At 41.0% G+C, this 144,179-nt stretch overlaps 3 protein-coding genes across 5 annotated transcripts in view; 2 read left to right on the forward strand and 1 right to left on the reverse strand.

The window, feature by feature from the left end:
* pde4ba (phosphodiesterase 4B, cAMP-specific a) overlaps positions 1-12,790 on the reverse strand; it is a 530,844-nt gene extending 518,054 nt beyond the window's left edge. The window contains exon 1 of the mRNA XM_061883737.1: positions 12,536-12,790. The gene's annotated coding sequence lies outside the window, so the exon portion shown is untranslated. The remainder of the gene's footprint in view (positions 1-12,535) is intronic.
* A 22,346-nt stretch (positions 12,791-35,136) lies between these two features.
* LOC133540799 (GDP-L-fucose synthase-like) lies at positions 35,137-88,407 on the forward strand. Of its 2 annotated transcripts, none has more exons than XM_061883743.1 (10): positions 35,137-35,294; positions 41,502-41,650; positions 48,621-48,735; positions 50,197-50,325; positions 60,610-60,683; positions 72,218-72,351; positions 84,446-84,577; positions 84,654-84,733; positions 87,962-88,061; positions 88,139-88,407. In XM_061883743.1, the coding sequence occupies exons 2-10, from the start codon at positions 41,526-41,528 to the stop codon at positions 88,192-88,194; spliced, it is 945 nt and encodes a 314-aa protein (XP_061739727.1). In that variant the 5' UTR covers positions 35,137-35,294; positions 41,502-41,525; the 3' UTR covers positions 88,195-88,407. The 2 variants fall into 2 exon arrangements, with proteins under 2 accessions (XP_061739727.1, XP_061739728.1); XM_061883744.1 differs by having other exon boundaries at positions 84,449-84,577.
* Positions 88,408-136,149: 47,742 nt separating this feature from the next.
* mylk4b (myosin light chain kinase family, member 4b) overlaps positions 136,150-144,179 on the forward strand; it is a 103,813-nt gene continuing 95,783 nt past the window's right edge. Inside the window, exon 1 of one of the 2 annotated variants that reach the window (XM_061883745.1) lies at positions 136,150-136,412. In XM_061883745.1, coding sequence (XP_061739729.1) covers positions 136,348-136,412 — 65 coding nt within the window. In that variant the 5' untranslated portion in view covers positions 136,150-136,347. The remainder of the gene's footprint in view (positions 136,413-144,179) is intronic. The other variant, XM_061883746.1, reaches the window with a different exon arrangement.

Below are 144,179 nucleotides of genomic sequence, written 5' to 3' on the forward strand. Positions count from 1 at the left end.
CTGCTCAATCCCACCTCCACGTCCTCCAATGTGGAAGCAGTGCCTTGGGAATCTGTGGTGAGCTCTCCTTTTTCTGGGACTGAGGTTGCTGAGGTAGTTAAGAAGCTCCTCAGTGAAAGGGGCCCCAGGGATGGATGAGATCCGCCTAGAGTTCCTTAAAGCTCTTGATGGTGGTTGACAAGAGCATTGCAGCGACATGCTCAGTGGCCATGTGGTTAGAGTGTCTGCATTGAAATTGGCAGGTGGTGAGTTCAAACCCCGGCTAAGTCATACACAAGACTATAAAAATGGGACCAATAACCTCCCTTCTTGGCACTCAGCATCAAGGGTTGGAAATGGGGGTTAAATCACAAAAATGATACCCGAGCGCGGCCACCGGTGCGGCTCACTGCTCTCCTCACCTCCCAGGAGGTGGAACAAGGGGATGGGTCAAACGCAGAGTGATTTCACCACACCTAGTATGTGTGTGTGTGACGATCAGTGGTGCCTCTGGATTGGCAGACCAGGGTGGTGGTTCTTCTCTTTAAAAAAGGGGGAACCGGAGTGTGTGAGTTTCAATTATCGTGGGATCACACTCCTCAACCTTCCCGGTAAGGTCTGTTTAGTTGTACTTGAGAGAAGGCTACGTCGGATAGTCGAACCTCCGATTCAAGAGGAGCAAAGTGATTTTTGTAATGGTTGTGGAGCTGAGGACCAACTCTATACTCTCGGCAGGATTCTTAAGGGTGCATGGGAGTTTGCCCAAACCAATCTGCATGTGTTTTGTGGACTTGGAGAAGACATTCGACCGCGTCCCTCGGGAAGTCCTGTGTAGAGTGCTCAGAGAGTATGGGGTATCGGCCCGCCTGACTGTGGCAGTCCTCTCCATGTATGACCAGTATCAGAGCTTGGTCCGCATTCCCGGCAGTAAGTCGGACTCATTTCCAGTGAGGGTTGGACTCTGCCAGGGCTGCCTTTTGTCACTGATTCTGTTCCAACTGTTATGAACAGAATTTCTAGGTGCAGTCAGGGCGTTGAGGGGATCCGGTTTGGTAGCTGCAGGATTAGGACTCTGCTTTTTGCAGATGGTGTGGTCCTGCTGGCTCCATCTGACCAGGATCTTCAGCTCTTACTTGATCGGTTGGCAGCTGAGTGTGAAGCGACTGGGATGAAAATCAGCACTTTCAAGTGTGAGTCCATGGTTCTAGACTGGAAGTGGGTGAAATGCTATCTCTGAGTTGGGGAGGAGAGCCTGCCCCAAGTGGAGGAATTCAAGTACCTCGGGGTCCTGTTCACGATTGAGGGAAGAGTGGATTGTGAGATCTACAGGTGGATCAGGGCAGCATCTGCAGTGATGCGGAACCTGCATCGGTCCGTTTTGGTTAAGAAGGAGCTAAGCCAAAAGTCTAAGCTTCACAGGTCAATCTACTTCCCTATCTTCGCCCATGGTCATGAGCTTTGGGTAACGACTGAAAGGACAAGATCACAGGTACAAGCGGCCAAAATTAATTTCCTCCGTCGGATGGCGGGGCTCTCCTTTAAAGATAGGGTGAGAAGATTTGTCATTCGAGAAGAGCTCTTCACACTGAAAGGAGCCAGAAGGCCTCCCTGGGGAGGTGTGTAAGGCGTGTCCGACCAGTACGAAAGTGGAGGGACTATGTCTCTTAGCTGGCCTGGGAAAGCATCAGGATCCCCCATGAAGAGCTGGAAAAAATAGCTGGGGAAAGGGAAGTCTGAGCTACTCTGCTAAGGCTGCTGCCCCCGCGACCCGACTTCAGATAAGCAGAAGATGGATGAATGGATGGCATTTAACAAAAATTAACTCAACATTTTTTATAACTATGATGTCCAGTGGAAACACGGCTATAAAGTGTTTTGAGATAAAAGGTAATTTTTTGCTTTAAATTGCGAGCAAAAATTTGAGTTACAAGCCTCCCTGCCGCTACTTGGCATAGCAACTGTCAGTATGAACCCCACCCAAAAATGCCAGTCTAACTCACTAGCTACAGCTTATTGCTAGAGATCAACATAACTGTTTTCCCAACCATTGGAACAGAGAAAGTGAGTAGGATGGTCAGTGCTGACAAGAAGAAACGGACGATGTTAATTGATACTTTTAAATTTATACTTTGATAATTAATAGTTTTTGTTTCTGTACCAATATTTTGGTATCAGTACCAAAATTAATAAATAACTTAATACTTTTCAAAATAAAGGCAACCACAAGAAATGTCATTCTTGGCTTTATTTGAACATACAATTTTCTGATTCATTAAACATACGTTTCTTAATGCAATCAAATCCTCTAATAAAATCAACATTAGGCTAACATTAGGCTAAAATACTAAATAATAATAATAATAAAATTTAAAGTTTGCGAATGTGAAAACATTAACGTTAGATACCTTTCAAAAAATTCACAAAAGCTGTAGATGGAGAGTTCTTCTCCAAGTAGTTCTTCGTTTATTCATCAACCGAAGCAGGATGAATGTAAAAATAAAAACATTCTCAGCCGTTAACGCCATTGCATAGTTTGTTGTGTATTGGTGGGACTTTAGGGTTGTACAGTACACCGCTACTAATAAAGTACCGCTGTACTAATGAGTTAAAAAAGGAAAAAAGGAGAACACCTTTATTTATTTTTCATCCACATGTGCAGCCGTGACGTTGCTGAGCCGAGGAGCGGCACATTCGTGGGTCAAAACGCACACACTGAGCGCATACAATCATAAGAATCATCCAAAGGAATAGACAAAATAACAGGAATTCTACTGGTTAATAAAGAGAGAAACGCAATATGAAGGTATTTGGGATTCAAACTATCGATAAAGGTGATGCTTTAAACACGGAAGTGCCGCGCTGCAAGCTCTGTTTTAAAATATGCCTCACCAAATGTGTCAATACAGCATTACAACAGCTGCTTCAAATGTATGTAAACATTAAAATAACAAACATTCAGACCTGCACAAGAAGTTTAAAGTGTGGCAGGTAATAATGTTAACAGCTTCCCCGGTGCACATATACAGTAGACACAAGACATGCATACAGCTGGTTGGTTTGTTGAAAATTATTACAGCAGTACAAACCACCCACGTAATGTCAAATAATGTGAGTGAATTGCCTGAATTTTTAACAAATTCCCACTTTTTCCATTTGTGTTTAATCTTTAACAATGTGTGTTTTACATGCTACTCGTCTCATCTGTCTACTTTAAGCCTTGTTTTCATCCATCCATCCATCCATTTCCTACCGCTTATTCCCTTTTGGGGTCACGGGGGGCGCTGGCGCCTATCTCAGCTACAATCGGGCGGAAGGCGGGGTACACCCTGGACAAGTCGCCACCTCATCGCAGGGCCAACACAGATAGACAGACAACATTCACACTCACATTCACACACTAGGGCCAATTTAGTGTTGCCAATCAACCTATCCCCAGGTGCATGTCTTTGGAAGTGGGAGGAAGCCGGAGTACCCGGAGGGAACCCACGCATTCACGGGGAGAACATGCAAACTCCACACAGAAAGATCCCGAGCCTGGATTTGAACCCAGGACTGCAGGAACTTCGTATTGTGAGGCAGACGCACTAACCCCTCTGCCACCATGAAGCCCCGCCTTGTTTTCAGTGTTTACTAATTTATTGCATGTGTCTTAAAGCACAGATCAAAATTGGCAACCATATATCATGAAGCATTTAATACAATGTCAATAAAGCTTTCTATTCTAGTTTAACTTCACTCTATATTGTGGCAGGCTTGACCTAATATGTAAAACAATTCTAAACTGTTATTAGAGTGCAAGAAGAAAAGCCCATGTGTTTATTGCGCCTTTTCATTTAAATTCCAATCTTTTAAAATTGCTCTTTTTGTTCAATCATATGTTTTATTACCATAAACGTTCTGTTAAAATGAACCCAATAATGACACGTTTGTGTTCTCCTTTATTTTGAAAAGTATCAAAAAGTATATGTTGGTAGTTGGTACCAAAATATTGGTGTGGTTACAACTCCAGGTGAGACATATGTGCATCGCTTACGTGCCCGAACGTAAACTATGCAGTGACATAGCAAGGGTTATCCCATTTCCTAGGGAATATTACGCTGTACCCCTTTTTACTTCTTTTTAAGGGTGAAGTGGTAGTGGGTGAGGGGTGCATTGGGACTAAAAGCCAACACTACACTGCTTGTCACCTTATATTCATGTCTTCTGGCTCATAATATTTACCAGCAGTATCGGGCATCAATATGTTACAGTAAAGTGCTTACTAGAGGGAGACACTGTGGCTACAGATGCTGCCTGCTGTCAATATTTGGTGTTCTGAAGATGAGGAGGCAGGCAGACCTAAACTATAAACAAGGAAAAACTTTTTGGAAAAAAGGCAAGTAATCTACTGTATCACATTTTATCCACCCATAAATAGCAGTACATTTTTTGTGACGAGAAATAACAATCTACACTAACATGAAAGTGTTTCCCATGCATCCCCATATAAATGTTGGGGCGACCTGTTTGGCCTCGCTAATAAACACATTATAATAGGACGGTCTGTGAATGGAGCTTGTCGTTACAAGTCCATAAATTAAAAGTGCAGCATGTACGAAGGTTAATTTGTGTCTTTATTACTAGAGCTTTTTTTGACATTGAATTTATGTCACTGAATTCTTTGCGTTTGAATTTTGTGAACTGAATTTTTTTTACATCAAATTATGCTGACAATTTCATTGAAAATAAAAAATATCCATACATGTATATGCGTTAGGGCAGGAAAAAACACAGAGTCTATTTCATCCCTACAAGCCTGTTTCACGGGTTTTCCTGCTCTTCAGGGGATTTTATTGAAGTGTCTGTGGTTGTTACATAAATATAGGGTACATTAATGTGTTTTTTCCTGCCGTGTATTGAGCACTGTATAACGGATAAACCACAGAAACTTGGACCATACATACATACATTTTCAGTGTAAAAACATCGAATGTATAAAAATTCAGTGTAAAAAAAAGAATCAGTGTATAAAAATTGTAAAATACAAGACTCAGTTCCGGTAAATCAGGGGTGCCCATTACGTCGATCGCGAGCTACCAGTCGACCGCGGGGGTGTGTCAGTCGATCTCCAGCCAGGCTTTTGAAAAAAATAGACCTAAAAATTAGTGATCATCAATCTTCACCAAGACGTCACTTAGACGTCACTAAATACAGAGTCTCGGAAAACTGGCGTGCACAAGCGATCCCTGATGTGCACGCCAGCTTTCCGAGACTCTTATTTTGTTAGCGCAGGCAGCATGAAGCAGGGCTTTTATTGTGAAGATAGGAAATGTGCAGTCGGCCTTTAGAGTTTTGACGGAAGGGACGGCGCGAAAGTCTGTTGAAATAAAAAGTGTTTCTCTCCTTCCTCTCTGTCATTTTTTCATAATAATGAACTGGCAGCAGCCAGCGTCATCTCACAAGACCCTCGGGTGCCGTGAATGTCAATCAAGCAAGCTACGGAATTTGCCGCCAATGTTTTTCTTGTAAAGTGTATGGAAGCTGGATGAATTAGATGCCAAAAACCAACCACTTTCATGTGGTATTGTACAGAGAGGACAACTTTTTTTCTCCTCCATTTGAAAATGTGGGCGTTATCATCATTACTGTCTGATTCCAATCAATGCAAGTCATCAGAATCAGGTAATACAGCAACTTATATTCTTGTCTTTGTGAAAGAAAGGCATCTATATGTGTTACACATGCTTGTATTATCATTAAACACATTTAACTTGTTTACAAAAATGTCTCTTTCATAAATAAATAAATATAAATTATATATATAAATGAGGTAGATCCCCTCGAGTTGGTCAATTGAAAAGTAGCTCGCCTGCAGAAAAAGTGTGGGCACCCCTGCGGTAAATTAAGACAGAAGCAGCCAATGAGGTGTCAAGTTTGAAGTCACGTGTCACAGGTCTTGCAAAACAGCATGAAAAAGCAGTTAACAGGGCTATCTTGTCATAATTCAACATAATTACCATTTCAATGCGGCCCGCTGGATATTTTCAAACTGTACAAATGATTCCAATGGTTAGAATCTGCACTTCTGAGTGTCATATAAATCTCTGGGAACGAACAAAGTGGGGCAGAGTGGGCGGGGTTTGTTTTCAGAGCAAAAAAGCCATTGCGAGTGTCAGACGGAGGCAGAAGTCTACAGCAAAGTTCTGCAGAACAGTGATGTGATATCGAATGTGGATGTTATCCATTGCTTTTGTTTCGCCGTGTTTGTTGCACCTTTGTTGCTCTTGCTCGATTATAAAAGATGTTTATCAAGGTGGTCTGCAGAAGCACAGCGCATATTCTCAATATCCAGTATTTTGTTAATAATTCATATTTTAAGTCACACATAGTATATTTTTCTGTACAACCTGACTGTCATATAATTCAGTAAAATAATTAAAGGTTATTGAGTTTTTGATATGGTCTGTTTAGTTTTTTACTGAAGAAGACCCTTGAATGTACAAACCCCGTTTCCTATGAGTTGAGAAAATGTGTTAGATGTAAATATAAACGGAATACAATAATTTGAAAATCCTTTTCAACCCATATTCAGTTGAATGCACTACAAAGACAACATATTTGATGTTCAAACGCGTAAACTTTTTTTTTTTTTGCAAATAATAATCAACTTAGAATTTCATGACTGCAACACGTCCCAAAGTAGTTAAGAAAGGGCATGTTCACCACTGTGTTACATCACCTTTTCTTTGAACAACACTCTATAAACGTTTGGGGGCTGAGGAAACTAATTATTGAAGCTTTGAAAGTGAAATTCTTTCTCATTCTTGTTTTATGAAGAGCTTTGGTCGTTCAACAGTCCGGGGTCTCCGCTGTCGTATTTTACGCTTCATAATGCGCCACACATTTTCGATGGGAGACAGGTCTGGACTGCAGGCGGGCCAGGAAAGTACCTGTACTCTTTTACTACGAAACCACGCTGTTGTAACACGTGGCTTGGCATTGTCTTGCTGAAATAAGCAGGGGCGTCTTGATAACGTTGCTTGGATGAGAACATATGTTGCTCCAAAACCTGTATGGAGCATTCAGCATTAATGGTGCCATCACAGATGTGTAAGTTACCAAAGCCTTGGGCACTAATACACCACCATACAGATGCTGTCTTTTGAACTTTGTGCTTATAACAATCCGGATGGTTATTTTCATCTTTGTTCCGGAGGACACCACGTCCACAGTTTCCAAATATAATTTGAAATGTGGACTCGTAAGACCACAGAACACTTTTCCACTTTGCATCAGTCCATCTTAGATAAGCTGAGGCCCAGCGAAGCCATCGGCATTCCTTGGTGTTGTTGATAAACGGGTTTTGCTTTGCATAGTAGAGTTTTAACTTGCACTTACAGATGTGGCAACCAACTGTAGTTACTGACAGTGGTTTTATGAAAAGTTCCTGAGCCCATGTGGTGATATACTTTACACACTGATGTCGGTTTTTGATGCAGTATTGCCTGAGGGATTAAAGGTCCGTAATATCATTGCTTACGTGCAGTGATTTCTCCAGATTCTCTGAACCTTTTGATGATTTTACGGACCGTAGATGGTAAAATCCCTAAATTCCTTGCAATAGCTCGTTGAGAAATGTTGTTCTAAAACTGTTCGACAATTTGCTTACAAATTGGTGACCCTCACCCCATCCTTGTTTGTGAATTACTTAGCATTTCATGGAAGCTGCTTTTATACCCAATCATGGCACCCACCTGTTCCCAACTAGCCTGCACACCTGTGGGATGTTCCAAATAAGTGTTGAATGAGCATTTCTCAACTTCATCAGTATTTATTGCCACCTTTCCCAACTTCTTTGTCACGTGTTGCTGGCATCAAATTCTAAAGTTAATGATTATTTGCAAAAAAAAAATTATCAGTTTGAACATCAAATATGTTGTCTTTGTAGCATATTCAACTGAATATTGGTTGAAAATGATTTGCAAATCATTGTATTCCGTTTACATTTATATCTAACACAATTTCCCAACTCATATGGAAACAGGGTTTGTACATGAACTTGAATGTGGGATTTACAATATTAACTATGAACAATAAAACACTGAATATTAAAAATATATGAATATCACTGCTCTAATTCGAATCACATCCTTGATCGACATCTTTTATAATCAAGCAAGAGCAACAAACATGGCGAAAAATAAAGGCAAAAGGATACAAGCATCCACTTATTAGATAATATCACTGTTCCTATGGTCACCGTAGTGCAGGGATGTCAAACATGCGGCGAACAGGTTAAATCCAGCCAGCAAGGTGAGTTTGCTAAGGGTAAAATTTAGCTGCATTTTTAAAATAAAGAAACTGCTTTTCTGAATGTGTCTTGTAAAAAGAGCTCAGCAGCGCAAGCACTTTTTGCATTGGATGAAAAGAGCACAGCTCCCTCTCCCCGTTCTCACCACTTTGTACAGAGACCTTATAGAGAGCCTACTGACCAACTGCATCTCTGTCTGGACTGTAGCCTGCAGTGCCTCAGACTTGAAGTCTCTGCAGAGAGTGGTGAGGATAGCGGAAAAGATCATCAGGACTCCTCTTCCTCCTATCCAGGAGATCCCAAAAAGCCGCTGCCTGACCAGGGCTCAGAACATCTGCAGAGACTTTTCCTACCCCCACAATGGACTGTTTTTCACTGCTGGGCTCTAGAAAGAGGTTCCACAGCCTCCATAGCAGAACCTCCAGGTTCTGTAACAGCTTTTTCCCTCAAGCCGTAAGACTCCTGAACTCATCATAATAATCCCCTCAATTCCCCCAAAAATGGATTAACTCGCTGGAATATAAAGACAATACAACATACATCCATAAACGCAGATGCATACGCAAAAGTGCAATATATTTATCTGTACAGTACTATATTTATATCTGCACCTTTTTGCTCTTTTATCCTGCACTACCATGAGCTAATGCAATGAAATTTTGTTCTTATCTGTACTGCAAAGTTTAAATTTGAATGACAATAAAAGGAAGTCTAAGTCTAAATCCACTGGATGTCGCAATAGCAATTATGTAGACTTTTTGATTGATTGAGTGATAGTTTCCTCCGCCGGGTGGTGGGGCTCTCCCTTAGAGATAGGGTGAGAAGCTCTGCCATCCGGGAGGAACTCAACGTAAAGCCGCTGCTCCTCCACATCGAGAGGAGCCAGATGAAGTGGTTCGGGCATCTGGTCAGGATGCCACCCGAACGCCTCCCTAGGGATGTGTTTAGGGCACGTCCAGCTGGTAGGAGGCCACGGGGAAGACACAGGACACGTTGGGAAGACTATGTCTCCCGGCTGGCCTGGGAACGCCTCGGGATCCCCCGGGAAGAGCTAGACGAAGTGGCTGGAGATAGGGAAGTCTGGGCTTCCCTGCTTAGGCTGCTGCCCCCGCGACCCGACCTCGGATAAGCGGAAGATGATGGATGGATGGATGGATGGATGAGTGATACTTTTATTAGTAGATTGCACAGTTCAGTACATAGTCCGTACAATTGACCACTAAATGGTAACACCCGAAAACGTTTTTCAACTTGTTTAAGTCGGGGTCCACGTTAATCAATTCATGGTATGGACAAGCAAATAGTTTATACCGCGGCAAGAAAGTATACCAAGCAGGGCTGGGACTCCTCCCCCTCAACCCAATGTAAAGCAAACAGGAGTAAAATAAACAATTGGTAACCCCACTTAAAATGCTTGCCGAGACACTGCACATTGATATAGTTCTGTGAAAATTATTGTCTTCTGTGCAAATTTAAAGAAAGTAAACAGTGGAAATAACAAATGAGATAGTTGATACTTAGAAAGGAGTTTATTAATGCATTATTTAGTTTTTTTTGTTTAATACTAGATGGGCTGTGACTTAAAGTGTAACTTTTTCCACAGAATTTTCAACTAACTTGAAGTGTTTTGTCCACAGGGTTATTTGTGATATTTAAATTTTCAGGATGTGCTTGTTGTATTTTGGGCCGAAGTAAAACAAAGAAAGCAATCTGAAGTTGTCGTTGTTGTATTTTTATGTTATCATGCCATGATTTTACTCGGCCCCTGAGCTAAAATGAGTTTGACACCCCTGCCGTAGTGTGTTGTTCATCTATTAATGACCAAACTTTGTCTTGTGAACAACGAGCTTACATGCACACATTAATTCCCCCCACATAATAAATATATAAATAAGATGATGACATCACCGGACAAGCTACTGTCACACACAGATTGCAGTCCTGTAGGAAACATCATACTACCTGTGATTAGTTTCACTTTTTTAAGTGTCAACAAGGAACAGGTATGTTCACAGGTTCCAAAGATACAAAATCAGTACTTCTTGATCCCTTTATTCACCAAAACCCATAAATAATTGACTTTAGATGACTGCTTCCGGATCAATATATGTGAATATAAATGTATAACAAATTCATGGATATCTTTGTCAAAAGATGATACATTGAAGTATTTATTTTGACAACAAATATTTTGTTGTATGATAAATCAATCCAACTTTGATTTGTGTGTGTATGTATGATATGTGTGTGTATATATGATATGTGTGTGTGTGTATGTATATGTATATATGAGGTAGATCACCTCGAATTGGTCATTTATTAAGTAATTGATAAACGTTGAAAAACTTATTGGGGTGTTACCATTTAGTGGTCAATTGTACGGAATATGTACTGTACTGTGCAATCTACTAATACAAGTTTTAATCAATCAATCGATCAATCAAATCAATGAATGCCTACTGAGGCTATGGTGCTGTTAAGTTATTGTGGCTAGATGTGCCATTTTTTTATTTTATTTTAATGTACTATTATTTAATATATATTATTGTTTTAGTTGCTTAAGAGATATTCCTGGCTCTGAATTTGCTCATTGCTATTTTTATGTTTTTGTGCTTTATTTGTTGCCGTAATCAGGTTACTCATCAGTTACTCAGTACTTGAGAAGTTTTTTCACAACATACTTTTTACTTTTACTCAAGTAAATATTTGGGTGACTACTCCTTACTTTTACTCGAGTAATAAATCTCTAAAGTAACAGTACTCTTACTTGAGTACAATTTCTGGCTACTCTACCCACCTCTGCATAAGAGGAAACGTGACCCCGGAAGTAAATGCGTCATCCCACAGCTTGTGTTTGTAAATTTTTTTTATTTTTTTTTTTTTATAATTTAGCGTTAAAAAAACGTCTGTATTTTTATAATATAGCGTTATATTTTTATAATATAGCGTTATATTTGTATAATATAGCGTTAACAAAACGTCTGTATTAGTCATGACCCCGGAAGTAAATGGGGGGGGGGGGGGGGGTTTGTAGGGGGGAGGAAATTTGGCGTGACAGCTCCAGCACCCCCCCCCCCCCCGAAAAAGGGACAAGCGGTGGAAAATGGATAGATGGATAATGCAAAAATGTTTTACAATTTCCATCCATCCATCATCTTCCGCTTATCCGAGGTCGGGTCGCGGGGGCAACAGCCTAAGCAGGGAAACCCAGACTTCCCTCTCCCCAGCCACTTCGTCTAGCTCTTCCTGGGGGATCCCGAGGCGTTCCCAGGCCAGCCGGGAGACATAGTCTTCCCAACGTGTCCTGGGTCTTCCCCGTGGCCTCCTACCGGTTGGACGTGCCCTAAACACCTCCCTAGGGAGGCATTCGGGTGGCATCCTGACCAGATGCCCGAACCACCTCATCTGGCTCCTCTCGATGTGGAGGAGCAGCGGCTTTACTTTGAGTTCCTCCCGGATGGCAGAGCTTCTCACCTTATCTCTAAGGGAGAGACCCGCCACACGGCGGAGGAAACTCATTTCGGCCGCTTGTACCCGTGATCTTATCCTTTCGGTCATGACCCAAGCTCATGACCATAGGTGAGGATGGGAACGTAGATCGACCGGTTAATTGAGAGCTTTGCCTTCCGGCTCAGCTCCTTCTTCACCACAACGGATCGATACAACGTCCGCATTACTGAAGACGCCGATCCGCCTGTCGATCTCACGATCCACTCTTCCCTCACTCGTGAACAAGACTCCTAGGTACTTGAACTCCTCCACTTGGGGCAGGGTCTCCTCCCCAACCCGGAGATGGCACTCCACCCTTTTCCGGGCGAGAACCATGGACTCGGACTTGGAGTCTTTTACAATTTTATCTGTGAAAATTTTAAGAAATTTGAGGACCACATAAAATACGATGGACCAAATCTGGCGCTCGCCCCTCAGGTTTGACACCTCATCTTGTCAGTAAAGTTTAACGGCACCATTTTGACCTTCCTTTTTTTTTTTGTCACAACATTGCACTTTGTGAGGATGTTGACAAACAAAATGTAATGTTGCCATTTAAGCACGGCAACAATAAATTGCATAATATTCCTTTCACAGCCGACATGAATCAATATTAAGTGGGTTATATCGACAGGGAGCAGTGTAAATAAGGGAACCAGCACAGCACGTGTAGCTGAACTTGGCCTTCAACGACGCTCCCTAAACATGTCTTTTCGCTTTTCAAATGACTTTTTTACGAACACTTTGGCTGTAAGCGTGAAACAAAGCGAGTCTTGCCTGTGGGGGACAAAGGGAATCCCGGTGTCTTCTTCTCACAGCCCGCGGCGGTTCTTCCCTGACCACACGCCGCTCACTCCTGCCGAGTTTCCTCTTTCCGAGGGCGGATTCGGACTCTTGGTTTTCCCGCTTCTCGGATTCACTTCACCCGGGCTTCATTGCCGCGTATTATCCACGCAAAATGTTCCACAAAAAGCCTTCGAGGCAAAAACTCCTCGTTCTTCCTTCCCAAGTTGAAGGTGGGCGCCGGAGAAGACTCAGACTGTGCTCCATCCAGCGGGACTTGGTGGGGGTTTTATAGTCCTCCTCCGTCCAATGAGCAGGCGGGATGCGTGGACCAATTGCGAGACCTGAAGAGGGGACAGCAGGCATCTCTGCCTGCTTGGACCATGACAGCCAGGGGTGTCCAAACTTTTAAAAAAAATTTAAGCATGCGGGGGCAATTTTGAAATTTTTAATTTTCAATCCATCCATCCATCATCTTCCGCTTATCCGAGGTCGGGTCGCGGGGGCAGCAGCCTAAGCAGAGTAGCCCAGACTTCCCTTTCCCCAGCTATTTTGTCCAGCTCTTCATGGGGGATCCTGATGCTTTCCCAGGCCAGCTAAGAGACATAGTCTCTCCACTTTCGTACTGGTCGGACACGCCTTACACACCTCCCCAGGGAGGCCTTCTGGCTCCTTTCAGTGTGAAGGAGCAGCGGCTTTACTTAGAGCTCTTCTCGAATGACAAATCTTCTCACCCTATCTTTAAAGGAGAGCCCCGCCATCCGACGGAGGAAATTAATTTTGGCCGCGGGGGCAGCAGCCTAAGCAGGGAAGCCCAGACTTCCCTCTCCCCAGCCACTTCGTCTAGCTCCTCCCGGGGGATCCCGAGGCGTTCCCAGGCCAGCCGGGAGACATAGTCTTCCCAACGTGTCCTGGGTCTTCCCCGTGGCCTCCTATTGGTTGGACTTGCCCTAAACACCTCCCTAGGGAGGCGTTCGGGTGGCATCCTGACCAGATGCCCGAACCACCTCTTCTGGCTCCTCTCGATGTGGAGGAGCAGCGGCTTTAATTTAAACTCCTCCTGGATGGCAGAGCTTCTCACCCTATCTCTAAGGCGGTGGAAACTCATTTGGGCCGCTTGTACCCGTGATCTTGTCCTTTCGGCCATGACCCAAAGCTCATGACCATAGGTGAGGATGGGAACGTAGATCGACCGGTAAATTGAGAGCTTTGCCTTCCGGCTCAGCTCCTTCTTCACCACAACGGATCGATATAACGTCCGCATTACTGAAAACGTCGCACCGATCCGCCTGTCGATCTCACGATCCACTCTTCCCTCACTCGTGAAGAAGACTCCTAGGTACTCGAACTCCTCCACTTGGGGCAGGGTCTCCTCCCCAACAACGTAACAAAATTTGCTGATTTTTTTTTTATCCTTAGGGCTCCTGGGGACCAGAGGGTCTCAGTCAGTAAAATGTTAAAAAATAAGTTAAATTATTATTTTTGTATTTATTTAAAGGCCTACTGAAACCCACTACTACCCACCACGCAGTCTGATAGTTTATATATCAATGATGAAATATTAACATTGCAACACATGCCAATACGGCCTTTTTAGTTTACTAAATTACAATTTTAAATTTCCCGGGAGTTTCGTCTTCGAAACGTCGTGTAATGATGACGTGTACGCAAGACGTCACAGGTTTTTAGGAAGTATGAGCGCTGCACACACACACAGCTAAAAGTCGTCTGCTTTAACGGCATAATTACACAGTATTTTGGACATCTGTGTTGCTGAATCTTTTGCAATTTGTTCAATTAATATTGGAGAAGTCAAAGTAGAAAGATGGAGTTGGGAAGCTTTAGCCTTTAGCCACACAAACACACGGTGATTCCTTGTTTAAAATTCCCGGAGGTGAAGCTTTACTATGGATCACAGCGGTCAAGCGAACATGGATCCCAATCGAATGTCAACCAACAGGTTTCGATGAGAAAATTGTGGTAAAAAGTCGCTTCTTACCGGAAATCAGCTGAGCGTGTGCCGTCCGTAAAGCTGGGGTCGACTTCCCTGAGACATTGGCGTCAACACACCCGTGGACACACACCTCCGATTATCAGGTACTATTTAACTCACTAAAACACTAGCAACACAATAGAAAGATAAGCGATTTCCCAGAATTATCCTAGCAAATGTGTCTAAAAACATCTGAATGCGTCCCAATTTTAACGTTTTTTTTTTTTTCTAGTCCGTCGCTATCAATATCCTCAAACACGAATCTTTCATCCACGCTCAAATTAATGGGGAAATTGTCGTTTTCTCGGTCAGAATAGCTCTTTTTGTTGGAGGCTCCCATTAAAAACATTTTTCACGTGAGTAGTAGGAGTTATGTTTAAATAACTGTCATATTGAGTGTTACAGTATACAGTCATATTGAGTAAAACCTAATTTTTATATTAGCAAACCATAGACAAAAAACTAATTCTAGTAAAACTCACATGGATTCAATATCACAGGCCTTTTTAGACATTTTGCACGTTTGAAATTGGAATTATGTTGGAATACATTTTTATTGCTTTTTTCGCAATATCTCAGAATTGTATGTACATTCCTGTCAAATTGAGTAAAAAAATTCCTTTTTGTTTTTGCAAACCTTACCAAATGTTTTTTTCCAGTAAAACTCACAAAAATACATTTCTCCAGGCATTATTAGACATTTTGCATGTGTATTTTTGGAGTTATGTTTCAAAAAGTGTCATATTGAGTGTGACCAATATGAGGCCAGTAAAACCTGATTTTTGTATTTGTGAACCTTTCCAGAATACCAGATTCTGGTAAAACTCACATAAATTCAATATTCCAGGCTTTTTTTTAGACAGATTTCATGTTTGGTTTTGGAGTTATGTTTATAAAACTTTCATATTTAGAATGACAGTTATACTGTTATATTGAATAAAGAAAACTAACTTGTGTCTTTGCAAACCTTACAAAAGATCATTTTTATAGTACAACTAACAAAAATACATATCTCTAGGCTCTATTAGCCATTTTGCATGTGTTGTTTAGAAGTTATGTTTGAATACATTTTTATTGTTTTTTTCACATTATCTCAAGATTCTAAGAACATTATTGTCAAAATGAGTAAAAAAAAATACTTTTTGCATTTGCAATATTTAAAAAAGCATATGTTTCAAGTAAAACTCCACAAGATGCATTATTTTAGGGATTATTAGCCATTTTTCATGTGTGATGTAGGAGGTATGTTTAAATTATTGTCATATTGAGTGTTACAGTTTACAGTCATATCGAGTAAAACCTAATTTTTGTATTAGCAAACCATAGAAAAACAACTGTTTCTAGTGAAACTCACATAGATTCAATAACACAGGCATTTGTAGACATTTTGCATGTTTGGATGAGGAATTATTTTGGAATATATTTTTATTGCTTTTTTTTTCAAAATCTCAGAATTGTATGTACATTCCTGTCTAATTGAGTAAAAAAACTACTTTTTGTTTTTGCAAACCTTACCAAAAATGTTTTTCCAGTAAAACTTACAAAGATAATTTTTTGACATTATGCATGTGTATTTTTGGAGTTATGTTTCAAAAAATGTCATATTGAGTGTGACCAATATGAGGCCAGTAAAACCAAATTTTTGTATTTGAGAACATTTCCAAAATACCTGATTCTGGTAAAACTCACATAAATTCAATATAATAGGCTTTTTTTTAAATACAGATTTCATGTTTGGTTTTGGAGTTATGTTTATAAACCTTTCATATTTAGTATGACAGTTATACTGTTATATTGAATAAAGAAAACTAACTTGTGTCTTTGCAAACCTTACAAAAGATCATTTTTATAGTACAACTAACAAAGATACATATCTCTAGGCTCTATTAGCCATTTTGCATGTGTTGTTTAGAAGTTATGTTTGAATAAATGTTCATGCTTTTTTCGCATTATCTCAGGATTCTAAGAACTTTAATTGTCATATTGAGTAAAAACTACTTTTTGCATCTGCAAGACTTAAAAAAGCATATTAAAAACTCGAGTAGAACTCCCAAAGATGCATTATTTCAGGCAGTATTAGCCATTTTTCATGTGTTGTGTAGGAGTTATGTTTAAATAACATTCATATTGAGTGTTACAGTATACAGTCATATTGAGTAAAACCAAAATGTTGTATTTGCAAACCATAGAAAAACAACTGTATCTAGTAAAACTCACATAGATTCAATATCACAGGCATTTTTAGACATTTTGCACGTTTGGATTAAGAATTATGTTGGAATACATTTCTATTGCTTTTTTTAGCATTATCCCGGGATTCTAAGTACATTACTGTCCCATTGGGTAAAAAATAATTTTTGTTTTTGCAAACCTTACCAAATGTTTTTTTTTTCCAGTAAAACTCACAATGATACATTTCTTCAGGCATTATTAGACATTTTGCATGTGTATTTTTGGAGTAATGTTTCCAAAACTGTCATATTGAGTGTGACCAATATGAGGCCAGTGAAACCTAATTTTTGTACTTGTGAACCTTTCCAAAATACCTGATTCTGTTAAAACTCACATAAATTCAATATTACAGGCTTTTTTAGACACACTTCATGTTTGGTTTTGGAGTTATGTTTATAAAAAGTTTATATTTAGTATGACAGTTATACTGTTATATTGAATAAAAAAACTAACTTGTGTCTTTGCAAACCTTACAAAAGATCATTTTTATGGCACAACTAAAAAAGATACATATCTCTAGGCATTATTAGCCATTTTGCATGTGTTGTTTAGAAACTTCTAAAAAGCATAAACATGTATTCAAACATAACTATGTTTAACTACATGTTCATGCTTTTTTCGCATTATCTCAGGATTCTAAGAACATTATTATCATATTGAGTAAAAAAAACTACTTTTTGCATTTGCAATATTTAAAAAAGCATATGTTTCGAGTAAAACTCCGAAAGATGCATTATTTCAGGCATTATTAGCCATTTTTCATGTGTGATGTAGGAGTTATGTTTAAATAACTGTCATATTGAGTGTTACAGTTTACAGTCATATCGAGTAAAACCTAATTTTTGTATTAGCAAACCATAGAAAAACAACTGTATCTAGTAAAACTCACATGCGCATTTTTAGACATTTTGCACGTTTGGATTAGAAATTATGTTGGAATACATTTTTATTGCTTTTTTCGCAATATCTCAGAATTGTATGTACATTCCTGTCCAATTGAGTAAAAAAATATTTTTTGTTTTTGCAAACCTTACCAAATGTTGTTTTTCAGTAAAACTCACAAAAATACATTTCTTCAGACCATATTAGACATTTTGCATGTGTATTTTTGGAGTTATGTTTCAAAAAATGTCATATTGAGTGTGACCAATATGAGGCCAGTAAAACCAATTTTTTGTATTAGTGAACCTTTCCAAAATACCTGATTCTGGTAAAACTCACATAAATTCAATATTACAGGCTTTTTTAGACAGACTTCATGTTTGGTTTTGGAGTTATGTTTATAAAACTTTTATATTTATTATGACAGTTATACTGTTATATTGAACAAAATAACTAACTTGTGTCTTTGCAAACCTTACAAAAGATCATTTTTATAGTACAACTAACAAAGATACATATCTCTAGGCTCTATTAGCCATTTTGCATGCGTTGTTTAGAAGTTATGTTTGAATAAATGTTCATGCTTTTTTTGCATTATCTCAGGATTCTAAGAACTTTAATTGTCATATTGAGTAAAAACTACTTTTTGCATCTGCAAGACTTAAAAAAGCATATTAAAAACTCGAGTAGAACTCCCAAAGATGCATTATTTCAGGCAGTATTAGCCATTTTTCATGTGTTGTGTAGGAGTTATGTTTAAATAACATTCATATTGAGTGTTACAGTATACAATCATATTGAGTAAAACCAAAATGTTGTATTTGCAAACCATAGAAAAACAACTGTATCTAGTAAAACTCACATAGATTCAATATCACAGGCATTTTTAGACATTTTGCATGTTTGGATTAAGAATTATGTTGGAATACATTTTTATTGCTTTTTTTTAGCATTATCCCATGATTCTAAGTACATTACTGTCCCATTGGGTAAAAAATAATTTTTGTTTTTGCAAACCTTACCAAATGTTTTTTTTCCAGTAAAACTCACAATGATACATTTCTTCAGGCATTATTAGACGTTATGCATGTGTAATTTTGGAGTAATGTTTCCAAAACTGTCATATTGAGTGTGACCAATATGAGGCCAGTAAAACCTAATTTGCGTATTTGTGAACCTTTCCAAAATACCTGATTCTGTTAAAACGCATATAAATTTAATATTACAGGCTTTTCTTTTTTTAGACAAATTTCATGTTTGGTTTAGGAGTTATGTTTATAAACCTTTCATATTTAGAATGACAGATATACTGTTATAGTTAATAAAAAAAACTAACTTGTGTCTTTGCAAACCTTACAAAAGATCATTTTTTTTAGTACAACTAACAAACATACATATCTCTAGGCATTATTAGCCATTTTGCATGTGTTGTTTAGAAGTTATGTTTGAATACTTTTGTATTGCTTTTTTCGCATTATCTCTAGATTCCAAGAACATTATTGTCACATTGAGTAAAAAAAAACCTACTTTTTGCATTTGCAATATTTAAAATAGCATATGTTTCAAGTAAAACTCCGCAAGATGCATTATTTTAGGCATTATTAGCCATTTCTCATGTGTGGTGTAGGAGGTATGTTTAAATTACTGACATATTGAGTGTTACAGTATACAGTCATATCGAGTAAAACCTAATGTTTGTATTAGCAAACCATAGAAAAACAACTGTTTCTAGTAAAACTCACATAGATTCAATATCACAGGCATTTTTAGACATTTTGCACGTTTGGATGAGGAATTATTTTGGAATATATTTGTATTGCTTTTTTTTCAAAATCTCAGAATTGTATGTACATTCCTGTCTAATTGAGTAAAAAAACTACTTTTTGTTTTTGCAAACCTTACCAAAAAATTTTTTCCAGTAAAACTTACAAAGATAGTTTTTTGACATTATGCATGTGTATTTTTGGAGTTATGTTTCAAAAAGTGTCATATTGAGTGTGACCAATATGAGGCCAGTAAAACCTAATTTTTGTATTTGTGAACCTTTCCAAAATACCTGATTCTGGTAAAACTTACATAAATTCAATATTACAGGCTTTTTTTTTAGACAGATTTCATGTTTGGTTTTGGAGTTATGTTTATAAACATTTCATATTTAGTATGAGAGTTATACTGTTATATTGAATAAAAAAACTAATTTGTGTCCTTGCAAACCTTACAAAAGATCATTTTTACAGTACAACTAACAAAAATACATATCTCTATGCATTATTAGCCATTTTGTATGTGTTGTTTAGAAGTTGTTTGAATACATTTTTATTGCTTTTTTCACATCATCTCAAGATTCTAAGAACATTATAGTCATATTGAGTAATAAAATATTTTTTGCATTTGCAATATTTTAAAAAGCATATGTTTCGAGTAGAACTCCCAAAGATGAATGATTTCAGGCGTTATTAGCCATTTTTCATGTGTGGTGTAGGAGTTATGTTTAAATTATTGTCATATTGAGTGTTACAGTATACAGTCATATTGAGTAAAACCTAATTTTTGGATTAGCAAAACATAGAAAAACAACTATTTCTAGTAAAACTCACATGGATTCCATAACACAGGCATTTTTAGACATTTTGCACGTTTGGAATTGGAATTATGTTGGAACACATTCATATTGCTTTTCTCGCAACATCTCAGAATTGTATGTACATTCCTGTCCAATTGAATAAAAAATTACTTTTTGTTTTTGCAAACCTTACCAAATGTTTTTTTTTTCAGTAAATCTCACAAAAATTAATTTTTCCAGGCATTATTAGACATTTTGCATGTGTAATTTTGGTGTTATGTTTCAAAAAAAGTCATATTGAGTGTGACCAATATGGGGCCAGTAAAACTTAATTTTTGTATTTGCGAACCTTTCCAAAATACCTGATTCTGGTAAAACTCACATAAATTCAATATTACAGGCTTTTTTAGACAGACTTCATGTTTGGTTTTGGAGTTATGTTTATAAAACTTTCATATTTGGTATGACAGTTATACTGTTATATTGAATAAAATACTAACTTGTGCCTTTGCAAACCTTACAAAAGATCATTTTTCTAGTACAACTAACAAACATACATATCTCTAGGCATTATTAGCCATTTTGCATGTGTTGTTTAGAAGTTATGTTTGAATACTTTTGTATTGCTTTTTTCGCATTATCTCTAGATTCTAAGAACATTATCGTCATATTGAGTAAAAAACTACTTTTTGCATTTGCAATATTTAAAAAAGAATTTGTTTCGACTAAAATTCCCAAATATGCATTATTTCAGGCATTATTAGCCATTGTTCATGTGTGGTGTAGGAGTTATGTTTAAATAACTGTCATATTGAGTGTTACAGTATACAGTCATATTGAGTAAAACCTAATTTTTGTATTAGCAAACCATAGAAAAACAACTGTATCTAGTAAAACTCACATGGATTCAATACCACAGGCATTTTTAGACATTTTGCACGTTTGGATTTGGAATTATGTTGGAACACATTGTTATTGCTTTTTTCGCAACATCTCAGAATTGTATGTACATTCCTGTCAAATTGAGTAAAAAAAATCATTTTTGTTTTTGCAAACCTTACCAAATGTTTTTTTTTTCAGTAAAACTCACAAAAATATTTTTTTCCAGGCATTATTAGACATTTTGCATGTGTATTTTTGGAGTTATGTTTCAAAAACTGTCATATTGAGTGTGACCAATATGAGGCCGGTAAAACCTAATTTTTGTATTTGTGAACCTTTCCAAAATACCTGATTCTGGTAAAACTCACATAAATTCAATATAACAGCCTTTTTTTTTTTTATACAAATTTTATGTTTGGTTTTGGAGTTATGTTTATAAACATTTCATATTTAGTATGAGAGTTATACTGTTATATTGAATAAAAAAACTAATTTGTGTCCTTACAAACCTTACAAAATATCATTTTTATAGTACAACTAACAAACATACATATCTCTAGGCATTATTAGCCATTTTGCATGTGTTGTTTAGAAGTTATGTTTGAATAAATGTTCATGCTTTTTTCGCATTATCTCAGGATTCTAAGAACATTATTGTCATATTGAGTAAAAAAAACCTACTTTTTGCATTTGCAATATTTAATAATGCATATTTTTCAAGTAAAACTCCCAAAGATGAATGATTTCAGGCGTTATTAGCCATTTTTCATGTGTGGTGTAGGAGTTATGTTTAAATTACTGTCGTATTGAGTGTTACAGTATACAGTCATATTGAGTAAAACCTAATTTTTGTATTAGCAAAACATAGAAAAACAACTATTTCTAGTAAAACTCACATGTATTCCATAACACAGGCATTTTTAGACATTTTGCACGTTTGGATTTGGAATTATGTTGGAATACGTTTATATTGCTTTTTTCGCAATATATCAGAATTGTATGTACATTCCTGTCTAATTGAGTAAAAAAAATACTTTTTGTTTTTGCAAACCTTACCAAATGTTTTTTTCCAGTAAAACCCAAAAAATAAATTTCTCTAGGCATTATTAAACATTTTGCATGTCTATTTTTGGAGTTATGTTTCAAAAAACATCATATTGAGTGTGACCAATATGAGGCCAGTAAAACCAAATTTTTGTATTTGAGAAAATTTCCAAAAATACTGTCTTGGAGCTATTCTGCACATTTACCGGAAATGTTGATGACATGGCGGATGCACCACCTGACGCAGCGCCACTGGAATCATTAGCATTCATTTATTTTTGCTCTTCATTTATTAATGCTTGCTGAACAAACTTCAGTGCCAGGTTGTCAATCTTTGTTTCTAGTGCAGTGACAATTGTAGCATAAGTTGGTGGCAAGCTACCCAACAGTGTTACAATTTGGTCTCCCTCTTCAATGACAGATCCAATTTCTGATAGCTCCTTCATTTGTTTTAAATGCTCCGTTAAAACCTCTCCTTCCTTCATTCCACATCTGAAATATCTTTTCTTCAGGAACAGTTTATTAGCCAAAGTATCCCTCTCAAAATGGGCTTTCAGCGTGGTCCACGCCTCTTTGGGACTTTGACAGTCTGTCAATAAACATCTTATCCTCCATTGTGAGTTCCCACAATACCGTTTATCTTCACACAAAGTCTGTGCACAACAGCTTTTTAGCGACAATCTGGGCCCATAACCTTTTCTTTGGCAGATTTTTTTTTATTAACTAACAGTTGAGCAGCTAGTGCACATACAAAGTGGAATGAAAAAATATAAACAGTACATCAGTGCCATCTATTGGAAAAAACACTGCATTACTACATATTAGCCATTTTTCATGTGTGGTGTAGGAGTTATGTTTAAATAACTGTCATATTGAGTGTTACAGTATACAGTCATATTGAGTAAAACCTAGTTTTTGTATTTGCAAACCATAGAAAAACAACTGTATCTAGTAAAACTCACATGGATTCAATATCACAGGCATTTTTAGCTATTTTGCACGTTTGGATTAGGGATTATGTTGGAATACATTTTCATTGCTTTTTTCGAATTATCTCAGGATTCTAAGTACATTACTGTCAAATTGGGTAAAAAAAAATCCCTTTTTGTTTTTGCAAACCTTACCAAATGTTTTTTTTTTCCAGTAAAACTCACAATGATATATTTCTTCAGGCATTATTAGACATTATGCATGTGTATTTTTGGAGTTATGTTTCAAAAAGTGTCATATTGAGTGTGACCAATATGAGGCCAGTAAAACCTAATTTTTGTATTTGTGAACCTTTCCAAAATACCTGATTCTGGTCAAACTCACATAAATTCAATATTACAGGCTTTTTTTTAGACAGATTTCATGTTTGGTTTTGGAGTTATGTTTATAAAACTTTCATATGTAGTATGACAGTTATACTGTTATATTGAATAAAAAACTAATTTGTGTCTTTGCAAACCTTACAAAAGATCATTTTTCTAGTACAACTAACAAAGAACGTATCTCTAGGCATTATTAGCTATTTTGCATGTGTTGTTTAGAAGTTATGTTTGAATACATTTGTATTGCTTTGTTCACATTATCTCAAGATTCTAAGAACATTATTGTCATATTGAGTAAAAAAATATTTTTTGCATTTGCAATATTTAAAAAAGCATATGTTTTGACTAAAACTCCCAAAGATGCATGATTTCGGGCATTATTAGCCATTTTTCATGTGTGGTGTAGGAGTTATATTTAAATTATTGTCATATTGAGTGTTACAGTATACAGTCATATTGAGTAAAACCTAATTTTTGGATTAGCAAAACATAGAAAAACAACTATTTCTAGTAAAACTCACATGTATTCCATAACACAGGCATTTTTAGACATTTTGCACGCTTGGAATTGGAATTATGTTGGAATACATTCATATTGCTTTTTTCGCAACATCTCAGAATTGTATGTACATTCCTGTCAAATTGAATAAAAAATTACTTTTTGTTTTTGCAAACCTTACCAAATGTTTTTTTTCCAGTAAATCTCCCGAAAATTAAATTTTCCAGGCATTATTAGACATTTTGCATGTGTAATTTTGGAGTTATGTTTCAAAAAGTGTCATATTGAGTGTGACCAATATGAGGCCAGTAAAACCAAATTTTTGTATTCGTGAACCTTTCCAAAATACCTGATTCTGGTAAAACTCACATGAATTCAATATAACAGGCTTTTTTTTAAATACAAATTTCATGTTTGGTTTTGGAGTTATGTTTATAAACTTTTCATATTTAGTATGACAGTTATACTGTTATATTGAATAAAAAAACGAACTTGTGTCTTTGCAAACCTTACAAAAGATCAGTTTTATGGCACACCTAAAAAAGATACATATCTCTAGGCATTATTAGCCATTTTGCATGTGTTGTTTAGAAACTTCTAAAAAGCATAAACATGTATTCAAACATAACTATGTTTAACTACATGTTTATGCTTTTTTCGCATTATCTCAGAATTCTAAGAACATTATTATCATATTGAGTAAAAAAAAACTACTTTTTGCATTTGCAATATTTAAAAAAGCATATGTTTTCGAGTAAAACTCCGAAAGATGTATTATTTCAGGCATTATTAGCCATTTTTCATGTGTGATGTAGGAGTTATGTTTATATTATTGTCATATTGAGTGTTACAGTTTACAGTCATATCGAGTAAAACCACTGTTTCTAGTAAAACTCACATGGATTCAATATCACAGGCATTTTTAGACATTTTGCATGTTTGGATGAGGAATTATTTTGGAATATATTTTTATTGCTTTTTTTTCAAAATCTCAGAATTGTATGTACATTCCTGTCTAATTGGGTAAAAAAACTACTTTTTGTTTTTGCAAACCTTACCAAAACATTTTTCCAGTAAAACTTACAAAGATAATTTTTTGACATCATGCATGTGTATTTTTGGAGTTATGTTTCAAAAAGTGTCATATTGAGTGTGACCAATATGAGGCCAGTAAAACCTAATTTTTGTATTCGTGAACCTTTCCAAAATACCTGATTCTGGTAAAACTTATATTAATTCAATATTACAGGCTTTTTTAGACAGATTTCATGTTTGGTTTTGGAGTTATGTTTATAAACCTTTCATATTTAGTATGACGGTTATACTGTTATATTGAATATAATACTAACTTGTGTCTTTGCAAACCTTACAAAAGATATTTTTTTTAGTACAACTAACAAACATACATATCTCTAGGCTCTATTAGCCATTTTGAATGTGTTGTTTAGAAGTTATATTTGAATACATTTGTATTGCTTTTTTCGTATTATCTCAACATTTTAAGAACATTATTGTCATATTGAGTAAAAAAAAAATACTTTTTGCATTTGCAATATTTAAAAAAGCATATGTTTCGAGTAAAACTCCGCAAGATGCATTATTTTAGGCATTATTAGCCATTTTTCATGTGTGGTGTAGGAGGTATGTTTAAATTATTGTCATATTGAGTGTTACAGTTTACAGTCATATCGAGTAAAACCTAATTTTTGTATTAGCAAACCATCGAAAAACCACTGTTTCTAGTAAAACGCAAATAGATTCAATATCACAGGCATTATTAGACATTTTGCATGTGTATTTTTGGAGTTATGTTTCAAAAACTATCATATTGAGTGTGACCAATATGAAGCCAGTAAAATCTAATGTTTGTATATTTGAACCTTTCCAAAATACCTGATTCTGGTAAAACTCACATAAATTTAATATTACAGGCTTTTTTTTAGACAGATTTCATGGTTGGTTTCGGAGTTATGTTTATAAACCTTTCATATTTAGTATGACAGTCATAATTCCTAATCCAAACGTGCAAAATGTCTACAAATGCCTGTGATATTGAATCCATGTGAGTTTTACTAGATACAGTTGTTTTTCTATGTTTTGCAAATACAAAAATTAGGTTTTACTCAATATGAATGTATACTGTAACACTCAATATGAATGTTATTTAAACATAACTCCTACACCACATATGAAAAATGGCTAATAATGCCTAAAATAATACATCTTTGGGGATTTTACTCAAAACATTTGCTTTTTTAAATCTTGCAAATGCAAAAAGCCGTTTTTTACTCAATATGACAATAATGTTCTTAGAATCCTGAGATAATACGAAAAAAACAATAAAAATGTATTCAAACATAACTTCTAAACAACACATGCAAAATGGCTAATAATGCCTGGAGATATGTATATTTGTTAGTTGTACTAGAAAAAATGATCTTTTGTAAGGTTTGCAAAGACAGAAGTAAATTATTTTTATTCAATATAACAGTGTAACTGTCATACTAAATATGAAAGGTTTATAAACATAACTCCAAAACCAAACATGAAATCTGTCTAAAAAAGCCTGGAATATTGAATTTATTTGAGTTTTACCAGAATCAGGTATTTTGGAAAGGTTCACAAATACAAAAATTAGGTTTTACTGGCCTCATATTGGTCACACTCAATATGACAGTTTTTGAAACATTACTCCAAAAATACACATAATAAATGTCTAATAATGCCTAAAGAAATGTATCTTTGTGTGTTTTACTGGAAAAAAAAATTTGGTAAGGTTTGCAAAAACTAAAACTAAATGTTTACCCAATTTGACAGTAATTTACTTCGAATCCTGAGATAATGCGAAAAAAGCAACAAATATGTATGACAACATAATTCCTAATCCTAACCTGCAAAATATCTACAAATGCCTGTGATATTGAATCCATGTGGCTTTTACTAGACACAGTTGTTTTTCTATGGTTTGCTAATACAAAAACTAGGTTTTACTCAATATGACTGTATACTGTAACACTCAATATGACAATAATTTAAACATAACTTCTACACCACACATGAAAAATGGGTAATAATTCCTGAAATAATGCATCTTTGGGAGTTTTCCTCGAAACATATGCTTTTTTAAATCTTGCAAATGCAAAAAGTAGGTTTTTTTTACTCAATATGAAAATAATGTTCTTAGAATCCTGAGATAATGCGAAAAAAACAATAAAAATGTATTCAAACATAACTTCTAAACAACACATGCAAAATGGCTAATAATGCCTAGAGATATGTATCTTTGTTAGTTTTACTTAAAAAATGATCTTTTGTAAGATTTGCAAAGACACAAGTTAGTTTTTTTATTCAATATAACAGTATAATTGTCATACTAAATATGAAAGGTTTATAAACATAACTCCAAAACCAAACATGAAATCTGTCTAAAAAAGCCTGGAATATTGAATTTATGTGAGTTTTACCAGAATCAGGTATTTTGGAAAGGTTCACAAATACAAAAATTAGGTTTTACTGGCCTCATATTGGTCATACTCAATATGACACTTTTTGAAACATAACTCCAAAAATACACATAATAAATGTATAATAATGCCTAAAGAAATGTATCTTTGTGTGTTTTACTGGAAAAAAAAATTGGGTTAGGTTTGCAAAAACTAAAACTAATTGTTTACCCAATTTGACAGTAATTTACTTCGAATCCTGAGATAATGCGAAAAAAAGTAACAAATATGTATGCCAACATAATTCCTAATCCTAACCTGCAAAATATCTACAAATGCATGTGATATTGAATCCATGTGGCTTTTACTAGACACAGTTGTTTTTCTATGGTTTGCTAATACAAAAACTAGGTTTTACTCAATATGACTGTATACTGTAACACTCAATATGACAGTTATTTAAACATAACTTCTACACCACACATTAAAAATGGCTAATAATGCCTGAAATAATGCATCTTTGGGAGTTTTCCTCGAAACATATGCTTTTTTAAATCTTGCAAATACAAAAAGTAGTTTTTTTTACTCAATATGACAATAATGTTCTTAGAATCTTGAGATAATGCGAAAAAAACAATAAAAATGTATTCAAACATAACTTCTAAACAACACATGCAAAATGGCTAATAATGCCTAGAGATATGTATCTTTGTTAGTTGTACTAGAAAAATGATCTTTTGTAAGGTTTGCAAAGACAGAAGTAAATTATTTTTATTCAATATAACAGTATAACTGTCATTCTAAATATGAAAGGTTTATAAACATAACTCCAAAACCAAACATGAAATCTGTCTAGAAAAGCCTGGAATATTGAATTTATGTGAGTTTTACCAGAATCAGGTATTTTGGAAAGGTTCACAAATACAAAAATTAGGTTTTACTGGCCTCATTTTGGTCACACTCAATATGACAGTTTATGAAACATTACTCCAAAAATACACATAATAAATGCCTAATAATGCCTAAAGAAATGTATATTTGTGTGTTTTACTGGAAAAAAAATTTGTTAACGGGGGGGGGGGGAGTAGAAGATTAAAATAAAAATAAAAAATCGGTCTTAGCCTGGGCCCTGGAGAGGGGGTGCAGACTGAGGCCAAGGGAAAAAAACAACAACTCATAGCCATAGTACACATCCCTCTTACATGTGTGTAAGAGGAAAACATCAAACATCAAAGAACACAGAGGACATTAAAGACATTAAAGCAGCAGATACAAGCAGACACTTCTACATACAGCTATGAATAAAAAGTAAAAGAAACATATCCACTGTGGTGGCCTCTGCGGTGTTCCACGCCATCGTCCGCTGGGGTGGAGGGAGGATGGCCAGAGACAGGAGCAGACCCAACAAAGCAACCAGGACAGCCGACTCCACTCCCGGCCAGTGTCCAGTCCGCATGGATGAGCGATGATACATGCATGCTAGTGCAGGTATAATTAGCTTTTTTTTTTTTTTTTTTTACATATTTATCAAATATTGGTTTCTGTTTTGTCTCTTTAGCTACAAGGTAAAAATTTTTTTTGCTCATTACTTCAATTAAACCTTTTTTGACTTATCTTGAGTAATTGTCTGGGCTTTTACATACAACACAATCAATTTTTGTAGCCGTTCCTACTTGCTCCGTCATAAGGAACAATTTAATTTGCCAAAACAGGAACCAATCATTATTAAAATTTGACCGGCCATCATATGGTATGCTTACAACTGTGACAGTGGAATTTGTAGTCCATCCATCCATCCATTTTCTACCGCTTATTCCCTTTCGGGGTCGCGGGGGGCACTGGCGCCTATCTCAGCTACAATCGGGCGGATGGCGGGGTACACCCTGGACAAGTCGCCACCTCATCGCAGGGCCAACACAGATAGACAGACAACATTCACACTCACATTCACACACTAGGGCCAATTTAGTGTTGCCAATCAACCTATCCCCAGGTGCATGTCTTTGGAAGTGGGAGGAAGCCGGAGTACCCGGAGGGAACCCACGCATTCACGGGGAGAACATGCAAACTCCACACAGAAAGATCCTCAGCCTGGAATTGAACCCAGGACTGCAGGACCTTCGTATTGTGAGGCAGACGCACTAACCCCTCTGCCACCGTGAAGCCAATTTTGCCATTTTTGGTGCAGTAGTTCTACACTACTGCCAGACTTTTTTTTTTACAAATTTGTCTGTAGTTTGTCCATCAGACTCATTTTGTGGGTGGACAATGAGTCTCACTTGTCTTTTAAGTCGATACAATACAATTTGACCTCTGGGAATTGTTTGATTGAACTGTACACTTGTCTCTTCCATCCCATTTGTGGATGGATGTACTTCTGGTGGTTTCCACAAACAGCATATTGCTAAAAATACCAAAAATGGTAATGGGAGTGGCTACCCAACATGCGACAGCATCATTAATCCACTTCCTTGTTTTTGGCATCTCTCAGAGGTAAGGTTCTCTACGTAGGTCGGTGTCCTTCTAAGAGCTTTACTGACGTTTGGGTTTTCCCAGCTGCTAACCGTCTAAGACCACACTATTGATCAGACTTTGGCTCACCTTCCTGTTTGGACGTTACCTCGTAAGAGATGACCTTTTTGCAATGTGTTGAACTCTCTGCTATTTTAATGGCTGTTGGTGCAGTCAGCAATACTTGGTATGGCCCCTCCCCCCTTGGGAGAATGCCAGTGCTTCCTTTTGATGCTCTTAATTAAAACCCAATCTCCTGGTTTCGCTAATTCCAGTTCCTGTTGGGGGACAGAAACATCCTCATTAAGTGTTTGTTCTCTTTGTCTTTCAAATATTTTTCTCGTGTACTGTAGTCTTCCAAATTTGAATCATCATCACTTTCCCATTCAATTTTTGAAACAAGGTAGTCTGTATCGACGTCCAAACAATTTTTCATATGGCCCATGGTACTCGTAATGTTTATGTACAGTTTGACCAGATCTAAACATTGTGTCCATGGTCTTCCTGTTTCTTCTGTACACTTTTTTTTAACCTATTTTTAATTGTTCCATTCATTCTTTCTAATAACCCTGCACTTTGGGGATGATATGCACGGTGATTTTTCAATCCTATATGGAACATAGTACTTATCTTTTTTATTACTTGGTTTACAAAGTAACTTTGCAGCATCGCGTGGACATCGGGGGCGGTGCCTCTGGATTGGCAGACCGGGGTGGTGGTCCCTCTCTTTAAGAAGGGGGACCGGAGGGTGTGTTCCAACTATCGTGGGATCACACTCCTCAGCCTTCCCGGTAAGGTTTATTCAGGTGTACTGGAGAGGAGGCTACGCCGGATAGTCGAACCTCGGATTCAGGAGGAACAGTGTGGTTTTCGTCCTGGTTGTGGAACTGTGGACCAGCTCTATACTCTCGGCAGGGTTCTTGAGGGTGCATGGGAGTTTGCCCAACCAGTCTACATGTGCTTTGTGGACTTGGAGAAGGCATTCGACCGTGTCCCTCGGGAAGTCCTGTGGGGAGTGCTCAGAGAGTATGGGGTATCGGACTGTCTTATTGTGGCGGTCCGTTCCCTGTACGATCAGTGTCAGAGCTTGGTCCGCATTGCCGGCAGTAAGTCGAACACGTTTCCAGTGAGGGTTGGACTCCGCCAAGGCTGTCCTTTGTCACCGATTCTGTTCATAACTTTTATGGACAGAATTTCTAGGCGCAGTCAAGGCGTTGAGGGGTTCCGGTTTGGTGACCGCAGGATTAGGTCTTTGCTTTTTGCAGATGATGTGGTCCTGATGGCTTCATCTGACCGGGATCTTCAGCTCTCGCTGGATCGGTTCGCAGCCGAGTGTGAAGCGACTGGAATGAGAATCAGCACCTCCAAGTCCGAGTCCATGGTTCTCGCCCGGAAAAGGGTGGAATGCCATCTCCGGGTTGGGGAGGAGACCCTGCCCCAAGTGGAGGAGTTCAAGTACCTAGGAGTCTTGTTCACGAGTGAGGGAAGAGTGGATCGTGAGATCGACAGGCGGATCGGTGCGGCGTCTTCAGTAATTCGGACGTTGTACCGATCCGTTGTGGTGAAGAAGGAGCTGAGCCGGAAGGCAAAGCCCTCAATTTACCGATCGATCTACGTTCCCATCCTCACCTATGGTCATGAGCTTTGGGTCATGACCGAAAGGATAAGATCACGGGTACAAGCGGCCGAAATGAGTTTCCTCCGCCGTGTGGCGGGGCTCTCCCTTAGAGATAGGGTGAGAAGCTCTGTCATCCGGGAGGAACTCAAAGTAAAGCCGCTGCTCCTTCACATCGAGAGGAGCCAGATGAGGTAGTTCGGGCATCTGGTCAGGATGCCACCCGAACGCCTCCCGAAGGAGGTGTTTAGGGCACGTCCAACCGGTAGGAGGCCACGGGGAAGACCCAGGACACGTTGGGAAGACTATGTCTCCCGGCTGGCCTGGGAACGCCTCGGGATCCCCCGGGAAGAGCTAGACGAAGTGGCTGGGGAGAGGGAAGTCTGGGTTTCCCTGCTTAGGCTGTTGCCCCCGCGACCCGACCTCGGATAAGCGGAAGAAGATGGATGGATGGATGGCTTTGTTGGTGCATATCTTGTAAAATTGTGTTAGTAATTTGCTCTGTGTTTAGTGTGTATAAGGGATGAGGTGTCTTTTCCGCTGCGGTTTTTGATGTTTTGTCTGCAAACTCATTTTCTTTTGACACTTCATCAGTCTTATGTGTGAGTGCTGCAAACTTGCATATAGCCACCTTTTGTGGCAGCTTAACTGCATCCAAAAGATCTTCTAGTAATTTGCCATGGGTAACTTGTTTGTCTGTAGAGGTCACCATTCCTCTGTTTTTCCAGTATTGCGCAAACACATGAACTGTAGAAACTGCATAATGACTGTCTGTACAAATTGTTGCTAATTTATCTTTCCCTACATCTTTCCATTCCATATGTTTTTTTTCCAAAATTATGATATGTAACAGATGCCACATTCTATTTATTTTTTTATTAATTTCCTCTGGTATTGTTATTGCTGCTGCCGCCACACTTTCAGTATCCGAGTACAAATATGCAACTGTGGCTCTGACTGGTGACACCATCATAAGAGTGTCGTAGTACGATTGGTCAGGCTCTGGGGACTTTTTGTTCTAGGTAGTGACATGTAATTCATTTAGACTTCATCTTTCCCTCAGGTTTTGTAAGGGAAATGTTCCCTTCATGTATGGAGACAGAACCCTGACATTAATAGTTGGCATTGAAAATAAAATTTGGCCTTGTAATTACGATTTTTGGCATCATTATTTATCAATCTGCTTCAAAAACTCTACTTGAGAAAATAGACCGGATCCAGTTGCAGGCTTTAAGATTATCTTGTGGAGCTGCTAAATCTACTCCAGTGGCAGCATTACAAGTAGAAATGAATGAAAAACTTTTGGACATGAGGAGAGATCAACTCTCAGCAGTTTATTGGGCAAACTTAAAAGGAACCAAGCAAGGACATCCAAGCCGTCAAGTGCTACTAAACTGCCAAGAAAAAGGGAAGAAAAAAAATGAATAGTTTTGGGTGGATAATAGGAGATATATGTAAAAAAAACACAAATTGACAATATTAAAGTTAGCCCTACAGTACCAATTCCTGCAATACCACCGTGGATGTATGACAACCCAAAGGTAGACATGCAGTTACTGAAGAATAGACATTTAAATAGTTACCAAATAGAACAATGGATTGAGGAAATGTTTTTTGATAACATCATGATATTCTGTGAATGCATCTGAACCTGGTGAGGGACTTTGTTGTCTGGTGCCACACGAACGTCTTGCAGCTCAATCCGTCAAAGACCAAGGAGCTGGTCATTGACTTTGGGAGGTCGAGTCCACGGTCACAACCTATTGTGATCGAGGGAGTTGAGGTACAGACCGTGGACTCATTCAAGTACCTCGGGGTTTGGGTGGACAATAAGCTGGACTGGACTGTTAACACGGACCACCAGTACAAGAAAGGACAGAGCAGGCTGTACTTCCTGAGGAGACTGCACTCCTTCAACATTTGTAGAAAACTCCTGTGGATGTACTACCAGTCTGTGGTTGCCAGTGTTCTGTTCTACATGGTAGTGTGCTGGGGGGGCAGTACATCTAAGAAGGACAGCTCCAGACTTGAGAAACTGATCAGGCGGGCCGGTTCTACAATCGGAATGAAACTGGACCCACTGGTGAGGGTGGCAGAGAAGAGGACTGTTGACAAACTAGTGAGCATCCTGGATGATGCCAGTCACCCTCTGCATAGCGTTATCAGTAGCCAGGGGAGCCTGTTCAGTTCTAGACTGCTTCATCCCAAGTGCAGGACTAATAGACTCAAAAACTCCTTTGTCCCACACGCCATTAGACTGTACAACTCCTCTCTGGGACGGGTGACGGGGGGTACAAGGATGACAGGGGATGCAAAACAATAACAGTGCAATACGTTTTCATAACATGGTCACTACTGCCTACTTTGTCTTGTTATATTCTTATTTTACTGTTATATTGTTATTCCCATTGTTTTTATTCTTTTTGTAATATTTCTCTATTTTGTTTCCTTTTAAACCCCCATTATTTACTTTTTACTTTTTTTTAAATTGATCTCAACTCTGTACACTGCTGCTGGAATTTTAATTTTCCTGAAGGAACTCTCCTGAAGGAATCAATAAAGTACTATCTATCTATCTATCTATCTATCTATCTATCTATCTATCTATCTATCTATCTATCTATCTATCTATCTATCTATCTATCTATCTATCTATCTATCTATCTATCTATCTATCTATCTATCTATCTATCTATCTATCTATCTATCTATCTATCTATCTATCAAAAACTATAAATAGTAAAGTAGGAGCTGCTGTAGTTATCCCACAAGAAAATATAGTGTTAAATAAAAGAATTAGTGATAAACTATCTGTTTTTACGGGGGAATTGGTAGCAATTTATATGGCAGTTAACTGGATAGAGGAAAACAAAGCAAGGAAAGTAGTCGTGTGCTCGGACTCCAGCAGTGCATTGACGAGCATAAAAAACATAGCATCAGAAACAAGACTATATATAGTTTATGAAATAGTTCAGGCAATCTACAGGATAAATAAAGCGGGAGGTGTGGTAACATTCCTCTGGGTTCCTGCTCATGTAGGAGTTGAGGGAAATGAGTTAGCTGATAGGTACGCAAAACAAGCAACCACTAAAACAGAAGTAAACATGGAGATTAAGCACAGTAAAGAAGAAGTGAAGAGCATAATTAAGATAGAACACAATAAAAAGTGGCAGGATAATTGGAATAAGGAAACAAAAGGTAGAGAGTTTTTCAAAGTCCAGAGGAGAGTAGGTGTCATGAGAGGAGGGGGTAGAAATAGGAAAGAAGAAGACATTATTACTAGAATGAGATTAGGCCATACATATCTAAATAGTTCACTAAAATTGATAGGCAAACATACTACAGGGCTGTGTGATTTTTGCCACCAGATAGAAAATGTTGACCATGTCTTAATACAATGTAGGAAATATAATAGAGAAAGAGAAATACTGGAAAATAAGTTAGCAAAAGAAAATATTAGGTTAGAAGTGGGAGATATATTAGGATTGCATTCAGAAAACATAGGGTATAAAGCAATATACACATATTTAAAAAACACTGGGTTAAGTAAAAGAATATAGAGTAGGATCCACCTCGGTCCACACTCCATTACAGTAGGTGGCGGTAATGCACACCAGAAGGTTGCTTGCCAACCGCCATAAAAACAAAAGAAGAAGAAGAAGAAGACACACTTGTCTCGTCAAGCCAACACAAGACCAGGAAAAATGTATTTAAGTTGTTAACTGTAAATTCAAGAGGAGACCTGGTGATACGCTTGTTCGAGTCTTCACACGAAGGTAATTTACTGTTATGTTGTCTCAGATACTCGCTTGACTGCATGTGTGCGAGCTAACGTCGATTTTACGCTAACACAACGTAGTAAACTTAATCCCGGAGGACATGTATTCTTATTCGTTTGCTTTAAAATTGTAAAAGTAGAAGAAACACGAACAAACGGATTTAACAAGTCATTCCTCGTATTAAAAACCTCGACACAGTCAAAGCCGGTAGGGAGGAGTTCATTTTGGCCTTGCTACTACTACGGTATGGGACTATCTTTGGGACTTTAAGTCTAACTTTAACTTAGGCCATGGGTATTCAACTGGGGGTCCAGGAGCCAAATCCGCCCCGGAATGACACCATACTGGCCCCCAAACTTTGGTTGAAAACTTGGCTGACAAACATTTCTGCATACATGCACTGGGTGTGGTGAAATTCCATCCATCCATCCATTTCCTACCGCTTATTCCCTTTCGGGGTCGCGGGGGGCGCTGGCGCCTATCTCAGCTACAATCGGGCGGAAGGCAGGGTACACCCTGGACAAGTCGCCACCTCATCGCAGGGCCAACACAGATAGACAGACAACATTCACACACTAGGGCCAATTTAGTGTTGTCTTTGGAGGTGGGAGGAAGCCGGAGTACCCGGAGGGAACCCACGCATTCACGGGGAGAACATGCAAACTCCACACAGAAAGATCCCGAGCCTGGATTTGAACCCAGGACTGCCGGAACTTCGTATTGTGAGGCAGACGCACTAACCCCTCTGCCACCGTGAAGCCCTGTGGTGAAATTATCCTCTGCATTTGACCCATCCCCATGTTCACCCCCTGTGAGGGGAGCAGTGAGCAGCAGTAGTGGCCGTGTTCGTGAATCCTTTTGGTGATTTTACCCCCAATTCCAACCCTTGATGCTGAGTGTCAAGCAGGGAGCTAATGGGTCCCATTTTATAGTCTTCGGTATGACTCAGCCGGGGTTTGAACTCACGACCTTCCAGTCTTAGGGCGGACACTCTAACCACAAGTCCACCGAGCAGGTTATAAGGGTTTTAAACCTCCATTCTGAAGGATAAACTGTATGATTACAGTCGGCAAACACCTGATATGATTGTGTGTCGTTGGTTTGAAATTTAACTTGTGATGAGGTGTTCTCGAGGCAGCACGGTGGAAGAAGGGTTAGTGCGTCTGCCTCACAATATGAAGGTGCTGAGTAGTCCTGATTTCAATCCCAGGTTCGGGATTTTTTTGTGTGGCTTTTGCATGTACTCAACGTGACTGCGTGGGTTCCCTCCGGGTACTCCGGCTTCCTCCCACTTCCTAAGACATGCACCTGGGGATAGGTTGATTGGCGACTCTTAATTGGCCCTAGTGTGTGAATGTGAGTGTGAATGTTGTCTGTCTATCAGTGTTGGCCCTGCGATGAGGTAGCGACTTGTCTAGGGTGTCCTCGCCTTCCACCCGAATGGTAGCTGAGATAGGCTCCAGCGCCCCCCGCGACCCCAAAGGGAATAAGTGGTAGAAAATGGATGGATGGATGAGGCCCTAGTGTGTGAATGTTGTCTGTCTATCAGTGTTGGCCCTGCGATGAGGTAGCGACTTGTCTAGGGTGTCCTCGCCTTCCACCCGAATGGTAGCTGAGATTGGCTCCAGCGACCCCAAAAGGAATAAGTGGTAGAAAATGGATGGATGGATGAGGCCCTAGTGTGTGAATGTGAGTGTGAATGTTGTCTGTCTATCAGTGTTGGCCCTGCGATGAGGTAGCGACTTGTCTAGGGTGTCCTCGCCTTCCACCCGAATGGTAGCTGAGATAGGCTACAGCGCCCCCGCGACCCCAAAGGGAATAAGTGGTAGAAAATGGATGGATGGATGGATGAGGCCCTAGTGTGTGAATGTTGTCTGTCTATCAGTGTTGGCCCTGCGATGAGGTAGCGACTTGTCTAGGGTGTCCTCGCCTTCCACCCGAATGGTAGCTGAGATAGGCTCCAGCGACCCCAAAAGGAGTAAGTGGTAGAAAATGGATGGATGGATGAGGCCCTAGTGTGTGAATGTGAGTGTGAATGTTGTCTGTCTATCAGTGTTGGCCCTGCGATGAGGTAGCGACTTGTCTAGGGTGTCCTCGCCTTCCACCCGAATGGTAGCTGAGATAGGCTCCAGCGCCCCCCGCGACCCCAAAGGGAATAAGTGGTAGAAAATGGATGGATGGATGGATGAGGCCCTAGTGTGTGAATGTTGTCTGTCTATCAGTGTTGGCCCTGCGATGAGGTAGCGACTTGTCTAGGGTGTCCTCGCCTTCCACCCGAATGGTAGCTGAGATAGGCTCCAGCGACCCCAAAAGGAGTAAGTGGTAGGAAATGGATGGATGGATGAGGCCCTAGTGTGTGAATGTGAATGTGAGTGTGAATGTTGTCTGTCTATCAGTGTTGGCCCTGCGATGAGGTAGCGACTTGTCTAGGGTGTCCTCGCCTTCCACCCGAATGGTAGCTGAGATAGGCTCCAGCGACCCCAAAAGGAGTAAGTGGTAGAAAATGGATGGATGGATGAGGCCCTAGTGTGTGAATGTGAGTGTGAATGTTGTCTGTCTATCTGTGTTGGCCCTGCGATGAGGTAGCGACTTGTCTAGGGTGTCCTCGCCTTCCACCCGAATGGTAGCTGAGATAGGCTCCAGCGACCCCAAAAGGAATAAGTGGTAGGAAATGGATGGATGTATGAGGCCCTAGTGTGTGAATGTGAGTGTGAATGTTGTCTGTCTATCTGTGTTGGCCCTGTGATGAGGTAGCGACTTGTCTAGGGTGTCCTCGCCTTCCACCCGAATGGTAGCTGAGATAGGCTCCAGCGCCCCCCGCGACCCCAAAGGGAATAAGTGGTAGAAAATGGATGGATGGATGAGGCCCTAGTGTGTGAATGTGAGTGTGAATGTTGTCTGTCTATCAGTGTTGGCCCTGCGATGAGGTAGCGACTTGTCTAGGGTGTCCTCGCCTTCTACCCGAATGGTAGCTGAGATAGGCTCCAGCGACCCCAAAAGGAATAAGTGGTAGAAAATGGATGGATGGATGAGGCCCTAGTGTGTGAATGTTAATGTGAATGTTGTCTGTCTATCAGTGTTGGCCCTGCAATGAGGTAGCGACTTGTCTAGGGTGTCCTCGCCTTCCACCCGAATGGTAGCTGAGATAGGCTCCAGCGACCCCAAAAGGAATAAGTGGTAGAAAATGGATGGATGGATGAGGCCCTAGTGTGTGAATGTGAGTGTGAATGTTGTCTGTCTATCTGTGTTGGCCCTGCGATGAGGTGGCGACTTGTCCAGGGTGTACCCCGCCTTCTGCCCGATTGTAGCTGAGATAGGCGCCAGCGCCCTCCGCGACCCCAAAGGGAATAAGTGGTAGAAAATGGATGGATGGATGGATGAGGCCCTAGTGTGTGAATGTGAGTGTGAATGTTGTCTGTCTATCTGTGTTGGCCCTGCGATGAGGTGGCGACTTGTCCAGGGTGTACCCCGCCTTCTGCCCGATTGTAGCTGAGATAGGCGCCAGCGCCCTCCGCGACCCCAAAGGGAATAAGTGGTAGAAAATGGATGGATGGATGAGGCCCTAGTGTGTGAATGTGAGTGTGAATGTTGTCTGTCTATCTGTGTTGGCCCTGCGATGAGGTGGCGACTTGTCCAGGGTGTACACCGCCTTCTGCCCGATTGTAGCTGAGATAGGCGCCAGCGCCCCCCGCGACCCCAAAGGGAATAAGCGGTAGGAAATGGATGGATGGATACTACTACGGTAAAGTTAGAAAGAGATTGGCACATTCAGAGATTACAGCTCAATAGCTCAAAAACGAATCATCTCTAAAGCACAAATAGTGCGTTTTTGCAAGTTAAATGACTGAATTTGGTAACAATAAATTGCTTTATCTTTAACATATGTGTGTTTTACCTGCTGCATGGCTTATCTGGGTACATTTATCAATAGTTTTGTTTTTAGTACATTCTAATAATTAAATTTTTCTTAAAGCACATACAGGAGTGGCAACCACTTGTCATGAATAATTTAATGTCAGTAAAACTTTTTTCTATTCTAATCGAATCCTTGATTATGGCAGACTGTATGTAATATGGAAAATTGTCAATTGTTCCTTGAGTGCAACAAAAAAAAAACTGTGTGTTCAATGCTATTTATTTTAGAATTTAACCTTCTAGAACTGTTCTTTGATTGCAATAGGCAACATATGTTTATTGTATTGTAAGATTGTTTTGCAAGAGTAAATGTTCTCACACTTAAAAAGTTATTACTGGCAGTGTTTTTGCGGGTGGTGTTGCTGGCCCACTTCCGCACTGAAAAACACGAGTGATGACATCACGAATATTGTCGACAATTATACTTGATGGTGTAGTACAGGGGTCAGTGCATGTGTCTCACATTACGAAGGTACTGAGTTATCCTGGGTTCAATCCGGGGCTCGGGATCTTTCTTTGTGGAGTTTGCATGTTCTCCCCGTGACTGCGTGGCTTCCCTTCGGGTACTCTGGCTTCCTCCCACCGCTAAAAACATGCTTCTAGGGATCGGTTGATTGGCAACACTAAATTGGCCCTAGTGTGTGAATATGAGTGTGAATGTTGTCTGTCTATCTGTGTTGGCCGTGCGATGAAGTGGCAACTTGTCCAGGGTGTACTCCGCCTTCAGCCCGAATGCAGCTTAGCATTCGGGCAGCGAACCTCGCGACCCCGAACGGGGCAAGCGGTAGAAACTGGATGGATGGATGGAGGGATGGGTGTCAAATAATATGATAAAGTATATATATATATATATATATATACATATATATATATATATATATATATATATATATATATATATATATATATACAATCTCCAATCCATCCATCTATCCATTTTCTACCGCTTATTTCCTTTCGGGGTCGCGGGGGGCGCTGGCGCCTATCTCAGCTACAATCGGGCGGAAGGCGGGGTACACCCTGGACAAGTCGCCACCTCATCGCACGGCCAACACAGATAGACAGACAACATTCACACTCACATTCACACACTAGGGCCAATTTAGTGTTGCCAATCAACCTATCCCCAGGTGCATGTCTTTGGAGGTGGAAGGAAGCCGGAGTACCCGGAGGGAACCCACGCATTCACGGGGAGAACATGCAAACTCCACACAGAAAGATCCCGAGCCTGGATTTGAACCCAGGACTGCAGGATCTTCGTATTGTGAGGCAGACGCACTAACCCCTCTGCCACTGTTTGATCAGCATCTTGATATGCCACACCTGTGAGGTGGGATGGATTATTTTAGCAAAGAAGAAATGCTCACTAACACAGATGTAGACATATTTGTGAACAATATTTGAGAGGAGTAGATGTTTTGTGTATACAATAATAATAATAATAATAACTTAGATTTATATCTCGCTTTTCTAGACACTCAAAGCGCTCACAGAGAAGTGGGAAGTATAGTAAAGGTTTTAGATCTTTGAGTACTAGTCATGGAAAATGAGAGGGGAAAACAAAACTGTTGTGTTTATATTTTTGTTCAGTGTATGAATAAACTTGTTTCCACCATAAGTGAATAGTTATAGTGTTATTGTCACAGAAATGTTTGTAGAAATTTGTGTAAGTTTCACATGTTTGTAAGCTGAACAGGAGGTGATTAGCAGAAAGTTTTGGAACTCTACACTTTGGCCAGCGTTTGCAAAAGGACAAAAGAATGTGTTTGCATGTGGACAAAAGGTCTGAACGCTGAGATAAGTATGCGTTAATGAAGTATCCGTGTCGTGTGGACATGGCCTCAAACTTTATTAGGATTTCCCCCCAAAAATATTGCTTTTATCTGCTATCAAGAGAAACACACCTCGCTTCCTGCTTCTTCTTTCGCTCCACTTTACGGCACGCGCATCCTCATATAGCAGTCAGCGCTGTGCGGAGGATTCGGGGAGATGCAGTTTATTTACAAAGCAAAAGTGCCAAAATCAAACGACACTTAAGTCTACGGTTGATACCGTCACGCGTCACATAAACCGCAAAACCGTGGAATATACAATATCATTACATCCCCAGTCTACATCTATTCATTTATTTGTTTATTTTATAATCTCCCCTGCAATATTTGAATGAAACGTTTCGTACACACTACTACTACTCTTATTACTCTTACTATTTCATGATCTGACTGGAAAAAAAAAATGATAATACATTTGATTTCTTACATCTATTGTGCTGTTTTGTTCTTTTTCCAGGAACGTATCGGTAAAAAAACTACGATGAGAGTGTTGGTGACAGGAGGCTCCGGCCTGGTGGGGAAGGCCATACAACACGTGGTGGAAAAAGAGGGGCGAGGTAAAGAAGAAGAGTGGATTTTCCTCTCCTCCAAAGATGCCAACCTCATGTGAGCACACTCTGTCTCCATCATTACAGTCAACATAATCCTGAATAAGTTTTTAATATGGATGAGACAGGCTTATTTTGGAAACAAATGCCCTCTCGCACCTTCATAATGCAGGGTAAAGCCAAAAACGCAGGATTTAAGGCCCAAAAAGATTGTGTGACTCTAGTTGTGTGTGGAAATGCTGCAGGTTTCACGATAAAACCTGGGGTTATTTATAAGTCAAAAAATAATAGAGCCCTAAAAAATAGGTTTTGATCTTTGGTTTAATTATTTAATACAGTAATGTAGTATACTTTTTTTTTTTATCCACAAAGGTTTGAACTTTAAGTTTTTAAACCAGAGAAATGTGAGAAAATGTTAATGCCTGTCTGAGAAAAGTTTATGAAGTGTGTGGTTAGGGGTTTTACATACTTTAAATATATGAAAAAAACATACTGTACAGCAGAGGTGGGACCAAATCATTGTTTTGCAAGTCACAAGTAAGTCTCAAGTCTTTGCCCTCAAGTCTCGAGTCAAGTCCCAAGTCAAGACAGGCAAGTCCCCAGTCAAGTCCAAAGTCAAGACTGGAAAGTCTCAAGTCATGTCCCAAGTCCTGCATTTTGAGTTTAGAGTCCTTTCAAGTCATTGTAACCACAGACTAATATATTTACACGGATTGTGTTTGCTTTTAAAATGTTGTATTTATGTATTGAAACGAGTGCATTTGAAATTGCAGGGAAAAAAATGGTGACACATCACTTCAAAATAGCACTATTAACAAGTCATTTTATACATTTAACTCATTCCTTTACAGCAGGGGTCACCAACGTAGTGCTTGCGGGCACCAGGTAGCCCGTAAGGACCAGATGAGTAGCCCGCTGGCCTGTTCTAAAAATAGCTCAAATAGCAGCACTTACCAGTGAGCTGCCTTTATTTTTAAAATTGTATTTATTTACTAGCAAGCTGGTCTCGCTTTGCTCGACATTTTTAATTCTAAGAGAGACAAAACTCAAATATCCATCCATCCATTTTCTACCGCTTATTCCCTTTCGGGGTCGCGGGGGGCGCTGGCGCCTATCTCAGCTACAATCGGGCGGAAGGCGGGGTACACCCTGGACAAGTCGCCACCTCATCGCAGGGCCAACACAGATAGACAGACAACATTCACACTCACATTCACACACTAGGGCCAAATAGAATTTGAAAATCTAAGAAAATATTTTAAAGACTTTGTCTTCTCTTATTTAAATAAATTCATTTATTAGAATATTTTAAAGACTTTGTCTTCTCTTATTTAAATAATTTCATTTATTTTTTTTACTTTGCTTCTTATAACTTTTAGCTGCACGTATGACAAAAAAGCGTGTGAAAATGAGTGGTATTCAGTGAGGTAGGATGAATTAAATGCGCTGACAGTTCATTGCTCCTGCCAAATTAATTTCACTGAGTGGAGTGGATCACCACTCCAAGATGGCGGCCTCGCGGCTCGTCAGCGCCAGTAGGCAGTAGCGGTCGATGCTGTGTTTCCTTATAAGATGTCTATGGTTATAGCGTTAGCAGTGAGTTTACAGCCTAACTGATTTAACTACACAGCAAATAAAAGTCACGTTACTTAGCCAATAAACAATTAGCTTGGATTTGAAACTTACCGGTCTTTGTGCATCTTCATATGTCAAACGAATTTGGAAGTTGTTGCGTCTCCGTCTGTAATATTCAAACTGCATGTTTTGCAAACTGCAATTAGTTTTTTGTTGCCCAAGTCGTAGTCTTTATACCCCAACGAAACCAACTTTGGCATAATTCTTTCTCAGCGGCGCGTTTTTTTGACAACTCTTCTTTGTTGGTTGTCCTGCACTTTGATTGGGTGAATGCTGAGGGATGAAAACAATGTAGATCTAATCTGATTAGCTATTGTTCTGAGAGCACACACGCTGACCGACATACATGTTCAAAATGAAAGCTATGGAGCGCTCCTGAATAACTTTTTAATCTTTGGGTTTTGGGGAAAGTAGCAGGTTTTGTCAGGTCAAAAGGCTCAAGTCCAAGTGAATTCACAAGTCATTAAGTCAAAGTCGAATTGAAAGTCTCTTTAAATTCTCAAAACCGCCATCGTGCCCCACCTTCCGGGCGAGAGAAATCTGGGTCTATGATTTGTCTTCTTCATAAAGGTCTTCGAGCTGCTCTTTGTCTGATCCTTCACCAGGACCTGTTTGTCTTGGGAGACCGTACCATTATTCCCCCGGACAACATATTTCCTAGGATCATTGGGACACGCAAACTCCTACCACGATAAGTTGGCAGCTCAGAGAGGAGTATGCAAGAGAATGCTACTGTCTTGCTTTATCCTGGCAGCGTTCATCAACATGCCTAAAAATAAGATGATTAAATGGGCAGCACGGTGGAGGAGGGGTTAGTGCGTCTGCCTCACAATACAAAGGTCCTGAGTAGTCGTGAGTTCAATCCCAGACTCAGGATCATTCTGTGTGGAGTTTGCATGTTCTCCCCGTGACTGCGTGCGTTCTACTTCGGCTTCCTCCCACTTCCAAAGACATGCACCTGGGAATAGGTTTATTGGTAACATCAAATGGGCCCTAGTGTGTGAATGTGAGGGTGAATGTTGTCTGTCTATCTCTGTTGGGCGACTTGTCCAGTATGTGGTCTTCCGCCCGATTGTAGCTGAGATAGGCTCCAGCGCCCCCGAAGGGAATAAGCGGTAGACAAGGGATGGGTAAATGGTGTATGTGTGTAAGTGCTACGTGTAGAGTGTGTGCACCTGCTGAAAGCGTTTCTGCCTGTGAAAAATGGTCCTTCTGCAGGTTGCCTCCCACGGTATAGCTCGGTTGGTAGAGCGGCCTTGCTAGCAACTTGAGGGTTGCAGGTTCGATCCCCGCTTGCACCATCCTAGTCACTGCCGTTGTGTCCTTGGGCAAGACACTTTTCCCACCTGCTCCCAGTGCCACCCACACTGGTTTAAAATGTAACTTAGATATTGGGTTTCACAATGTAAAGCACTTTGAGTCACTTGAGAAAAGCGCTATATAAATATAATTCACTTCACTTCACTTCACTCTTCCGTTTTCTTGCAAATGATACAAATAGCAGGGAGCACAGGGCCAGCAGAAGCGATAGGCAGGCCCGTCTTCGATCTTAGTTTTTTCTTTGGAATGTCACTTGTCGAACCCGAAGCGTTGTCCGATACCACAAACTCATCTTGACCAACATCCAGCCGTTTGGCCAGTTTTTCGGCAGAATCCAAACGCTTCTTATCAATGAACCGCCGGTAACAAGTCGGGTGAAGCCTGGCGTCATCGGGGATATCTTTAAATTCAACATCGATACAGCATTTACATGCCTCAGCTACTTTGAGACTCGCCATCAAAACAAAGCCACCGTTTTAAACAATTCCTGTAAGTATCCCACCTTCTGTTAGTGAAATCATTCACTTCTTCATTCCTACCAGACGTAACTTGTTCTTTTTACGAACTTTTTTAAAGGCTTACTGAAATTAGATTTTCTTATTTAAACGGGGATAGCAGGTCCATTCTATGTGTCATACTTGATCATTTCGCGATATTGCCATATTTTTGCTAAAAGGATTTAGTAGAGAACATCCACAATAAAGTTCGCAACTTTTGGTGCTAACAGAAAAGCCTTGCCTCTACCGGAAGTCGCAGACGATGACGTCACATGTTGATGGCTCCTCACATATTCACATTGTTTCTAATGGGAGCCTCCAACAAAAACAGCTATTCGGGCCGAGAAAACGACAATTTCCCCATTAATTTGAGTGAGGATGAAAGATTTGTGTTTGAGGATATTGATAGCGACGGACTAGGAAAAAAAACAAAACGAGTTAAAACACATTTAGACACATTTACTAGGATAATTCTGGGAAATCCCTTATATTTCTTTTGTGTTGCTAGTTTTTTAGTGAGTTTAACAGTACCTGATAGTCAGAGGGGTTTGTCCACGGGTGTCTTGACGCCAATGTCTCAGCGAAGTCGACGGCAGCTTTATGGACAGGGGAAGCTCAGCTGATCTCCGGTAAGAAGGAACTTTTTACCACAATTTTCTCACCGAAACCCTGCTGGTTGACATTCGGTAGGGATCCATGTTTGCTTGACCGCACTCTGATCCATAGTAAAGTTTCACCTCCAGGAATTTTAAACAAGGAATCACCGTGTGTTTGTGTGGCTAAAAGCTAAAGCTTCCCAACTCCATATTTCTACTTTGACTTCTCCAATATTAATTGAACAAATTGGAAAAGATTCAGCAACACAGATCTCCAAAATACTGTGTAATTATGCCGTTAAAGCAGACGACTTTTAGCTGTGTGTGTGTGCAGCGCTCATATTTCATAACAGCCCGTGACGTCATGCGTACACGTCATCATTACGCGACGTTTTCAAGAAGAAACTCCCGGGAAATTTAAAATTGCAATTCAGTAAACTAAAAAGGCCGTATTGGCATGTGTTGCAATGTTAATATTTCATCATTGATATATAAACTATCAGACTGCGTGGTCGGTAGTAGTGGGTTTCAGTAGGCCTTTAAGGTGTTTTAGTTGTTTTATAGTATTTTTCTCTTCATCGCTAGATGTTGTTGACATCGCCATCTTGAATCTGCGCGGTTACCCGATTGGTCGAATTTGAAGCACGTGACAAAAACGTCACCTTGAGAGGAAACTATTGTTACGCCAAGCAAGAAATGGTCCCGACTAAACACTATTTAAAAAAAAATTGCCCGCATGTCCAGTGGAGAACTTTTGTTTTTCTCATTGAAAACCAAAATATCTTTTTTAAGAACCAATAAATATTTAGTGCCCAGACATGGGAACGAGATGAAACGAAAAACGGGTTCACCTTACGGCCTATTAGTCTTGAATGAACAGTTGATGCATATAATCACAGCAGTATGATGATCATGTGTCTACATTAAAACATTATTGTTCATACTGCATTAATATATGCTCATTTTAAACTTTCATGCAGAAAAGGAAATCACAACTAAGTCAATTGACCAAAAGTGTATTTATTAAACAGCTATTAAGCAGTGGCACAAACATTTATGTCATTTCCAAAACAGAAAGTGCAAGATTGTCAGAGACATTTTAAGTGTCAAATAAAAATGAGCTGCATAATAGGAAATCAAATAGTATTCTTCCTTCGCTATGTGGTAGGTTACTACGGATGTTTTTAAATTCTGTTGTTGACTATTTTTTTCATACGGTGTTGATCTGGAAAGGTTTGCCTCGGCATTTTGATGGTGTGGGCGTGTGGCACCGAATGGAGATGTTGACATGCAAAGTTTCAAACACTCTTCATTCTCTAGCGGGTGACTTTTCAAATGATGCTACATATTAGCAGTGATGCTACTTTTTATAGCAACGCTTCAGCACCACACTTGACAATTTACCGTTGTCTGTTCGACATATTCCTTCTTGAAGACAAACCACCACCAGACGATGGACCCCCTGCTGTTTTTCTTGGGAATTAATTCTTCCTTCATTCTCCTTTTTCTCGTATCACCGCTCTCATGGCTCCGCTAGCATCTTAGCTAACGTTACCCATGCTGCTACCTCTCTGCTGGACCAGGGCGTATACGAATGTGACGTATGACGTGACAGTATGTGACGTTTGTAAGAAAGTGCGCTTGTCCGTGAGGAGAGACAGGAAAGAGCGAGGAGAGCCTGTAATGGAATGCCTGCAGCTAAGAGCAACTGCGTGAGAACGTATACCTGAATATCACGATATATTAATTTTCTATATCACACAGAGGCAAACCCGCGATATATTGTGTATATCAATATTTTGCCCAGCCCTAATGTGTGTGTATATATATATATATATATATATATATATATATATATATATATATATATATATATATATATATATATATATATATATATATATATATATATATATATATATATATATATATGTATATATATATATGTATATATATGTATATATATATATATATATATATATATATATATATGTATATATATATATATATATATATATATGTATGTATATATATATATGTATGTATATATATATATGTATATATATATATACTGTATGTATATGTGTATGTATGTATGTATGTTCAACATGTGACATATATGTGTCACATGTCATTGGGGCGGTGTAGCTTGGTTGGTAGAGTGGCCGTGCCAGCAACTTGAGGGTTCTAGGTTCGATCCCCGGTTCCGCCATCCAAGTCACTGCCGTTGTGTCCTTAGGCAAGACACTTTACTCACCTGCTCTCAGTGCCACCCACACTGGTTTAAATGTAACCTAGATATTGGTTTTCACTATGTAAAAGCGCCTTGATTCACTAGAGAAAAGCGCTATATAAATATAATTCACTTCACATCTTTGTCACAGAATATTTTGTTAATTTCTATAGTAAAATATAAATGTATTATATCATGGTTATTTTAAAAGCTTTGGGCCTCTTAAAACGTCATACTTGGCTTTGTATTTATTTCAAACAAAGTTGATGTTAATCAACCTGTTTATCTTTTTTTCCCAATTGTGAAAAACGTGAGCCACACGCATTTGTTTTTTGTAATCAGTATTGTAAGGAATTGAGTAGTATCTTGGGATCACATAATTTTACCCCAAAATTGGCCAATAAGGCTCCGTGCACTTCCATATTTCCTTGGCGCGTGCATTGCACATGAAATTTAAACTATTTACGTCATCAATGACAATGCCCAAACATGCACCTGGGGATAGGTTGATTGGCAACACCGAATTGGCTCTTATGTGCAAATGTGAGTATGAATGGTTATCTGTCTCTCTGTATTGGCCCTGCAATGAGGTGGTGCCTTGTCCATGGTTTCCCCTGCCTGCCACTCGACTGCAAGCCGTAGAAAACATATGAATGATGTTGACTTAGTTGATGAATTGCCCTAGTCAAAACAGGGGGTCATATCAAACATGTTATTTATTTTTAAATGTGTGTTCTTATTTTTTAGGAGCATGGATGAGACACAGAAGGTCTTTAGGAAATATCAGCCATCCCATGTTATCCACCTGGCTGCCATGGTGGGAGGACTTTACAAGAACATGAAGTTCAACCTGGATTTCTTGGTATGTATACATGCAACAGCAATTCCTGGACTAAAAGTAGTGATGGAAATTCTCTCCAAAAATTCTAAAATATTTAAAAAAATAATAATTAGGTGTAAAATGAATTATTATTAGGGGTGTAGCGATTAGTTTTAACCATGTATTCAATATTTGTGGTTGCTTATATGATTCAGGAACAATCTCATTTTCCTAGAACGATTTAATCCAAAACAATTCAGTGAGTTGAAATCGATTGAGTAACTTTTTGGCAAAAGCAATCAACCGGTGTTACTGTAAAATAAATACTGATTTCTGCAGGTGAATTTAACAATATTCCGGTTTTTTTTTGTAAGAGAAAGAAGATAAATGAATTATGGCTATAAACAAGCGAGTAAATAAGTAATGCCCAATGCATTCATACCTTATTTGAATGGAACCAACACTTTAGTTTGAGTTAACAAGAGGAAACCTTTTCTGCTCACATTTTCAACATTCAAGCAATTTTCAATAAAAGTACAGAAACCAACATTTTAAGAGTAGAATTACCTGCTAAATAAAGTTCCCCGACCAGCCATAAAGTGTCTGTTTTTCCGCAGAGAATGTCTCTGGTGTGCACATGTATGTACGCCCCATCATTCCTGTTGATGGTCTTGGCCCTTCGCTTCCTAATTTCAATAGCTTCCTTGATTCATATGTTTTATATCTTTCTTTGTAATAAATCTTTCATTATATCATTAAATGTGATAAACTTCATATAAAGTCTGCTGTTCTTAAATCAAATGTTTTCCTTTTTCTGGTATCAATGAAATTGGTCAATTCCCTTTCAAAACGATCTTGGATGGTTACCTTTCTTCTGTAAGGCAAACTTGCCGAGCACAGATTGATATACTTGAAATTTAGGAAAATAAATCGATCTATTGCTATATCAATCAATCGTTAGACCCCTAATTAGTATTGTACATGCACTCTTGATCAAAATTTTACGATTGCAAGAAATTACATTTACACTCTCTGAGTACTCCCACCTCCAAAGACATACAACTGGGAATAGGCTGATTGGCAACACTAAATTTGCCCTATATTGGAAAAAGGGGTTGGAAATGGATGGAATCTTAACAACATTCAAAACAGAGCTTCAAATGTAAAAAGAAAACAAATGGGAGTGAGACAAATTTTTGGAGTACGCAGTTCATTGCAATCAACCAATAGGCTGTTCATCAGCTGATAAAAAGTTTAAAACTACAGCCTTAAAACCACAATCTTAGCCAAAATATTTTGAAGCTTTACTTCAACCTAAAAATCCAACATGGCAAAATGTAAATTTTTCTAATGGTCTAAAATTTTTGATCAGGAGTGTACAAAAGATTAAATATAATTGGTTCACACCTGAGACATCACTACTGAATAGTTCCATCTATATTGTTTCCACATGCACTGCTCTTATTGGTCCCCGTGAGCTTATCTTATGTATCTTCTTTTTAGAGGAACAACATGTACATCAATGAGAATGTGTTGCACGCGGCACATGAAGTGGGTGTTGTCAAGGTTGTGTCCTGTCTGTCTACCTGCATATTCCCAGATAAGACCACCTATCCAATTGATGAGAAAATGGTAAGGTGTATTTGTTTTCAACAGATTAAGATAGTGGATAGTATTTAAAAATGTGTAATATTTCTAAAAGGATGACATTGTTGCGGACTAGAGCTGAGTATCATAGCCCATTTCCTAAATCAGCTCGATTTCCATTCATGGAGTTCTAAATTGATTAATCACTATTTGATTTGTTAGATTTGCACATAAATATTGAGAATATTTCAAGTCATATTTAGTGCTGTCAAATGATTAAATGTTTCAGTTAGATTAACACTTTTGAATTTGGGTTAATCATGATTAATCAGTTTTTTTTATAATATACAGTTTATTTGGACAAACTTTTTTTATACATTTTAATCAAATGTATGCCATTAATTTGCTTTAAACTTGGTAACAGTTTTATCTATAACCAGGGTGTATTTAAGGGAAATTTGCCAGCGAGCTCACCAGTCGCAGTCTCTTTACTTATATTTACACTGACAAATGTGATGACCTGATCACTGACTGTATAACAACCTGCTGCCTGACAGATGACCATTTGCTTTAAAGGTAGAGAAGTAAATATGGACATTATATATATAATATATAATATATATATATATATATATATATATATATATATATATATATATATATATATATATATATACTATAATTCAATTATGTTTTGGATAATAAAATGAGTTAACACCTTATATTTGACAGCCCTACTCAAAATACAATACTTCATTTTTCTATCTTTACTTTATTCTCGCCTCACCATAAACAGTTTTAAGTGCACACTTCTAAACTGTCTCCATTCTCAAAAGTTAAATTGTTGAAAAACTAAGGAAATAATTAGATCATGGTATTAAAGGGGAACTGCACTCTTTTTGGAATTGTGCCTATTGTTTACAATACTTACTTGCAACAAGAAGAGAAAATTTTTTTTGCATTCTAATTCGTAATAATTGTCTCGTTTTAGATAGCTAGCAATGCAGTTAATGCAATCAATCCATTCTGCCTCTAAATCCCTTTAAAAGCCTACTGAAATGAGATTTTCTTATTTAAACGTGTATACCAGGTCCATTCTATGTGTCATACTTGACCATTTCGTGATATTGCCATATTTTTGCTGAAAGGATTTAGTAGAGAACATCGACGATAAAGTTCACAACTTTTGGTCGCTAATAAAAAAGCCTTGCCTGTACCGGAAGTAGCAGACGATGTGCGCGTGACGTCACCGGTGTGAGGGCTCCTCACATCCTGACAATGTTTATAATGTGAGCCACCAGCAGTAAGAGCAATTCGGACCGAGAAAGCGACGATTCCCCCATTAATTTGAGCTAGGATGAAAGATTCGTGGATGAGGAAAGTTAGAGTGGAGCACTAAAAAAAAAAGAAGAAGAAAAAAGTGGCGGCAGTAGGAGAGTTTCACATGTAATTAGACACATATACTAGGATTATTCTGGAAAATCCCTTATCTGCTTATTGTGTTAATAGTATTTTAGTGAGATTGTAAAGTCATACCTGAAAGTCGGATGGCTGCGGTGAACGCAGTGTCTCTGAGAGAAGCCGAGAAGCCAAGATCACAGCTTTGAGCTGCAGGATGAGGTTGCGTAATCCACTCAAGTCTCCAGTAAGAGTCAACTTAATATCACAATTTTCCCATCCAAAAACTTGCTGGTTGACGTAGAGAAACATGTTCGCTTGACCGCTCTGTGTTAAAGGGGAACATTATCACAATTTCAGAAGGGTTAAAAATCAGTTCCCAGTGGCTTATCTTATTTTTCGAAGTTTTTTTCAAAATTTTATCCGTCCCGGAATATCCCGAAAAAAGGCTTTAAAGTGCCTGATTTTCGCTATATGCGATGCCACTGTCCATTTTCCTGTGACGTCATCCAGTGCTGCCAATACAAACAACATGGCAGACACCACAGCAAGATAAAGCGACATTAGCTCGGATTCAGACTCGGATTTCAGCGGCTTAAGCGATTCAACAGATTACGCATGTATTGGAACAGATGGTTGGAGTATGGAGGCAGATAGCGAAAACGAAATTGAAGAAGAAACTGAATTTATTGAGCGAATAGCTATTGACGCTATTCGGCCATGTCTGCCTTAGCATCGCCGGTAAAATGTGCAGACCAACGATCGGAAGTTTCGCATTTTGTGACACTGGATCAATTTAAATCCGTTGATTGGTAAGTGTTTGTTTGGCATTAAATGTGGGTGGAGGGAAACGCTGGATGTAAATATAGTTTCAAATATACATAGAGCTAGCCTAAATAACATGTTAGCATCAATTAGCTGGCAGTCATGCCGTGACCAAATATGTCTGATTAGCACATAAGTCAACATCATCAACAAAACTCACCTTTGTGATTTCGTTGACTTTATCGTTGCAAATGCATCTGCAGGTCATCCATACATCCCTGTGCCATGTCTGCCTTAGCACTGCCGGTAAAATGTGCAGACACTCCGGCACATTCAATGGGGGTCTGGCGGAAGATTTCTTTGACTTTATCGTTGGAAATGCATCTGCTTTGAGTGTTGCAGGATATCCACACAATCTTGCCATCTCTGTAGTAGCATAGCTTTCGTCGGTAAAATGTGCGGAACAAACGACTGTGTAACGTCTCGGTGGCATCGTGGCGTTGTTTGCGTTCTCCCGTGGGTGCAGCGAGGATGGAACACAGCGTAAGGTAGGAATTATAATTTATTTATATAATAAAACAAACTAAGAACAAAAACTCTTGCGCATAGGCACTAACCAAAAACCAACAGAACTAGCTTGGGAGCTAGAAAGAACAAAGGGCTCTAGCGTGGAAGCTAGGGACATAAACAAACTAATCGAGTACGAAAAGGAAGTTACCACAATGCTGGGAAAGGCGACGTCAACTGTTGCGTGAAGCAAAAAATAGTCAGAGAACGAATGTCAAACAAAGGCGGTCTTAAATAAGGAGATAATCACAAATCAGGTGCGCGATGACAAACAAGAAACAGGTGACACTAAATGAGTAACCATGACAACAGAAACCAAATAGGAAGTGCCACCGGGAACCAAAGACATTGAATACAACAGGATGATAACAAAACCTGATTATGACATGATCCAAGACGTGGATCATGACAGACTGACCATTTCGTCGGCTTTCCCCACACCCTCGTATTTTGAACAAATTTCGTCCAATTTCTTGCCACTTTCGCATCTATGGGCCAGTGGTGCAACTTGAATCCTTCCATGTTAGTGTTGTTACACCCTCCGACAACACACCGACGAGGCATGATGTCTCCAAGGTTCCAGAAAATAGTCGAAAAAACGGAAAATAACAGAGCTGAGACGCGGTGTTTGTAATGTGTTTGAGAAAATGGCGGCTTTATTACCTAGGTGACTTCACGTTCTGACGCCATCGCTCCGAGAGCGATAAATAGACTTCGGAAATCGGTTAAAGAAATATATGGTCTTTTTTCTGCAACATCAAGGTATATATTGACGCTTACATAGGTCTGGTGATAATGTTCCCCTTTAAATGTTCACAACAAACAAACAAACACCGGCTGTGTTTCGGTGCTAGAGGCAGCTGCAATCTACCGCTTTCCACCAACAGCATTCTTATTTGACGTCTCCATTATTAATTGGACAAATTGCAAAAGATTCAGCAACAGAGATGTCCAAAATACTGTGTAATTATGCGATGAAAAGAGATTACTTTTAGCCGTAAGTGGTGCTGGGCTAATATGTCCCCTCCAACAAATAACGTCACAAACACGTGTCATCATACGCGTCATCATTCCGCAATGTTTTCAACAGGAAACTCTGCGGGAAATTTAAAATTGTTATTTAGTAAACTAAAGCGGCCGTATTGGCATGTGTTGCAATGTTGAGATTTCGTCATTGATATATAAACTATCAGACTGCGTGGTCGGTAGTAGTGGGTTTCAGTAGGCCTTTAAAAAATAAATCCAAAAACTGCCAATAACACTTAATTTACATTCCGATAACGTGTATAATAATAATAATACCTTTTATTTATAAGGCGCCTTTCTGGGCACTCAAAGTCACCGTACAAAATCAAAACAATGAAATCAAAGTGGATAAAAACAACAATAATAACAACAAAGATAGATAAAAGTGTGGGAGTAAACCAGGGTGCTGAGTTGGTGATAGGATGATTACAAAGAATAGAAAAAAGTGTCTTGTAGTTGCCTTCATTAGAACTGATTAAAGTTGTCTAATAGAATGATTTGGTGTTGTTTAGGCAGTCTTTGTAGTGTTGAAGGTGTTGGATGTACATGTCCTTGTGTACAGTGAGACCAGTTTTTTTGTAAAGACGTTCAAGTTGGCGTCTCTTTGTTTTTAACTTGCGGAGTGAGGGAGTAAACCAGGGTGCAGAGTTGGTGATAGGATGATTACAAAGAATAAGCAGTCCGGTATAGGTGTGTTTTGAGTTTTGACTTGAAGAGGGATAATGAGTCCAAGTTGCGAAGGTGTGGTGGTAATGAGTTCCAAAGATGTGGAGCAGAGCGGCTGAAAGCTTGGGCACCCATGGTGGACATTTTAAATAAGGGGACAGTGAGATAGATGGATGAAGAGGATCTCAGGGAACGTGAGGGCGTGGAGACATGGATCAGCTCAGAGAGATATGATGAAATTCTAAGTTAATTACTATTTGCAAAAAAAAAAATAGTTTATTAGTTTGAACATCAAACATCTTGTCTTTCTAGTGCATTCAATTGAATATGGGTTGAAAAGGATTTGCAAATCATTGTATTCCATTTATATTTACATCTAACACAATTTCCCAACTCATATGGAAACGGAGTTTGTATCTGTGTGTGTGTATATATATATATATATATATATATATATATATATATATATATATATATATATATATATATATATATATATATATATATATATATATATATATATATGTGTGTGTGTGTGTGTGTGTGTGTGTATTTAGTCAGCTACCGATTTTGCAAGTTCTCCCACTTAAAATGATGACAGAAGTCTGTATTTTTCATTATAGGTCAATTGTGAGAGACAGAATGTGAAAAAAAAATCGAGGAATTTACATTCTCGGAATTTTAAATAATTGTTTTTGTAAATTATGGTGGAAAATAAGTATTTGGTCAATAACAAAAATTCAACTCAATACTTTGTAATATAACCTTTGTTGGCAATAACAGAGGGTAAACGATTACTATAAGTCTTTACCAGGTTTGCACACACAGTAGCTGGTATTTTGGCTCATTCCTCTATGTGGATCTTTTCGAGAGCAGGGATGTTTTGGGGCTTTCGCCGAGCAATATGGACTTTCAACTCCCTCAACAGATTTTCTATGGGGTTGAGGTCTGGAGACTGGTTAGGCCACTCCAGGACTTTCAAATGTTTCTTATGGAGCCACTTCTTTGTTGCCCGGGCAGTGTGTTAGGGATCATAGTCATGCTGGAAGACCCAGCCACGTTTCATCTTCAAAGCTCTCACTGATGGAAGGAGGTTTTGGCTCAAAATCTCACAATACACGGCCCCATTCATTCTTTCCTTAAGACGGACCAGTCGTCCGTCCCCTTAGCAGAAAAACAGCCCCAAAGCATGATGTTTCCACCCTCACAGTAGGTATGGAGTTCTTGGGATGCAACTCAGTATTCTTCTTCCTCCAAACACGACGAGTTGAGTTTATACCAGAAAGTTCTATTTTGATTTCATCTGACCAGATGACATTCTCCCAATCCTCTGCTGTATCATCTATGTGCTCTCTGGCAAACTTCAGACGGGCCTGAAGTGTATTTGTTTGTGCAATTGTAATGTATTAAAGCCAGTGTTTCTAGCATTAGCTAATATGCTGACACATTTATGAATGTTTGTGTTAGTTTTATTACCTTACAATGGCAATCTGTTTGTATTCTTCAAGGAAACAAATTCCTCAGTAAATTCACCAAGATGTCACTGTGGAGTTACCGAGTCTGTTTAGCTAATTGGAGAGCAGGTTACCGCAGGTAGTAGGACTATGATGATGATGACTTATGTGTTGTTTTACTGCCTGTTACACACACAATTAAGATATTAAATAAACATGTACAAAACATTTCTTTGAAAATAATTTAATTTACAACGGACATATCTGCAGTTTATAGTCTGGTGCGGCTACAATATGGTGTTAAAGCTGGCTCAAGGCTCCAACAACAAAGGAGGAGACGGGACTGAAGTAAAAAATTGTCAGTTAAAGTAGGTAAAACTAACATAAATGTCTAAAGCAAACAATTGTGGAAAACAGAAATTGATCAGAGGAGAGTAAGCCCCATTAAGAAAAATAAAAAAAATAATAATGAAAAAAATAACACACACACATATATATATTTATTTATTTATTTTATTATTATTTTTGTATTTTTTGTTTTTTATTTACTTCATTATATTTTTCTAAGATTAAGTGGGTGTGTCTTATATCCCGGTGCGCTCTATAGTCTTAAAAATACAGTATACATCCAGCGGCCTGTGAAGCAGGGCAGTTTAGTATCAGCGGAGGCCGTCTACGGAGCAGACGCTAGCGGTGTGGTCGGAAAAAAAGCTAAAGGCTAATCCCCACAGAACACCACTTCCCTCCATCCTGAAGCCGGGTTTAAATGGAAGATGCGAGACAACTGGTCTGGGTAAGGAGTCAGTTAAATTAGAACAAGTTTTTTCTGCTTTGATTGTTTCAGAGTTGGACATGCGTTCTACTGAGGTGGCAAACTATGATGCGTTCAGTTTATCAAAGCACCAAACAAACATTTGGAAAATTCCCGTCATATCAACTCCTAGATATGGTCGTAATTATTTTAAGTGCACTGGCCATAATAAACACAACATTATTAATATTGCTACTACGGACAATTTGATCATAAATTCCCTAAAACAGCCAACTACCTGTAATATAGTTTTTTTAAACATAAGATCATTGTCTCCCAAAACGTTGTTAGTTAATATCATCAGAGACAACAATCTTAACGTCATCGGTCTCAGCGAAACCTGGCTTAAACCAGACAACTTTTTTGCGCTAAATGAGGCATCTCCTCCTAACTTTACATATGAGCATATTGCCCGTCCCCTTAAAAGGGATGGGGGGGGTCGCACTAATATACAACAAAAACTTTAACCTTAGTCCTAACATAAATAATGAATATAAATTGTTTGGGGTGCTTACTATGAGGTCTGTCACACCGCTGCCTCTATACCTGGCTGTTATCTACCGCCCCCCAGGGCCCTATTCGGACTTTATCAATGAATTCTCAGAGTTCGTTGCTGATATAGTAACGACTTTAATATCCGTATGAATACCCCATCGGACCCACCATTCGTAGCGCTCCAGACTATAATTGATAGCTGTGGTCTTACACAAATGATAAATGAACCCACGCATCGCAACGGTAATACGATAGACCCAGTGCTTATCAGGGGTATCACCGTTTCCAAAGCTACGATACTCCCGTATACTTAAGTATTGTCCAATAATTACCTTATTAAATTCGAGGTTCAGACGCCTGTTCGTCAAATTAATAATAATAATAACTGCTATAGCAGCCTCAACATTAATACGGCCACAACGACGACTCTTGCTGACCTACTGCCCTCGGTAATGGCACCATTCCCAAAGTATGTGGGCTCTATTGATAACCTCACTAACAACTTTAACGACGCCCTGCGCGAAACCATTGATAACATCGCACCGCTAACGTTAAAAAAGAATCCTAAAAAGTGTACCCCGTGGTTTACAGAAGAAACAAGAGCTCAGAAATTATGTAGAAAGCTGGAACGCAAATGGCGCATGACTAAACTTGAGGTGCACCATCAAGCATGGAGTGATGGTTTAATAACTTATAAACGCATGCTTACCTTAGCTTAAGCTAAATATTAATCAAATCTCATCCACCGTAATAAAAACGATCCTGAATTTTTGTTTAGTACGGTAGCATCGCTAACCCAACAAGGGACCCCTTCCAGTAGCTCCACCCACTCAGCAGATGACTTTATGCAATTCTTTAATAAGAAATTTGAAGTCATTAGAAAGGAGATTAAAGACAATGCGTCCCAGCTACAACTGGGTTCTATTAACACAGATACGATTGTATATACGGCGGATACTGCCCTCCAAAATAGTTTCTCTCTTTTTGAGGAAATAACATTAGAGGAATTGTTACGTGTTAATGGAATAAAACAAACAACATGTTTACTTGACCCACTTCCTGGGAATCTTATCAAGGAGCTCTTTGCATTATTAGGTCCATCAGTGCTAAATATTATAAACTTATCACTTTCCTCGGGCACTGTTCCCCTAGCATTCAAAAAGCGGTTATTCATCCTCTCCTTAAAAAACCTAACCTCGACCCTGACCTCATGGTAAACTACCGACCGGTGTCTCACCTTCCCTTTATTTCAAAAATCCTTGAAAAAATTGTTGCGGAGCAGCCAAATGAACACTTAGCGTCTAACAATCTATGTGAAACCTTTCAATCCGGTTTCAGGGCAAATCACTCCACGGAGACAGCCCTCGCAAAAATGACTAATGATCTATTGCTAACGATTGATTCTGATGCGTCATCTATGTTGCTGCTCCTTGATCTTAGCACTGCTTTCGATGCCGTCGATCATAATATTTTATTAGAACGTATCAAAACACGAATTGGTATGTCAGACTTAGCCCTGTCTTGGTTTAACTCTTATCTTACTGATAGGATGCAGTGCGTCTCCCATAACAATGTGACCTCGGACGATGTTAAGGTAACGTGTGGAGTTCCCCAGGGTTCGGTCCTTGACCCTGCACTCTTCAGCATATACATGCTGCCGCTAGGTGACATCATACGCAAATACGGTGTTAGCTTTCACTGTTATGCTGATGACACCCAACTCTATATGCCCCTAAAGCTGACCAACACGCCGGATTGTAGTCAGCTGGAGGCGTGTCTTAATGAAATTAAACAATGGATGTCCACTAACTTTTTGCAACCCAACGCCAAAAAAACGGAAATGCTGATTATCGGTCCTGCTAGACACCGACCTCTATTTAATAATACAACTTTAACATTTGACAACCAAACAATTAAACAAGGCGACTCTGTAAAGTCTGTATTACCTTCGACCCAACTCTCTCCTTTGAGCCACACATTAAAAGCGTTACTAAAACGGCCTTCTTTCATCTCCGTAATATCGCTAAAATTCGCTCCATTCTGTCCACTAAAGACGCTGAGATCATTATCCATGCGTTTGTTACGTCTCGCCTCAATTACTGTAACGTATTATTTTCGGGTCTCCCCATGTTTAGCATTAAAAGATTACAGTTGGTACAAAATGCGGCCGCTAGACTTTTGACAAGAACAAGAAAGTTTGATCATATTACGCCTGTACTGGCTCACCTGCACTGGCTTCCTGTGCACTTAAGATGTGACTTTAAGGTTTTACTACTTACGTATAAAATACTACACGGTCTAGCTCCAGCCTATCTTGCCGATTGTATTGTACCATATGTCCCGGCAAGAAATCTGCGTTCAAAGGACTGCGGCTTATTAGTGATTTCCAAAACCCCAAAAAAGTCTGCGGGCTATAGAGCGTTTTCATTTCGGGCTCCAGTACTCTGGAATGCCCTCCCGGTAACAGTTTGAAATGCCACCTCAGTAGAAGCATTTAAGTCTCAAATTAAAACTGATTTGTATACTCTAGCCTTTAAATAGACTCCCTTTTTAGACCAGTTGATCTGCCGTTTCTTTTCTTTTTCTCCTATGTCCCACTCTCCCTTGTGGAGGGCGTCCGGTCCGATCCGGTGGCCATGGATGACGTACTGGCTGTCCAGAGTCGGGACCCAGGATGGACCGCTCGTCCAGAGTCGGGACCCAGGATGAACCGCTTGCCTATGTATCTGCTTGGAACATCCCTGCGCTGCTGATCCGCCTCACCTTGGGATGGTTTCCTGCTGGCTCTCGGGACTCTCGCTGCTGTGTTGGATCCGCTTCGGACTGGACTCTCGCGGCTGTGTTGGATCCAATATGGATTGAACTTTCACAGTATCATGTTAGACCCGCTCGACATCCATTGCTTTCGTCCTCTCCAAGGTTCTCATAGTCCTCATTGTCACCGACGTCCCACTGGGTGTGAGTTTTCCTTGCCCTTATGTGGGCCTACCGAGGATGTCGTTGTGGTTTGTGCAGCCCTTTGAGACACTAGTGAATTAGGGCTATATAAGTAAACATTGATTGATTGATTGATTGATATTTGCTTATACAGGCATATGTAGGTACACATACATAAACGAATCCCCTTTTAATGTTTCTTTGCAACAGATTCATAATGGCCCACCGCATGAGTCCAACTTTGGCTACGCCTATGCAAAAAGAATGATAGATGTCCAAAACAGGTAGGCAAAATCAGTCATATCTACATGAACACAGATATTTAAATGTTAAACTTACTCAATGTTTTGTATTTGGATGCTTTTTCACATTCCTAATTAACACAATGGTCTTTGCTCTCAGTTTGCTTTGAAACAGATATTTTTGAAACTCTACTATGAAAATGTTTCCCTGGTAACATTAGCTTGCTCGCATGCTAACCTTTTGAGCTAGTTTCGCATCCGTTTCCCCAAGACTCATATAACTTGGTATTTGACACTTGTTAATTGTTAGCATGCAAATATTATCATGCAGGCAAGTTAATATTAGCGTGCTAACATTTTCTGCTAATTTTAATTTTTTTCCTTACTTCCCCAGTCATACACCTTAGAGTCATATAACTTGATATGTGAAACATGCCAACTGTTTGCATGCATTTACATAGTGGAGTTTCAAAAATTGCTTTTTTGGAAATATCCAGGTTTGTGCAGACATGGCTTGAGTGCTTGATGATGTTGTATGATATTCACACTTTTTGGTTTCTTATATTACAATGCACTACTGATTATGGCCAGTCAAAAATAATAATACTAATTCTAATAATACTAGTAATTATAGGTACAACCCATTGAAAATATTATGAAATCACCTGATTGGAGGATGTTTATTACTTTGGTTAATATGGTAGAAAAACAACGGATAACAGACATGTTACAAAATAACTTAATTTCACTGGCAATTTTCCATAATGGAAAAAACAAGTGTCCTTAATATCAAAGCTATTATCATGTATATCTGATTTATAACACAAACAGACTTACGAACAAATTGATATGATCAAAATAGTATAATACTCACTAAGACTATGTTTACACTGCAGGCCAAAGTAGCCCAAATGTGTTTTTTTTTTTTTTTATCCATTTTTTTCCAGTTGACTGTTTACACTGCAAGTAAAATGTGTTTTTTATCAGACTCTAGTGTAAACACGCACAGGCCTCAAGTGGCCTCGCCATCACTTACATGTGCACTTCGATAAAGTGAAAACAAAGGAAGTTGACTGAGAAGTTGCTACTACTACAAAATAAAAAAGAAGCCGCAAAACCTAAAAATTTGTGTTTTTCACGTGGAAGTAAATAAAAGTGATATGATGTATGAATGGATATATGTAGTGTAATATATTTGGGAGGGTTGTAATCTTTTTATGGCCGTTAAGTAGATGAGACACCTACATCAGTGTTGTTTTACAGGAACTATATTATTCAACTCACATGTAAGCAAATGCGCCACAGCATTAATTCCTGTCCTTCAACAATTGCTATTTCTTTGCAATCAAAATATATATTCATATATTAAATAAAGCCTATTATTTGTGTACTATTGACAAGTGATGCATTGAAAATGTGGTCGTCTTAAATAAAAACCAAAACCGGGTGCTGTGAGGAAATATCCATTTCCGCTGGCACAAGTTATGTAGGTTGCCCAAAGTCTACGAAAAAATCTGATACAGGTCGGATTGCATTTAGACTTAAGTCACATTTGAAAAGATCAGATTCCAATCGGCTTCAGTACTACCTCATGATGTGATTTGAATATGATGCCAAAAGATCAGATTTGAAGAACTTTGGAGCATTTAGACTGGCAAAAAAATCAGATATGTCACTTGAGGCCAAAAAAATATCAGATTTTTTGTGCAGTGTAAATGGGGCCAAAGATTCCTTAGCAGTTTTGAGAGATAATGATAAAACAACCTGTCGTAACGGCCACATCTTTTATCTCACTGTCATGTTTCAGTGAAAACATTGACACACTAGTCCTCTCTCAGAAAATGTCACTTTTATGGATGTCATATGTCCCATTTTGCTTCTGTTGGCCCTCAAAGGCAAGAAAGTCAGCCAAGTCTCTCATTGACTCCGATGTTAATTGTCGGCTCTAAAAATCCCCAAAGCACAACATTTTGATGTTCCTACTCACTCACTATGCAATGTTTCAATCCAAGAACACTGGAAGGTTCCCCAAAGCCTTGAGGCGCTAACGGTGTTAACGAAAAGTCCATATCTCAAAGTGTTTGCCCACAATCAGACTTCATTTGGCATGACGTTTTGCAGAAAATGCTGTGTCACAGTTAAAACGATGGCAGGTGCATCTAATTACATGAAGTCATTTGAAGTCATGTGACATTCCCTTTCAGGTGTCTGAGTCTGGTGTCTGTACAGTGGTGTAACTACAAAACCCAAAACCAGTGAAATTGGCACATTGTTTAAATTGTAAATAAAAACAGAATACAATGATTTGTAAATCCTTTTCAACTTATATTCAATTGAATAGACTGCAAAGACAAGATACTTAACGTTCGAACTGGAAAACATTATTTTTTGCAAATGTTAAATAATTTGGAATATGATGCCTGCAACATGTTTCAAAATAGCTGGCACAAGTGGCAAAAACTCTTGAAAAAGTTGAAAAATGCTCAAAAAACAATAATAATAATGGATTAGATTTATATAGCGCTTTTTCTAGACACTCAAAGCGCTTCACGGAGAAGTGAGAACCACTCATTCATTCACACCTGGTGGTGTCCTACTAAGTAAGACCTACACTGTTTCAATGTCCACATTTCTCTGTTGATGCAATTGTTGATGACTGAAGTACTGATATCAACCAAAGCTCCTCATCCCACCCCCTGGATTGTAAATAATTCAATGTACATACTATGATGATTAACTTGTGTGATGACTGTATTATGTTGATAGTATATATTTGTACCATGAATTGATTAACGTGGACTCCGACTTAAACAAGTTGAAAAACTTATTCGGGTGTTACCATTTAGTGGTCAATTGTACGGAATATGTACTGTACTGTGCAATCTACTAATAAAAGTATCAATCAATCAATCAATCAATGGTTGTAAGCTACTTTCATAGCCACAGTTGCCCTGGTGTAGACTGCCGGAAGTGTGGCTGCCAGTTTGCTTTTATGGCCCCTCCGACCACCACCTATCATTCATCCACCAGTGTGAGCAGCACTGGGGGCAAGGGTGAAGTGTCCTGCCCAAGGACGCAACGGCAGCGATTAGGATATCAAGAGGCGGGGAGCGAACCTGCAACCCTCAGGTTTCTAGCACGGCCACTCTACCCACTGTGCCATGCCGCCTCCACTTTTTTGGAACATCCAACTGGTGAACCAGCTAATTGGGAACAGGTGGGTGCCATGGTTGGATTTAAAAGCAGCTTCATTGAAATGCTCAGTCATTCACAAACAAGGATGGGGCGAGGGTCACCACTTTGTGAACAAATTGTCGGACAGTTAAAGAACAACAATTCTCAGCAAGCTATTAAGTTAAAGTACTTGCTAGTAATTTAGGGATTTCACCATCTACGGTTCGTAATGTCATCAATATATTCAGAGAATCTGGAGAAATCACTGCACGTAAGCGATGATATTATGGACCTTAGGTCCCTCAGGCGGTACTGCATCAAAAAGCAACATCAGTGTGTAAAATATATCACCACATGGGCTCTGGAACACTTCAGAAAACCACCTTCAGTAACTACAATTCATGGCTACATATGTAAGTGCAAGTTAAAACTCTACTATTCAAAGCTAAAGCCATTCATCAAAATTACCTAAAAACGCCACCGGCTTTGCTGGGCTTGAGCTCGTCGAAGATGGACTAATGCAAATGCGTGGCGCGTTTAGAAAGCGTAAAATACCAAAACAGAGACCACGGACTGTTGAACAACTGTACATCAAGCAAGAATCAGAAATAATTCACCCTGAAAAGCTTCAAAAATTGGTCTACTCAGTTTCCACACGTTAACTGAGTGTTGTTTTAAAAGGAAAAGCAATGTAACAGTGGTAACAATGCCACTGTGCCAACTTTTTTGCAATGTGTCGCTGCCATTAAATTCTAAGTTAATGATTATTTGCAAAAATTAAGTTTCTCAGTTCGAACATTAAATATATTGTCTTTGCAGTCTTTTAAATTTAATATATGTTGAAAAAGATTTGCAAATCATTGTATTCTGTTATCATTTACAAATTACACAACATGCCAACTTCACTGGTTTTAGGTTTTTTACATTATTAGCTAAAATGCTAGAAAAAAAATGGCTTGCTAAAATTAATATGCTAATCAAACTTCTAGATGGAGGCAAGTAACGAATACATGTTTATTAGGTTAAAAAATATGAAACTAGGTAAAAATGCTAGCATAAAACATTAACATGCTAACATTTGCATGGTAACAGTGAAAAAGCTAGCATACTTTTAAGATGGCGCCAAGTAACGGAATCCATGGTTATTGGGTTAAAAAGTACAAATATAGATAAAATGTTTGCATAAAATGTTAACATGCTAAATTAGCAACAGGGGAACAACTAGCATCCTTAAAAGATGGCACCAAGTTACAGAAGATTATTAGGTTTAAAATGTACAAAAATAGCTAAAATGCCACCATAAAACATCAGCATGCTAGTATTAACATGCTAAAGTTAGCATTCAACACGTAAAAGGCTAGCATACATTCAAGTAACAAAATCCATGACTATTGGAAAATTAGCTCAAATTCTAACAGTAGCATGTTACCAGGGGAATAGCTAGCATACGTCCAAGATAGCACCAAAAAACAACATCCATGAATGTTAAATTTGAATATAATATAATATTATATATCCATCCATCCATTTTCTACGGCTTATTCCCTGTTGGGGTCGCGGGGGGTGCTGGCGCCTATCTCAGCTACAATCGAGCGGAAGGCGGCTTACACCCTGGACAAGTCGCCACCTCATCGCAGGGCCAACACAGATAGACAGACAACATTCACACTCACATTCACACACTAGGGCCAATTTATTGTTGCCAATCAACCTATCCCAAGGTGCATGTCTTTGGAGGTGGGAGGAAGCCGAAGTACCCGTAGGGAACCCACGCATTCACGGGAAGAACATGCAAACTCCACACAGAAAGATCCCGGCCTGGGATTGAACCCAGGACTGCAGGACCTTCGAATTGTGAGGCAGACGCACTAACCCCTCTGCTAATATTAGCACACCAATATATAATATATATTGTTATATATATTATATATTGGTGTGCTAATATTAGCACACCAATATTAGCATGCTAACAGGTGAAAACCTAGCATACATTTAAGATGGCGCCAAGTAACGAAATATATGACTATTGTGTTAAAAAGTACAAAATTACCTCAGATGCTAGCATAAACTGTTAGCATGCTAACAGTAGTATGATTACAGGGGAATAGCTAGCATACTTCTAAGATGGCACCAACAAACGCAATCCGTGATTATTAGATTTAACATGTACAAAAATAGCTAAAATACTAGCATATATTGTTAGCATGCTAACATTGACATTCTAACAGGCGTACAGCCAGCATACTTCCAAGATGGCTTAATGCAATAAAATTCATGAGCTGGAAATGTTGGTGTTAGAACTAATTAAATCGGTTGAGAAATGTGGGAATTATGGAACTTGGAAAAATGTCCTACTCATTTCAATGACAACTTCCTGGTAATTTGGGAATTTCAGAAAAAGCGGAAATTTCTTTAAGGTGTCCCAAATTAGCTGAATTTTTGTTGGAATGGTTTGAATGAATGAATGAAGATCCTGCAGTCCTGGGTTCAATCGCAGGCTTGGGATCTTTCTGTGTGGAGTTTGCATGTTCTCCCCGTGAATGCGTGGGTTCCCTCCGGGTACTCCGGCTTCCTCCCACTTCCAAAGACATGCACCTGGGGATAGGTTGATTGGCAACACTAAAATTGGCCCTAGTGTGTGAATGTGAGTGTGAATGTTGTCTGTCTTTATGTGTTGGCCCTGCGATGAGGTGGCGACTTGTCCAGGGTGTACCCCGCCTTCCGCCCGATTGGAGCTGAGATAGGCGCCAGCGCCGCCCGCAACCCCAAAAGGGAATAAGTGGTAGAAAAATTAATGGATGGATTGAATGGGTGAACAAATGTGAGTTGAAATAGGGTTACAACAAACAGGAATTCCTGTAAATATGTTTAATGTGGAAAATGGTATTTTGAATGTCCAGGATGAGATGACTGTGTTGAAAGTGGAATGGTTTTAATTGGGTAAAAAATGTGGGGATTGTGGGAGTTTAAAATAAAAATAGACAAATAGTTTTGAATGTCTCCGAAAATTGGGAATTCTTAGAAAATCCAGGATTTGTTTTTAATTTGTTGAAAGAGTGTACAAAGTGAACAAAGCTGAATATTTTGAAGTTCTAACGGTTTGAATCGGATAAACAATGTGTGAGCTGTGGTACTTTGAAAAATGTCCATTTCATTTCAATGGGAATTTCATGTAACTTTGGTATTTTCAGGAAAAGAGGGAATTTTGGTGAAATACAAACAATGTAAATGTTCTGAATGAGTTAATAATTGGTGTTGGAATTTTTCAAAACGGTCGAGAAATGTTCAAGTAGTAACATTTTAAAATGTGAAACGATATTACGGAATTTCTGGAAAACCGGGAGTGTTTCCAGTTCAAAAAACAACTCTGCTTTTTATCATTATTAAGGGTAATGTTTTGACGGTTTGAATGATTAAAGTGGGTTGAATAATTTGGGAGGAGTAGCCGACAGAAAAAAAGGTGAAAGTAGGGTTTGAAAAACTGGGAACTCTGGGAATTTCTCGAAAAATCATAGTTTGAATTTACAGAATGAGTGGAATATGTTGAAGGTGGAATAGTTTGAATTGGTTGAAAAATGTGGAAATAGTGAACGTTTGAAAAATGGCCATTCTGAATGAGAAAAATGTCCCAGGAAACCTGGAATTCTTGGAAATCTGGGATTTTTTTCATTTTTATTTGTCTGGAGAAAACCTGCCATTCGCGAGTAGGCTGAACAGTTTGAAGTTAAAACGGTTTATATCAGATGAAAAATTGGTTGCTTTGGAGCATTCACACAATAAATAAATGAGTTTTGATGTAGAAAACCATGTGTTAATGCTTTGGAGCATTTACCCAATAAAGAGATACATTGTGGTGAAGAAAACCATATGTGTGGAATGCTTTGAAGCAGTCACACAATAAATAAATGCATTTTGGTGTAGAAAACCATAGGTGTGACTTAGGGCTGGGCGATATGGCCTTTTTTTAATATTTCGATATTTTCAGGCCATTTCGCGATACACGATATATATCTCGATATTTTGCCCTAGCCTTGAATTAACACTTGAAACATATAATCACAGCATTATGATGATTCTATTTGTCTACATTAAAACATTCTTGTTCATACTGCATTAATACTGTATATACTCATTTTAAACTTCCATGCAGAGGAAGAAATCACAACTAAGTCAATTTATTAAACAGTTGTTAGCAGGTGACTTTTCAAATGATGCTACATATTAGCGGTAAGGTAATGCTACTTTTGGTAGCAACACCAAAAGTAGCATTAATTTGTCAAGTGCCCCACACTTGACAAATTAAAGTTGTCTATTCGACATATTCCCGCTTGAAGCCAAATCACCGTTTTTCCTGGGTATTAATTCTTCATTTGTTACCAGATTAGCACCTTCTTTCTCTTGTATTACCGCTCGCACGGCTTCGCTAGCATCACAGCTTGCGTTACCCAGTCTGCTACCTCTCTGCAGGGCGAGGGCGTATACGTATGTGACGTATGATGTGACAGTATGTGACATATGTAAGAAGGTGCGCTTACACTCTGTGAGAAGGAGACACAAGGAGTGGGAAACAACTGTGTGATAACGTATACTCCAATATCACGATATAGTCATTTTCTATATCGCACAGAGACAAACCCGCGATATATCGTGTATATCGATATATCGCCCAGCCCTAGTGTGAATCCTTTGGAGCCTTCACTCAATAAATAGAGGAATTTTGGAGCGTTCACACAATAAGTAGACTTTGAATGCCCCAATGTTGAAGCTGAACTGAAATGCTGATTGGATTGAGAACGACTGTTGGAATCGTTTGAATGTTGACAGTTCTTGAATGTTGAAGAAATGACTCGGACCTGAAACTGAGTACCACAAACCATGATTTTTCCGATGATTCATACAAAATTAGTGAAAAAAAGCTAGCATAAAATGTTAGCATGATAATGCTCTCACAAGTATGCTAACGTTAACTATTACCATAATTGCATGATAGCACCTAGTATCACAAAACATGATTTTCAGGTTTAAACATACAAAATAAGCAAAAAACATTTTTGGATAAACCGTTAGCATGCTCATGTACTCACAAGTATGCTGATTATACTCTTTAATTATAACAAACCATGATATTTAAGTTTAAACACACAATTTGCAACAAAAAAAATCTAGCATAAATCGTTAGCATGCTAACATTCGTGCACGTTAAACGTTGGCAAACTAGCAGGGTAAGTGAAGTGTGTAGATGTTGGGATGGTTCAAATTGATTTGAGATGGTGCGGTGTGGCACAGTGGTAGAGTGGCCGTGCTCAACCCGAGGGTCCCTGGTTCAATCCCCACCTAGTACCAACCTCCTCACGTCCGTTGTGTCCTGAGCAAAACACCTCACCCTTGCTCCTGATGGGTGCTGGTTAGCGCCTTGCATTGCAGCTCCCTCCATCAGTGTGTGAATGTGTGTGAGAATGGGTAAATGTGGAAGTAGTGTCAAAGCGCTTTGAGTACCTTGAAGGTAGAAAAGCGCTATACAAGTACAACCCTTTTATTTATTTAATTATTTAGATTTGTGGGATATGCAGAGGTTTGTATTTTCCCCATTCATTTGCAAATGAGGGCAATTCCTGGTAATTCTGTGTAATCGGGGAATTTTGGGAACCGGGAAACATGATGGCTTCAATGTCCATGGTGAGTGGAGTGTGTGGATGTTGGAACGGTTCAAAGCGGATAAATGGGGGATAGGATGTCTATTGTATTAGCTTTGTTGGCCATGCAATGAGGTGAGATAGTGACCCCGAGAGGGACAAGCGGTAGAAAATGGATTGATGCATATTTCCCATTGATTGTCAATAGGGAGAAAATTACAGACGGGAAAAAACTGTGGGCTGTGGAGTGTTTTTTTAGTGCCGAATCTTATATGTCTGAATGCTTAGGCATTCACACAATAAAAATAGATTAATTTTGGTGTAGAAAACCAAATGTGTGAATACTCCAAAGCATTCACACAAAAATGTTTTTTAAACTTTCTTGGGAGGTAAAAGGGTCTCAGTGACAGGTATAGTAGTTCTATATCTGTGTCAGCCGACATTCACATACAAACCATGCCCCCTCGACTGCTTGGATAAAAAAGAAATGGCTCCAAATCAATGAGAGAGTCTGCAAAATATCTTCATGGAACCATGTTTCTATTGAATAAACAGTCCGCTGTGTCTAAAATCTAGACCGAGTACAAAAAAACATGGAAAGGCTGTAAAAGGCAAGCATTGTGGTGGACAAGGGAAAATCTCAGTGTCCACTGCTTTATGTTTTCGTCTTAATTACATCAATACGCAACATTTTAAAGCAGTATGTTTGTAAAACATGATGAAAGTCCTATTCAGTGATACATTGCAAATCTGCATTGGGCAAGGTGATGATGCTGGGACTTTTGTTTGATGTCGGTCCAGTATGATTTTTGAAGACGACTGCCTAAATAAAACATGCACATTTCCACATTCATTGATGATATGGGGCCGCACGTCAAGTAATGACACAATCATTAAATCTTCAATAAATGTACACCTTTACATTTCTATTCCATCAATCGAAAGGATGTTTGGGAATGATGACATAATTTTCAAGATCCCAATGTACTTGCTATAGACAAAAAGTGTGAAAATGTTCCTTGAAGAAAGATACATAAAGTCAATGTCATGGCCTGCAAATAATCCATACCTCAATCGAATTGAAAATATATGAATTGAAGACTGATGTCCATGGCAAGACTCCAACCTGTAAAGCTTCTCTGACAACAGCAATTAGAGAAAGTTGTAGCAAGTTTGATGAAGAGTACTGTTTGTCACTTGTTAAGTCCATACCTCAGAGACGGCAAGTTATTATAAAAGCCAGAGGAACAGGTGAACAAAAGTTGGAGTGTTTTTTGTTTGTTTGTCTGTTTTTGTGATTCCATATTTTCTCAGAATTGTATGAGGCCATTTTTTTTCACTCTGCTTGATCTAAAAATAAGACTCTTACTGACCACCACTTATTTATTTTCTTGATTTTGTTTGTTTCTTAAAGCCAGAAAGTAGCTACTTAAAGGCATACTGAAATGAGCTTTTCTTATTTAAACGGGGATAGCAGATCCATTCTATGTGTCATACTTGATCATTTCGCGATATTGCCATATTTTTGCTGAAAGGATTTAGTAGAGAACATCCACGATAAAGTTCGTAACTTTTGGTCGCTAACAGAAAAGCCCTGCCTTTACCGGAAGTCGCATACGATGACGTCACATGTTGATGGCTCCTCACATCTTCACATTGTTTTTAATGGGAGCCTCCAACAAAAAGAGCTATTCGCACTGAGAAAACGACAATTTCCCCACTAATTTGAGCGAGGATGAAAGATTTGTGTTTGAAAATATTAATAGCGACGGACTAGGAAAAAAAAAAAAGTAAAAAAAAAACGCGATTGCATTGGGACGTATTCAGATGTTTTTAGACACATTTATTAGGATAATTCTGGGAAATCCTTCATCTTTCTATTGTGTTGCTAGTGTGTTAGTGAGTTTAACAGTACCTGATAGTCAGAGGTGTGTGTCCACGGGTGTCTTGACGCAGTGTCTCAGGGAAGTCGAGGGAAACTGATCTCCGGTAAGAAGCGACTTTTTACCACAATTTTCTCACCGAAACCTGCTGGTTGACATTCGTTCGGGATCCATGTTCGCTGTGATCCATAATAAAGTTTCACCTCCAGGAATTTTAAACAAGGAATCACCGTTTGTTTGTGTGGCTAAAGGCTAAAGCTTCCAACTCCATCTTTCTACTTTGACTGCTCCAATATTAATTAAACAAATTGCAAAAGATTCAGAAACACAGATCTCCAAAATACTGTATAATTATGCGGTTAAAGCAGACAACTTTTAGCTGTGTGTGTGTGCAGCGCTCATATTTCCTAACAGCCCGTGACGTCACGCGTACACGTCATCATTACGCTACGTTTTCAAAAAGAAACTCCCGGGAAATTTAAAATTGCAATTTTGTAAACTAAAAAGGCCGTATTGGCATGTGTTGCAATGTTAATATTTCATCATTGATATATAAACTATCATAGACTGCGTGGTAGGTAGTAGTGGGTTTCAGTACGCCTTTAAAATGCCTATTGTTTTTTCTGTCATTTCTGTTCTTGTTTTTTTCAATATTAAGCAACTGATTGGAGCATCTTTCAAGACTGGTAAGTCCATATTCTTTCGAAAGGTTGTAGGTGGGTTCATAAGTCCTATTTTATTTTTGGTCAGCCATCTGCAAGTGGCATATTTTTCCTAATTTGCGTTGGAGCCGATCGGTGGTGTGTTATGTTTGTCTACTTATTTGTCATCTGTAGAAGTTTTCCCTATTTTAAATTGTCTAACAAACTGCATTGGTGTTGTGCAGGGCCTATTTCCAGCAACATAAACGTTGCTACACAGCTGTGATCCCCACCAATGTGTTTGGTCCACATGACAACTTCAGTATTGAAGATGGTCATGTGCTGCCAGGTCTAATTCACAAAGCTTATATTGCCAAAAGTAAGTATATATTTTTCTAAGTACATACACAATTATGCATAAGCACTAGTTGTTTCATTCATAAAATGTATAATGTTATCCATCCATCTTCTTCTGCTTATCCGAGGTTGGGTCGCGGGTTTAGCAGCCTAAGCAGGGAAGCCCAGACTTCCCTCTCCCCAGGCCACCCGGGAGGCATAGTCTCCCCAACGTGTCCTTGGTCTTCCCCGTGACGTGCCAGAAACACCTCCCTATGGAGGCGTTTGGGGGGCATCCTGACCAGATGCCCGAACCACTTCATCAGGCTCCTCTCAATGGAGCAGTGGCTTTACTTCGAGCCTCCCCCAGATGTCAGAGCTTCTCACCCTATCTCTAAGGGAGAGCCCCGTCACCTGGCTAAGAAAGCCCATTTCAGCCTCTTTTACCCATGATCTTGTCCTTTCGGTCATGACCCAAAGCTCATGACCATAGGTGAGGATGGGAATGTAGATCGACCGGTAAATTGAGAGTTTTGCCTTTTGGCTCAGCTCCTTCTTCACCACCACGGATCGATACAGCGTCTGCATTACTGAAGATGCCGCACCGATCCGCCTATGGAGCTCACAATCCACTCTTTCCTCACTCGTTAACAAGACTGAGGTACTTGAACTCCTCCACTTGGGGCAAGATCTCTTCCCCAACCCGGAGATGGCACTCCACCCTTTTCCGGGCGAGAACCATGGACTCAGACTTGGGAGTTGCTGATTCTCATCCCATCGCTTCACACTCTGCTGCGAACCGATCCACAGTTGAAGATCTTGGCCAGATGAAGCCAAAGCAGAGACCTAATCCTGCAGCCACCAAACCAGATACCCTCAGTGCCCTGACTGCGCCTAGAAATTCTGCCATAAAAGTTATTTAACAGAATCGGTGACAAAGGGCAGCTTTGGCGGAGTCCAATCCTCACTGGAAATGGGTCCGACTTACCGCCGGCGATGCAGACCAAGCTCTGACACTGATCATACAGGGAGCGGACCGTATAATATATAATGTTACTATAATGCAAATAGCGGTAATACACATGACAAAGTTAGTACAAACTACCACACCCAGCAAACATTTTTTTCCCTAGCCGTCAAAACCTAAGTATCTCGCCAGCAGTAATATTTTAAAGCAGCACTTAGTAACTTTTCAACCTTCACAAAATATTTTCAAAACTTGGGATGATACATCGACTTGAAACTAGTTGAATGACACCTATGTCCTGGCCTGAGGAGTTTGTTTTGCTTTTACTGAAATAGTGACTTTAAGGAGGTTGGCAGGAACCCTGCCACAAAAAAAAAACTACAAATGTGCTGACTTGCTTTACGGCATACGTCACTCCCCCTTACCCCATTCGTTAAAAAGATTGATGTGGCTGCAAACACTTGCGTGCCGTCAGAAAACTAATAGAAGAAGAAGAGTGCCTATATGCAATTACTATCTGTATGTAAATTGAATGCCCCTCATTGCAATCATACACTATGTAACAAATGCACGCATCTTCCGGGCAAGGATTAATCACCATTCCTATTTGATAACGCTATTATTTATTTTTATTAATCACAATTGTTAACACATTAACGTTGACAACCATTTTTATACATATACATGCATAAATATGTATATGTACTCGTATGTGTATATATGTATGTATATATATATATATATATATATATATATATATATATATATATATATATATATATATATACATACATATATACACATACATACATATATACACATACGAGTACATATACATATATATATATATATATCTATATACATATACATATGTATATATATATATATATATATATATACACACACACACACTAGAGATGTGTGAAAAAATCAATTCGAATACGTTGTGCGATTCAGAATCGATTCTTTTTTTTAATCGATTTTTAATTGTTTTTAATTATTATTATTATTATTTTTTTTTTTGTATCAATCTAACAAACCACTACACAACAATACCATAACAATGCAATCCAATTCCAAAACCAAACCTGACCAGCAACACTCAGAAATGCAATAAACAGAGCAATTGAGAGGAGACACAAACACGACACAGAACAAACCAAAAGTAGTGAAACAAAAATGAATATTATCAACAACAGTATCAATATTAGTTATAATTTCAGCATAGCAGTGATTAAAAATCCCTCATTGATATTATCATTAGACATTTATAAAAATTAAAAAAAAGAACAATAGTGTCACAGTGGCTTACACTTGCATCGCATCTCATAAGCTTGACAACACACTGTGTCCAATATTTTCACAAAGATAAAATAAGTCATATTTTTGGTTCGTTAAATAGTTAAAACAAATTTACATAATTGCAATCAGTTGATAAAACATTGTCCTTTACAATTATAAAAACCTTTTTTTTTTTAATCTACTACTCGGCTTGCATGTCAGCAGATTGGGGTAGATCCTGCTGAAATCCTATGTATTGAATGAATACAGAATTGTTTTGAATCGGAAAAATATCGTTTTTGAATCGAGAATCGCGTTGAATCGAAAAAATCGATATATTATCGAATTGTGACCCCAAGAATTGATATTAAATCGAATCGTGGGACACCCAAAGATTCACAGCCCTAATATATACACACATACATGAGGGCAGCATGGTGGAAAAGGGTTAAGTGCGTCTGCCTCACAATACGAAGGTCCTGAGTAGTGCTGGGTTCAATCCCGGGCTCGGGATCTTTCTGTGTGGAGTTTGCATGTTCTCTCCGTGACTGCGTGGGTTACCTCCAAAGACATGCACCTGGGGAGAGGTTGATTGGCAACACTAAATTGGCCTTAGTGTGTGAATGTGAGTGTGAAGGTTGTCTGTCTATCTGTGTTGGCCCTGTGATGAGGTGACGACTTGTCCAGGGTGTACCCCGCCTTGTGCCCGATTGTAGCTGAGATAGGCACCAGTTCCCCCGCAACCCCAAAGGGAATAAGCGGTAGGAAATGGATGGATGGATAGATTTTTATATATATATATATATATATATATATATATATATATATATATATATATATATATATATACGTATGTATATGTATATATATATATGTATATATATATATTCATTCAAACCCCGTTTCCATATAAGTTGGGAAATATGTAAATATAAACGGAATGCAATGATTTGCAAATCATTTTCAACCCATATTCAGTTGAATATGCTACAAAGACAACATATTTGATGTTCAAACTGATAAACTTTTTTTTGGTTGCAAATAATCATTAACTTTAGAATTTGATGCCAGCACCTCGTGACAAAGAAGTTGGGAAAGGTGGCAATACATACTGATAAAGTTGAGGAATGCTCATCGGACACTTATATGGAACATCCCACCGGTGAGCAGGCTAATTGGGAACAGTTGGGTGCCATGATTGGGCATAAACGCAGCTTCCATGAAATGCTATGTAATTCACAAACAATTGTTAGCAAAATGTCGAACAGTTTTAGAACAACATTTCTATACGAGCTATTGCAAGGAATTTAGGGATTCCGTAAAATCATCAAAAAGTTCAGAAAATCTGGAGAAACCACTGCACGTAAGCGATTATATTACAGACTTTTGATCCCTCAGGCAGTACTGCATCAAAAACCGACATCACCACATGGGCTGAGGAACACTTCATAAAACCACTGTAAGTAACTACAGTTGGTCGATACATCTGTAAGTGCAAGTTAAAACTCTACTAAGCAAAGCCAAACCCATTCATCAACAATATCCTGAAACGCCGACGGCTTGGCTGGGCCCGAGCTCATCTAAGATGGACTGATGCAAAGTGGAAAGGTGTTCTTTGGTCTGACGAGTCCACATTTCTAATTATATTTGGAACCAGAGGACGTGGTGTCCTCCAGAACAAAGAGGAAAATAACTATTCGGATTGTTATAGGCGCAAAGTTCAAAAGCCAGCATCTGTGATGGTATGGGGGTGTGTTAGTGCCCAAGGCATGGGTAATTTACACATCTGAGAAGGCACCATTAATGCTGAATGGTCCATACAGGTTTTGGAGCAACATATGTTGTCATCCAAGCAACGTTATCGTAGACGCCCCTGCTTATTTCAGCAAGACAAGTGTTACAACAGCATGGCTTCGTAAAAAAAAGAGTGCGGGTACTTTCCTGGCCTGCCTGCAGTCCCGACCTGTCTCCCATCGAAAATGTGTGGCGCATTATAAAGCGTAAAATACGACAGCGGAGACCCCGGACTGTTGAACGACTGAAGCTCTACATAAAACAAGAACGGGAAAGAATTCCACTTTCAAAGCTTCAACAATTACTTTCCTCAGTTCCCAAACGTTTATTGAGTGTTGTTAAAAGAAAAGGTGATGTAACATAGTGGTGAACATGTCCTTTCCCCACTACTTTGGCACGTGTTGCAGCCATGAAATTCTAAGGTAATTATTATTTGCAAAAAGAATAAAGTTTATGAGTTTGAACATCATATATCTTGTCTTTGTAGTGCTTTCAAATGAATATGGGTTGAAAAGGATGTGCAAATCGTTGTATTCCGTTTATATTTACATCTAACACAATTTCCCAACTCATATGGAAGCAGGGTTTGTAGTATATACATGTGACTGTATATATATATATATATATATATGTATATATATATATATATATATATATATATACACATATATATACACTAGAGATATATATATATATATATATATATATATATACATACCATATGTGTGTCTGTGATGGGGGTGTAACGGTACACAAAAATTTCGGTTCGGTACATACCTCGGTTTAGAGGTCAAGGTTCGGTTCATTTTCGGTACACTAAGAAAACAACGAAATAGAAATTGTTTGGTTATTTATTTACCAAATTTGTTAACAATGGCATAACATACACAAATGGTCCATTGCCAGGGTTAGTGTTGTCAACATATATAAAATAAAAACTAACAAGATAAGGCTCAGAATGGTTTCCCAACAAATCCTTTCTACATATAAAGTGCTTTTTTTGATTGATTGATTGATTTATTGATTGATTGAGACTTTTGTTAGTAAATTGAACAGTACAGTACATATTCCGCACAATTGACCACTATATGGAAACACCCGAATGAGTTTTTCAACTTGTATAAGTCATGGTCCATGTTCATCAACATTAAACTGCCTTAAGTAGTTGCTCAGATTAAATAAAATGACAAAATTCTTCTTCTATATATAAAAAGGGCAACATTAACCAGTTTCAAGTCAACTCAGAGATGATGATTTCATTTTCCAGCATGATCTGGCACCTGCCCAAAGTGCCAAAACCACCAGTAACTGGTGTATTGACCATGGCATTAGTGTTCGCGATTGGCCTGCCAACTCCCCTGACCTGAACCCTATAGAGAATTGGTGGGGTATTGTGAAGAAGAAGCTGAAAGACACCAGACCCAATAATGCAAATGAGCTAAAGGCCGCTAGTGAAGCATCCTGGGCATCCATAACAACCCAGCAATGCCACAGGCCGATTGCCTCCATGCCACGCTGCATTGATGCAGTAATCCATGCGAAAGGATTCCTAACCAAGTACTTAGTGCATTAATTGACATTTTCAAATATTTGATTTTGTTTTGCTGTTATAAATCTTTTTTTTTTTTACTTGGTCTGAGGAAATATTAAAATTTTCTGAGATACGATTTTTGAGTTTTCTTAAGCTGTATGCCATAATCAGCAATATTAAAATAATAAAAGGTTTGCAATATTTCAGTTGATGTGTAGTGCATCCAGAATGTATGACAGGGCCTCACGTGCCGTCATCGAAAGAAAAAAAATGTAAAAAGAAAAAATATTAATTAAATTGTTATATGTATCCAGTGATTATACTTTATAAAGTTATCTTCAATTTAACTTCACCAGTTTTAGATTATTTGTATTCAAAATCGCTGAATTTTCACATTTGCCGTTCAAATACTGAGAAGAGACTTGCGATGAGTCAGCAACCAGTTGAGCCTCACCATGGAATGCGCAATGACTCGGCTAACTGCTGGCTGCTGTGCAGTGAGACCGTATTGCTATTTGAATTATCTTATACATTTCCATAGTTTAGTTAACTGAGGTATATAATGTACAGTGTATTTTGTCAAAAACTGTGTAACGTATTTCTTGTGCTGAGCAATCAAAACGGCTGCGAAGACGCACTGTGTGAGGCACCTGTTCTCCCGCCTCATGGTGATAGAGGGCGCTAGTGATCCCAGGGGTCATTCTTGTGGTTACTCGACTGCATAATAAGTGACAACAAGCTACAGTTAGCAAGTCAAGTGCAGCAGCAGCGATCGTTTATTTTTTCCTCTCACCCGGACTTTTAATACGGATGATTACATATCTAAAATAAAACAGTTTTCTAGACTGGACTTTCAATCGAAGCAGGAGGTAATAATTAAAGGAAGACCAACGCTGGAGCTAAAAGGTTTGCTTCAGACAATTATCTCCATCAAGACAGAGAGACTTTTAAAACTCAAGAAAAATAAGGATGACTTCTATAAACAAGTTATCGATGCCTTTGTTCGGAAGGAGCGGCGCATTGACTTCATTTATAAGTAAAGGTAAGACCCTAATAACGTTTTTTTTTTATTAAATGTGCTTTTTTGTTTGCTAGTTTTTATGTGTAAAGTATGCTGGTATGAACTTTCAAACATAACTCGTTAACGGCTGCCAATCAAATGGTGAATGAGATACTCTTAAGGGTTCATATGTTTATAAATCTGACTGTGATGAAGTCAGTGCCTCACCAGCCATGAACCTCACCGCACGTCACTGGTATATATATATATATATATATATATATGTATATATATATATATATATAATCGATAAGATATCGATTCTCGATTCAAAAACGATATTTTTTCTGTTCAAAACGATTTTGTATTAATTCAATACATAGGATTTCAGCAGGATCTACCCTAGTCTGCTGACATGCAAGCAGAGTAGTAGATTTTTAAAAAAAAAAGCTTTTATAATTGTAAAGGACAATGTTTAATCATCTGATTGCAATAATGTAAATTTGTTTTAACTATTAAACAAACCAAAAATGACTTATCTTTGTGAAAATATTGGACACAGTGTTGTCAAGCTTATGAGATGCGATGCAAGTGTAAGCCACTGTGACACTATTGTTCTTTTTTTATTTTTATAAATGTCTAATGATAATGTCAATGAGGGATTTTAATCACTGCTATGCTGAAATTATAACTAATATTGATACTGTTGATAATATTCATTTTTGTTTCACTACTTTTGGTTTGTTCTGTGTCGTGTTTGTGTCTCCTCTCAATTGCTCCGTTTATTGCAGTTCTGAGTGTTGCTTGGTCAGCTTTGGTTTTGGAATTGGATTGCATTGTTATGGTATTGCTGTGTATTGGTTTTTTGGATTGATTAAAAATAAATAAAATAAAAATACTTTTTTTTAAAAATGAGAATCTATTCTGAATCACACAACGGATTCGATTCGTATTCAAATCGATTTTTCCCACACCCCTAATATATAAATATATATATGTGTGTTTGTGTGTGTGTGTGTGTGTATATATATATATATACAGAGAAGAGTCAGCTGTGATCTGACCCACACGGCTTCTGGTCCTGGAGGAGAACGGGTACAGGATATATGGGAGCCTGCAGCCTATCACCTTGTTAGCATCACGTGGAATGCGCTGCAGTCGATGCTTGGCGCCAGGGAATTACGTGGTGATGAGGAGGTGAGGATTGACTCGATGACGGCCGTGTCGAACTGCACCAGCAATTCTGTCGGCACCTTAAGTTTCATCAGCTGCCGCAGAAGTACAGCCTCTGATGGTGCTTCTCGGTGAGTGGGCTGATGGTTGACTCCCACTTGAAGTCCTGGGTGATGGTGTTGCCCAGGTAACAGAAGGAGTCCACAATGGTGACGGGGGGGGGGGTGAGTCCATCAGGGTAGAGGGGGGATGGTGGGGCTGTGACTTTCCTGAAGTCCATGATCATCTCCATTTGCTTCTGGGCGTTCAGCTCCAGGCTGTTGAAGCTGCACCAGGATGCCATCCGATCCACCTCTTTCCTGTAGGCGGACTCATCTCCACCCGAGATGAGGGTGGTGTCGTCCGCAAACTTGATCAGCTTAATGGACTGGTGACTGGGGGTGTAGCAGTTTGTGTACAGGGGGAAGAGCCAGCGGTAAATTACACAGCCCTGAGGAGTACCAGTGTTCGTGGTTCGACTGTCCGAGACAATCTTCCCCAGCCGCACGTGCTGTCTCGGGTCCATCAGGAAGTTTGTGATCCATCTGCAGAGGGAGTAGGGCACGCTGAGCTGGTAGAGCTTGTCTTGTAGCAGTCCAGGGAGGATGGTGTTGAAGGCAGAGCTGAAGTCCACAAACAGGATCCTGGCGGAGCTTCCTGGGAGTTCAGATGCCCTTGGATGAAGTGGAGGGCCAGGTTCACTGCATTATCCACAGACCTGTTGGCTCAGTAGGCTAACTGCAGTGGGTCCAAGGTGGGGCGGTGATGTCCTTGAGGTGTGGCAGAACCAAGCGCTCAAAAGAGTTCATGACCACAGACATCAGCGCCACCGGCCTGTAGTCATTAAGTCCTGTGATCCATGGTTTCTTGGGGACAGGGACGATGGTGGAAGTCTTGAAGCAGGATGGCATGCGGCATAGTTCCAGAGAGGAGTTCCAAGAACTGTCGGCGCACAACCTCCATTTGGATGGAGAGGGCAGGGCAGGAAGGGTCTGTGGAGTCCTTTGATGAAGTGCTGAGTTTGTTGGTGGTAGGAGGAGCAGAGCTGTGAGGAGTTGATGGCCGTTTGTGACGATGGTAATGTGTATTCAGGCCCTGAGCAAGAGTCCAGTCGTTCAGGGCCTGGGGGGCTTTGGGCTTATAGCTCGTAAGGGCCCTCAACCCCCTCCACTTGGCTGCAGAGTCATTGGAGCTGAACTGTTCCTGTAGACCATGGGTGTCAAACTCTGGCCCGCCGTGTAATTTAATTTGGCCCTTGAGGCAATATCAAATTAACATTAGAGCTGGCCCGCCGCTGTAACACCGCATTTACCGCTAATACTTTTACTTGCTAACCCTCCCGATTTTCCCGGAAGACTCCCAAAGTACAGTACCCCTCCCAAATTTCATCCCGGGCAACAATATTGGGGGTGGGCCTTAAAGGCATTGCCTTTGGCGTTCTCTACAACCTGTCGCCACGTCCGCTTTTCCTCCATATAAACAGCGTGCCGGCGCTGTCACATAATATATGCGGCTTATACACACACACAAGTGAATGCAACGCATACTTGGTCAACAGCCATACAGGTCACACTGAGGGTGGCCGTATAAACAACTTTAACACTGTTACAAATATGCGTCACACTGTGAACCCACACCAAACAAGAATGACACATTTCGGGAGAACATCAGCACCGTAACACAACATAAACACAACAGAACAAATACCCATAAGCCCTTGCAGCACTAACTCTTCCGGGACGCTACAATACACACCCCCCCGCTATCACCAAACCCCGTCCATCTAAACCTCGCCGCCAAAAAGAGGCATTCCATTTTTATTTAAATTGTATTTGATATGCCATTGATATTTTTGAAAATTATTATTTGAAATTCAATTTTGCATGTCACTATAAAGTTATATACTGTAAGCTTTGCTTGTTCAAGATTCAATGCAAAACTTGTTTGGGTCCGTATTAAAAGATTAATTTGTTCAACCTCGGCCCGCGGCTTTGTTCGGTTTTAAATTTTGGCCCACTCTGTATTTGAGTTCGACACCCCTGCTGTAGACGGTTAGAGTACACAGATTTTGCTTTCCCCACTTCCCTGCTGAAGTTGTACTTTGCTTCTCTGTTGGTACTCTATTTCCAACTCCTACGCGCAGCCTCCTTCTCCTTGCGCAGCTGTCAAAGCTTGGGTGTGAACCAGGGCTTGTCGTTGTTTTAAAAAGCCCTGGTGCACAGTGGAATGATGCGCGCCTCATTGAACTGTATGTATAAGGTCAAAGTGTCCATATACTCGTCAAGATTGTCCGTGGCTGCTCCAATTGTCTCCCAGTCTGTCGTCTCCAACAGTCCCTCCTCAGCCTCAGCGGTGTGTTTCTTTATTGTTCTCATAACAGGTTTAGCCAGTTTGAGTCTCTGTCTGTATAAAGTGATTGAGTGCACCATCACATGATCTGATAGTCCGAAAGCAGCGCACGGGACTGCATGGTATACCCTGCTTATTGTGGGGTAACAGTGATCCAAAGTTTTCTCTTCTCTGGTCGGGCGTTTAATAAACTGTCTATACTTGGGTAATTCATGGCTCAAGTTTCCCTTGTTAAAGTCACTAAGCACGATAACTAGAGAGTCCCTAAAAAAACGTTCCACATGTAAGATCCGGCCTGCAAGTGTGCGCTGAGCCTTGTGCACATCTGCGCTTGGTGGTATGTAGGCAGCCACTAGTATGAACGAAAAAATCTCAAGCGGTGAATAAAAAGTCTTACAGTGACTGAAGAGATATTCCAGAGGAGAGCAGTGTTGGGATATCACAGTCACGTCTGTACACCAGCTGTTGTTTATGAAGAAGCAGATTGCACCGCCTCTTGCTTTGCTGGAGAGGCCTGGGTCCCGGTCCGCACAAAGATGAAAGCCCTCCTGGTGAACCGCGCAGTCTGCGATACTCGCGCTCAGCCACGTCTCCGTGAAGCACAAAACACAAGACGAGGAAAAGTCCTTGTTTCTTCTCATCAGCAACGCAAGCTCGTCCATCTTGTTGGGAAGTGAGCGGGCGTTGGAAAAAAAAATGCCAGGTAAAAGCGTGCGTAATCCCCGTCTGCAAAGACAGACAAGGACTCCCGCTCGCCTTCCTAATCGGCGTTGTTTTCCTCTTTGGTCAAAAAAATGGACCAAATCCGCAGCTGACGCTAAAGTAACTGTTAACAAGTCCGTAGGGGTGGTTGATGTAATGTTCAGTAGCTCTTCACGGGTCTAAGTGCATGAGGACATACAATTTACGCACAAAAACAGACAAAACAGAGCACACGAGAGCACCGATGTCTCGGAGCCATTATGTGCAATTTGAAGATGAGACAATTCTCACAACTCTTGAACGTATCATAATTATTCCCTCAAATACCCCCAAAATGGATTAACTCGCTGGAATAAAAAGACAATATAACATACATCCATAAACCTGGATGCATATGAAAAAGTTCAATATATTTATCTGTACAAGTAATCTATTTATTTATATATGCACCTTAATGCTTTTTTATCCCTCACTACCATGAGCTAATACAACAAAATTTTGTTCTTATCTGTACTGTAAAATTCAAATTTGAATGACAATAAAAAGGAAGTCTAAGTCAAACTCTTTATTCACCAACATTCAGACAGTACAATAATCATAGTTCCTTCAGCTGTGTGACACTTATAAAATAACTTTATCTACTGTACCCATTTTAAACAACTGTGACGGTGTGAAATGTAGTCTATTCAATATGTTTAATAACTTTGTTTATTTTTAATACATCTAAAAGATGCAAATATAATTCTATGATGTTTCTTTTTCAAAGGAAGAGTAAATGTAGATGTGAATGGTGTACGATGTCGAGTTGTTTATGGGTGTATTTACAATATCAATCAATCAATCAATCAATGTTTACTTATATAGCCCTAAATCACTAGTGTCTCAAAGGGCTGCACAAACCACTACGACATCCTCGGTAGGCCCACATAAGGGCAAGGAAAACTCACACCCAGTGGGACATCGGTGACAATAATGACTATGAGAACATGATACTGTGATACTGATGATACTGATGACTATGAGAACATATGTATCTTGTTTGCTATGTTATTGCAAATACTTTGAAAATATGCCCTTAATTCTTACTATACTTAACTTTCACCAGATTTTAAACAAATTAATAACTTCCAGTTGTAAAACTTTTAAAAACGTTGCTGTATTACATTCTGACAAAAAATATTCCAAAATGTCCAAATATTGGGAGAATTTTCTTAAGCAAATTTTGAATATGCAAGTGAGTAATAACTTGTGATTAACAAAATGATTTTTTTTTTGTTTGTCTGCCTTTCTGTATTTGTCAGAAGAGGGGGAGCCATTGGTCGTCTGGGGCTCTGGCACTCCAAAACGACAGTTTATTTACTCTTTGGATTTGGCTCGCCTCTTCCTGTGGGTTTTAAGGGAATATCCAGAGGTTGACCCGATCATTCTTTCTGGTGAGTCTTACACATGTGTGCTGCTTCGGAACAAATTCAAGTGCAAGGCAATTACTGTGTTGTTTTTCTGTTCCAGTTGGTGAGGAAAATGAAGTATCAATCAAAGAAGCAGCAGATGCAGTTGTGCATGCGCTGGACTTTAAGGGTGATGTGGTTGTATCCTTACAGGAAAATGTTACCTTTGGGGGAATTTTGCACATATTTAAGGACACTCAGGTATTTCACTAAATCGTCCTAACAAACACCAGCTAAGATAAAGTAAAAGGTGCGGGAATGGAAAACCGGTTCTTGCTCAGAACGGGTTCTTCAAGCCATTCCCTTAATTATTTCTGTGAGCGAAATTTTAAACAGCCAGAAAAACGGCACCCATATTGCAGAACTCTCCTAAGTTTAGCTACATTTTACAAAAAAAGATTGGAACAGCGCTTATTGCAATAATTGCAAAGTTCCTATTTTACCAAAAGGCTGAAATAGGAGCAATATGCTGAAACATTTTAACATCCAATATACAATAACTGTAAAAGTATGTTGTGGTTTTGAACAGCTACGATTTCATCCCAGCAGTAGTAATGCTAGCACGTCATCTACTGTAAAAATAACAGGTATTAACTAACAATGCCTAGTATACTAGCACCATTTGCCTAATTGTCAAAGCAGCTAGTACTCACTTATATAATTTTTGGTGTAATTTTGCCTATCATTCACAAACATCATTAGACAAGTAGACAAAAGGTTTCTGTTTTCTTCACTTTCAAGCATATATAAATCAGCTCGTTCTAGGTGGCTAGCAATCCAGCCAATGGAAGCAATCAGTTGAACCATTAAATATCTTTATAATGCATTGAAAACCGCTAACAATACTACACGTATGTTTTGTAACCTGTATAATAACCAAGCTGTAGCAACATTGTTATTGTAAGAGCAAGCACGGAGGACCTTTTTTGTAGCGCAGTAACACATTTGCGTTCTACGATATTACCCGTTAAAGCTAACCATGGTAAGAAATAAGCTAGCTTTTAAGACAACACAAATTGCGTGGCGTGCTACGGTATTACCCGTTAAAGCGAGCCACGGCAAGAAATGAGCTAGCTTTTACGACAATACAAATTGCGTTTGATTTTTTTAATGCACAACACTGCGATGGGACAATATCCTGTACTGACTGAAAAACATGAACATCATTTTACTGTATCTGTTAAGTACAAACCCCATTTCCATATGAGTTGGGAAGTTGTGCTGGATGTAAATATAAACGGAATACAATAATTAGCAAATCCCTTTCAACCCATATTCAATTGAATGCATTGCAAAGACAAGATATTTGATGTTCAAACTCATAAACTTTTTTGTTTTTGCAAATAATAATTAACTTAGAATTTCATGGCTGCAACACGTGCCAAAGTAGAAGGGAAAGGGTATGGCCACCTCTGTTACATCACCTTTTCTTTTAAAAACACTCAGTAAACGTTTGGGAACTAAGGAAACTAATTGTTGAAGCTTTGAAACTGGAATTCTTTCCCATTTTTGTCTTATGTAGAGCTTCAGTCGTTCAACAGTCGGGGTCTCTGCTGTCGAATTTTACGCTTCATAATGCGCCACACATTTTCGATGGTAGACAGGTCTGGACTGCAGGCGGGCCAGGAAAGTACCCGCACTCTTTTTTTACAAAGCCACGCTGTTGTAACACGTGCTGAATGTGGCTTGGCATTGTCTTGCTGAAATAAGCAGGGGCGTACATGAAAAAGACGGCGCTTAGATGGCAGCACATGTTGTTCCAAAAGCTATATGTACCTTTCAGCATTAATGGTGCCTTCACAGATGTGTAAGTTACCCATGCCTTGGGCACTAATGCACCCCCATACCATCACATAAGCTGGCTTTTGAACTTTGTGCCTATAACAGTTGCGCCTATAACAGTTGTACAGTCCTTTGAGACATTTGTGATTTAGGGCTATATAAATAAACATTGAGCAGTCTGGATTGTTCGCTTCCCCTTTGGTCGGATGACACGATGTCGAATATTTCCAAGAACGAATTGAAATGTGGACTCGTCAGACAACAGAACACATGTCCACTTTGCATCAGTCCATCTTCGATGATCTCGGTCCCAGAGAAGCCGGCAGCGTCTCTGGATGTTGTTGATAAATGGCTTTCGTATTTTATAGTAGAGCTTTAACTTGCACTTACAGATGTAGCAAACAACTGTATTTAGTGACAGTGGTTTTCTGAAGTGTTCCCGAGCCCATGTGGTAATATCCTTTAGAGATTGAGGTCGGTTTTTGATACAGTGTCGTCTGAGGGATCGAAGGTCACGGTCATTCAATGTTGGTTTCCGGTCATGCCGCTTACGTGGAGTGATTTCTCCAGATTCTCTGAACCTTTTGATCCTATTATGGACCGTAGATGTTGAAATCCCTAAATTTCTTGCAATTGCACTTTGAGAAACATTGTTCTTAAACTCTTTGACTATTTGCTCATGCAGTTGTGGATAAAGGGGTGTACCTCGCCCCATCCTTTCTTGTGAAGGACTGAGCATTTTTTGAGAAGCTGTTTTTATACCCAATCATGGCACCCACCTGTTCCCAATTAGCCTGCACACCTGTGGGATGTTCCAAATAAGTGTTTGATGAGCATTCCTGAACTTTATCAGTATTTATTGCCACCTTTCCCAAATTCTTTGTCACATGTTGCTGGCATAAAATACTAAAGTTAATGACTATTTCCCCCAAAAAATGTTTATTCGTTTGAACATCAAATATGTTGTCTTTGTAGCATATTCAACTAAATATGGGTTGTAAATGATTTGCAAATCATTGTATTCCGTTTATATTTACATCTAACACAATTTCCCAACTCATATGGAAACGGGGTTTGTATTAGCCCACATTTCATGTTTGTTTGTACACTGCTTGCTTGACAGTGCATGCACTGTAGTGTACGATGACGTGCTACATGTATTACACAATAGTGTAATAATACATAAATACTTAAAAAAGATGGACAAAATTAAAAAAAAAGTGCAGATTTCCTTTATATGTAAATGAATGCGTTCTCATTTAAACGATCATGATAATATTTATTCAAAATGTATTTGTATGCTCTGTTTTACTTCAACTTTGATTGGTTGATTTAGAGATTTGTCCATATGACTTGTTTTGCTGTTTGTGTTTTGTTTTTTTCATGGGGTTACTGTTTCCATTTCCTCTTATCCCTGGTTGTGGTCACCTATTGTTTAATTCCCTGACATGCCCTATTATGTCTTGCCTTATTAAACTTGTTTGCCTTATTTTTCCATTCATAACATACTGAATTAATTGTATGTTTACTAACAATGTTTTCATTGATCTCATATAATCTGTAATTTCCTTCACCATCACTCTGCAGTACGATACCAGTAAAGCAGATGGGCAGTTAAAAAAGACGGCCAGTAATGCAAAGTTGTGCAGCTATCGACCAGATTTTTACTTCACACCCTTCCAACAAGGTCAGACCATGAGAGGTTTTTGTAAATCAGTCACTTTTAATGAAGGTTTCTGGCTTACTATTCTCTTGCAATTCCAGCACTCAAGGAGACATGTGATTGGTTTGTCGCCAACTATGATACAGCTCGCAAGTGAAAACAGTTGCCAAGTGGGGAAAAACAACTCAATCAGCAAGCGGTTACAAGATGCTCAAAAAGAAGTTGCCGAGAGCCAGGTTTGCATTACTGAATAAACTGGATGAAGAATCTCATCTGCAACAATCAATTATGAAGATTACTCTTATTTTTCCGTCAGATGTGTATTGGTTTGTAACATTTTCACATTAAAAAGGCATTGGCATACTAAAAATCTGCACAACCTCTCTGGGTGATTGTAACAAGAACAATAAATCTATAAGGTGCTACACTACTGTTGTATTAACTCCAGTGAAAAGATACATACAGAGAATATGAGAAAATGTGATCGTTAGAACCCCCACGTTTACATAAAAAAAAATTACATAATTTAACTATAATAATGATAAAGGCATATATTTATATAGCACTTTTCTTGACAAAATGTTTTACAGTAAACCCACCATTCATCTACTCTACATCCACAAAACAAGGTGGTAAGCTACTCTGGTAGCCAAAGCAACCTGACAGGTGCAGCATGGAAAAGTGGCTGCCAATCTGCGCCTACAGCGTCTCTGACCACATCAATCATTCATTTGCATTCATACACCAATGTAAGTGGCAGTGGGAGCAAGGCAGGTGAAGTGTTTTCCCCAAGGACACAACAGTAGTGACTATGATTGCAGGAGCTAGATTTTAGATTAGATTAGATTAGATAGTACTTTATTTATTCCGTCAGGAGAGTTCCTTCAGGAAAATTACAATTTTCAGCACAATCCCATTCAAGATCAGACAAACATTAAAGGGAGACAGAACAGGATCGCTGACGGGTCTGCCGGCTTCCAGCGCCCCTTACAAAAAAAAGATGAGATACAGGTAAACAAGGGGGGGGAGAAAAGAATAGGAGATTGAAATAAAATAAAAAAATCGGTCTTAGCCTGGGCCGTGGAGAGGGGGTGCAGACTGAGGCCAAGGGAAAAAAACAACTCATAGCCATAGTACACACCCCTCTTACATCAAACATCAAAGAACACATAGGACATTAAAGACATTAAAGCAGCAGATACAACCAGACACTTCTACATACAGCTATGAATAAAAAGTAAAAGAAACATATCCACTGTGGTGGCCTCTGCGGTGTTCCACGCCATCGTCCGCTGGGGTGGAGAAAGGATGGCCAGAGACAGGAGCAGACCCAACAAAGCAACCAAGACAGCCGACTCCACTCCCGGCCAGTGTCCAGTCCGCATGGATGAGCGATGATACGTCCAAGGAGACTGAGGTGTCCGACACCTGCTCACCCAGCCAAGACACCGCGAAGCCTCTCCGTCCCAGCGCTCAGTGCCAGCTCCGCAGCCCTGTCCCCTCATCCGCATCTCCTCCAGTCCCTCCAAAGCGACTCCGGTGTGGCAGAGACCCAGCAGCTGGTCTCCATGGCCAAAAGGCTCCCGGGAGGCAGATCCAGAAGTCCACAAAAAAAAGCACCACAGAGGTCACGAAAGTGACACCCCAAAAGGCAAAAAAATATAATAACACATGAAAACAAGAGGGAAACACAAAAGGATGATACAAGAGCACAGAGCTCCTGCCTACAGCAGCCACTACAGCAGCGCCATCTTGGAAGAAAAAAAGAAAACATGAACTAGGGCTGGACGATTATGGAAAAAATAATAATCACAATTATTTTAATTGATATTTTCTCTGGTGTCCTCAGACGAGCTTCTATCGGGGTTTCCAATTTTCCCGGGTCTCCATACACCCGACCAGCTCCAAAAACATTCAGCTCCCACATATTTCTTTTTCTTCATGATGTCCACGTACGTTAGCGTGGGACGTCCTCCTGATCGATGCTCATTCTTTGGTTCTCATTGGACCGGCCTGTTTGCCGGGAGCTCCTGATGTCTGTGGCAGTGGCCAGTCAGTCTTGTACTCCTAATTGCTACCTTCTTGTTGAGCCTTGGCCTTTGACAATACATGTACTTGTTGGTGATGTGGATGTTCTGGTCCACATTCAGAACAGCTCGTAGCATTCTGTTGTAGCATCTAGGGACTTCTGCAGGGTGTATGTCAGGTTCCAACTTTCGCAGCCATACAGGAGGACAGACTCCACAGTGGTGTAGAATAGGCTTAGCTTTACAGTATGTGTCGGGGGAGATTCAAACATCACACTCTTGACATAACATTCAGGGCCCACCACGCTTGCGCTTTCCTGACCTTAAGGTCCTGTTCTGTGGAGTTCATCCAGGAACCCAAGTACTTGAAGTCATTGACCTCTCGCAGATCATTGCCATCTGATGTTGTAATTGGTGGGTGTTCCATGTAGAAGTTATAGGTGATTACCTCAATCTTCTTTACGTTCAGTCTGAGGCCAACCTGAGCAAATTCCACCTCCACTCTGTTTAGGAGTTGCTGTGCCTGCTCCATACAGTCATACATCAGGCAGATGTCATCTGCGTAGTTTAGGTCTGTCCAGGCTACAGCAGGGTTTCTTCTAGATTCCCTTGGTGTAATTGTGAAGAATATCCTGCTCCTGTACGTTGACAGCTTTCCTGAGCACGCAGTCCAGTGCTAAGATAAGGAGGAAGGGGGCAAAAGTGTTTTTTTGCTGCACCCCTGCAGGGATTTAGGACTCATCGCTGACGCCAATGGCTCTTGTACCCTCGTACATGGTCTCTTTGGCCCGGAATAGATTTGGGGGGGCGCCCCGTAATCCTTGAGGACTTTCATTATGCCTCTGCCTATTGAATCAAATGCCTTTTTAAAGTCAATAAAACAGCACTGCTGTCAAGTTGTTGTTCTTGACCTCCTCAATGATTCTCATTAAGGCCAGGATCTGGCCCACGGTGGTCCTTCCATTTCTGAATCAATTTTGGTTGTCCCTAATCCGGTTTAGTATCATGTGGTTGTACATCTTTGCTATGACACAGGTCAGGCTAAAGCCCCAACAGTTGTCTGGCTTACACAGATCTCCATATTTGGGAACTGGGATGATGTTAGAGAGGGACCATATGTCAGGCTTGATGTTATCTATCAGAGCCTGGTTGCAGATCTCCAGTATGATGCTGTCGAAATCACAGTTTTTAGGAACTTCTGGGGAGATACTGTCCGGTCCAGCACTTTTTCCTTGCTTTAGGGTGGACTTCACTGTGGCAAAGGCCGTAGCTGTAAAGGGGCCATCGTCAATTCCAAGATTTGTGAGGACTGCAGGTCTTCCTCAGTTCGTGTCCACTGTTTGGTGGATGCCCAGGAAATCCTGGAAGTGTGAACCAAGAGGTCACTCTCTCTTTCGGGCTGCAGCCTGCCAGCTGTCCCTCTGGCACCCACTCAGCTCGTTTATGATCTTCCATGACACCTTGTATTTTCTTTCACCATGTTCTGCCTCCACCCTATTCACCTTCTCCAACATATCCTCTCATAAGTGTTAAACAGATGTTGTTTGGCGCTGTTCAGCTCCTCCCGGCTGTCTGTGGTCCCCTCTCTCTAACAGTTTCTGCGTGCCTCTGCCACCCGCGCCCGCACTCAGACAACATCTGGGTGTTTGGCTTTAGTAAAGGCTCTGAGTCTCACCTTTGTCGACATCATTTCATGATTGCCTCTTTGTTAGCAGAGAGGAACTGCTCGTAGGTTGTTGGCTCCCCCTTTTCGGCCAGCAGATGTAGTCAGGCTCTCACCTCCGCTGTGTAGTTGGCCTGTAGTTCAGGGCTTACCACAAATGCCTCCCAGTCAGGCTGGGTCCTTGGCGCACTCTTAGGGACCCTTAAGTTCAAGCGCAGCCTTGTAGCGACCACACGATGATCCGAGCCTACAGAGCTGCATGAGCTGTAGGACTCTGCGTTTAAGATGGACTTCCTCCACATACTCCTTAAAAGTATATGGTCAAGTTTGCACCGCATACCGGTGGCTCGGTCCAAGAACGTCCATCTCTTACCCATCCTCTTAAGGAACAGTATGTTGGTGGTCAGTAGGTCATGTTCCGTGAGGGGGGGAGCGACATGTTCTCCGTTGAGGTTGCTATTGTCATGGTACGTGAAGGGTGCGTCTTCCGGTCCAAGTCACGCATTGGAGTCCCCTAGGATTATCAGGAAGTTGTGAGCAGGCACATGTAGGATCGCTTTTTGTAGGTCATCGTAGAACCTTTCCACTGCCATGTTGGTGGGAGGATACTCATGACCATTGCTACAGGGTTTTCCTCGAAATCGGCACTAAGGATCCTGTTGGTGTGTGGTTGCACCTATACAACCTAGCCTGTAATCGTAAGGTGCCAGTTACCGTGTGTTGCCTCTAAGAGGCATGTACGGGTCTTGGCAGTGGAGAGGCTATGAACCGGCTGAGAAGACTTACACGCTCGGCACCTCTTTTTACCCTCAGACACAGAGGGCTATCCGGTGGCAGCAGCTAAGAGCAGAAAGTAACAAGCAGAAGCAACATGCAGCATGCACTACCTACAAGCACCACTACACCAACACTACTGCATTGAACGCATCACACGTCCCTTTTGCAAGCAACTACACACAATTGATATTTTAATCACAATTATTTCACGATTATTTAATAATTTAAAAGCAAAAGTATTGTACCACCAAAACTAAAAAAACCTGGATATAAATTAGTAACAAATAAACCACACCTAGTATAATAATATTAGCAATAACAATACATTTAAATAGAGATGTCCCGATCCGATATTGATATCGGAAATCAGTCCGATATTAGCCAAAAAAGTGAATATCGGATTTTATCGGACTGAATCTAAAAGCTCCAAAATAAGCGCTCTGATATTAGCTGTCCATTTTCCGCTGCAGCACTTCTATAATAGGTGACTCTGGTTTGATCACACTCCAACACAGTAGGTGGCGGCAATGCCCCTTAATTAACGTTGGTGCCGGCCGTGGAAGTAGAGCGTCTCTGATCCAGCATGCACAGTCCACGTGATCACAACAACGACAACGCGTGTGCTTGCAGCAAAGTGTAGTGATGTCGGCTGTGTGGAAGTATTTTAACGTAAACTCGGACAAAGACTTTGCCGCTAAATGCAACATTTGTCAGGCGCAAGTGTCCCGTGGAGGGACAGAACCGGGAAGGTTCGATACAGCCAACCTCATCGCACATTTGAAAAAAACACCACAAAAAAGAACATGAAGATTTTCGTGAGAGCAGCAAGGCTAAGCAACAAAACCTCTGGCTCGCTTCAGCAACCCACACTGGCCGAAAGCTTTGCAAGACGTGACAAACTACCACGGGACGGCAAAAAGGCAATGGCCATAACAGAAAAGATAGCCCAGTTTATAGTGCTTGATGACCAGCCCCTGTCGGTGGTGAGTAATGTTTAAACGCTTAATGGAGCACCTCGAACCTTGCTACATTATTCCTAGCCGCCACTACATTGTAGACACCCCAGATGCACGAAGAGGTTAAAAAGTGTAGTTTTTGTTGTTGTTTTTGTCCCTGCCCACGGTTTTTTCCAACATATGCTGACAGTAAAAAAATAACTTAAGTGAACTTGAATTGTTTGCACTTTAAAAGGTTTTTTTATTTTTTATTTATTCAGGTTATTTTTCAGGGTCTTCTATTCAATTCAATTGTGTAATTATGTTGGTATTAGTGGTTATTTTGCACTTTAAATATAACATTTTGTTTTTATTGGATTTGTTGTGGTAATACTCTTATGTTGAAGGTTAAAATGTATGTAACCAATTGGTTAATAATAAATGGGTCAGTTTTTCCTATACAGTACCAACTTTTGCTGACTATTGTTTTCTGTTTTAACACTACAACATCAGTAACACTAACATCATTTTATCAAGCCTTTTCTAACATTCCACACAACAAAATAAGTAATAAATATATGTATGATTTGTGCCTATATCGTATTGAATTGATATCGGTATCTGCCAATACTCAAAGCTACAATATCGGTATCGTATCAGAAGTGAAAAAGTTGTATCGGGACATCACTACATTTAAATAACAATAGCAATATAAAACAATAAAATAATTTTTCCTTTTTAATTGTTTGATTCTCTTTTTTACCCTATACACTTGTTTTACCACCATGGAGTGTGTGCTTAATGTGTAAAATAACATATAATAAAATGTTAAACAAAAAATCCTAACATTTATTGACACAATACCTCTTGCGTTGCAAGTGTTGTGCTTGCGTAAGGTATTTTTTATTTTATTTTTTATTTTGTTAGTGCAGTCAGACTATTGTGAATAAGAAAGTGTGCTCTACTGATTTTCTCAGCTTTGATGAGCTTCCGCCACTGTTTGTAAATGTATCTTATATCGATGATAATGTTCACAACTACACTAGCAGATAAAATGTGTTGTGTTGTGTGTATGGATTGTGCTCACTAGCTTTAGCTTCGTAGTTTAGCCTCCGTTTTAAGTGACTGTGACAGTTCCTTTCCCGTGGGTTCCCCTGACCCCGACAGATTCGCATTGGAGGACAGGTACTCTTGGTTTTAACAATCTTTAAAGGCCTACTGAAATGAGATTTTCTTATTTAAACGGGGATAGCAGGTCCATTCTATGTGTCATACTTGATCATTTCGCAATATTGCCATATTTTTGCTGAAAGGATTTAGTAGAGAACATCGACAATAAAGTTTGTAACTTTTGGTAGCTAACAGAAAAGCCCTTCCTTTACCGGAAGTTGCAGACGATGACGTCACCCGTTGATGGCTCCTCGCATCCTCACATTGTTTTTAATGGGAGCCTCCAACAAAAAGAGCTATTCGGACCGAGAAAACGACAATTTCCCCATTAATTTGAGCGAGGATGAAAGATTTGTTTTTGAGGATATTGATAGTGATGGACTAGAAAGAAAAGAAAAAAAAATCAAGTTAAAAAAAATTAAACGCGATTGCATTGGGACGGATTCAGGTGTTTTTAGACACATTTACTAGGATAATTCTGGGAAATCCCTTATCTTTCTATTGTGTCGCTAGTGTTTTAGTGAGTTTAAAATTACCTGATGGTCGGAAGGGTGTATCCACAGGTGTGTTGACGCCAGTGTCTGATGGAAGTTGACGGCAGCTGTACGGACGGCACAAGCTCAGCTGATCTCTGGTAAGTGGCGACTTTTTACCACAATTTTCTCACCGAAAACTGCTGGTTGAAAAGTGGTCGGGATCCATGTTCGCTTGACCGCTCTGATCCATAGTAAAGTTTCACCTTAGGGAATTTTAAACAAGGAATCACTGTGTGTTTGTGTGGCTAAAGGCTAAAGCTTCCCAACTCCAACTTTCTACTTTGACTTCCCCATTATTAATTTGACAAATTGCAAAAGATTCAGCAACACAGATGTCCAAAATACTGTGTAATTATGCGGTTAAAGCAGACAACTTTTAGCTGTGTGTGTGCGCAGCGCTAATATTTCCTAACAGTCCGTAACGTCATGCGTACACGTCAGCATTATGTGACGTTTTCAACAGGACACTAAACGGGAAATTTAAAATTGCAATTTAGTAAACTAAAAAGGCCATATTGGCATGTGTTGCAATGTTAATATTTCATCATTGAAATATAAACTATCAGACTGCGTGGTCGGTAGTAGTGGGTTTCAGTAGGCCTTTAAAATGCTCACACACGCTGCACCAGCACTCAGCTTCCCAACTTTTCAGTCTCTGCTTCTTGCTGTCCGTCTGTCTTGCTTCTCCTTTCTCTCTCTCCAGCGTGTCCTGACCGCTACTGAAAAGAATGACAGAAGATCAGCCACAGCTGGGGGAATCCAATCACCTGCCAGCTGTAATTCGAAGCTGATCTCCCACAAACCCCCTCTGCAGCAGGTGCGCAAACCTCGCTGTCCTCCACAGACCTCCACCACCAGACTCAGACCGAGAAGCGTTGAAGAGTTGTAATGCTAGATACCAAGGGGTGATCCGTTTGTGGTCCAAGGGGAGGCTGAATGAATACCCCAGCAAGTAATACCAGAGGGCACCGACCGCCCACCGGGTGGTGAGGCAGTCCCTCTCCACATGCTGTACCTCGCCTCCCAGTCAGAGAGCTTCCAGCTGATGTACAACACAGGGCGGTCAACGCCCCCCACCTGCTGGGACAAAACAGCCCTAAGTTCTCTGCCCGATGTGTCAGTCTGCAAACAGGCCAGCCTTTTTAACCCTCTCAAACGCCTGCTGGCACTGCTCCGTGCACTGGACCAGCTCTGAAGCACCCTTTTGGGTGAGGTCAGTTAGTGGGCTGGTCAGGTCCGCAAACTGGGGAATGAATCTCCGGTAGTAACCCACCCGCCCCAAAAACTGCCTCACCTCTTTTTTCATCTTGGGAGTCGGACAGGCCGCAATTTCTGCTGTCTTGGCTACTTGCAGATGCACCTGCCCTCCTCCCAAGTGGTTCCCCAGATAATCAGGGATGGGAATTTTCCCCGGATCTGCGTAATTCTGGCGATTTTGGCGCCGCCAGGTAGGGGTATTGAACCGTTTCGGTACGGGGATTACGGTTTGGTGCCGTTCTGCCTCTGTGTCTGTCTCCTGCACGGCACCCTGCATTGTCCCTCCCACACAACCATCTGATTGTTTACAACCGTAGTCGTAACAAGCCAATCAGCAGTGCGTACTCAGAGCGATGTAACAACCAATCAGCAGTGCGTATTCAGAGCGCAACTCGTCAGCGCTTCAGAGTTGAGCAGTTAGGCGTTTAGCAGGTGAGCAGCGGACCCTCACCAATTTATACTAAACACTTCCAAGTCAACTACTTTCTAAACATCACTATGAGTCCGTTGACTTTCAAGAAACAAACTGCAGCTCAGCTCACTCGCAGTCCTGTTTGTTGAGGTGAAGGCTAGTGTTTAATATTGCACTTTTTATATGTAGAAGAAACGTTGTGTCATTTTATTTAATCCAAGCAACAACTTGAGGCAGTTTATTGTGGATTAACGTGGGCAGAATTATTATAGGGTTACCAATGTTAAGAGGATCAAGCCATTGTTTATAAATTTGGTAAATAACCAAAACATTTATATTTTGTTGTTTTCTTACTGTACCGAAAATGAACCAAACCGTGACCTCTAAACAGATGTATGTACCGAACCGAAATGTTTGTGTACCATTACACTCCTACCGCCAGGGTAATTTCTGTGAATCGTTTAAATCCGGGGAGAAAATTATAGGGGGGGTTGGGTACTCGTGGTTTTTGTCTTTGCGTTGACCTAGTTATCAGTACAGGGCAGAGAATTCCCGCAAAAAATATAATGCCAATGTGTGAAGGCACCAAATTGGCTAGCTCTACGATATCAGCTGAAAACATCCACCAATGACATTGCCCATTATAGGCGTCTGAACGTGTCGTTTGCCGACAATATCTAGTCCCTGATCGTCAATTATTGTGAGCGTTTCTTAACTCATATTCTGTTTATATTGGTTGTGTTTATCGGCGACTAATCTGGAAAGAAAACACAGTAGCTCTCAATTAACACGTTTCTTTATTGACAAAACAGTTTCAGACATGGTTAAGCTTATTCAAGATAGGAATGCTTCATTAGCGAAATATATTGATAAGGGCGTGAGAAACAAGTGGAACTGGGCATGGCTCGATATATCTATCAAACTGAAGGTGAAGATTAACAACAGATTTTGACTCAAAATAGCAGGAAATGGATCCTAAGCTAACATAGATTTCAACATTTTTCTGGGGGGGGCATGCCCCCAGACTCCCCTAGCAGGCGAGTGCAAAGCGGTGTTTTAGCATTAAAAAAAATTTCAGCTGATTTTGTAAATCTTCATTCCCATCCCTGGATACTGTGCCTCCCTCCGGCCAACCGCGCACTTCGTCGGGTTAGCGGTGAGCCCTGCCTGTCTCAAGGACTTGAGCACAACACCCACCTTCTGTACATGCTCCGCCCAGCTGCCACACTGGATGATGACATCATCCAGGTAAGTGGCAGCATATGCAGCGAGGGGACGCAGTACCCGGTGCATGAGGCGCAGGAACGTGGCGGGCGCACCGAACAAGCCGAATAGAAGTGTCACAAATTGGTACAAACCTTCCGGGGTGGAGAGCACCGTTTTTTTTTCCTTGGACTCTGGAGACAAGGGAATCTGCCAGTAGCACTTAGTTAAATCCAGTGTCATGAAAAAGCGAGCAGCCGATCCAGGAGCTCGTCGACCCAGGGCATTGGGTAGGCATCAAACCATGACACATCATTTACCTTTTGTTAATACACACAGAACCGTACAGACCCATCTTTCTTACCCACCAGAACTATGGGGATGCACCAAGCCCTGTGTGACTCTTCTATTACCCCCAACTCCAGTATAGATTTAAATTCCTCCCAAACCACTTTGCCTTTGTGTTTGGGTAGCCGATAGGGCCGGGACCGCACGTTGGTCTCGATGTGATGCTGAATTAGGTTTGTGTGGTGTGGCAGGGGGAGAACACATAGGCAAAATGCTGCAACGTGGCGACATCTGCTCTCTGGAACGGTGTGAGCTGGTCATCACAGAGGAGAGGAGAGGGCTGGGTGCAACTGGCAACCTCCGGACCCAGCTCTTTGCTCTCCTCAATTGCTGTCACCAGAGAAACGGGCTCCGCCTCCCACCATGATTTAAGGAGGTTGAGTTGGTAAAATTGTGTCGACCCGCCCCGGTCAGAATGCATCACCTCAGAATCAACATCACCCACTCGTCATGTGACCTCAAAGGGCCCTTGCCGCTTTGCGATTAATTTGGAGCTGGAAGTTGTAAGCAACACAAACACTTTATCTCCCAGTGAAAAATGTCTCAGTTGCTTTCCCTCTGTTGTACAGCCACTGCTGACGTTCCTGGGCCTGGAGCTGATTCACACGTGATAAGTGACACAGTGTGTTGAGTTTTGCACTCAGGTCCAGAACGTATTGAATTTCATTTTTGCTGGGGCTCGGACCTCTCTCCCAGCTTTCCTTAACTAGGTCCAGAACCCCGCTCGGCTTCCTGCCGAACAATAACTCAAAGGGGGAAAACCCCGTGGAGGCAAAGGGAACCTCCCGCACCGCAGACAAAAGAGGATCTAACCATTTATCCCAATTAGGCTTATCCTCGTGCACAAACTTACTGATAATGGATTTCAGAGTCTTATTCAGCCAAGAAGATGCCAGTAAATTACACCAAACTTTAAATGTTCCATTGAACATTACATACGGTGCTCAAAGATATTTCAAAATGTGTTTATTTTATACGACTTTGGTAAGCTAGGAAGCCGCACCGCTTGATGGATTGTCAGCGCGTTAAACATACGACTATTATTATGATGCGTGTATAAGGAGCGCACAATTTAGATTAGATAGTACTTTATTTATTCCGTCAGGAGAGTTCCTTCAGGAAAATTAAAATGTTCAGCACAATACCATTCAAGTTTAGACAAACATTACAGGGAGACAGAACAGGATCGCTTACGGGTCTGCCGGCTTCCAGCGCCCCTTACAAAAAAGATGAGATACAGGTAAACAAGGGGGGGGGGGGATAGAAGATTAAAACAAAATAAAAAAAATCGGTCTTAGCCTGGTATGGCACCTACTAGCAGACATATTACCTGCCTTTTTTTTCAATACCATGCAAAATTAACTTTTCTTACCTTCTGGTATCTGTTGATGGGATTTTGGGATCTGCATAAGTCCTGAAAATGTGCGCAGACTTAGACTTAGAAAATCTTCATTGTCCCCGAGGGGCAATGTGGTTTGCAGCAGTAGTCATTAAAAACAAGGTTCAACAGTAAAAACGAGGTACAACAGTAAAAACGAGGTAGAACAATAAAAACGAGGTACAACAGTAAAAACAAGGTACAAATACATGCAACATACAAACCATCATAAAGCTAAAAACTAAAAACATTTGTAATACAATAAAAACTAATCAGACGTCGCATCCCACTAAAGTGACTACATAGCAGCTAAGCTTGTTTAAAGGCCTACTGAAATGAGATTTTCTTATTTAGACGGGGATAACAGGTCAATTCTATGTGTCATACTTGGATCATTTCACGATATTGCCATATTTTTGCTGAAATGATTTAGTAGAGAACATTGACGATAAAGTTTGCAACTTTTGGTCGCTAATAAAAAAGCCTTGCCTTTACCGGAAGTCTCAGACGATGACGTCACCCGTGTGAGGGCACCTCATATCCTCACATTGTTTATAATGGGAGCCTCCAACAAATTCCCCATTAATTTGAGTGAGGATGAAAGATTCGTGGCTGAGGATATTAATAGCGAAGGACTAGAAAAAGAAAAAAAAGGCGATTGCATTGTGAGCGATTCAGATGTTTTTAGACACATTTACTAGGATCATTCTGGGAAATCCCTTATCTTTCTATTGTGTTGCTATTGTTTTAGTGAGAGTATATAGTACCTGATAGTCGGAAGGGTGTGTCCACGGGTGTCTTGACGCCTGTCTCTGCGGGAATTAGTCATGACAGCAGCAGCACGACAGAAGTTCCGCTGATCTCCGGTATGAGGCTACTTTTTACCACAATTTTCTCACCGAAACCTGCCGGTTGACAAGTGGTCGGGATCCATGTTCGTTTGACCGCTCTGATCCATAGTAAAGCTTCAGCTCCGGGAATTTTTAAATCGGAAACACCGTGTGTTTGTGTGGCTAAAGGCTAAAGCTTCCCACCTCCATTTTTCTACTTTGACTACTCCATTATTAATTGAACAAATTTCAAAAGATTCAGCAACACAGATGTCCAAAATACTGTGTCATTTCGCGATGAGAAGAGACGACTTTTAGCCGCTGGTGGTGCTGCGCTAATATGTCCCCTCCAACTCGAGACGTCACGCACATGCGTCATCATTCCGCGACGTTTTCAACAAGAAACTCTGCGGGAAATTTAAAATTGTAATTTAGTAAACTAAACCGGCCGTATTGGCATGTGTTGCAATGTTAATATTTCATCATTGATATATAAACTATCAGACTGCGTGGTCGGTAGTAGTGGGTTTCAGTAGGCCTTTAAGGAGCTCAATTAGAAAAACAACAGCTGAGGGAACAAAGGATCTTATGTATCGGTTGTTTTTAGCCTTTCTATTATTAGGGGCGTACCTAAAACCTAAGGGCAAGAGTCTAAACTCTGAAAAGAGAGGGTGCTGAGGGTTGGCTAGAATGGCCTTTGCCTTCTGGATGACTCTGACCTGATAAATCTGGTTCAGGGGTTTCAAGGTAGTGCCTATGGTCTTTTGGCACACCTTGATTATACCACCTAGTCTGTTTTTATTGGCCACACTGAAGTTACCAAACCAGGAAGTGATAGGATATGTTAAAATAGACTCGATACAAGATGAATAGAACATCCTCGTTAGTGTCCTATGAACCTGAAAACCCCTCAGTTTCCTCAAGAAACAAATACGGTCAGTGTTGGCATCAAAGGTCAATTTATTCTCTAAAATTGTGCCTAGATACCTGTATTCACGGACTATCTCAACGGCAGAGCCATTGATGAGAATGGGTGCTTTGGCAGGGGGATCAAGACGAAAGTCAATGTACATCTCCTTTGTTTTATCGCCGTTAAGCTCCAGGTACGAATCATCGCAACATTTGATTAAGTTCTCCAGAACAGGACCGTGGTCTGACTCTTTGTCCTGCAGGAGGCTGACTATGACCGGGTCGTCGGCAAGCTTAATGATGTGCCTTGACTGAAGTGTGCTCTGACAGTCATTTGTGTACAGTACAAACAGCAGGGGGGACAGGACCCGTCCCTGGGGTGATCCTGTGGAGCATAAGCGAGCATCAGACAGTGTGCTATCTCTGCGATCTAGCCAGCATATAGTACCAAAGTCAATATTGGACATATTCAGCAGTCTACTAGCCAGAATGTGTGGCTGCATGCAGTCGAATGCAGATTAAAAATCCACAAAGCATAAGTATGCATGTGTTTTATTTCCATCTAAATGCCCAACAACAATGTGTAGTAGTGTTGCTATTGCATCATCCACACCTTTCCTGGGCTGATAAGCAAACTGTAGTGGGTCAATTGCATCCTGTGTCATGACCATTAAACTCTTTTTCACTATTTTCTCAAAGCTTTTCATCACCAGGGAGGTCAATGCCACAGGACCTTTGCAACAGGTACTACAAGGGACTCTTTCCATAATTTAGGGACACGGTTCTGTGATAAAGACAATTGGAATATTTGAGAGAAAATGCCGCATAAAAACAGACCACATTCTTTGAGTAGTTTACCACTAATGCAGTCAGGCCCCTGGCTTTTCCTCACGTTTGTCTGCTCAAATGTTCTCCAGACATCAATCAATCAATCAATCAATCAATCAATCAATGTTTATTTATATAGCCCCAAATCACAAATGTCTCAAAGGACTGCACAAATCATTACGACTACAACATCCTCGGAAGAACCCACAAAAGGGCAAGGAAAACTCACACCCAGTGGGCAGGGAGAATTCACATCCAGTGGGACGCCAGTGACAATGCTGACTATGAGAAACCTTGGAGAGGACCTCAGATGTGGGCAACCCCCCCCTCTAGGGGACCGAAAGCAATGGATGTCGAGCGGGTCCAACATGATACTGTGAAAGTTCAATCCATAGTGGCTCCAACACAGCCGCGAGAGTTCAGTTCAAGCGGATCCAAGACAGCAGCGAGAGTCCCGTCCACACGAGACCATCTCAAGCGGAGGCGGATCAGCAGCGTAGAGATGTCCCCAACCGATACAGGCGAGCGGTCCATCCTGGGTCCCGACGAGCGGTCCATCATGGGTCTCGACTCTGGACAGCCAGTACTTCATCCATGGTTATCGGACCGGACCCCCTCCACAAGGGAGGGGGGTGACATAGGAGAAAGAAAAGAAGCGGCAGATCAACTGGTCTAAAAAGGAGGTCTATTTAAAGGCTAGAGTATACAGATGAGTTTTAAGGTGAGACTTAAATGCTTCTACTGTCCATTTCATTAATCTGAATCTGACTGCTCACAGGGGCACCTCTGAATTCAGACAGTTGATTTTTTAAATCATGAGAATCGAATCTCAAATAGAACCGGTTTTACTCATCTGGTAGTACAGAATAAGGCTTGTGGGGGTTAGACAGACCTTAATTGGAGTCTATCATTCAGACCTTGGACTTAATTCCCCTTCAAGCAGAGCGTGAACTACCATTTTTTAGTTCTTCCTCTACCTTATCTTTATACTGTAGCTTGACCATTTTCATCTCATTTTTGACCAGCTTGTGAGCTTCTCTTTGTTTTTCAAAATCACCCTGATAAAAAGCCAACTTTTTCAAGTTTAAATAATTTTTTAAAGGGGAACATTATCACAATTTCAAAAGGGTTAAAAACAATAAAAATCAGTTCCCAGTGGCTTGTTGTATTTTTTGAATTTTTTTTCAAAATGTTACCGGTCCCGGAATATCCCTAAAAATAGCTTTAAAGTGCCTTATTTTCGCTATCTTCGAAGCCACTATCCATTTTCCTTTGACGTCATACAGTGCTGCCAATACAAACAAACAATGGCGAATAGCACAGCAAGATATAGCGACATTAGCTCGGATTCAGACTCGGATTTCAGCGGCTTAAGCGATTCAACAGATTACGCATGTATTGAAACGGATGGTTGGAGTATGAAAGTATTGAAAAAGAAACTGAAGCTATTGAGCGAATAGCTATTGACGCTATTCGTAGCCATAGCATAGCCGAATAGCTGCGTTAGCATCGCCGGTAAAATGTGCGGACCAAATGATCAGGACTTTTGCATCTTGTGACACTGGAACAACTTAAATCCGTCGATTGGTAAGTGTTTTTTTCGCATTAAATGTGGGTGGAAGGAAACGTAACATAGTTTCAAATGTACATACAGCTAGCCTAAATAGCATGTTAGCATCGATTAGCTGGCAGTCACGCCGCGACCAAATATGTCCGATTAGCACATAATTCAACAACATCAACAAAGCTCACCTTTGTGATTTCGTTGACTTTATCGTTGCAAATGCATCAGCAAGTTATCCAAACATCTCTGTGCTATGTCTGCCTTAGCACCGCTTGTAAATAGCATGTTAGCATCGATTAGCTGGCAGTCACGCCGCGACCAAATATGTCTGATTAGCACATAATTCAACAACATCAACAAAGCTCACCTTTGTGATTTCGTTGACTTTATCGTTGCAAATGCATCTGCAGGTTATCCATACATCCCTGTGCCATGTCTGTCATCGCCGGTAAAATGTGCAAACCCTAACCCTAACTGGCGGCAGATTTCTTGCCACTTTCGCATCTTCGGGCCAGTGGTGCAACTTGAATCCCTCCCTGTTAGTGTTGTTACACCCTGCGACAACACACGGACGAGGCATGATGTCTCCAAGGTTCCAAAAATTAGTCGAAAAAACGGAAAATAATAGAGCTGAGACCCGGTGTTTGTAATGTGTTTGAGAAAATGAAAATGACAGCTTTATTACCTAGGTGACGTCACGTTCTGACGTCATCACTCCAAGAGTGATAAAAAGAAAGGCGTTTAATTCGCCAAAATCCACCCATTTAGAGTTCGGAAATCGGATAAAAAAATATATGGTCATTTTTCTGCAACATCAAGGTATATATTGACGCTTACATAGGTCTGGTGATAATGTTCCCCTTTAAGGGATTTGCTAACCCATGGCTTATTATTTGGGTATACTTTAATTATCTTCCTAGGGATAATCATTTCCTCATAAAATTTTATGTAACTTGTCACAGCATCACTCAGTTCATTCAAGTCCTTACAAGAGTCTTTAAAAACATCCCAATTGGTGCTGTCATAGCAACCGTTTAGTTCACGAATAGAGCCTTCGGACCACACAGTCACCTCCTTGCATTCCACTTTTCCTCTCTTGAGGGCCGGCTTATACACAGGGGCCAGAATGATGCTGTTGTGGTCAGATGAGCCTAATGGTGCTAGTCCGTAGGATTTGTAAGTGCCTTTTAACAGTGCCATAGCACAAGTCCAGAATATTTCCATGCCTAGTTGGGCAGGTTACATACTAGTAAAAGTGACCAAGGGACTTCTTAAGGTTACATTAATTAAACTCTCCCAATAGAAAATGGGGGGCTTCGGGGCAGATACTTTGAAAACGGTGCACAAGTTTAACAATAGTGGATGTTGCCTCTCCCTTATTATACCTCTGGGGTGGATGTAGACAACAGTCATGAACAGCCGTGGGATTTTTCACGGTAAATAAGACGGCCGCAGTGAGACACTTAAAAGTTCAATGTCAGGGATACATATAGTTTCACGCACCATGACAGTCTTGCACCGGGCTGGGTTCACTTACAATCACACGACCCCTCCAAGTGTTTTACCTGTCAGATGTGCTTTCCTGTCGAGCCGAAAAGGCTGCCCGAAACCAGTGATTCCCAGGTCTTGGTTTAAGTCTTGATCCTTTAACCACTTCACTGTTATTGCAATCACACAAGCGTTTTTGTATTCAACTATGCACTTTACATGAGCTTGAAGCTCATTTACTTTGTTTCTCAGTGATTGTGCGTTACTGAGGATGATGGAGGGAAGGGGTAAGCGGTGTAATCCAAGTCGGCAAAGCCGCAGTCGCACTCCCCCTCTGCGCGCCCTCGCTTCCTTGTCGAGACCGCTCCTCGCAGCACCTTGCTCGGCTTCCTCGTTTGTGCCGCCGCCCGCCTCCCGTCTCAGACTCTTGTTTTGCAGATCTCCGGCGGAATGCCAGCTGTCAAGGTCCCGACTTTTGAGCCTCTACAGCGGATCAAAAAGTCACGGCTACACACGCTGTCAGTTCTCAGCTGTGACTGTCCCTCGGGCAACGCCATTAAGTCCAGAGCTGCTCTCATTAGAGCCGCTCGGTCGCAAAACCCGTGCGCTCCTTAGCTCATGATGATAGCGAGACATTGATCGCACATGACAAACAGAATAAAACAAAAAGAAAAAAGGACAAACAACAGAGGGACTACTTTTGCGTGCCGCTGGTCAGAGGCAGCGCCACTTCCGCATGATGTCACACCAGACGTCTGTCAGGACCTGTTCAGGTGTCGATAAGCTTCTTCTTTTTCTCTATTTTCTTATGTGGCATTCATCTTTGATGTTGCCATTTGTAATATAAAGTAGTGTAAAGTTCTTACTTATATCTGTCAGTAGACTAGCTATCAGAGCGCTAAAAACTGTAGTGAGTTAATATTATTCACCCACAGAATTTAAGTTATTAGAGGGTTCCGGTCGGACGTTTTTTTACGGGACACACGGATGAGGAGATGCTGCTCAGTTGATTTGAGTAAAGTCCGAATGTTAAACAGTTAGCTCCATCTTCTGACACTTCTTCCAGTCCCGTCCGTGCACGCTACAACAAAGATGACGGGGAGAAGACGCTGCCGAAGGTGAGCCACACAAATAGGACTGCCCACAAAACGGCGCGTCTTGAAGCGACTGTCAGAAAGCTCCTTAAAAATGGTCTGTAAAGCATAATCTATGCAACACTTCCACCAAAGAACCACCATTACATGCGGCTGCTAGACTTTTGACAAGAACAAGAAAGTTTGATCACATTACGCCTGTACTGGCTCACCTGCACTGGCTTCCTGTGCACTTAAGATGTGACTTTAAGGTTTTACTACTTACGTATAAAATAATACACGGTCTAGCTCCAGCCTATCTTGCCGATTGTATTGTACCGTATGTCCCGGCAAGAAATCTGCGTTCAAAAGACTCCGGCTTATTAGTGATTCCTAGAGCCCAAAAAAAGTCTGCGGGCTATAGAGCGTTTTCCGTTCGGGCTCCAGTACTCTGGAATGCCCTCCCGGTAACAGTTCGAGATGCTACCTCAGTAGAAGCATTTAAGTCTCACCTTAAAACTCATCTGTATACTCTAGCCTTTAAATAGACCTCCTTTTTAGACCAGTTGATCTGCCGCTTCTTTTCTTTCTCCTATATCCCCCCCTCCCTTGTGGAGGGGGTCCGGTCCGATGACCATGGATGAAGTACTGGCTGTCCAGAGTCGAGACCCAGGATGGACCGCTCGTCGGGACCCAGGATGGACCGCTCGCCTGTATCGGTTGGGGACATCTCTACGCTGCTGATCCGCTTGAGATGGTTTCCTGTGGACGGGACTCTCGCTGCTGTCTTGGATCCGCTTGAACTGAACTCTCGCGGCTGTGTTGGAGCCACTATGGATTGAACTTTCACAGTATCATGTTAGACCCGCTCGACATCCATTGCTTTCGGTCCCCTAGAGAGGGGGGGTTGCCCACATCTGAGGTCCTCTCCAAGGTTTCTCATAGTCAGCATTGTCACTGGCGTCCCACTGGATGTGAATTCTCTCTGCCCACTGGGTGTGAGTTTTCCTTGCCCTTTTGTGGGTTCTTCCGAGGATGTTGTAGTCGTAATGATTTGTACAGTCCTTTGAGACATTTGTGATTTGGGGCTATATAAATAAACATTGATTGATTGATTGACATGCTATGTAGACCACAAGACAGTGTTCTTTATTTAGAAACAAATCATAATATGACCCCTTTAATGCGCCTTATAATCCAGTGTGACTTTTGTATGTAAATAGACCTGAATAGACCCGCCCATTGGCAATGCACCCTGGTTGCATGAAATGCATGAAACTCCTGAGAGCTGAACTGTAATTGTTTGTAATTATAGTTTCAGGAATACCATGTCTGGCAAATTGTCACTTCAAATGTACAATAACACTTGCACTTCTTGTGTCCGATTTGAGCCATTCAACTTCCATAAACTGAGAAGTAATCCACTAACTGCAAGTACTCCTTATGGTCAAATGTAAATAGGTCAATACCCACTTTCTGCCTTGGTCTTTTAAGTAAAGTGTGACTTTTTTGTTTTTATTTGTTGATATGTGCAACACACATCACAACTGCTCACTAAGTTTGTGATATTTAGTGACATACCTGGCCAGAAAAGTACTTCTCTTGCTCGGCGTCTGCAACTTTCAATCCCAATGTGACCTTTGTGGATAAGTTTCAGCAACCTTAAACTTGTGAGAACAATGAGTCTTTATCCTTTAAATAGAATGCCATCAACAGCTGATATTTCCTCTCTGAAGTTCCAGTATGTTATAGTATCTTTCACCAGTTGACTTTGTTTCTGTCCGTCCTAAAAGGATTGTCTCTTTGAGATGAGCTTTTCTTTTGACACGGGAAGGTTAAAAATCACCATGTGAACCTAAACTTCTACTTTTTTAATCTGTCACTGGCAGGTAAGCTCTGGATAATGCATATGTAATATGCATGTCTTTTCCTGTCACGTGAAGCATTTTTACCTGTCTAACAGTCTCTGTATTCGTGCATGTGCGCTGCTTAGTGTGTTTTTCATTAAAACTTCCAGCGGTTTGAGATCAGATTGCACTTTTACTTGTCTTCTGTAGATATACTGATGAAACCGTTCAACTCCGAATACGATAGCTAAAATTTCCTTTTTCTATTTGTGCGTGACGCTGTTCCGTTTCATTCAAGGTCGTAGAATTGGGTAGGGACGCTAGGGACACGTCCCTACCAATATCCAGCCGCTACAGTGTAGTCACTATCAATACAACCGCTGCCCGTAATGTTTAGTCAATGATTATGGCACAGAAAGGGTTAAATGTCGGTCTCTGCTAGAAGTCCCGCCTCTAACCTAAATATCGCTCCCTGATTGGTTGCCGGTTTCATGCTAACTTACGTGTGATTGGCTGTCCCCGCTGTCACTCCTTCTGCTTGTAAAAGCTAGCCTACATGCTAGTTGCTAGCGACCGGACGAGAGGCAGTGCAACTGTCAGTGTACGTTATCAACATGTTCGGCATTTGTTGTTCTTGGCACACGGTAGCTAGATGGATTTTAATATCAGTGCTGTGATTGACATTGTGTTTGTGTCTGTTTGCGTGCGTGTGTGCTGTTGGTTTTGAAGGATGTCAATGAAAAGAAAACTGGATATAAGAGACTTATTTAGGAGTCAAACTGTAAGTTACTTTAAGGGTGTATATTGAATATTGAATAATTAAACAATATATCACTCCAGTCACGCCCCTTAGACTGGTATAATGAGCATATACCATGGACTGGAGTGATAAATTGCTTTTATAAAACGGTTACCAATAAAGGCAATATGAAATAGTAATAATCAATTTATCCATCCATCCATCATCTTCCGCTTATCCGAGGTCGGGTCGCGGGGGCAGCAGCCTAAGCAGGGAAGCCCAGACTTCCCTATCTCCAGCCACTTCGTCTAGCTCTTCCCGGGGGATCCCGAGGCGTTCCCAGGCCAGCCGGGAGACATAGTCTTTCCAACGTGTCCTGGGTCTTCCCCGTGGCCTCCTACCAGCTGGACGTGCCCTAAACACATCCCTAGGGAGGCGTTCGGGTGGCATCCTGACCAGATGCCCGAACCACCTCATCTGGCTCCTCTCGATGTGGAGGAGCAGCGGCTTTACTTTGAGTTCCTCCCGGATGGCAGAGCTTCTCACCCTATCTCTAAGGGAGAGCCCCGCCACCCGGCGGAGGAAACTCATTTCGGCCGCTTGTACCCGTGATCTTATCCTTTCGGTCATGACCCAAAGCTCATGACCATAGGTGAGGATGGGAACGTAGATCGACCGGTAAATTGAGAGCTTTACCTTCCGGCTCAGCTCCTTCTTCACCACAACGGATCGATACAACGTCCGCATTACTGAAGACGCCGCACCGATCCGCCTGTCGATCTCACGATCCACTCTTCCCCCACTCGTGAACAAGACTCCTAGGTACTTGAACTCCTCCACTTGGGGCAGGGTCTCCTCCCCAACCCGGAGATGGCACTCCACCCTTTTCCGGGCGAGAACCATGGACTCGGACTTGGAGGTGCTGATTCTCATTCCGGTCGCTTCACACTCGGCTGCGAACCGATCCAGTGAGAGCTGAAGATCCCGGCCAGATGAAGCCATCAGGACTACATCATCTGCAAAAAGCAGAGACCTAATCCCGTGGCCACCAAACCGGAACCCCTCAACGCCTTGACTGCGCCTAGAAATTCTGTCCATAAAAGTTATGAACAGAATCGGTGACAAAGGACAGCCTTGGCGGAGTCCAACCTTCACTGGAAACGTGTCCGACTTACTGCCAGCAATGCGGACCAAGCTCTGACACTGATCATACAGGGAGCGGACTGCCACAATAAGACATTCCGATACCCCATACTCTCTGAGCACTCCCCACAGGACTTCCCGAGGGACACGGTCGAATGCCTTCTCCAAGTCCACAAAGCACATGTAGACTGGTTGGGCAAACTCCCATGCACCCTCAAGAACCCTGCCGAGAGTATAGAGCTGGTCCACAGTTCCACGACCAGGACGAAAACCACACTGTTCCTCCTGAATCCGAGGTTCGACTATCCGGCGAAGCCTCCTCTCCAGTACACCTGAATAAACCTTACCGGGAAGGCTGAGGAGTGTGATCCCACGATAGTTGGAACACACCCTCCGGTCCCCCTTCTTAAAGAGAGGGACCACCACCCCGGTCTGCCAATCCAGAGGTACCGCCCCCGATGTCCACGCGATGCTGCAGAGTCTTGTCAACCAAGACAGCCCCACAGCATCCAGAGCCTTAAGGAACTCCGGGCGGATCTCATCCACCCCCGGGGCCTTGCCGCCGAGGAGCTTTTTAACTACCTCAGCGACCTCAGCCCCAGAAATAGGAGAGTCCACTACAGATTTCCCAGGCACCGCTTCCTCAAAGAAAGACGTGTTGGTGGGATTGAGGAGGTCTTCGAAGTATTCCCTCCACCGATCCACAACATCCGCAGTCGAAGTCAGCAGAACACCATCCGCACCATACACGGTGTTGATAGTGCACTGCTTCCCCTTCCTGAGGTGCCGTATGGTGGTCCAGAATCGCTTCGAAGCCGTCCGGAAGTCGTTTTCCATGGCTTCCCCGAACTCTTCCCATGTCCGAGTTTTTGCCTCCGCGACCGCTAAAGCTGCACACCGCTTGGCCCGTCGGTACCCGTCCACTGCCTCCGGAGTCCTATGAGCCAAAAGAACCCGATAGGACTCCTTCTTCAGCTTGACGGCATCCCTCACTGCTGGTGTCCACCAACGGGTTCTGGGATTACCGCCACGACAGGCACCAACAACCTTGCGGCCACAGCTCCAATCAGCCGCCTCGACAATAGAGGTTCGGAACATGGTCCACTCGGACTCAATGTCCCGCACCTCCCTCGTGACATGTTCAAAGTTCTCCCGGAGGTGTGAATTGAAACTCTCTCTGACAGGAGACTCTGCCAGACGTTCCCAGCAGACCCTCACAATGCGCTTGGGCCTGCCAGGTCTGTCCGGCATCCTCCCCCACCATCGCAGCCAACTCACCACCAGGTGGTGATCGGTAGAAAGCTCCGCCCCTCTCTTCACCCGAGTGTCCAAAACATAAGGCCGCAAATCCGATGACACAACTACAAAGTCGATCATGGAACTGCGGCCTAGGGTGTCCTGGTGCCAAGTGCACATATGGACACCCTTATGTTTGAACATGGTGTTTGTTATCGACAAACTGTGACGAGCACAAAAGTCCAATAACAAAACACCACTCGGGTTTAGATCCGGGCGACCATTCTTCCCAATCACGCCTCTCCAGGTTTCACTGTCGTTGCCAACATGAGCGTTGAAGTCTCCCAGTAGGACAAGGGAATCACCCGGAGGAGCACTTTCCAGTACTCCCTCGAGTGTACCCAAAAAGGGTGGGTATTCTGAACTGCTGTTTGGTGCGTCCGGGCGAGGGAAATCTGGGTTCATTTCGTTGTAATTCCATAGAAGTCTTTGAGCTGCTCTTTGTCTGATCACTCACCTGGGACCTGTTTGTCTTGGGAGACCCTACCAGGGGGCATGAAAACCCCCAGACAACATAGCTCCTAGGATCATTGGGACACGCAAACTCCTCTACCACGGTAAGGTAGCAGCTCAGAGAGGAGATAATCAATTTAATGTAGTTTTATTCAACAAGAAATACATATTATCCAATAAAATTGCCTCACTGGGGAAAAAATAGTCCCACCTATCCAGACGTTAGCTCCAAATTAGCACTGCATCTCGTCTTTTCCTCCGCTTTTTTTCTGGTGAAAGTCAATGCTCAGTCCCCTCTACCATTGTTAACCCTCCCCAGAGGTGAAGGTTAACCTTAAACATGTGAATTCAACTACTTTAGTCCGTTTTTTTAACATCGCAAAAACATCAGCTGTCTTACTACGGACAGCAACAGTCCGTTGTCATGGATACATGACAACTTCCATTCATACCAGTCATGCGTGCCTGAGGCGGAGTGATAGCCTACGCTGTGATAAGGCTTTAGAATAATAGCCGAGGTCAATATTTAAACCAGGGTTAACAGCCTATCAGATCGCCGGATTTCACCTTTCCGTTTTATTTGTTAAATTATTTTTTTGTTTCATGTATTTGTGTAAAAGTGAGCAACGGTTTGAAAATACCAATGAACAAAACTTTGTGGTGGAAATACAATAAAACCTCACCAGATGATCATGTGATTTTACAATTATAAAATATAATTAATTATTATTAAGTAATATTAATTTCCGCCCGTTGTCGGCCCGTCGGCGGTGTCTCCCCACATACCTCCCCCATCAGTTCGAGGCCGGGCTCCAGTCCGGCCGAGCGTGCTCCCCCCCCCTGTTTCCTTATTGGAGCGGGAAAAAAAATTGCTGTGGCCCTCTGACTTCTTTGCCTTTCTTTTATTTGTCTTTTGTGAGTCTTTCCTTGTCCTCTTCTTTCTTTTCTTGCATTTCTCCAAGAATGTCTTGAGCTTTTTCTCCACTCTTCTTCATTCTCCATTACCTCCTCTTCTTTTCCATCTTCATCATTTTCCAGCAATTCTTCAATTATTTCTTCTATTTCAATTTCTTGAGTTACTTCTCGTTCAAGTTTTTCTTTGTCTTCTTCCTTTTCTTGTTCGTCTTCATCACTTTCCAGCAATTCTTCAATTATTTCTTCTATTTCAATTTCTTGAGTTACTTCTCGTTCAAGTTTTTCTTTGTCTTCTTCCTTTTCTTGTTCGTCTTCATCACTTTCCAGCAATTCTTCAATTATTTCTTCTATTTCAATTTCTTGAGTTACTTCTTCTCGTTTAAGTTTTTCTTTGTCTTTGTCCTCGACTTCCTTTTCTTGCATTTCTACAAGAACTTTTTCCTCAATTCCTTGAGGTACCTCGACTTTGTCTTCCTCTTCGATTTCTCCTTCATCTTCATTGTCTTCATCTTCATCTTCTTCCAGAATTTCTTCTTTTTTCTCAATTTCTCAAGTTTTAAATTCTTCTTCTGTAAGTTCTTTATTTTTAACTTCCTTTTCATCTTCAATTACTGCATTTTTATCATCTTCATAACATTGTAGAATTTTCTTCAATTATTTCTTCTTCTTTCTCCTTTTCGTCCTTGTAATACTCTTCTTCCTTGTCCTAATCTTCACTGTCTTCCAGAATTTCTTCAATTATTTCTTTTTCTTCATCATTTTTTTGGACTTCACCTTCTTTAACTTATTTTCCATCATTATCAACTTCTTTAACATAAATTTTATCATCAACGTAAACTTCACCATTAAAGTAAATTTCATCTTCAACGAAAATCTCTTCTTTATAGATTTCTTCATCTTCTTTTTTACCGTCATCTTCAACAAAAGTCTCTTCCATAAACACTTTTTCCGGGCAGCACTCGTCGTCCTTCCTTTTGGCCGACAGCTCGCCTTCCAGGTAGATGGCCTCGACACCAGCTTTCCTGGCTTCTTCTTTTGTCGTTTCCAACAATGCCAGCATCATCTGGGTTTCCTGACGTTTCTTTTCGAGCAGCCTGGTGTAACTTGCCACGAGAGCCCAGATGACGCCGCCGTCGTCCTCCGCTTCTTCAGGTCTTCCTCGGTTGGGCGCCACTGTAACGGTCTTCCTGCCGTCTTCGTGTGGGTTGCGGGGACACCTGACACATGACGCATCATAGCAGCATTGATTGATTGTTTCAACACATCTGTTGTCACTTGGGCCTTTTGTCGAGTCACTTTTCAGTGCGCTTCTTTGGCTTGTCTGCTGCCGCCTTTCGGCGTCTGGGGTGCGTCATCGCTCTTGTGGTTTGGTTTGTCGTGCTTCTGGTCTGCTGGCCGATGTTTCGTCCTCCGTGCTGCTCTCCTGGTCGCTCCTCCCTCGCCCTTTTTATATTCTGCCAGCAGATAGACAGATCGTGAGCCGGTGTGTCGTACACGCACCTGCATTAGATTGCCGCTGCAGCGTCGCTCCGCGTGCGTCACGCCTCCTCTTGCCGCCGCATGCCCCGCCTCCCGGCCTCCAGGTAGGCCCGCGCTGCTGCTTTCCGCCTGTTGTCGGCCCGTCGGCGGTGTCTCTCCACAGTCCACTTGTTTGGGGAGACTCATATGACAACGCGTTACATAACTGTGTTTTTGCAGATGATGTTGTCCTGATGGCTTCATCTGGCCGGGATCTTCAGCTCTCACTGGATCGGTTCGCAGCCGAGTGTGAAGCGACCGGAATGAGAATCAGCACCTCCAAGTCCGAGTCCATGGTTCTCGCCCGGAAAAGGGTGGAGTGCCATCTCCGGGTTGGGGAGGAGACCCTGCTCCAAGTGGAGGAGTTCAAGTACCTAGGAGTCTTGTTCACGAGTGGGGGAAGAGTGGATCGTGAGATCGACAGGCGGATCGGTGCGGCGTCTTCAGTAATGCGGACGTTGTATCGATCCGTTGTGGTGAAGAAGGAGCTGAGCCGGAAGGCAAAGCTCTCAATTTACCGGTCGATCTACGTTCCCATCCTCACCTATGGTCATGAGCTTTGGGTCATGACCGAAAGGATAAGATCACGGGTACAAGCGGCCGAAATTAGTTTCCTCCGCCGTGTGGCGGGGCTCTCCCTTAGAGATAGGGTGAGAAGCTCTGCCATCCGGGAGGAACTCAAAGTAAAGCCTCTGCTCCTCCACATCGAGAGGAGCCAGATGAGGTGGTTCGGGCATCTGGTCAGGATGCCACCCGAACGCCTCCATAGGGAGGTGTTTAGGGCACGTCCAACTGGTAGGAGGCCATGGGGAAGACCCAGGACACGTTGGGAAGACTATGTCTCCCGGCTGGCCTGGGAACGCCTCGGGATCTCCCGGGAAGAGCTAGACGAAGTGGCTGGAGATAGGGAAGTCTGGGCTTAGGCTGCTGCCCCCGCGACCCGACCTCGGATAATCGGAAGATGATGGATGGATGGATGGATGAAGCGTGAACATTAATTTTATGTAAGGCCAGGGGTGTTTGCGTTCGTTGTTGTCTCTGCTATTGTTGTTTCTGTTTGCCGCTGAAACTTTTTTTTTGCAGTTAATCATGCGACAGCCTGGCTCTGTTTGATTGGTGAAATGGAGTCAAACGTCACCAGTGACTGCATTTGATTGGTGAAACGCAGGCATGCGATAGATCCTACTTTGAAGGTATGTCTGACAAAACCAAAACAAACGAAACGTGCATTAACAGATCGACAAAAATCAGTAGCGAGTAGCGAGCTGAATGTACATAAACGGAGCGGAGTAAAAGTAGCGTTTCTTCTCTATAAATATACTCAAGTAAAATTAAAAGTATGTTGCATTAAAACAACATACTCCGTTACTTAAGTAGATGTAACGGAGTAAATGTAGTGCGTTACCACCCACCTCTGTGGAGAACACAGATTGTATTAGAATCCCGACGTCAGCTGTTGGGCTTTGTGCTATGATTAGACTAGTGACCCTACTGACCCTAGTGGTCACCAAATTGACACCCATTGGAACTCCTGTATCCGCGACCTCTTTGACATCCCGCCGACGCCGCCATATCGTATCCCGGAGTAGTAAAACGGGCTTCTTTGATGTGATGAATAACCCTAATGGTGTTTACTTTGATGCAATCGGACAACTGTTAGGAGTCCCCTCCTAGCACGAATTGTGGTGCAGGTGCTGAGAACCTTTCTATCATTAGTGCTTTTTTCCCATGTGACTGCTACTATGACTGTAGAACCGTGTTAACTATGTTTTTTAAAATCTGTCGAGACTAACCAACATGCTCGTCACGCTGTCGAGGGACTTGCTGAACAATTTCTCTCATGTCCAGAACCGCATAGCCCTTGACCGCATCCTAGCCAAGGAGGAAGGTGTGTGTGCAACCAACGCTGCACCTTCAATCCTAACAATATCGCCCCCCCATGACTCGGTTTAAGAGAGCCTTAAAAGGCCTCCGAGCTGTGTCCCAAAAAGCTGTGACCCCTTTAAAGATTGGCTGCGCAACACTTTCGGCAGGTGGTCTGACCTAACTAAGTCTTCCCTAATCTCAATAGAGGTTTTCTTGGCTATTAAAGCTTCATGCGGATGCTTTATGTCCCTTTGTGCTAAGTCCCTTTGCATCCGGATCATTGTTAGGGCTGCCAAAGGCTAACTCCACCCCGTTTCTGGGCTTGTTTCAAACCCGGTTTCTATATGAGTTGGGAAATTGTGTTAGATCTAAATATAAACGGAATACAATGATTTTGCAAATCATATTCAACCCATATTCAGTTGAATATGCTACAAAGACAACATATTTGATGTTCAAACTGATAAACATTTTTTTTTTGTGCAAATAATCATTAACTTTAGAATATGATGCAAGCAACACGTGCCAAAAACCTTGGGAAATGTGGCAATAAATATTGATAAAGTTAAGGAATGATGATGATGATGGATTAGATTTAAATCGCACTTTTGGAAGAGTGGCCGTGCGCAACCCGAGGGTCCCTGGTTCAAATCCCACCTAGAACCAACCTCGTCACGTCCGTTGTGTCCTGAGCAAGACACTTCACCCTTGCTCCTGATGGGTGCTGGTTGGCGCCTTGCATGGCAGCTCCCTCCATCAGTGTGTGAATGTGTGTGTGAATGGGTAAATGTGGAAGTAGTGTCAAAGCGCTTTGAGTACCTTGAAGGTAGAAAAGCGCTATACAAGTACAACCCATTTATTTATTTATTTATTTATTTTCTATTGTTAGATACTCAAAGCGCTCACAGAGAAGTGGGAACCCATCATTCATTCACACCTGGTGGTGGTAAGCTACATCTGTAGCCACGGCTGCCCTGGGGTAGACTGACGGAAGCGTGGTTGCCAGTTTGCGCCTACGGCCCCTCCGACCACCACCTGTCATTCATTCATTCATCATTCATTCACCAGTGTGAGCGGCACCGGGGGCAAAGGGTGAAGTGTCCTGCCCAAGGACACAACGGCAGCGATTTGAATGTCAATAGGTGGGAAGCGAACCTGCAACCCTCAGGTTTCTGGCACGGCCGCTCTACCCACTACTACGCCATGCCGCTCATCAAACACTGATTTGGAACATCCCACAGGTGTGCAGGCTGATTGGGAACAGGTGTGTGTCATGATTGGGTATAAAAACAGCTTCCCAAAAAATGCTCAGTCTTTCACAAGAAAGGATGGGGCGAGGTACACCCCTTTGTCCACAACTGCGTGAGCAAATAGTCAAACAGTTTAAGAACAACGTTTATCAAAGTGCAATTGCTAGAAATTTATGGATTTCAACATCTACGGTCCATAATGTCATCAAAAGGTTCAGAGAATCTGAAGAAATCACTCCACGTAAGCGGCATGGCCGGAAATCAACATTTAATGACCATTACCTTTGATCCTTCAGATGGCACTGTATCAAAAACCTACATCAATCTCTAAAGGATATCACCACATGGGCTCAGGAACACTTCAGAAAACAACTGTCATTAAATACAGTTTGTCGCTACATCTGTAAGTGCAAGTTAAAGCGCTACTATGTAAAGCAAAAGCCATTTATCAACAACATCCAGAAATGCCGCCGGCTTCTCCGAGCCCGTGATCATCTAAGATGGACTGATGCAGAGTGGAAAAGTGTTCTGTGGTCTGACGAGTCCACATTTCAAATTTTTGGGGAAATATTCGACATCGTGTCATCCGGACCAAAGTGGAAGCGAACCATCCAGACTGTTATCGACGCAAAGTTCAAAAGCCAGCATCTGTGATGGTTTGGGGGTGCATTAGTGCCCAAGGCATGGATAACTTTCACTTCTGTGAAGGCACCATTAATGCTGAAAGGTACATATAGCTTTTGGAACAACATATGCTGCCATCTAAGCGCCGTCTTTTTCATGGACGCCCCTGCTTATTTCAGCAAGACAATGCCAAGCCACATTCAGCACGTGTTACAACAGTGTGGCTTTGTAAATAAAGAGTGCGGGTCCTCGCCCGCCTGCAGTCCAGACCTGTCTCCCATCAAAAATGTGTGGCGCATTATGAAGCGTAAAATACGACAGCGGAGACCCCGGACTGTTGAACGACTGAAGCTCTACATAAAACAAGAATGGGAAAGAATTCCACTTTCAAAGCTTCACCAATTAGTTTACTCAGTTCCCAAACGTTTATTGAGTGTTGTTAAAAGAAAAGGTGATGTAACACAGTGGTGAACATGCCCTTTCCCAACTACTTTAGCACGTGTTGCAGCCATTAAATTCTAAATTAATTATTATTTAAAAAAAGTAAAGTTTATGAGTTTGAACATCAAATATCTTGTCTTTGTAGTGCATTCAATTGAATATGGGTTGAAAAGGTTTTGCAAATCATTGTATTCCATTTATATTTACATCTAACACAATTTCCCAACTCATATGGAAATGGGGTTTGTATGTCGCAAAGGTTGTCAAGCACGTTAGTAACATTTGAGAATTGTTAGCTTCCTTTACTGACAATGACGACATTGACATTGACTCCATCCATCCATCCCTCCATCCTTTTCATGTAACTATGGTTTGATTGTTTATTGCTAGGTTTTTCGAAATCCGAAACAGCGTCTACTTTAATGTAGGGCGGGCTTTAGAAGGGTTGCTCTGCTGTTGCTTTAGATCAGGGGTGCCCATTACGTCGATCGCGAGCTACCAGTCGACCGCGGGGGGTGTGTCAGTCGATCTCCAGCCAGGCTTTTAAAAAAAATAGACCTAAAAATGAGTGATCATCAATCTTCACCAAGACGTCACTTAAATGACATTCACGGTACCGGAGGGTCTTGTGAGATGACGCTGGCTGCTGCAAGATCATTATTATTAAAATATGACCGAGAGGAAGGCAAGAAACACTTTTCATTTCAACAGACTCTCGCGCCGTACCTTCTGTCAAAACTCTAAAGGCCGACTTTACATTTCCTATCTTCACAATAAAAGCCCTGCTTTATGCTGCCTGCGCTAACTAAATAAGAGTCTCGGAAAACTGGCGTGCACGAGCGATCCCTCAGAAAGCTGGCGTGCACATCACTTGTGCACGCCAGCTTTCTGAGACTCTTATTTTGTTAGCGCAGGCAGCATGAAGCAGGGCTTTTATTGTGAAGATAGGAAATGTGCAGTCGGCCTTTAGAGTTTTGACGGAAGGGACGGCGCGAAAGTCTGTTGAAATAAAAAGTGTTTCTCGCCTTCCTCTCCGTCATTTTTTCATAATAATGAAGTGGCAGCAGCCAGCGTCATCTCACAAGACCCTCGGGTGCCGTGAATGTCAATCAAGCAAGCTACGGAATTTGCCGCCAATGTTTTTCTTGTAAAGTGTATGAAAGCTGGATGAATTAGATGCCAAAAACCAACCACTTTCATGTGGTATTGTACAGAAAGGACAACTTTTTTTCTCCTCCATTTGAAAATGTGGGCGTTATCATCATTACTGTCTGATTCCAATCAATGCAAGTCATCAGAATCAGGTAATACAGCAACTTATATTCTTGTCTTTGTGAAAGAAAGACATCTATATGTGTTACACATGATTGTATTATCATTAAACACATTTAACTTGTTTACAAAAATGTCTCTTTCATAAATAAATAAATATAAAAGATAAATATAAATGAGGTAGATCCCCTCGAGTTGGTCAATTGAAAAGGAGCTCGCCTGCAGAAAAAGTGTGGGCACCGCTGCTTTAGATGTACATCATAATCGGCCGCCATTTTGTTTTGTAGTTCTCTCAAGACAACCACCATTTTAGTTGAGTACATACATTGTAATGATATGTGACTCCTCCTGGCAGAGGTTGGTTATTACAAATCTTATTTTGCAAGCACCCAACTTCTGCATGTTGAATCATCCTGACTAATGGACTCCAAAATTATGTCCCATAGCAACAAAAACTACAAGTCACAATACCGACGTCCGCCTCTAGAGGTCGAGCATGACTTCCATTGGATGAGTCTTATTATGTACCAGCAATATTTTGTGTTTTTAATCAAATCAGGGATTAATTTATTATTTTGTTGCTACAACTATATTACTGGGTTGTTCGGAACATTTAAATTGCAATCAAACTCAGTTCTAAGGAGAAACAAGATAAATACACCTGTGGCTCCGAAATGACAACACTGGCTCGGTTTCTTAAAGACGGGCTCTTTAATTGAGTTTTTAGCCGTGAAAACTACAGGACGAGACATGAAATACAATAGTTTTAGAAATACTTCAGTCCCAGGCAAACAAGGTGCCAAACAAAAATAGCTACCTCGTGGCCGCCAGTGTTGTGCAACTACATGAGCGTACAAAAAAATCAAACCAATGCACACCACAAATATACAGAACATTTCAACACAATATGAGAAATACCTTGTTCAGCTAGCCAAATGTTCCCCACTGCTGCTGATGGCCCAAAGTCCTTTGCATGTCTGCAACTCCAAACACCACACCAAATCTCGCGAGAATAGCGGTGTGACAAAGAAAATAAATTGCCCCTTTTATAGTAACCCAAATATGTCTTATTTACAAAAAATATCACATGACTTCAGAACCATAATAATTTACAACAAAAAATATTAAGTGTAAGTTTTCAACAACACTTACAATACCTTTAAGAAAAGCCAAAAGTTGAAACTATAAGTGAGGATGTCGTGTGGACAAACTAAGTCCTTGGGTGAGTTCCTCACCATTTTTTTTTTTAATCATTGTAGTTAATTGAAACCTCACTAAATTGTTAGTGAGTTAAAGCCATTGATGTCTACGCGGTACTGCAGAGTCTTGTCAACCAAGACAGCCCCACAGCCTTAAAGAACTCCGGTTGGAGCTTATCTACCTCTGGAGCTTCTTAACTACCTCGGAGACATCAGCCCCAGAAATAGAGTCCACAGGTACTGCTTCCTCGTTAGAAGACGAGTAGGTGGGATTGAGAAAGTCTTTGAAGTTGAAACCTCACTAAATTGTTAGTGAGTTAAAGCCATTGATGTCTACGCGGTACTGCAGAGTCTTGTCAACCAAGACAGCACCCACAGCCTTAAAGAACTCCGGTTGGAGCTTATCTACCTCTGGAGCTTCTTAACTACCTCGGAGACATCAGCCCCAGAAATAGAGTCCACAGGTACTGCTTCCTCGTTAGAAGACGAGTAGGTGGGATTGAGAAAGTCTTTGAAGTTTAAACCTCACTAAATTGTTAGTGAGTTAAATCAATTGATGTCTACGCAGTACTGCAGAGTCTTGTCAACCAAGACAGCCCCACAGCCTTAAAGAACTCCGGTTGGAGCTTATCTACCTCTGGAGCTTCTTAACTACCTCGGAGACATCAGCCCCAGAAATAGAGTCCACAGGTACTGCTTCCTCGTTAGAAGACGAGTAGGTGGGATTGAGAAAGTCTTTGAAGTAATCCTCACAACAACCCTAGTTGAGGTCAGCAGCACCCTGTCCCCTACCATACACGGTGTTGACACAAGGCATGACCTGTAATAAAAATTAGTTTAACTTTGGGTACGATTAAAATAACCAAACCAGCCCTTCATTGGTCATCACCAATATGTAATTGCTTAATATACAATATATTCAGAAAATGTGTTATGCAAAACCATTTACTCCAGTGTTTATACATTCATTCTCAATGTATTTACATAACTTATTGACTATGAGAAAATGATTTGTATAATTTCTACTACTTTAATTAAATCAGGTAATTCTGTGTTTTACCTTTATCTTGTGTGGCGGCATGGCTCATGTGGCAGAGTTGTTTCCCCCCGACCTGAAGTTTGCGGGTTAGTTTGAAATATTATTAAGAGTGAACAAACTTCAAAGGGAAAAAATTTAGTTTCAAACTTTATGGCATGAACAAGTGATTAGTAGTAAATACGAAGAAGGAGCAACATTTAATAAATGTTGCATCCTACACAAATGTATTTGTGTGACGTTCCTCAATTTATGGCTGCCGCAATTAAATCATACAATACCATAGTGCTGTACTGAAAATAGAAATTAGTGGCTTGCAGAGGTGGGTAGTAACGCGCTACATTTACTCCGTTACATTTACTTGAGTAACTTTTGGGATAAATTGTACTTCTACGAGTAATTTTTATGCAACATACTTTTACTTTTACTTGAGTATATTTATAGAGAAGAAACGCTACTTTTACTCCGCTCCATTTATCTACATTCAGCTCGCTACTCGCTACTTTTTTTTTATCGATCTATTAATGTTTGTTTTGGTTAATGACAGAGCTTCAAAGTAGAATCTACGCATGCTTGCGTTTCACCAATCACATGCAGTCACTGGTGACATTGGACCAATCAAACAGAGCCAGGTGGTCACATGACCCGACTTAAACAAGTTAAAAAACTTATTCGGGTGTTACCATTTAGTGGTCAATTGTACGGATTATGTAGTGTACTGTGCAATCTACTAATAAAAGTTTCAATCAATCAATCAAAAGTGTAAAGGAAAAAAGACACTTTTTATGTCAACCGTACTTCCCGTCAAAAGCCTAAAGACTGATCGCACAGTTCCTGTCTTCACAATAAAAGTGCCGCTCCATCGCGCCTGCGCTAACAAAATAAGAGTCTCGGAAAGCTAGCGCAAACAAGCTAGCAAGCTACGGAGTTTGCCGCCAATGTATTTCTTGTAAAGTGTATAAAAACGAATATGGAAGCTGGACAAATAAGATGCCAAAAACCAACGACTTTCATGTGGTATTAGACAGAAAAGAGGAACTTTTTTTCTCCTCCATTTGAAAACGTGGACGTCTGATTCCAATCAATACAAGTCATCAGAATCAGGTAATACACCAACTTATATTCTTGTCTTCATGAAAGATAGGAATCTATATGTTAAACATGCATGTATATTCATTAAAACACCTTCAACATGTGAACAAAAACGGCAAAATAAATCAATATAAATTATATACTGTATATATAAATGTATATATGTATTTAATATATATATATACATATATATGTGTATATATAAATATATATATTTAATATATATATGTATGTATATATATATATATATATATATATATATATATATATATATATATATATATATATATATATATATATATAAATGATTTGTGTGTGTGTATGTATATGATGTGTGTATGTATATGATGTGTGTATGTATATATGAGGTAGATCACCTCGACTTGGACATTTACTAAGTAATTGATAAACGTTGAAAAACTTATTGGGGTGTTACCATTTAGTGGTCAATTGTACGGAATATGTACTGTACTGTACAATCTACTAATACAAGTTTTAATCAATCAATCAAATCAATGAATGCCTACTGAGGCTATGGTGCTGTTAAGTTATTGTGGCTCAATGTGCCATTTTTATCATTTTATTTTAATGTACTATTATTTAATATATAATTTTGTTTTAGTTGCTTAAGAGATATTCCTGGCTCTGAATTTGTTCATTGCTATTTTTATGTTTTTGTGAATTGTTTTTTGCCGTAATCAGGTTACTCATCAGTTACTCAGTACTTGAGTAGTTTTTTCACAACATACTTTTTACTTTTACTTAAGTAAATATTTGGGTGACTATTCCTTACTTTTACTTGAGTAATACATCTCTAAAGTAACTGTACTCTTACTTGAGTACAATTTCTGGCTACTCTACCCACCTCTGGTGGCTCGTTTCTGTTAAGCAACTATTTTTTGAAAGAAAGTATACTATCGTGTGAATTATGCGTATCATTGTCTGTGGATTAATAATCGGAGTGATCAAGGTCTTCTTCTGATTGACACATTTTATTGTGTGCAAAGGAATAATCCCCTGTCAAGGCAACAATGAGCCGATCACAGAGTGTAGCAAGTTGGCTTGGCTCAGGGCATTTGTGTTGTAATATGAGATGTCGGGTTAAAAAGGAACTGACAGGGAATGGAAATAATTCTCCTGCTATAGCTTGTCAGTTGTAGATATCCAGAGGTGGTGACTTGTCCAGGGTGTACGCTGCCTTCCGCCCGATTGTAGCTGAGATAGGCGCCAGCACCCCCCGCGACCTCAAAAGGGAATAAGGGGTAGAAAATGGATGGATGGATGGCACTAAAACAAACATTAACCCTATACAAAAAAACAGTGTTCATTCAATAATGATGACTTTGATAGATTTGAACTCACACACACATTTGTAATTACTACCCACACGGAGACTCTCTCCTTCAAAACTTAATGATTATGTTAGAAATCTGTGGGAAATACTCCTGCAGGCACAAGACATTAAAAACTTGTTGAATTAGGTCCAAGGCAATTGAAACATAATGTTGAAACGAACATGCTTTTTGCCAATGTTTAATCAATGTTGGGTTGTGACACAAGGCTTCCTCCCACTTCCAAAGACATGCACCTGGGGATAGTTTGATTGGCAACACTAAATTGGCCCTAGTGTGTGAATATAAGTGTGAATGTTGTCTGTCTATCTGTGTTGGCCCTGTGATGAGGTGGCGACTTGTCCAGGATGTACCCCGCCTTCCGCCCGATTGTAGATGAGATAAGCGCCAGCACCCCCCGCGACCCCAAAAAGGGAATAAGCGGTAGAAAATGGAATGGGTTGTGACATTATTTTAAACTTTAAATTAGGTCATTTCCCAACCAACAACGTGGAGCCAATGTTAGACATCAACGTTCTTTAATTTTATAACAGTTTTTGCAAAGTTTTTTTGACGTCAATTTTGAAGGACATGTATGTATAATTAACCTTTCCTACTTTATTGGGCTGCATCAATCAATCAATCAATGTTTACTTATATAGCCCTAAATCACTAGTGTCTCAAAGGGCTGCACAAACCACTACGACATCCTCGGTAGGCCCACATAAGGGCAAGGAAAACTCACACCCAGTGGGACGTCGGTGACAATGATGACTATGAGAACCTTGGAGAGGAGGAAAGCAATGGATGTCGAGCGGGTCTAACATGTTACTGTGAAAGTTCAATCCATAATGGATCCAACACAGTCGCGAGAGTCCAGTCCAAAGCGGATCCAACACAGCAGCGAGAGTCCCGTTCACAGCGGAGCCAGCAGGAAACCATCCCAAGCCGAGGCGGATCAGCAGCGCAGAGATGTCCCCAGCCGATACACAGGCGAGCAGTACATGGCCACCGGATCGGATCGGACCGGACCCCCTCCACAAAGGAGAGTGGGACATAGGAGAAAAAGAAAAGAAACGGCAGATCAACTGGTCTAAAAAGGAGGTCTATTTAAAGGCTAGAGTATACAAATGAGTTTTAAGGTGAGACTTAAATGCTTCTACTGAGGTGGCATCTCAAACTTTTACCGGGAGGGCATTCCAGAGTACTGGAGCCCCATTAATTCAATATCATCTGGAGCTTTTTACCACCTAAAAACATTGACAAAAATGAAAAGAATATCGTCTTGTAAATCAGACTTAGAAAGATTAATCTTGGCCTTTGTCTCCAGCAGGTACAACTACTGTAATGGCTCTCTCACTGGAAAAGAGTTGTAAAGCAGCTGCAGTACATCCAAAATGCTGCTGCTCGAGTCCTGACTAGAACCAGCAAATATGACCTGTGCTCAGGTGACTGTACTGGCTTCTTGTCGCTCAGAGAATATACATTAAAACAGCTCAGTGTTTTCATGATCTACTTCCAAAGTACATCTCTGAAATGTTAGAGCCATTTGAACCATCTCAGGCTCTGAGGACCCCAGGGATTGATTGATTGATTGAAACTTTTATTAGTAGATTGTACAGTACAGTACATATTCCGTACAGTTGACCACTAAATGGTAACACCCAAATAAGTTTTTCAACTTGTTTAAGTCTGGGTCCACGTTAATCAATTCATGGTCAATTCAGGAGTGGTCTCCTGCTGGCACCCAGAGTCAAAACCAAACATAGTGAAGCTGTGTTTCAGTTTTCTGCTCCTAAAATCTGAAATAGTATTCCTAAAGATGTGAGACAATGTTGGCAATGTTCAAATTAAGGCTGAAAACACTTAAATTTAATATTTTCTGTAAAACAAAATTGAATTTCCTCTTGGGGCTTCACGGTGGCAGAGGGGTTAGTGCGTCTGCCTCACAATACGAAGTTCCTGCAGTCCTGTGTTCAAATCCAGGCTTGGGATCTTCCTGTGTGGAGTTTGCATGTTCTCCCCGTGAATGCGTGGGTTCCCTCCAGGTACTCTGGCTTCCTCCCACTTCCAAAGACATGCACCTGGGGATAGGTTGATTGGCAACACTAAAAAATGGTCCCTAGTGTGTGAATGTGAGTGTGAATGTTGTCTGTCTATCTGTGTTGGCCCTGCGATGAGGTGGCGACTTGTCCAGGGTGTACCCCGCCTTCCGCCCGATTGTAGCTGAGATAGGCGCCAGCGCCCCCCGCGACCCCAAAAGGGAATAAGCGGTAGAAAATGGATGGATGGATGGAATTTCCTCTTGTACGAATCGTTGTTTATAAATAAACTTGCTTTGCTAATTGCTAATCGTGCTAACTAGATGTCAAATTGGTTCACAATTCTGCTTGTAACCTGTCGAGCCAGACATGAACCGTGTCTCAATTCGCCCGCTGCATCCTTTGCAGTGTGCATCCGTGGGGCGCTGATGTCATCGCTGTGCGTGAAGGTCTGTCCCGATTAAAATGAATTCAAAGTGTCCTTCGAATCTGGCCGACTGATGTGTCCTTTTTTCCCATTAGCAAGAAAGGTTGCATCCGTCTGCACTTTGGGTCCTTTCATAACGCAAAATCCTTTGCGCGCTCAACTCGTAAAATCATTTTCGAGAAAGAGCAGCTTAAAAATGTAAGTATAGCTTTATTTATTCATTTAAAACAGCTGAAATCATGTCAACATGTCAAGCTGGGATGTCAGTAGTGAGATAAATTTGTGTTCAAATACAAAACCTCTACTATCGTAATTTGAGCGACCTCCGTGCTCGTTACACCTCTCTTTACACCGAGCTTTTTTTCAACATTTAAAAGGAAAACCTGACATCTTTTTTGTACTTTTTAGACCGCAATATGTTGACTAAGATATGTTCTAATAATAATGAAGTATTGTAAATGTGTGCATCAATGTACCGATATTAGCTTTTGCTGTTTTTGTGTGTACATTTGCATGTTATCTGAAAATGTTTACTTTTATTAATGATTATTGTGATCTTGCGTTTAACTTGTCTGTTTTTTTTGTTGCTGTGTAGAATAATCAAGGAGGAGGACTTGGACAACAACAGAGCAAAAAGAAATGACACAAAACACGTATATATGGGCTTCACGGTGGCAGAGGGGTTAGTGCGTCTGCCTCACAATACGAAGTTCCTGCAGTCCTGGGTTCAAATCCAGGCTCGGGATCTTTCTGTGTGGAGTTTGCATGTTCTCCCCGTGACTGCGTGGGTTCCCTCCGGGTACTCCGGCTTCCTCCCACTTCCAAAGACATGCACCTGGGGATAGGTTGATTGGCAACACTTAAATGGCCCTAGTGTGTGAATGTGAGTGTGAATGTTGTCTGTCTATCTGTGTTGGCCCTGTGATGAGGTGGCGACTTGTCCAGGTTGTACCCTGCCTTCCGCCCGATTGTAGCTGAGATAGGCGCCAGCGCCCCCTGCGACCCCGAAAGGGAATAAGCGGTAGAAAATGGATGGATGGACGTATATACCAGTTTGGATGCTCACTTAAAAAAAATATTTTTATAACATACACACATTAATACACCCATGTGCTGAAGCTGTCGTGGTTGTGATTAATTTCATCTGCCTTGATTGTAAATAATAATATTATGTTATCCCAACATTTACTATTACTGGCTATAATGCAACCATATTGACAAGATTAGAAAATTGTGAATCACATATTAATAGGGGTGTAAGGGTACGTGTATTTGTACTGAACCGTTTCAGAACAGGGGTTTCGGTTCGGTGCGGAGGTGTACCGAACGATTTTCCACACGAACATATGAAGTAGCCGCCTCAGCTAAAGTCTTAACAAGCTGCTCTGCTTTCTGTCTCTGTCTCCTACACAGCACCCAACTTTGTCCCACCCACACAACCATCTAATTGGTTACATATATAGCGGTAACAGCCAATCAGCAGTGCATATTCAGTGCGGTAACAGCCAATCAGCAGTGCGTATTCAGACTGCATGTAGTAAATGCTTCAGCGTCGAGCAAATAGGTGTTTAGCAGGTGAGCATAAGACAGCGTACTCTCCCCAAATGATAATAAATACTTCCCAGTCAACTACTAGTAACATCACTATGAGCATGTTGACCTTCTAGAAACAAACTGCTAAACAGCTCACTCGCAGTCCTGGCTTGAGGTGAATGTTAATTAGCTTTTAGCGTAACGTTAACTCATTTTGCGGAGTGTGTGTTACGGACAGTGTTGATTGAGCTGTGTTGAAGTGGCAAAAAATGACATGATGTTAAACGAAGAGTCTGATAGTGGATATAATAATGTAAGTGTTCAGGGATGAGTAGTCTCTCCTATTGGTATTGTACAATTTTTTCAGCTATAGTTACTCATTGTAGTTAATCATTAGTAATGTAGCAGCTTAGTTTTGAATGGCAGGGTCCCATGTTGATAAAAATATAACATTTACATAATAAAACCAACTACAGGCTTCCCAAATGCTGTAATAAATTAAGCATGATGACTTGAAACTGTTTGATGTTGCACTTTTTATATGTAGAAGAAAAGTTTTGTCATTTTATTTAATCCAGGCAACAACTTGAGGCAGATTAATGTGGGCAGAATTATTATAGTGTTCCCAATGTTAAAAGGATAAAGCCATTGTTTACTAATTTGGTAAATGAATAACCCCAAAAAAAATTATATTTTGTTGTTTTCTTACTGTACCGAAAATGAACCGAACTGTGACCTCTTAACCGAGGTACGTACCGAACCGAAACGTTTGTGTACATACACCCCTACATATTAATAAAGTAAATTTGTCTGGACAGACCATGAGCACTCTTTCCGGGACATCTTCTGGATTGTCTGTGTGCGTTTAAAAGTACATGTCCCACTACGACAAGCACTCACAAGCATAAAAATAAATCCAGCATTGACTAATAATTAAGAATAACAGCTTTAGAACGCTTGTCAACATCTTCATGACAACTCTCTCCCATGACCGCAGTAAAATCAGACGTAGGCATTACTGTTAGGTTTTACTACTTACGTCTAAAATACTACACGGTCTAGCTCCAGCCTATCTTGCCGATTGTATTGTACCATATGTCCCGGCAAGAAATCTGTGTTCAAAAGACTCCGGCTTATTAGTGATTCCTAGAGCCCAAAAAAAGTCTGCGGGCTATAGAGCGTTTTCCGTTCGGGCTCCAGTACTCTGGAATGCCCTCCCGGTAACAGTTCGAGATGCTACCTCAGTAGAAGCATTTAAGTCTCACCTTAAAACTCATCTGTATAGTCTAGCCTTTAAATAGACCTCCTTTTTAGACCAGTTGATCTGCCGCTTCTTTTATTTCTCCTATGTCCCCCCCCTCCCTTGTGGAGGGGGTCCGGTCCGATGACCATGGATGAAGTACTGGCTGTCCAGAGTCGAGACCCAGGATGGACTGCTCGTCGGGACCCAGGATGGACCGCTTGCCTGTATCGGTTGGGGACATCTCTACGCTGCTGATCCGCCTCCGCTTGAGATGGTCTCCAGTGGACGGGACTCTCGCTGCTGTCTTGGATCCGCTTGAACTGAACTCTCGCGGCTGTGTTGGAGCCACTATGGATTGAACTTTCACAGTATCATGTTAGACCCGCTCGACATCCATTGCTTTCGGTCCCCTAGAGGGGGGGAGTTTGCCCACAACTGAGGTCCTCTCCAAGGTTTCTCATAGTCAGCATTGTCACTGGCGTCCCACTGGATGTGAATTCTCCCTGCCCACTAGGTGTGAGTTTTCCTTGCCCTTTTGTGGGTTCTTCCGAGGATGTCGTAGTCGTAATGATTTGTGCAGTCCTTTGAGACATTTGTGATTTGGAGCTATATAAATAAACATTGATTGATTGATTGATTGAATTTGGCTGCTTTTTCTGAAATAAGGTGATGTGTATTTCTGGTCTTGTCATCCTCCCCCGCGAAAAAGGGCGACACGGCCGTGCAGCTGGATCAAAAGAGACGTCAGAGACGCTTTACTGAACAAAAAGTTGCTTTATTACAAGCTAGCGTCATTAAGCAGGACTGCATTACCTGGAGGAGGTCAAGTAAAAAAATGAGGTACTCCTAACTTGTAGGAGCCCAACCACAGTCTTCTATTCCTTCTTTCTCGGTCTGGGTGTGTGTTAATTCAGGAGAGTACAACCTGACCATGTTAGGAGATATTCATGTGTAAGTGACTGGGAAGACAACTGTTATGCTGATGACACCCAACTCTACATGCCCCTAAAGCTGACCAACACGCCGGATTGTAGTCAGCTGGAGGCGTGTCGGCTCCAGTTCTCTGGAATGCCCTCCCGGTAACAGTTCGAGATGCCACCTCAGTAGAAGCATTTAAGTCTCACCTTAAAACTCATTTGTATACTCTAGCCTTTAAATAGACTCCCTTTTTAGACCAGTTGATCTGCCGTTTCTTTTCTTTTTCTTCTATGCCCCACTCTCCCTTGTGGAGGGGGTCCGGTCCGATCCGGTGGCCATGTACTGCTTGCCTGTGTATCGGCTGGGGACATCTCTGCGCTGCTGATCCGCCTCCGCTTGGGATGGTTTCCTGCTGGCTCCGCTGTGAACGGGACTCTCGCTGCTGTGTTGGATCCGCTTTGGACTGGACTCTCGCGACTGTGTTTGATCCATTATGGATTGAACTTTCACAGTATCATGTTAGACCCGCTCGACATCCATTGCTTTCCTCCTCTCCAAGGTTCTCATAGTCATCATTGTCACCGACGTCCCACTGGGTGTGAGTTTTCCTTGCCCTTATGTGGGCCTACCGAGGATGTCGTAGTGGTTTGTGCAGCCCTTTGAGACACTAGTGATTTAGGGCTATATAAGTAAATATTGATTGATTGATTGATGTATACCATAACTTGTAGGTTGATGGTTAAGATAAACAAGGGGTCTCTCCTCCAGAATAGAGGTATAACTTTTGCATTCCGAAGGCTGGTTTTAGTGCTTTTTCTCATGAGAGAGTTAATTCCAGTCCACATGCGAATGTCCAATTAAGGCTCCTTATTATATCATGGGCTCAAACGCTATTTACTTAAACCTGGAGGTTGGCTTTCTCCAAGTTGAATATAAAGATTCAGCATATGTAGAACATAATATCAGTTAATTAATTAACTTCAAAAGGTAAAGAAACAAAAGAACACAAAAAAAAACATTTGACATTCTTCTCTTCAGTTTTTAATTATTCTACCTTGCGTGACTGAGCAGCAAATACATTTACGTAAATCTAAAGGCGGGAACAACAGACGTAAACAGGAAGTTTCCCAAATTCTAGACAGTCCCATTTCATATCGCTCTAGCCCAGACATGGGCAAACTACGGCCCGTTAGGCTTTTTAATCCAGCCCGCCGAACTTGTCCAAATTATAGTAAAAACCTCCTTTTTTTCCCCCTTTCCCTGCAATGCCCACGTTTCCCCAATAGATGGCGCACTCAAAACACATTGACCGCTGTTGGAGTGGCGCGTATTTCTCTTTATTTCACTTTAATTTTCACTTCGTTTCACGTCACCATTAAGCCCTTCTGTAAAAATGAGCGGACCAAAGAGAAGGAAAGTGGACAGCGAATGCCGAGTGTTAAATAAGGAGTGGACAACAAAATACTTCTTCACTGAAGTCCGATCAACGGCTGTATGTCTGATATGCCAAAGAGTACAATATCAGCCGTCACTTTGCCACGAAGCATGCAAACTATTCTAGCAAGCAGTCAACACAAGAACGGGCGGCTACTGCTCAGAGGTTGGCAGCTAATTTACAGAGTCAACAGAACTTTTTTCACCGACAAACTGCAATTCAAGAGTCAAGTACCAAGGCAAGTTATTTGCTGGCATTCAAATTAGCAAAGGCTAGCAAGCCTTTTTCCGAAGGCGAGTTTTTGAAAGAGTGCATGGTAGAGACAGCAGGTCTCTTGTGTCCGGAGAGCAAAGCCAAGTTTGAAAAAATCAGTTTAGCACGGAACTGATTGACGAAGGTATAGTCAGCGAGTTAAACAAAAAGGCGGGGTCCTTTAAGTTATATTCACCAGCACTGGATGAAAGTAACGACATAAAAGACACTGCTCAGCTCCTAATTTTTATTCGAGGGATTAACGACAGTTTTGAGATAACGGAGGAGCTTTTGAGCATGGAATCACTGAAAGGGAAAACGCGAGGAGAGGACTTATATGAACAGGTGTCTGCTGTCATCGAGAGAATGAAGCTACCTTGGAGTAAACTTGCCAATGTCACCACGGATAGATCGCCAAATTTAACTGGAAAAAACATCGGGCTGCTAACTCCAGACTTTGATGCACTGGCAAAAAAGGGAGACCAACAACACTGTTCCCGCTGAAATGGTGAGTTTTTCTGCTGTGTTATGAAAAAATGCATATGGAAAGTTTAAAAGTGCGTCTTTTAATTAAGAGCAATGCGCATTTACGCACAGCAGCGGTACAGTAGCTTAATTAACACGCCGCACATCGCTCTTATTTGAAATTTAAATTTTCAGCTGCAGGTAGGATATTTAATACAGCCTATGTCTGTGTGCTTGGCAACGATACACGTGTACTGTTTGCGTGTGAAGGCGAGGGTGTCCGTGGCGAGTTTGTAGAGCGCGCGGTCAGGACAATCCATCCATGATTTTGCGGAGTTTAACACAAGTAGATATTATTGAGCTTGAGTATTTCGTTGTGTAATAATATGTTTTGAATGTTGAAAGTGATTCCATTTTTCAATAAATGTTGATTTCTTTAACTTTAACTCACACAAATAATAAATGAACCCACGCATCGCAACGGTAATACGATAGACCTAGTGCTTGTCAGGGGTATCACCGTTTCCAAAGTTACGATACTCCCGTATACTAAAGTATTGTCCGATCATTACCTTATAAAATTCGAGGTTCAGACGCATGTTCGTCAAACTAATAATAATAATAACTGCTATAGCAGCCGCAACATTAATACAGCCACAACGACAACTCTTGCTGACCTACTGCCCTCGGTAATGGCACCATTCCCAAAGTATGTGGGCTCTATTGATAACCTCACTAACAACTAGACACCGAACTAATTGATTGATTGATTGAACTTTGCACCTTCGATTGAAACTTATTAAAAACAGACGCAATCTTAATAAATCACAGTGCGTATGTTATTTTAATCTATTTACATTTCCTCCTCACAGTATCTGCGAAATAGTATGTAAATGCCATATCTTGCATATTCCTTGAGACAAATTTAGTAACTGATAAGGGCTATTTTTCACATTTGAAAGACAGTTAATAAATTGGGTTGTAGTGTTCTTACTGTGCTATGAGGTTTGCACACACTACATTTAATGCTTTAGTATATCCGGCCCAAACACTCCCTCCAAATGCACCTGGCCCGGCCCCTCTGTCAAATTTTAAAACCCATTGTGGCCCGCGAGTCAAAAAGTTTGCCCACCCCTGCTGGAGGACTCTCGCCGGGACCCACACTTTGTCCACGCTATGGGCTGGGCCCTAGGAGAGATGCAGCCCCCGAATTGAGACACAGCTACAGAGAATCATATGTACTGTATCATTCTTTCATAAATCATACATACTTACATCGTGTACTTCTGTAAGTAAACATGGAATAAGTAAAATTGTTTTCATAATCTACTAAGGTCATCTATTGATTTTACTGCTATTTTGGTTGTTCTTCCATTATTTTTTTAGATTGGATCAAAGAGTCCGAAGAAGCCGTCACAGAGGTGATAAGTGGTTGTCAAAAGTGTGAAACCTGTGAGGACTCTTCTTCGGCATGGTAATGCCGGTGTGGTTTTCCCGTGGATGCGTCGAAGCAGAACACAGCATAGGTAAGCTAAAGGGTATTTATTTAATAACAAAAGGCTGTGAACAAAAACACTGGTGTAAAGAGAAAAGGTAAACAAAAGACGCTAGCGTGAAAGCTAGGATAAAACACAAGGAAAACTAAAACTTGGTACGAGGACACAAAGGAGTAAACAAAAACATTCAGCATGAAAGCTGGAAAATAAAGTGGCTTAGCGTGAGAGCTAGCGAGAAAATACATGCATGGAATGATGAGAGTCGTCACTGTTGCGCGTGGGCAAATTCAATCAATCAATCAATGTTTATTTATATAGCCCCAAATCACAAATGTCTCAAAGGACTGCACAAATCATTACGACTACAACATCCTCGGAAGAACCCACAAAAGGGCAAGGAAAACTCACACCCAGTGGGCAGGGAGAATTCACATCCAGTGGGACGCCAGTGACAATGCTGACTATGAGAAACCTTGGAGAGGACCTCAGATGTGGGCAAACCCCGCCCTCTAGGGGACCAAAAGCAATGGATGTCTAGCGGGTCTAACATGATACTGTGAAAGTTCAATCCATAGTGGCTCCAACACAGTCGCGAGAGTTCAGTTCAAAGCGGATCCAAGACAGCAGCGAGAGTCCCGTCCACAGGAGACCATCTCAAGCGGAGGCGGATCAGCAGCGTAGAGATGTCCCCGATCGATACAGGCGAGCGGTCCATCCTGGGTCCCGACGAGCGGTCCATCCTGGGTCTCAACTCTGGACAGCCAGTGCTTCATCCATGGTCATCGGACCGGACCCCCTCCACAAGGGAGGGGGGGACATAGGAGAAAGGAAAGAAGCGGCAGATCAACTGGTCTAAAAAGGAGGTCTATTTAAAGGCTAGAGTATACAAATGAGTTTTAAGGTGAGACTTAAATGCTTCTACTGAGGTAGCATCTCAAACTGTTACCGGGAGGGCATTCCAGAGTACTGGAGCCCGAACGGAAAACGCTCTATAGCCCGCAGACTTTTTTTGGGCTCTAGGAATCACTAATAAGCCGGAGTCTTTTGAACGCAGATTTCTTGCCGGGACATCTGGTACAATACAAATTAGGATCCGAGAATGAGTAAACAGAAAAGGTGAGCTTAAATAAATGATAAATGGGTTGTACTTGTATAGCGCTTTTCTACCTTCAAGGTACTCAAAGCGCTTTGACACTACTTCCACATTTACCCATTCACACACTGATGGAGGGGAGCTGCCATGCAAGGCGCTAACCAGCACCAATCAGGAGCAAGGGTGAAGTGTCTTGCTCAGGACACAACGGACGTGACGAGGTTGGTACTAGGTGGGATTTGAACCAGGGACCCTCGGGTTGCGGACGGCCACTCTTCCACTGCACCACGCCGTCCCAATAGGAGGGTGAAAATTAGTAGCAGGTGTGCGGGGCGAGACTAACAGGTGGACTGATGTGTAACCATAGTGATGGACAAAAACAGGAAATAAAAAGGGTCAGACTGAGAATGGAAAAAAACAAACATGTGAAGATCCGAGCAGCAGATCGCAACAAAACCAACTGTAAACACATTGAGAACTGAAAAACCAGAGCCTTTCGCTAATTTCAGCCCTTAAGTAAACACTCCTGCCAAGCGTCCATTATCTGACCCACTCTCTCTGGCTTTCATCTCTCACCTCCTGCAGACACACATATGACATTCCACACACTCTATTATAACAAGCCACATTCCCTGGAACACTTTATCTGCTATGTGCCTGTCTATGGTTCCTGATTCCCTGAGGACACTAAACCCACCCCTCCTCCTCAGCCCACACCTGCCACCCCGTCCTCTCATCCGCCAAACACACACCCCTTCTCCTCCCCCCCCCCCCCCACCCCCCGTCCTTATCCTTAGACATCTGTGGCTCCCACTGCAGAGTGTCACAAGCAGCTAGACTTTTTCCTCGGATCTGTCCAACGGACACACTGGATGAAATAGCCTACAGCGACTCGCTGTAAGTATTGTGTTCGAGTAAACGCAAGATTCAAAAGAAAGCCTATTTAAAGCTTGAGAAGAAAACGGAGGAGGGTCTCCGTTACCCCCATGAGAGACATGGGAGGAAATGAGAAGAAGATTCTGGTGATAGCCAATGTGCCCAGTTATGAAAGGTGAGTCCTGTCCTGGAAAATATATAGTTGTACAGGGTAGTTGCGATGTAGAATATTTTTACTTTAATTGTGTTTGTTTTGCTTGGAATTTACATGTATGTAATGCAAACTTACAAAGGCATAAATATCATATTTTGAATTCCAACACCCTCTTGCCAGAGGTATCAGTTACATGCGTTGCAAAGTGCAACTTGTCAAGTCATTCAGCATACTTTTTAATCATTGCATTAAATAGCTCTGCTAATCAAGAAAGCTTTACATTTGCAATATGTGTTCCTTTTTTCATGTTTTTAAAATCACTTTTTTTTTTTTCAAACTCGCAATAGAAAGCTTGGAAAAAAAACTAAAACATTATTTCACAAACATCTAAATACATAGTACAAAGCAGAGTGCTGCGCTGTCTGCCGGTCCCTAAAAATAAGATCTTGGCTTTGTTCTTGGCGAAATGGGAAAGCACTCTGAGTGAAAGTTCTACAGTTACACTGTCTTATAGAGTTGCGGCAGTGTGAGGGACTGGAGCGGCTGTGGTTACTGAAAATGTCAGTTGGTGCAAAAATCAGCGTGTGCAAGTGTCTATCTGTATATACTCTACAACATGTGCACACAAGTTTATGCGACTTAAAGTCAACTCAAAGACAACTCAATTTTGGGGTTTGCAAGGGTTTGGTAACACTTTCACTACTTGTTAAAGAGAACAGCTTTGACTCAACTATTTGCCTTGAAAAGCTTTGAGCCCAATGGTGATAATATCTATACTCTGCTTTGGCTATGATAAGGCCGAATTAAGAAGGCCAGCTCATTAGAAAACTGATAACAAGTTAAGGCATTCAGTCAGTATTTGGTTTAACTATCAAGCAGGCAATGTAGTTTTTCTGTCTATTAATTTGAAGATTCAATCGTTTTGTTTGGGCGTTTGTAGAAGAAATCACTTCCTCTAATGCCTGGCTGTGTTGTGTTGTACATTTTTTCTCACTTCTGACTGACACCATACAGTTGGATGATGATGCTGTGTTCTATTCTACAATTCACACACACACACACGCACACACACACGCGCACAAGCTTAAACACATTCCTATGGTTTATAGGCTTTGATAGCTGTTTCCATGCAACTTTTAAACCTGGACAACTGAGGCCTTGGGGAGAACACTCCCTGCAGTCCCATCAAAACATGTACTCACTTAGACCCTGTGTCCTGAGTCTTGTACCCTCCTCGCATGTAAAAACCCCTTGAGAGTTAGGACTTTGATTAGAAACCAATGTTTACATGAGTGAGGATCCTATACTGTACATGGGAATGAAAATAATACTCCTGCCTTTAAAAAAGAAAGTCCATCCATCCATCCATCATCTTCCGCTTATCCGAGGTCGGGTCGCGGGGGCAGCAGCCTAAGCAGGGAAGGCCAGACTTCCCTATCTCCAGCCACTTCGTCTAGCTCTTCCCGGGGGATCCCGAGGCGTTCCCAGGCCAGCCGGGAGACATAGTCTTCCCAACGTGTCCTGGGTCTTCCCCGTGGCCTCCTACCAGCTGGACGTGCCCTAAACACCTCCCTAGGGAGGCGTTCGGGTGGCATCCTGACCAGATGCCCGAACCACCTCATCAGGCTCCTCTCAATGGAGCAGTGGCTTTACTTTGAGACTCCCCCAGATGTCAGAGCTTCTCACCCTATCTCTAAGGGAGAGCCCCGCCACACGGCGGAGGAAACTCATTTCGGCCGCTTGTACCCGTGATCTTATCTTTTCGGTCATGACCCAAAGCTCATGACCATAGGTGAGGATGGGAACGTAGATCAACCGGTAAATTGAGAGCTTTGCCTTCCGGCTCAGCTCCATCTTCACCACAACGGATCGATACAACGTCCGCATTACTGAAGACGCCGCACCGATCCGCCTGTCGATCTCACGATCCACTCTTCCCCCACTCGTGAACAAGACTCCTAGGTACTTGAACTCCTCCACTTGGGGCAGGGTCTCCTCCCCAACCCGGAGATGGCACTCCACCCTTTTCCGGGCGAGAACCATGGACTCGGACTTGGAGGTGCTGATTCTCATTCCGGTCGCTTCACACTCGGCTGCGAACCGATCCAGTGAAGTGGTGTTCTTCAATAATTGATTGTCCTGCATGTTCACATTTTTTTCATACTCAAACATTCTAATGGCTTGTCTTTTATTGCTTGGTCTTGATGTGGCCAAGGGGTTTTAAGGGTTTCATGGCTTTATTAGAAAGTTTATCACAGCATAATTTACAGAGCAAGGGTTGATAAGTAGAAACCATCATTTGACTGACTGATCTGATATTTTCTTTTAAAAAGCAGTTTTCTATTTCTTGGCACGCTGAGACCCTTCTGGTGTCCCATCGTTTGCCACCTTCTCTCATTTCAAAACAGTGACGTTTGTTTTTGGCTCATGTTTTAACTTACCTAGCAGCACATAATGATAAAAAAAGCTCAATACTAAAAGTAGTGTGACAGCTTGAAGAATGGATTTTTCAAAAAAGACACCCGCCGGACAAAGAAATAAATGGATATGACTTTTTGGCCCTGCGATGAGGCGGCGACTTGTCCAGGGTGTACACCTCCTTCCGCCCGATTGTAGCTGAAAAAGGCACCAGCGCCCCCCGCGATACCAAAGGGAATAAGCGGCAGGAAATGAATGGATGGATGGACTTTTATGTATTATATGGCCCTGGGCCATAGACTGAGGGTTAGGTACCTCCTGCTCTAAAGCAGGAGGTACCTTACCCTCAGTACCTATTTGTACATTGGACATTTGTTGGATCTTAAACTGATTTTCACTTAAATGGGCTGTTTGCAAGTTGGTCCGAGTTAAATGTTTTAAGTCAAAAAATAAAAACAACAAAACTTACCATTGGTGGTTTAGAATACTGTTTTTTAATCTATTAATTACTTCATTAAAAATTCACAATTATCACATTGAATAAAAAGGCTTGTCGGCCCTAGAAACGCACACGAGCCCCACACTAGGGGTGGGCGATATCGCAAATTTGGGTATCGATACCGATCCGATACCGGCCAGTATCGCCGATACCGATACCAGAAGTGTCGTCATCTGATGGGGGGACTTCGGGGTACCGATACTTTTGAAAAACAAATTTGTACTTCCGCCTTTATTAATTGATTATGATAATAATACAACACAGGGCAACGATTTAAGTCAAAAAATAAAATATTTATTACAAATGTAATATCAATAGCAATAAAGTAATGCAAATAAGGTGCAAACAACTACTGAACCTGGCTTGTCGCCTCAAAACACACAAACACTTAAGGTAAATAACAAAACTCTAGTTATTGAACAAAGTTGTAAACATGAACACAAAACAAAAGAACTGTGAAATTCAAATAAAAAAGTAATATCAATTACAATAAAGTAAATAGTGCAAATAAGGTGAAAACAAACACTGAACTTGGTTAGTCGCCTCACAACACACAAGAACTTAAGTAAAAAAGAAAACACTAGTTATTAAACAGTTGTAAAAATGAACACAAAACAAAAGAACTGAGAAATTATTATCGTTATTTTAGTGCAATAAAATACTTTACAGTTTACAACCAAGACATTAAGTCGCACTGGAAACGCACACGTGTGTGTGTGCGTCCGAGTGAACCTCGGAGCGAATTATACTGATGTGTGTGCGTGAACGCACCAGCGTCATGTTAATTGTATTTATTTTATTTTATTTTGGGTTGAAGATGAATTTTTAAGTGTTTTTAAATCTCGTTCGCGACCTATCACTAGGGAGGAGGGATATAGTGGTGAGGAGCGCTGCGCCCACATTTTTTTTTTAATCGCAGTGATTCGCTTAATTTGGTGAAGTATCGATACCATCACGCCAGTATCGATACGATACCGATACTCACCAGGTATCGATACTATCGATACTTGGTATCGATACGCCCAGCCCTACCCCACACACGCACGCACGCACACACACACACACACACACACACACACACACACACACACACACACACACACACACACACACACACACACACACACACACACACACACACACACACACACACACAAACACAAACAATCATTTAAAAATGCATGCTTTGGTCGCAGCATTCCTGTTAAACCGGTGAGTAAAATCATATGCTTTTCCAAAACACTGTCTGACTAAAGAATCCACAAATAACTCTACTTTTGTCACGATTCATATCAAACTTAAGAAGGTCAGTGACTTCACTATAAAAGTGGGTGACATTGTTATCACCAGGAAAGATGAGATCACCTACCTAGGTTCCACTCTAGAGGCTAATCTTTCCTGTGATAAAATGGCAACCAAGGTGATCAAAAAGGTCAACCAAAGAACGAGATTCCTCTACAGAATCTCCTCTCTGGTCAACAAAAGCACCTTGAGGATTCTAGCGGGAACTCTCATTCAACCCTTCTTCGATTACGCTTGCACCTCCTAGACTCCAAACATCCCAGAATAAGCTAATCCGGTTACTTTTAGACCTCCACCCCAGATCACACCTCAATCCAACCCACTTCTCCAAAGTGGGCTGGCTCAGGGTGGAGGACAGAGTAAAACAACTTGCACTGAGCCTAGTCTATAAAATCCGCTACACCTCCTTGATACCGAAGTACATGTCAAACTACTTCCTTAACGTAAATGACCACCATAACCACAACACCAGGGGGAGCTCCACAAACCACGTTAAACCCAGATTTCGATCTAACAAAGGTCTTAACTCATTCTCTTTCTATGCCACATCAATGTGGAATGCACTCCCAACAGGTATAAAAGTAAGTGCATCTCTATATTCCTTCAAAACCGCTCTAAAACAACACCTCCAGGCAACTTCAACACTTTACTAATACCCTCCTCCATTCACATCCCATCTCCCCGGATTATAAACAACTCAAATGTACTTCTGATGTATATACTTGTTCTTATGCTATCTGAACTCACTATGTTCTCTGCTGGCTGTACATATCCTACTAAATAAGACCTACACTGTTTCAATGTCCACATTTCTCTGTTGATGCAATTGTTGATGACTGAAGTTCTGCTATCAACCAAAGCTCCTCATCCCACCCCCCGGATTGTAAATAATGTAAATAATTCAATTTACATACTATGATGATTAACTTGTGTGATGACTGTATTATGTTGATAGTATATATTTGTACCATGAATTGATTAACGTGGACCCCAACTTAAACAAGTTGAAAAACTTATTCGGGTGTTACCATTTAGTGGTCAATTGTACGGAATATGTACTGTACTGTGCAATCTACTAATAAAAGTATCAATCAATCAATTCGCGACTCGGATCGTTTATTGTTTCGCCTGTTGATATGTTTTTGATCATGCTTGGATTCTGCCGATCCCTTCTGTTATGTATGTCCTTGTTTAGATTCGTCACCATGGTTTCGTCATTTGGTTCTCCTGCTCTGGCGTCATGCGCACCTGTGTTCCGGTTATTGTTTCTGTATTTAAGCCCACCTGTTTCCTTTCTTCGGTCTTGGCTCATTGTTTGCTGAATGCAAGTCACGTTGGTTTCTCTGCTTTTCTCTGCTTTATTTGTGATAAGTCTCGTCTTAGCTTTGTGTGCGCTCAGCACGTCACCGTTTGGACTTTTTGTATCCTGCTAAGCTTAGCGTTAGCTTCCGTGCGTAATTATGCCTTTTTGTCAGTGTTCTTTTTATTTTTGTATATTAAATCAAGTTTTACCTGCAATCCTGCCTGTCTGCTCGTCGTGCATCCAAGAGGTGACAACTTCGCGCAACAAGACGCGCCGCAAATGTGACAACTTTGCTTTTGTTCCCAGTTTATATCTTCAATGATAGCTACAATTCTTAGCTAAATGTTGTCAAAAAGCTGTTCCATAACTAGTTTTACCCTTCATCTGCAGTTTTGCAAAAATTGAAACCACGTACAATATGTGTTTAGCTCGTAGTGCACCATTGGTGCACATCATGAAGCAATTTCACCACTTTTTTGTCAAGGCGTAGATTTTGGTGGTGTTGGTTCCCCGTGGTGCAAAATGATTGGAACGGACGTGGCATGAAATGGTTAATGGGTTGTTTTATAGCGCTTTTCTACCTTCAAGGTACTCAAAGCGCTTTGACACTACTTCCACATTCACCCATTCACACACACATTCACACACTGATGGAGGGAGCTGCCATGCAAGGCGCTAACCAGCACCCATCAGGAGCAAGGGTGAAGTGTCTTGCTCAGGACATAACGGATGTGACAAGGTTGGTAGTAGGTTGGGATTGAACCAGGGACCCTCGGGTTGCGCACGGCCACTCTCGCAACCGCGCCACGCCATCCCGAAGGTAGTGGCATCTTTAATCTTAACTCAAAAATATTACAAAAAACAAAGGGTATAAACAAAAGGCGCTCTCAGTAGAGGTTCAAAACTTGACTATGAAAAAAAAAACTTGCACTAAGGCAAAACTATGGACATAAACTAAAACTTGCACAATGGCAGAACTATGAACAACTAAAACCAAAACACTTACTGTGACGAGAAAGGAACATGGGTCTTTTGCATGGATACATGGGTGTGGAGGGTGAGTAGAAGGTGATGTTGCCAGGCCTACTACTTGGCAACTGTGGCCTTAATAATACTGTGGTTATTGAAAACAGGTGCGTGACATGGCGACAGGTGAAAACTAATGGGTTGGCATGGAAACAAAGCAAACAAGGAAGTAAAAAAACAGGAACTAATGGAGTCTTAAACAAAACAGAACATAACTAAACCAAACATGATCACAAGACATGACAGAGCCCCCCCGTCAAGGACAGATCCCAGATGTCTAAAAATTAACAAAAAACGAAGCAGGATCAAGAGTCATGGGAGGGCGGTAGGGGGACATGGCGGTGGGTCGCCAGCCCAAGTGACCCCGGATCCACCGAGGCAGAGTCAGGTGGCGGCGACGCGTAGAGGGCCGCTGTACCTGACGAGGTGGGCGACCCGGGAAGGGCCACATCCGTGGCCGACGAGGAGGTCGGCGCACTTGGCGTGGCGGACGACCACGTAGCAGTCACATCCGTGGCAGACGAGGAGGCGAGCACGTCGTCATCGTGGCAGGCGTGGATGCAGCGGCGGCTGACGGGTCTGTCGTGGGTGCGGTGGCAGGTGGCGAGGCTTGTTGTGGTGAGGCTTGGTGTGGCGCGTCAGGTGGCGGGTCTTGGCTTGGAGGGTCCTGGCTTGGAGGGTCTTGGCGTGGAGCTGCGACTGGCGGCACTTTGCGTCGTGGCTCTGTGACTGGTGACGCTTTGCGTCGCGGCGCTGCGACTGGCAGCGCTTAGCGGCATGGAGCTGCTACTAGCGGTGCTTGGCGGCATGGAGCTGGCACTGGTGGCGCTTGGCGGCGTGGAGCTGTCACTGGCGGCGTGGAGCTGCCACTGGTGGCGCGGAGTTGCCATTGGCGGCGCGGAGCTGCCACTGGCGGTGCTTGGCATGGTGCAGGTACAGGTGCTAGGCGTGGAGCAAGTAATGGTACCTGTCGTGGTGCAGGCACTGCCACTGGCGGCGTGGAGCTGCCATTGGCGGCGCTTGACATGGTGCAGGTACTGGTGCTAGGTGTGGAGCAAGTAATGGTACCTGTCGTGGTGCAGGCACTGGAGGTTGGAGCTTGGCGTGGTGCAGGCACTAGAGCTAGCCGTGGACTTGGTGGTGGACGTGGACTTGGTGCTAGCCGTGGACGAGGACTTGGTGCTAGCCGTGGACGTGCACTTAGTGCTAGCCGTGGACTTGGACTTGGTGCTAGCCGAGG

The sequence above is a fragment of the Nerophis ophidion genome, linkage group LG22, assembly GCF_033978795.1.
Source record: "Nerophis ophidion isolate RoL-2023_Sa linkage group LG22, RoL_Noph_v1.0, whole genome shotgun sequence".
NCBI lineage: Eukaryota > Metazoa > Chordata > Actinopteri > Syngnathiformes > Syngnathidae > Nerophis > Nerophis ophidion.

Coding starts and splice junctions, on each gene's coding strand:
- LOC133540799 (XM_061883743.1), top strand. CDS start 41,526: ATGAGAGTGTTGGTGACAGGAGGCTCCGGCCTGGTGGGGAAGGCCATA. Junction 84,578..84,653: donor TGACCCGATCATTCTTTCTG/GTGAGTCTTACA, acceptor TTTCTGTTCCAG/TTGGTGAGGAAAATGAAGTA. Junction 84,734..87,961: donor ACTTTAAGGGTGATGTGGTT/GTATCCTTACAG, acceptor ATCACTCTGCAG/TACGATACCAGTAAAGCAGA.